The sequence below is a fragment of the Cnephaeus nilssonii genome (genome assembly GCF_951640355.1).
Source record: "Cnephaeus nilssonii genome assembly, chromosome: 12".
In the NCBI taxonomy this organism is placed as follows: domain Eukaryota; kingdom Metazoa; phylum Chordata; class Mammalia; order Chiroptera; family Vespertilionidae; genus Cnephaeus; species Cnephaeus nilssonii.
The window spans coordinates 8393673-8506217 of record NC_137083.1 but is presented as its reverse complement, the minus strand read 5'-3'; the positions used below and the strand labels follow the sequence as shown (position 1 = coordinate 8506217).

Sequence of the window (112545 nt, the reverse complement as noted above, 5' to 3'; positions counted from 1 at the left end):
AGACACAGATGTGGGAACTCGTTTTCGTTTTGAGAGGCTTGTTTCCTCAACAAGAACCGTGTTATATTTCTAACCAATTTTTTTTCACAGCTTTTAAAAATCAACTTGAATAAGTTCTAATTTACATACAACAAAAACATCCATTGGAAGGGTACGGTCTGATGAGTTTGGACACCTGAGCAGCTGTCGTCATAACTGAAATAGGGAACATTTGTATCAGCCCTCAAAAGTTACCGCCAGCCCTTTCCACTCAGGTCCCACCCATCCGTCCTCAGCCCTGGGCAGCACTGACCTGCTTCGTGTCACTGTGGACTAGATGACAACATTCAGAATGCCCTTTATTTGTGTAAGGCTTGTTTTGCTCATCGTCTCTGTGCTAGGCATCAGTGTTGTTGCTGGAATCAGTTCTTTTTTATTTCTGAGTAGTAGTCCATTGTATGAATATACCACAGTTTGTTAACTATTCTATTGGTGGACACCTGGGCTATTTCTAATTTGGGGCTATTATGAATAAAGTGTTTATAACATTTATATATAAATCTTATGTGAACATGTGATTTCATCTCTCTTGAATAAATGCCTAGGAGTGGAATTACTGAGTTGTATGGTAAATATTTTTTTACCTTTGTAAGATACTGCCAAACTGATTTGCCTATTTCTACCCTTCCCCAATACTGCACTGTCTTGGTTATTATAGCTTTGTGCTTTGCAGTAATCTTGAAATTAGGGAATGTAGGTCTTCCAACTTTCCTCCTTTTTCTTTTCTTTTCAAAATGTTTGTTTTTCTAGTTCCTTTGGTCTTTCCTGTGAAGTTTAGAACCAATCTGTCAATTGCTACAAAAACTCCTGCTGGTACTTTGAGATTGCATTGAATCTATAGATTACAACATGAACTCTTCCAGCCATTGAGCACATAATATCACCATTCATTTCGGTTTTTTAAACAGTCTTCAGTATTTTATAGTTTTCAGCATATGGATCTTGATAAATTTATACCTAATTATTGCATGGTTTATAGTGTTATTGTAAATTATGCTGTTCTTAAATTTTTAATTTCCAGTTGTTTACTGCTAGTACATAAAAAACAATTGAATTTTGTACATTGCCTTTGTATCCTATTATCTTCTTTAACTCACTTATTCTAGGTCATTACTTTGTAATCGGTCTTTTATTTTCTGTTTCTTTTCCCTTTTCTTTATTTTTAGCTCCTGTCAACTTCTTCCTTCTTTATTTTCTTCCCCCTTCTCTTTTACTCTCTTCTCCTCCCCTCTTCTTCTCTCTCTCCCTTCCTTGGTTCCTCTTCCCTTCTCTCTTATTACATTGGCTAGATCTCCAGACTGATCTGAATGGAAGTGCTAAAAGTTGAGAACATAAAGGGAACACATTCAGTCTTTCACTATTACATTTATTTGACTGCAGGGTTTTTTTTGTAGGTGTCCTCTATAAAATTGAGGGATTGTCTTCTATTCCCGTTTCCTTAGAGGACTTATGAATAAATGTTGAATTTTGTCAGATGCTTCTTTATTTACTGAAATAATCATATGGGTTTTCCTCTTTTATCTGCTGATATGATGAATTTCGTTGATTTTTTTTTAATGTTGAGCCAATTTTTTAAATACTTCTGGATTCAATTTGTTAATATTTAGTTAGGGTACCCCCCACTCCCCAGTTTATATCCACGAGGGCTGTTGGTCTATAGTTTTCTTGCAGTATCGTTGGTTTTTGGTGTCATGGTAATGTAGGGCTCATTAAAAGGGTTGGGAAGTGTTCGTCTTTTCTGAAAGAGTTTGTACAGAATGCTATAGGTTTTCCTCTATGCCCTGCTTTAGCCATATCCCACAAATCATGATATTGGTTAAAAAGAAGAATGAAAGCAACATTGGTTGAAAACAAGGATGGGGGTAGACTATATTAGGAGTGTAAATAACATTTATCACATTAGACATGAGCCAGCCATCTGTCCTTTGAGGCAAGCAGATTCTCCAAATGAAGGTAAAGGGTTCTTCCAAATCAGGCTAGAGAGTCTCCAAAGAGGACAGACTGGCCATTGCCACAGGGATAGTCCCAGTATTTGTTCCCCCTCCTAGTGAGCTTGTAATGTCTGTACTGTAATAATTTCAGCAGAAGTATTTCGTTGACTTGAGGTTAGATTCAGATTTTTAAAAGACTGCAGGTTGGGGTTTCATCAGTGTGAAGAAAATGCAAATATCAGAAGGGACCTGCCTTTTGAGGCATATAAAGTAACAGCTGTTAATTTTTTGTCAGGAGGTAAGATAGGATGAAATGATGCAGCAGTCAGATCTAGAGCAGTAGCGGTGGACTGGGAGAAACAGAAGAGAGCTTTGCCTTAGCTTACTTCAGAGAAGATGGGAGAGTGCAATCCCCCCATGAGAATAGGTAAAAGCCGTCTGTGAGACCATTAGGTGACTGGTAGGGGGCGCCAAAGGGTAATGACGTGAGATTTGCAGTAAAGCAGAAAGAATCGGAGTTATCAAAAGTTTAATCTTGCTAGTTTGTGCTGGGTAGAAGCTGTCTCCTTTGTCCTCTCCTACCTTCACCTGGAGGGCATCTGCTCTGAGAGGACTTTCAAGACCTGAGAGCCAAAGAGCTCCTGGGAAGGTCTCGTTCATCAAGACTCAGGCAGTTTTTCTCTGATTTCCCATCATTTTTTAAAATGTCTATTATGATTTGTCAGGTTTTGTTCTTCTGGTCTGTGTTTGGAAAGCTAAAGAGTTCTCATAATAGTTTTAAGTTAGTTGAAATTTGAAATACCTGCCCAGCTGGTGTGACTCAGTGATTGAGCGTCGACCCATGAACCAGGAGGTCACCATTGGATTCCCAGTCAGGGCACATGTCCAGGTTGCGGGCTCAATCCCCAGTAGGGGACGTGCAGGAAGCAGTCGATCAATGATTCTCATCATTGATGTTCCTATCACCCTCTCCCTTCCTCTCTGAAATAAATGAAAATATATTTTTTAAAATTTGAAGTACCAAATTTATTTTTATTCTTCGGTTTATAAGGTGAAGAGGCAAATCGCAGGTTACCCAAGAACGTTTAGCTGTAAAAGACACGGCAGTTCTATTCTCAAATTGGGAAAGGCAAAATAAAGAGTTACAGAGACAACATTTAAACATAAATTTTTATGTTGGTAATGTAAAAACAAGTAATGTTTAAAAGAAATTTTTTTTCAAAAAGAAGGAATTTTGTGTTAAAATAATTCAGGAGTATGCCAACAGTATATTTAACTGTTTAGATAAGCAGTAGATACACTTCTGTTGTATGTAAGCCATTATGTGATTAGGAGTCCATTTATTACAGCAGTTAGCCTTCCTTAATTTTTTTTGATACATTTCAATTATCCTTTGCTGGGTAACAAACCAACCCAAATTGAATGGCTTAGAACCACAGTATTAATTAACTCATAATTCTGTGTCAGAAATGTAGGCTCTTGCCTGCACTTGTTCCTGCAGCTACAACAGCAGGTGGGCCCGCTGGGGACCGATTGGTCTGGCGTTGCCTCACTCAGGCTGGAGAGAAGTGCTGGCTGCTGGCTGCTGCTGAATCCCGTGTCCCCAGCATGTTTGCTTGGGATTAGTCACATGATAGTGGGGGGTTCTCGGCAGAAAGAGAGGGCAAATCCTCCTGCATTGCCAAGGCTTCTGCTTGCGTTCGTTTGGCATTGTACCATTATCCAGTGCAAGGCACACAGAGGGAAATGTGATTTATTGGGGAGCATTCGCCGCAGCCATCTGCCGAACCTGTTACAGTTCTCATGCACAAATTAGGCCGGTCATCCACATATATAACATCTGTGTCACATTGGATGCATCCAGCTATGAGGCTGTTTTTACAACCCCTGAGTTAAGTTCTAATATCAGCATTGGTTACAATGAAAATCATATTGGTTTTGTTTTTAAATTGTATCTCAGGTCTGTATATTGAAATATTTACCAATACATCCTAAATTTAGAGTAGTAGAATTGGCATTTAAAGAATGGAATCTTGCCCAGCTGGTGTGGCTCAGTGGTTGAGCGTCGACCTATGAACCAGGAGGAGGTCACTGTTTGATTCCTGGTCAGGGCACATGCCCAGGTTGTGGGCTTGATCCCCAGGAGAGGGTGGGCAGGAGGCAGCCGATCAATGGTTATCTCTCATCACTGATGTTTCTATTTCTCCCTCTTCTTTCCTCTCTGAAATCAATAAAAATATATTTTTAAAAAATAAAGAATGGAATCTTATTTCTTGAAACCACTGTAGCCATGATGTTTTAGCTTAAGGCCCAAATGAAGATGCCTCTTTACCTGAGGTTTAACGGACCCAGTTTCTCAAAGCCCCATGGACTGACTGTGGCCAAATCCATACTTCCGCTAAAGCAGTCTTTGAAAGGCTAACCTTAGGTTTACCCGTACTTAAAGTGCCGTAAGTAAGTGATGCCGTTACAGCTATAGGTCGCCCTGCATCACACTTACGCACAGGATGCTCTCTCCTCGCCAGCAGTGCCCTCGGCTTTCCCTGTGGCGGCAAAAGGCCCGAGGTCAAGCGTCAGGTGCCCAGCCTCACAGACTGTCACTTCTGCTCATCAGTTATGTGACCCTGGGTCTTCATTCTTCAGCACCTCCACTTCTTCATCTGCACAATGCAGATAATTACAGCCTTCCTCCTAGGGTAGTTGTGAGGATTAAATGAGATAAAATATCTAAAGCCTTTCATTCAGAGACGAGCCCAGTTTATAGGAAAAGTCATCCTGGCTTTCATTTTTTGTAAATTTCAGTTTTACTGAGGTATAATTGACTATTTTATTCTTCAATTGCTCTTCAGACCTATATAAATGCGAATGGAATGTTTACCAGTATCTCCTAATCAGGTTTTGTAGGCGATTACCGATTTTCTTAGGCGATACATGCTAAAATACTACTGAGGTAAAGTTACGTGATAAATTGAAAATGTATAGTGAGAAAGGTAAATATGGCAAAATGCTAATACTCGTTAATATATATAGGATATGAACATTGTATTTTAAGTTTCCTGTGAATTTGAAATATTTCATCATAAAAATTTCAGGGAAGATGGAAATCTTTTCTTCATTTCTCTCAGTCCCCTGTTTCTTCTCATTTTCCCCAAACTGGCGCCCAAATCTCTCCCCCTGCAGGGCCTCGAGTGGGGTAATAGCTCATTGTGGTTTTGAATTGCATTTCCCTGATTAGTGATGCTGAGCATCTTTTCATGTACCTATGGGCCTCTTTTCACACACCTGTATGTCTCTGAGAAATGTTTATTCAGGTCCTCTGTCTATTTTTAATCAGATTGTTAGGGATTTGTTCTTTAGGTATATGAGTCCTTTTTATAAGTTTTAGGTATTAATCTCTTACTGGATTTATCTGTTGCAAACATCTCCCGTTCAGTGGGCTGGTTAAGATAGTGCAGGGGTCAGACGCTTTCAGAAGACCCAACCACGTCCTGGAATTGCTCTGGGATCGTGAGGGAGATGACAGGAGACAGAAGTTTCTCTGTGTATGTGTCTACCTGGAGAAGGTTTTGGTCAGCCAGCTCCTCTCCTGACATGTGAGCTATCCATCAGGGGCAGCCTGTCCGGCAGCCGCATTCATTTGAACCAGTTGATTGTCCTCATAGCTCGCCGAGCTCAGTAGTGGTTTGTGGTGGGGTGGGCAGAGGCCCGGGTTCTGTTTCAGAAGGGGTTTCTGGACATTCCCGGGCCTCTTGCAGGGGGTGTGAGGGCGGGGGAACCGGGAAGTGAGAAAGGGAAGTGGGGCAAGAGCAAAGGCGAATGTGGTCACCTCGCGTTCTGCCCGGAGCCCTGGTGCCAGTAGCCAGGGACACGTCAGGGAACTTGGTCTCTGAAGCCGCTGCCCCAGTGCTTCAGACAGCGGCAGTGCAGCGCCCACTTCCCCTTTCGCCACCCGCATGAGCCACGTCCTCGCACATGGGGTCCATTGTTCTCAGGGCAGATGGAAGCGTGAAGAGGCCGCGCGGCGTGAGGGTGTTAAATGTGTGGCATTTACTAAGATGTGCTGAATTAGAAGCTGAGCAGTGGGTGTGTAGAAAGGCGGACGGCCCTCAGGGTGACAGGAGCTGTCAAGCGTGTGCCTAGACCGAGCACTCTGAACAGGGCGATGTCAGCCCTAAGGGGGTGGGAGTTGGTTCTTGGGGGACAGAAAAGAACTTGGTGTTCAGTGGTTTGCGGCCTTCCAAAGAGCCCAAGTACATCAGGTCCATAAACACAGTTTGTCTGTGGTGGGAGCGGGAGGAGGGAAACGGTCTCAGAAAATCTCCCTCACGGGGCGGTGGTGAGCACAGGTCCTGGGCCAGGTGATTCCAATGGCAGGGCCTCGTTCACCACCACTAAGGCCTCCTGGGGAAGGGGAGCGAAGTACGCGCCGTCTCAGCAGGAGGACGCCCTGGCACGCTGCCTAGCGGGCACCCCTGGGAAACCTGGGCAGTGGTGGCGGCCGGGCACCGGCACAGCCGCTCTGGGCGATGAGCTGCCGGCTCCACTGGACTTCTGTGTCCAGGAGGCGGGCTGACGGCCCAGACACGCGGGGCCGGCTCCCGGACACGGGGCGACAGCCGGGTGGAAGTCGGGGTTTCGGGAGTTAGCCCACCCCCCTCCACCTTCCTGATTTGGTCTGTTTGGTTCTGTCCTCGCCTGCCCGCTCTCGGGACGCCCCTCTTTCCCTTCTGCTTCAGGCAGAGCCACGGTGATGAGGGAAAGAGAGAGACACCAGAACCCGGGAGCCACCTGCTGACACCAAAGAAAGCAATGCCCTTCAGCCACAGGGTTTCCGTGTGGGGGGCCAGCTGGTGACGTCAGATCCGGATGCAAGTGGGCTGGGCTTTCCTGATGCCGCTTCTGAACCGCCTGGGCGTGTGCCGTGTCGGGGCTGCTTGGCTCTCAGCTGGCAGGTGTTCAGCCTTGGGCATGGCCTCCGGTCTCCAGGCTGCTGAGGAGTCTGGAGCTTGTGCTGTTTGAAAAGAGCGGTGTTGTTTTGGGGGGCTCTCAGGATGGGAAGGATGGCCCGGCCGGCCCCCTGCTCTCGCCTGGTCCCTGATCCTCATTGAGGCAGTGCTGGAGGGAAGAGGTGCGGGGAGGTAACCAGAGCTCCCATTACTGGAGCCCTAGCCCAGTCGGGTGTTAGTGCTTTACATACACTAACCTGCTTCCCACAACAGCCGAGCGAGGGGAGCGAGGGGAGCGCTGCTGTTATGGGCAGGAAACTCGGGCACAGAAAAGCTGAGTCACTTGTCCAAGGTCACACAGTTTCTGGGAGCACGGGTTTGAACCCAGATCCTTGGCACCCGAGGACGGTCTGTGACGGTGCTGTTCAGGGTGCCGTGGGCCGGCCCGCCCTGCTTACCAGTGTCTGAACTCGGGTGAATGGGCTGAAGATGCAGTTGCTTTTAACACCGTGTACTTTGGATGGAGTCTTACTGAAATAAAACCCCGGTCACCAGGCCCCGACTCCTCCGGGCCATGTGCGCCATGGGTCATTGCTGGGCGTGTGCTGCCCTCTTGTGATGAGAATCACCCAACTCTGACCTCCAGCTCTCCCTGCGCACCTACTTCCTCTGGTCAGTCCGGTGCTGGGGGCTGGAGGGCCTGTGGCCGGTGAGGAAGGAGCTCCTGTCCTTGCGACTCTCAGACAGCGAGGCCTGTAAATGGGAGTCTGGATCCTGTCGCTTTTAGCACCAGGGACCTAGGCTTAAAGACCAGGCTTCCCAACGAACCCCAGGGCAGGGAGGTCATTGTTTCACCCGCCCCAACGGCTTGGGACCAGGTTTACTAGTAATGGGTGTGGCAGGAAGGTCATTTACAGAGTGAACAGAAGGTCACACAGAACAGAGGGAAAGTAAAACCAGCAGCAGGCCCATGTCCTGGTTCTTGCTCCACCCGTAACGACGTGTGTGTCCGTGGGCGTGCTTTTGCGTTCCAGCACGTGTCCTCGCTGGCCACACTAAGGGAGCTCAAAATCTTAGACTTTGTCAACTTTCTACGTTTGCCAAAATCTCTTTCTTGAAGGGTTTTGCCTTTCTTTTGTTCCATTTTTTTAAAAAAAATGTTTTTAGAGAGAGAGAAATAGCGATGTGAGAGTCAAACATCAGTTGGCTGCCTCCTGCACGACTGCCCATCGGGGATCGAGCCAGAAGCCAGGGCATGTGCCCTGACCAGGAATTGAACCGATGGCCTGTTGGTGCATGGGACAACGCACAACCAACTGAGCCACACCGGCCAGGGCTTGTTCCATCTTTACATGCGTCCTGATTAGTATGACACGATGCCTATCCACACTCACTAGGTCTGTTTCCTTATTCATGAGATCAGTCCTACTTCACGGGGTTGCTGGGAGGAAGTTGCCATCAGACCCAGTGTGAACGGGTTCAGTTAGATTGGGTTTGTTTAGGCAAAGCACGGGCACATCCATACATATGTATACTTTTATTTATTTAATATATTTTTATTTATTTCAGAGAGGAAGGGAGAGGGCGAGAGAAACATCAATGATGAGAGAGAATCATTGATTGGCTGCCTCCTGCACCCCCCTACTGGGGATTGAGTCTGCAACCCGGGCATGTGCCCTTGATTGGAATCGAACCCAGAACCCTTCAGTCCACAGGCCGACGTTCTATCCACTGATAGAGCCCATACATATGTATACTTTTATATATCAAGGAAACCTGATTTTGAAAATACAGCTGTCCTGTCAGTATACTAAGTGGTTCTAGCACAGTATCAGCCTTCAAAGAGATGCCAGCTCGTGGACCGTTCATCTTCCCTGCAGCCCAGCTGTAGTTACTGCCTGTGCCGTCTGAGCAATGACCTGTGTAGGGAAGTGGGGGGTGAGGGTGGGAGGGAGCCTGAACACCATCCAGGGCAGCGGTCGCCAACCTTTCGGACCTCACGGACCACCAGTGGTCCATGGACCACCGGGTTGGTAACCGCTGATCTAAGGCAAGCATGTCCACAACGAATATGTTTGCGGCCCAACCAATATAATGGTGTGAGCAGTATTTACAGTTATGAAAGGAAATAGGTCTCCTGTCCAGATCCAGAATTACTGACACTCACCTTGGCTCAGTTTTGAAAGTAATCACTGTGAACAAGATTTCCCCCGAAGCAGGAAAGATGGTGGCAGAGAAGAGATGCCAAGTGTCAGGAAGCACACATTAATTTTGTCATTGCTCTTGTTTTTTTTTTTATACTGCACTTCCCGAAATAAACCTACGTTTCTATGAAAATTGAAGCTTTTGTTTTGTTGTGGCCCACATAAACTTAAACCTTGTTTATTTGGCCCGTGTTAGCCTTTGAGTTTGACATGCTTGCTTGATCTAGGGTGAGAGTCCGGGGCAGGAGTGTTGTTCCTATTCAAAGGAGACACTGCTGGCTTCCTGCTCTTCTCTTAACTCCACCTGCTTCTACACCACCTGCTACACCCCTAAACTGCATGGGCTCACACAGGTTGGAAAAGAAATAAGCCAGATAGAACAGACAAACACTGCATGATTCCCTGTATACAGGGTAATTAGAGTAGTCAAATCATAGAAAGAGAAAGTAGAGGGCTTGTTGCCAGGGACATGGGTGTGGGGGTTTGGGGGAGAGGATGTGGCGTTAATGAGGACAGAGTTTCGATTTTGCAAGAACAAGAGAGTCCTGGAGCTGGGTGGTGGTGATGGTTGCACCGCAGTGTGAATATATGTAATACCATTGAACTGCACTAAAAATGGGTAAGATGGCGAATTCTATGTTATATATTTTACCACAGTAAAAACAAAGGGAGTGGGGAAATGCCTCAAAGAAGGCAAAACCTGGGAAGATAACGTGCAAAAAGTAAAATGCCTGTGTTAGGATAATGTTATCACAAAAGTTTAAACTTTTATTTCCATATTGTGATAGTGCTTTTATAATTAAAAAGTAAAGCACTGAGACAGGAAAAAAAAAATCAAGAAAGAAATTAGAGATATTTTGATATTTGTTATTCCCCAAGAAAGCACCCAAGTCGTCATGGGAAAAACCAGAAACTTGTTTAGCATCCTGGCACTTACTTTACAATTTACTATTGTTTGTTTTTTAAAGTTACAGATCATTAGGGGCCCATGACCTTTTCAGTGCTGAGTGCCACTAAAAGTCCTAAGCTGGTCTTGGGTGCAGCTGATGCAGTTTGAAGGCTGAGAGAATCGTGCTGGGATGGCCCCTGGGCCCCGAAGCTCTGCCCTGAGCCCATCTTCGGGGTAACTTGATCCAGGGCCTCCTCACGAGTTAATTCCACTTTTATTAAAATTCCTACCCATGGGCCCGGGATAATGGTCATGGCTTTGCCTTCCAGCTTCACAGCAAGGTTGGTGGTTGTTTGAGTAATTACTGAAGTAGATGAGTGCCACCCCTGGATAGCAATGAGCCAACTGCTCCTTCCCAGTTCAGGAGCTGAAAATGCGCCTGGCAAAGGCTCCTGGGCCGGCTTTGTGTGGTGGGGCTGGCTCCCTGCTGTGCCAGGAAGACATGGGCCCGCCTCCCGTTCGGTGAGTGACGCTTACATGGGAGGGCTCTTTGGTAACAATGATGGAAACTAACGCCTGTGCTTTTCACTGACAAAGCTAGGCTATCGCAGGAAGCTCAATGTTGAATATTTTTGGACTTGTCTTTGAGACCTTCCAGCCCCATGTTTGACCTTGTTGAGAAGTTCCCTAAACCTAAGAGATGCGGACAACCTGTGGGTTCTGTGAGCAGAAAAGAGAAACATGGGTTTGCTAACAACCAGCGCATATTGAGCAGCGGCCCTGTGCCGGCTCTGTGCTGACTGCTTTCCTTGCATCAGCTCGTTTCATCTTCCACCCGCCCTGCGAGTCAGGGCTCTCACATTCCCATTTTCAAGGCGGAAATGGAGATTCCAGCAGCCTTACTAGGACCAGCCCGAAGCCGCCCAGTAAGTTCACAGTCAGCAGGAACGTGCCAGAAATGCACGTCTGAGATGTGGGAGCTGTGGCTTCTTTCCCAAAATCAACCGAGACGTCCTGTGAAAAAGAAATAATTATATCCGAGTTTGTGGAATTCTTTTCTTTTCCTTTTCCATTGTGTCTTTCTTGCCTAGGAAAATCCCCACGTCTCTGCCCAGCAAGTTAAGGTCCTGATTCTCCTTTTGTGAGAGAAAAACCTTTCATTCATCACCTAGAAGACCAAGGTATTTCCAAATAGAATTTAAGCCAACAGCACGTAGATTTTGAGTCTCTAAAAGCCGTCACTTGTGGTAGTTTCCAAATAAATTTTAGACTCAAAAGTTGAGAGTGAGTGGTGTAATCCAGTACTGGTTTGTCGGCTGAGAAGTGTGGTTGTCTGGCTCTGTGCACCCCGCCTTTGTGCTTTCGGGCATATCTGTGCCCAGATTCTCTGGTAGAGAAAGCTGCTGCCTCGGGGGGGGTGACTGTAGGTGAAAGTACAGAAAGCAGCGCCTTATGGGAATGGCCACCACGCGGCTGGGTGACAGCACAGAATTTTCCCCATAGCCCAGGGGACTTGTAGAACTGCACCCCCCAACAGGGCTGCTGTACCCAGCAGGCTGCTCCTCCAAGAACACTAAGGTACTGCTGGGGGCCTCGCCCCTTCCCCTCTCGGGTTCGACCACTCAGCTCGGTGCCTCTGGGTCATCCCCTCAGCCCAACGGCCGAGGAACATAGGGAACATCGGACCTGGCCTGCCAGGACCTCTCTTGGCACAGCGGGGAGCCGTGAAATTTGGCCCAAGCCGGCATCCCCCAGCCCCAGCCCCCTGCCTCAGTCATTTCCTCTGAGCAGCCACCTGTCTGGACTTGGTGGTGGATGGCGAGGCCTATGAAGGACCAGAGTGAGGATGCCTCTGACCTGCACCAGGCTCTCCCCACGCGTCACCCAGGGCTGCCCGGTGCACTGAAGGCGCCAGCGTGGGGATCAGGAAACAGCGTGCTCACCAGATCCAGTCCCTAGGGCATCCCGGACTCAGGCCATCAGAAACAGTGTGTTCAGGATTTATTAACAAACGGAATGGCAAAAGGGCAGGTCGTCTGGTCCTATCGCCACCCTCCCCATTAGCACCCACCATGCGCCCGTCACCGTGGTCGGGGTCTGACATGCTAGCGGGTCCTCAGAGCCGCCCGACTCCTGGCTCCAACTCCGTCACCCTCACTACTACTCAGGGGCAGACCTCCTGAGGCGGGCAGGGGAGAGGAGGCTCCGTGGGTGCCAGGACCACAAGGGTAAGCCACGCCCGTCCCTCGGGGGGGGGGGGGGCAGGCAGTCTTCCTGGGGCAGAGCAGCTCTGCCCACGGGGTTAGTCTCCGGAGGAGGTCAGCCTCGCCGTGGGAAAGCCCCGAGTGGGAACGCGGCGTCACGAAGGCATCGCCCTCGCTCTCAGCTAGAGCGCAGCCAGTGGTCTTGGTTGGCAGGGAGGCCCCAGGAGGAAAAAGCCTGTGCCGAGTCTTCTCCTTGGCACCCACTGCCACCCCACGGGGCACCCCTCAGTATCTACAGCTGTGAAGTGGGGGGGACAGCAGCACATGGGGAGGTACCGAGGAGGAAGACTGCAGGCAAAGCACTTGTTGTTCATGGAGCATCTTCTCTGCACCACGTCCTCGACGGCTCGGTGAGGACAGCAGCGACAGCTCCCTCCCCCAGCGTCCGGGCCGGCGTTGTGTGAGCTCCGTCATTCCTCTCGACGCAGGTTACCACGATCGTGGGCACTCAGGACCGTCGCTGCACGTATGTTTCCAGGAACAACATGGCTCACAAAGCCCGCGCTTCCCCGTGAGACGGCACCAGCCGTGCAGGGAGCTGGCCCGTCAGAGCATCTGTGAAGGCCCCGGGCCCCCGGCCGGCCCCACGCAAGACGACACCTAAGACAGGTGGCCGCAGAGTGGCTGCCGCTGCTGCCAGCGCCCTCCCAGGGCCAGAGCCTCGGACAGGAAGGCGTCCCCTCAGGAAAGGACAAGCCGCTTCTCACCCTCAAAGCCGCTGGCCTCCTCGGGCTGCATCACGTTCCCATTCAGGCTGTTGGAGGAAAGGAAGACGCGTAAAATGCAAATCTGATCACACCCTCCTGTGCTGCACACCCTTCAATGACTTCCCATTGCTTTTAAGGATAAATACCCAGCTATGTCACCGGACACACACATCTCTTGTGGTCCAGTTTCCCCGTCCTCCGCCCCTGTGGACCCTCTCCCACACTGTCTGAGCCCCGAGACACACAGCTCCTTGACATCACGCTCCTTCCTGCCTGCCTCCGAGCTTTTGCATATGCTGTTCCGCCTGCCTGGGACACCTTCCCTCCCACCTCCTCGGACGGACTCCTACTCATCTATTTTATTTATTTATTTAATATATTTTATTGATTTTTTACAGAGAGGAAGGGAGAGGGATAGTTAGAAACATCGATGAGAGAGAAACATTGATCAGCTGCCTCCTGCACACCCCCTACAGGGCATGTGCCCGCAACCAAGGTACATGCCCTTGACCGGAATCGAACCTGGGACCCTTCAGTCCGCAGGCCGACGCTCTATCCACTGAGCCAAACCGGTTTCGGCACCTAGTCATCTTTTATGGCTTACTTTCAGTGCCACTGCCTTAAGGAGACCGTCCCTGGAACCTCACTTGTGTTAGGTTCCCTTCCTAGCTTTCCCCTTTATAGCAGTCACCACGATTTAATTAAATAATTACTTGAGTGATTTTTAAAAATAATTTTTAATGTTTTTATTGATTTCAGAGAGAGGAAGGAAGAGATAGAAGCATCAATGATGAGAGAGAGAGTCATTGATTGGCTGCCTCCTGCACGCCCCACACTGGGGATCAAGCCTTCAACCTGGGCCTGGGCCCTGACTGGGAATCCAACCTCGACCTCCTGGTTCATGGGTCGCTGCTCAACCACTGAGCCACGCCGGCTGGGTTTGAATGGTGTTTTTCACTGTGTCACCCTCACTCGATGACAAACCTACGAGGGCAGGTCCATTTCATTCGCCACTGGAGGGTCAGTGCCAACACAGCGCCCGGCACGCAAGCACTCGGTTATTCAACAAACGAATGAAGAGCAGCACTAGTTCCTGGGGACACGGCGGTGACCAGGGCGCAGGCCCCACCTCACAGTCTGGAGGAGACGGCCACACAGGAAGCTGTGACGTGCAGTTTGGGGACTGCTAGCAACAGCATCCGCCGGAATGGACTGGTTCTAGGGACGGGATCACGGTGTGAGGGTGGCTGGGGATCGATGGAATTGCCCTCCAGGGAACCTGGCACACAGCCAGCGGTGCCGAGCACACACTGCCATCACCACAAGGGGTGGGCGGGGCTTACCAAATCTCCACGATGCCGGTGTTCTCCTGTAAGGCGTCTGCCAGCCGGGCGACCCCCTTGGCTGTGATCTGGTTCTGGATAAGCCTGGAAGAAGGACACGCGTCGTCTGTGTCAGGTAAACAGTGCGGATCAACCCGCCCCCTTCGCCGGGGTAACCGACAGGATGGTGGGGGAAGACGGGGTCGGGGAGAACTGAATCCTCGTGACTTGTAACCTGGCTAAGATCATCTACATCCAGTCCAGCCTTTGAAATGCTTGATTTCTCTGTTTTTTACAGTGAGCATCATATATCCGTGTGTTCCCACAGACAGCTTAATGGGTGAACACACACGTGTGTGTGTGTGTGTGTGTGTGTGTGTGTGTGTGTGTGTGTGCTCGGCACAGGTCCCTGCAGAGGAGCCCAATCGGAAGTGTCTGGAGACCACAACAGATGCTCAGACGCACGCCAGGGGGTAGGCAGGCAGGTTCCTTCCGGGGGGTGAGGGAAAGGCAAGGCGGTTTTTAAAGTTTAAGTAGCAACCAGCTGGCCATGCTCTCCTTTGGGGGAAACAAAGGCTTCAAGAGGGGGCCGTGCCCTCCCCGCCATGAGAGGGAGAGAGGAGCAACAGTCCCGATGCCACTCGGGGCTCCAGAGGGGAAGCAGTGATAATGGCGCCTCGAGGAGCAACCCCGTTACATTGGGCAGCAGCGATCCGAATGAAGCAACGGGTGCAGGCCGCTGGGGAGCCCGGCAGTCCCCGAGATGCTCCCCCGGGCAGCTCCCTCCGCACCCCACGGGGAAATGGGTGCAGCAGGAGGCAGCGATGTGTCTGCCTTCGTCACGGGCTCACCCTCATTCCTGGCCATCTGCAGAGTGAGGCTACTACTGAACTTGACCCGAGACGTCCTGGGCTTTGACCCAAGGAGGCAGCCCTGCCTAAGTGTGAAGGGGCCAACCCCTTAAAGAGGCGGCAGATCACAGTGGTTAAAGGTTCCTCACACACACTCCCCATTTCCCCGCTATGGGTCCTTGAAGAAATACACAGGCTATTTGCCTCAGTTGCCTGATCTGTAAAATGGGAATAACTAAGAGCATCTTCCTACCCGCAGTGTGTGAGGTTTGAATGGGACGACGTGTTTGAAGCCGTTCTCGCAATCCGTGCCACGGTGCCCAGGGGAGGGGAGCCCTTGTCGCCATCACTGCGCGCACGCAGGACAGCGGCAGCAGCCTGCAGCTGGGACCCAGTGCTCCAGCCACCTCTCCCCAGACTGGGCCCCGGGCCCCGTGCAGAGGTGATGGCCTTCTAACAAGCATGACCACATGTCACTTGACATGTTTGCCGAAAGAGCAGAACTGGCACCTGGCCGTGGGCGCAGAGTTCTGCGTTCAGTCCAACTGCGTTCAGTTCAGCTCTGCCGCGTTCTAGTGACTTCCTTCCCGGCAGCCACCACTGGCCTTGCTGGGGGTGAGCTGCTTCCAGCACAGACTTGGCAAGAGGCCAGCTGTGCTCCGGCTGTGCTCAGGCACACGCCCTCCCCTCCAGGCTGCCTCCACCAGGGCCCGTAGAGCTGAGCTGGTGCAAAGCCGCCCAGACTCCCTCTCCAGGCCTGGCCAGCTCGCTTCCCCCTGGGGGCTGGCCTGGCCTCGGGAAGGGCAGAAGAGAAAATCTACCGGCCAGGAAAAAGAAAGGAAACCAGCCAACCAAACAAAATTATGTCAACGAAGCACAGTCTGGCTGTTTCCACCGAAGCTGACACGGCGATCTAAAGTTCATAAGGAAATGCAAGGGACCCAGAATGGCCGAGACAGCCCCGAGGACGAAGAACACAGCCGGGGCCTCCCATTCCCGAGTTCGAAACTTCCCCGTCAGCACAGTGCTGCCGGCACAGGGCCACCATGTGCATCCGGGGACGAGAAGAGAACGCCCAGGAATAACCCGAGAAACGCTGCATTTGTGGTCAACTGGTTTTCGGCCCAAGTGCCAGGGCCATTGGAAAGGGGACGATGGTTTTTTCAGCGAGTGGCGCTGGGACAACCCCAGGCAAGAGAGCAAAGCTGCACCCCGTCGTCTCGTTCCACACGCAAAAGTCAGCCCCACGTGGACCAAAGACCAAAACAAGAGAGCAAAACCACAGCACTTCAAGGAAAAGCTAGGGGTCCCCCTCTGGGACCTGCATCAGAAAACGGCTTCTCGGAAAGATACCTAACGCACAAGCAGCCAAAGGGGAAAACAGACAGACGGGACTTCCCCAAATTCAAAGCTGCTGTGCTTCAGAGGGCACCGTCCAGAAAGTGAAAAGCCGGAGCCGCACTGGGTCTCTTCCCGTCTGCGGCCATCGCAGAAGCGCCCGTGGTCAAAACCAAGTTCAATCTCTGTGGCCTCTGACCGGCGCCGGACCGTCCAGGGCGTGTCCATGCTCCTTCCCGCATTCGCATCATCCTCTTCCAAGGAGCTGAGGCAGAGGTGCGGACTTCGACCCACGCCGCCCGAAAGGGTGATGAAGTTCACGAAGGGTCACAAAGTGGCAGGAAGTCCGGGTTTCCAGGAAGAAATACGTGGTCTCCGTTGGAGGAGTGCGGCGGGAGGGAGCTAACGGTACACCTGTTCACCTGGGCATCCCCAGCACGGCCGCCATCACTCCACTAAAGCTGGACAGAGACCACAGAGATCCTCAAACAAAAAGCCAAATCACACCACGTAGGAAGGGATAAGGGCAAATACAAGGAAGAAACTATTTTGTTTTAAATATATTTTTACTGATTTCAGAGAGGAAGGGAGAGGGAGAGAGAGAGAGAGAAACATCAATGATGAGAGAGAATCATTGATCGGCTGCCTCCTTGCACACCCCACACTGGGGATTGAGCTCACAACCCGGCATGTACCCTTGACCAGAATCGAACCCAGTGCCTTTCAGTCCACAGGCCAACGCTCTATCCACTGAGCCGAACCAGCTAGGGCACAAGGAAGAAACTATTGAGATGATACAGGAATAACCTTATGTACAACTTTCATTAAAAACACAAAAGTGAGAAACCCCACAGAGAGGAAATATTTGCAAATCATATCTATAATAATAAAAGCATAATATGCTAATTAGACCGGACGGCCGAACAGCAGAACCACCGTCCGGACGACCTTCCTGGATGAAGCCAGGGCTGCAAGGGCCGAGCCCCTTGCATGAATTTCGTGCATCAGGCCTCTAGTACCTAATAAGTGTCTGGTACCCAGAATATATCAAGAACTCTTAAAACTCAGCGATAAAAAAGGCAAATAATCCAATTTAAAAATGGGTCAAGGATTTAGAGACATTTCTCCAAAGAAGATACACCAACGGCCAACAGCAACATGAAAAGACACCCACCAAGGTTCGTCATCAAGGAAACGCAGATCAAAACCACAACGAGACACCACACCCACTAGGAGGGCGAGATTCAGAAAGATGGACGATGACAAGGGTTGGAGAGAATTTGGAGAAAGGGGAACCCTCCTACATTGCTGATGGGAATGCAAAGTAGAGCAATGCCTTGGAAAACAGTCTGGCAGTTCCTCAAACGTTAGTGGTGATCACGTGACCCAGCAATTCCACTCCTAAGTAGACACCCAAGAGAAATGAGAATGCGTGGTCACACACAGGCATGTACATGAATGTTCACAGCAGCATTATTCATGACAGTAAAAAAGGAGAAGCAACCCAAATGTCCACCAGCTCCCGAATGGACATATAAAACGTGGACTAACCATACAATGGAATGTCACCCCTCCATAAAAAGCAGTGAAGTGCTGATATGTGCTAGAATGTAGGTGAACCTTGAAAACGCACACTACGAAAGAACACAGAGACAAAAGGTCACGTGCTGTGATTCATGTCTATGAAATGCCCAGGACAGGCAAAGTAGAGTAGTGGTTGCGGGACCAGCGGGGGAGGGGAGGGGCAGGGAATGAGTGTCTAATCACACAGGTATTGGGGGGTGGGGGCGGGTGGGTAGGTAAAACTGTCCTAGAATTAGGTAGTAGTGATGATTGCACAACCTTGTGAATGTACTAAATACTACAGAGGTGAATTAAAAGGGTGAATTGTATGACATACGCCGTTTAAATCAAACGTTTTAAAAAGCAGCACAGTGTGGAATCCCACGGTTCTGAGTTACCATAAATGTGTCAGCGTCTGGTTGACTTTCAACATCTCTGCCATGCTCTCCGCCACTTCGTCGTCGAGTTCATTCTGGGTGAGCCTGGAGAGGAAAGGGGGCGTTGACTCGGGGAGCCCTGTCTGGCGCACCTTTCTAAAGGAGTTCGCAGCCTTTCGGAAGGACTCGGGCAATTACCAGAATATTCTCAGCGACGTGTTCCAGTGCAAGGCCTGGGCGAGGCTCTTTCCTCCTCCTGTCGAAATGCCGTTGGAGGCCAGACTGGGAAGGAAGACACGTGCGGGGGATTGTCACAGAGGCTTTGGCCTCCGCAGCCAGAACAGCCAGGAGACTCTGGCTGGTGGCCCTGCTGCTCCAGGGCACAGGCTCGGAGCCTGAGGTCAGGAGGGGACACCGGACATGGGGGAGATGGGGTCACGGTGCAGACCGGAGGCGGAGGCCTGGCCAGCTCTGCTTCAGGGGCTGACATCCTCGCACGAGCTGGTGAAGTCTCCTGTCCTCCCAGAGCAGGGACTGCCACTGTCCCACCGTCTCAGACTCATCCCAGGGGCCGGAAGAACGCGAGCAGCGGGGGGCACCGAGGCTCTGAGGTCTGGCCAGAAGGACAAGGCGTCCCCTCGGTCCCAGCACCCGCCTTGAGAATGAAGAAGAGCAGGAATCCGCTGCCCAGTGTCCCTCTCAGTGTATCTGGACTTAAGAATTCCTCCCACCCCGACGGGGCAAGGGGACACGGCCGAGGGGCTGGCAGTGTCCTGTGCCTCGGCCTGGGGGGTGGTTATAGGGGTGGGTGCCTGTGTCAAATCACCGAGCTGAACACAGAGCCGTGGACTTTACTCATTTAATGTAATGTCTCCTATATGTCCATAGAACGTTTAAAAAGAAACACACACACACACATACACACACACACACATACACACACACACACATACACACACACACACACATACACACACACACAAATACACAAATATCTCTCATTAGGAAAGCCAGCCGCCCTCTTCCCTTTGGCTCCTCCCCTGCGACCCAGGGACACACGAGTGACCGGCTGGCCCCTGGAGTCCACAGGTGTCAGACAGAGCAGTTACCTGAGGTTGGCCAAGCTGGGGTGGTTCCTCAGAGCCTCTGCGAAGGCCTTTGCTCCTTCATCGCCGATCTGATTGCCCCACATCCTGAGGGCAGAGGCAAGACAGTGAAAGGGAGCGCCTGCCCCCACTGGCCTGCTGGTGGGGCCACAGCGGGCTGTCCACTTGCAGGCGGGCGTTGCTGCTCCATCCCAGGAGCTGTGGCCTGGAGCCAATTCCTACGCCAGCCCCTAGTGAGCTGTCAGCCCCTAGTGAGCTGTCAGCCCCATAGTGAGCTGTCAGCCCCTAGTGAGCTGTCAGCCCCATAGTGACCTATCAGCCCCATAGTGAGCTGTCAGCCACATAGTGACCTATCAGCCCCATAGTGACCTATCAACCCCATAGTGAGCCATCATCCCTAGTGAGCTGTCAGCCCCATAGTGAGCCATCATCCCTAGTGAGCTGTCAGCCCCTAGTGAGCTGTCGGCCCCATAGTGAGCCGTCAGCCCCATAGTGAGCTGTCAGCCCTAGTGACCTATCAGCCCCATAGTGAGCTGTCGGCCCCATAGTGAGCTGTCGGCCCCATAGTGAGCTGTCAGCCCCATAGTGACCTATCAGCCCCATAGTGAGCTGTCAGCCCCATAGTGAGCCATCATCCCTAGTGAGCTGTCAGCCCCATAGTGAGCCATCATCCCTAGTGAGCTGTCAGCCCCATAGTGAGCTGTCAGCCCCATAGTGACCTATCAGCCCCATAGTGACCTATCAGCCCCATAGTGAGCCATCATCCCTAGTGAGCTGTCAGCCCCTAGTGAGCTGTCGGCCCCATAGTGAGCCGTCAGCCCCATAGTGAGCTGTCAGCCCTAGTGACCTATCAGCCCCATAGTGAGCTGTCAGCCCCATAGTGACCTATCAGCCCCATAGTGAGCTGTCAGCCCCATAGTGAGCCATCATCCCTAGTGAGCTGTCAGCCCCATAGTGAGCCATCATCCCTAGTGAGCTGTCAGCCCCATAGTGAGCTGTCAGCCCCATAGTGAGCTGTCAGCCCCATAGTGACCTATCAGCCCCATAGTGACCTATCAACCCCATAGTGAGCCATCATCCCTAGTGAGCTGTCAGCCCCTAGTGAGCTGTCGGCCCCATAGTGAGCCGTCAGCCCCATAGTGAGCTGTCAGCCCTAGTGACCTATCAGCCCCATAGTGAGCTGTCGGCCCCATAGTGAGCTGTCGGCCCCATAGTGAGCTGTCAGCCCCATAGTGACCTATCAGCCCCATAGTGACCTATCAGCCCCATAGTGAGCTCTCAGCCCCATAGTGACCTATCAGCCCCATAGTGACCTATCAGCCCCATAGTGACCTATCAGCCCCATAGTGAGCTGTCAGCCCCATAGTGACCTATCAGCCCCATAGTGACCTATCAGCCCCATAGTGACCTATCAGCCCTGTAGTGAGCTGCTTGGGGTTTCAGAGTCAAAGGGACACATCAGGATAAAGAGCATTTCCCGGGCAGAAGCCAGTGGGGCCCCGAGCGCCCCGTGAAAGCTCCTGTGCCTCCCCACGGCTTGCCCAGCGGCCCTGTTGGTGTATTAGGAACAAGACCAGCAGGTGCTCACGGACAGACCAGGCGGTGCTACGCACACACCCGTGCAGTTGTCTGTACTCACCCAATTTCCAAGATGGATTTGCTGTTCTTCACAGCCAGGGCGAGACACTTTCCTCCCTCGCTGGTTATCTGGTTTTTCCCGAGTCTGCAGAGAGAGAGTTGAGCCCGCGTCAGCCTCCTGCTGGGAGGGGACTCAGTCACCCTCATCCCAGCACAGAGCCCCTCTGGTCCCTCTTGGGGGTGTGGCCTTTCTCTGGGACCCACAGCCGCTATGCCCCACACTCCCACTCGGAAGGACCCAAAGGCCAGAGGAGACCAGTCAGGATTCCTCTCCAGGTGATGGTAACAGTCTGCAGAAGCTCAGCGACCGGAGCGGGGGTTAAGTGACCTCTGAGCGTCACTCATTTCCATCAGCAGAGTGAGGAGGTGCTGGCTGCAGCCGCAAATGGTCAAGGTGAGTGTCCCATCACCAGGGCTCCCCCTTGCAGCTAGACGCGTGCTATGGTCTGAATGTGTGTGTCCTCCCAAAAGTCGTGTTCCACAATCCCAACCCCCAGGGTGATGGCATGAGGAGGTGGGGCCTGTGGGAGGTGCTTAGGTCATGAGGATGGAGCCCTCAGGATTGGGGTCAGTGGCTTATAGAAGAGGCCCCTCTCCCCCTTTCCCACCAGGTGAGGACTCAGCGAGGCCCCATCCATGGACCAGGATCGGGCCCTCACCAGACACGTAATCTGCCACCACTTTGGTCTTGGACTCCCCAGCCTCCAGAACTGTAAGAAATGAATGTCAGGTGTTTATAAGCAGCCTAGCTTATGGTCTTTTGTAACAGAAGCCTGAAGGCTAGGCTGGTGTGGTTCAGTGGTTGAGCATCAACCAGGAGGTCACGGTTCGATTCCCGGTTCAGGGCACATGTCCGGGTTGTGGGCTCGATCCCCCGTGTGGGGCGTGCAGGAGGCAGCCAATCAATGATTCTCTCTCATCACTGATGTTTCCATCTTTCTCCCTCTCCCTTCCTCTCTGGAATCAATTAAAATATAGATAGATACAGATAGATATAGATATATAGATATATATAGAGAGATGTAAACATATAGATATAGATACTTAAAAAAAAGCCCGAAGGGGGAAAAGTACCTCCAAAAAGGGTGAGAGCTGTGACCTTTCTTCCTGTCATTAATTAATGTCATTAATTAAAATGCCAAGCTTTCCAGCCACCAATGGCAGGAGGTCCCTCCAAACTCCGAGCCTCACCCACAGTTAATAAATCCTGCACGTGGCCAGTTCACCTTCCACACACAGGTCTCCTAACTCACCAGTAAGGCCCCCGGGCAAGCAGGAGAAGGCTTTAGGGTGAGAGTCTTCACGGTGACATTTATTTGTCTGAATGAAGAGCCTGCCACGCCCGCCCCACTTACTTAAGGTGTGTGAGGCCTTTGCACTCATCCAGGATTCTGGCGACGTACCCGGCTCCGACATCAGTGATCTGGTTGTTGTACAAGCTTCGAGAGAAAGCACAGTCAGAGAACGTGATGAGTCCCGATGTCATCTAAATGAGCCCAGTTTTAAAAACTGAGTGTGTGCCGTCTGGGTTGAAAGAAGAAAGAAAGGGCACGCGGGGACCCGAGTTTGGGGCTCTGGGGCCTCACAGGCTGGGCTCAGAGCCGCTCTGCCACATCCCAGCTTTAGGACCTGCGGCAAGTTCCTTAACACCCCTGTGCCTCCGTTTCTCCGTCGGTAATACTGGGGTGAGAATGATAGCTCCCCGACAGGGTTGTCATGAGGACTGTGTGAGATCATTCCAAGCCCTCGCATGTCACAGAAGAGCTCAATGAATGACAGGGGATGGGCATTTTTAGATGAAGATGCTGATGAGCATCTTGACGGGGGAAGTTTCTGAGTACTGGACCTCCTCAGGGTCTGCCTTGCAGTCATTTTGCCACTTGATACCAATTCAACAAATCGCCCCAAGAAGTGGGAAGTGGGGACTGTACGGGATGCACAGAGCTCCGAGCTGAAAGGAGCCTCGCGTCTGTGCTCCCACGTCCTCGCTGCTCAGCTTAGGGAACCGAGGCCCAAAGAAGCCGATTAAAATCAATTAAAAACACAGCGGCCGTGGGGCTGGCTGAGCGGGCCCACAGTCTCTCAGCTCAAGCTCCAAAATTCCAGACTCCGAAAACCCAGTTTTTCGTCACTACTTTGGCAACTGATATGGAGCTGCTCATGGTCCTCGTCCCAACTGGCTTAGTCATACGTTTGGCTGCAGAAATATGGAAGTATTTAAAAAGGGGGTCCCGCCCTAGACCCCACTGGCCATGTCACCACTACTCAGCATGTGCACTGGATTCTGGCCTGTGTCTTGCCCCCGGGTTCTGGCCGAGGGGTCACGCGCCCAGAGCAGTGAAGTCTGATGAATAAACAGTCTTCTACTGTTTAGAAAACGAGCCCTAGAAACCTTCTCATTGCATCCCCCGGCCACCACGCGTAAAGCCACTCGCCTATATTACCAGGATCCCAATGATACAAGCGAGGAGGCTGCGGCCCAGCGTGATTTCCCGACTTGCTCCAAGAGCGGGCTGCTGGCCGGACCCAAAGCAGAACCAGGACCCCTGGTTCCCCGTCCAGTGCTCTTCCTGTGCCCTTGGCCATCAGTCCCAACCATCTGATCACTCACGGGAATGGCCATCTCCTGCTGCTCTGTATTTTTACTGCGTAGCCAGCCCAGGGTTCTTGGGAAATACGTACCCTAAAAACGTCAGAATTTTGTACTTGGTCAGCTCTTCATAGAGCACCTTGACCCCACTGTCAGTGACCTGGTTCACGCTGAGTCTGAAACAAAAGAGCAGAGAAAGTTACACATCTGAGCAGCTGCTCACTAGGAGGGGGCATTCACTCCACCAGGATGCAGAAGCCTCCAGGTCCTGGCCTTTCCCAGCCGTAAATGCCCCCTGAGAGGACGGCCGGAACAGTCGGCCACACAGCCCCCAAAGTGCCTGGTCACCATGGGGCCGACAGACCCACCCAGAGCCAGCCCATCGGCGAGGCTGCAGCTCAGCCCTGATTCAACTCAAGGACAACAGGGGACACAGGAAGGCCACGTGCGGACAGCCACCTCTGATGCCCTGCGTTTGGGGGCAGCCTCCGTGAGGAGGAGCCAATATGTAAACAAGTGGTTGTGGCTGTGTTCCAATAACACCTCACCTACAGACACAAGCCCAACTGGGCCACAAGTTGACGTTTTTAGTAAGTAAAAAGGCTGAGGAGATAAAAGCTTGATTTCTAGGCCTCACCCAAATGACCAGGTCAGACACTCTGGGCCTCTCCCCCGAGGGTACCCACCTTGGTGCTGGGGCACAGTGTGTTCCCACATGCATTGCCATCCCCATATCTGTGCTTTCTTAGAAACATACCCCCCCCCCATTTTTTTTCAGCTGGGCACATGTGATCAAGTTATGCCCAATAAAATCTAAGCAGAAGACTCATTAGCAATAGCTGAGGAGACTTCTTCAAACAATGAGGTGTATCCTTCTTTGCCCTTCCTTCTTCCTGGTGGCTAGGATGTTGACAGAATGGCTGGAGCTTGTGCAGCCATCTTGGGCCAGGAGGTGGAAGTCAGGTAGTGAGAGGGCAGGATAGCAGGCAGAAAAGCCTGGGCTCAAATCCCCTAAGGCCAGCGGTTCTCAACCTGTGGGTCTCGACCCCTTTGGGGGTCGAACGACCCTTTCACAGGAGTCGCCTAGGACCATCGGAAAACACAGATATTTACGTTACGATTCATAACAGTAGCAAAATGACAGTTATAAAGTAGCAACGAAAATAATTTTATGGTTGGGGGTCACCACAACATGAGGAACTGTATTGAAGGGTCACGGCATTAGGAAGGTTGAGAACCACTGCCCTAGGCTCTCCAGAAATGCATGAGCCAAGCAAAGGAGAACTACCCCGCCCCCCAGGAAAGATTTACAAGGTGTATATAGGAAATGCTATTAGAAGAAAGCAGGCTGGCCTCTCTTTTCTATATATATAAAAGCCTAAGTGACTGAATGATCAAAGGACCTGTCACTATGATGTGCACTCACCACCAGGGGAAGACGCTCAACGCAGGAGCTGGACCCTGGTGGTCAGTGCGCTTCCACAGACAACCTCCCCCTGGCTGGCCTGCCCCGATTGGCCCGATAGCCAGCCAGGCCGAGGGACACCACCCGTGCATGAATTCGTGCACAGGCCTCTAGTCTTTAAGTAATCAAACAGGAAGCTAATCAAGAGTCAACAATAAGAGTCATTGTTTTTTACTGAGATCCCTGGAAGCTCAGGGCTGCTGGCTTTGATCATGGGAAGCAACTAATGCTAACTAGCAAAAACTCTGCCTTTTATTTGTTTATTGTTTTTGAATTTATTGGGGTGTGTTAAGAGGATTAAATTAGGTAGCATTTGTAATGACTTCACCCACTCTCAATAAATGCTGATTGATCTTATAGTTGACCTTTGAACAACATGGGTTTGAACTGTGCAGGTCCACTTATATGTGGATTGTTTTCAATAAATATATTGAAAAAAGTGGGGGCACTTATGAAAAATTTAAAAACTCACAAATGTTATAGCCTAGAAATATTGAAAAAAATTAAGAGAAAGATATATCATGAATGTTTACCATTCATATGGAAAATAATACAATAATTAATAACAATACAATTATAAACTGTGTTTTGGATATTCACTGCTGTAAACCTACTTCTGCCACATGCTGTATTGATCAATTGTTTATGTTCTCAGTGAGGCTGCCAGGCAATAGTAGGCTATTAGTAGGTAAGTGTTTGGGGAGTCAAAAGTTATATGTGGCCCTAGCTGGTTTGGCTCAGTGGATAGAGCATCGACCTGCGGACTGAAGGGTCCCAGGTTCGATTCCAGCCAAGGGCACATGCCCGGGTTGCGGGCTCGATCCCCAGTGGGGGGGTGTGCGGGAGGCAGCCAATCAATGATTCTCTCTCATCATTGATGTTTCTATTTCTCTCCCTTCCTCTCCGAAATCAATAAAAAATGTATATATAAAAAAAAAGTTATATGTGGATTTTTGGCTGCAGGGGGTCAGCATCCCTAACCCCTACGTTGTTCAAGGGTCAACTGTACTGCAGTTGCTAGGATACGAGCATCTCCTCAGGACACTGAGGCTCAGAGAGATCAAGCAACTTGTTCTAGGGCACCCAGCCATTGCGGGTCTGCCTGACTTCAAAGCTTTGTTTCTTGACCAATGTCACCCCAATCAATTTAATAAATAATAATAATAATAATAATAATAATAATAATAATAATAATTTAAAAAGCTTTGCTCCTTGCTCTCAGCCACCCTGAGATACAGAAGGTCTGGAAGTTCCCAGACCAGTGGTGGTGACTCGCAGGGTAATCCAGGAGACCCCACCCCGTGGCTCTAGTCCTGGTGTCGCCCGGCCCAGCCCACCCCGGCCCGCCAGTGCTCCCGGTGCCCGGCGGCCTCACCTGATGACCGTGAGGCAGCTGAAGCAGGGCTGCAGTTCCCGCACGCCGTAGTCGTTGAGGTTGTTGTTGTCCAGATCGAGGGCCAGCCGCTTGCGGAAGTGGTGCAGGACGAAGGCGAGGGCGCTGCAGTCGGCCGAGCAGGCGTTGCAGTAGGTCAGCTTGAGGTAGTTGGCGCAGATGCCCTTGGCCGCCAGCTGCCCCACCTTCTCGCTCTGCGTCTCGTAGATGCAGCGCAGCATCCAGAGGAAGGTGGGCATGGCCTGCACCTGGTTGAAGCCCCCAGACCGCGTGCGGGGCAGGTTCTTCAGGTGGGTCCGCAGGCTGGCGAACAGGTGCGCCCACAGGGCCCGGCGCTTCCTCCTCAGGGCCGCGGCCGGCACCAGGTGGCGCAGCAGTTTGTGCTTGGCCTTGGACAACAGCCCGCACAGGAAGAGGTTGGTGAACTGGAAGTGGTCCTTGTTCCTGAAGGGGTCGTCCCCCGCAGGGCCGCGGGCCCCCAGGCACTGGAAGGGGAGGAAGTGGGGCGAGCAGGCCGCCTCCTCAGGAGGCACCCACTCCTGGAAGAACCTGAGCAGCGCCCGCGTGCCCACCTTGGCGTCCACCACGAGGGAGAAGGCGGTGAAGAAGGCCTGGAGGGTGGTGTGGAAGAACTCGTAGGACTGCTGGTCCTCTCCGAGGCTCGGCTCGGGCACGGCCCGCAGGAAGCCCAGCTGCAGGTCAGCCTCCTGCATGGCGCAGGCCTGCACCTCCTCCTGGCTGAAGGCAAACAGGTCCCGCTCCATGCCCCAGCGGGCCAGCCGCCCCAGCGCGCACAGGGTGGCCCGGCCGGCGCGGAGGGCCTCCGTCTGGCTCTGCGTGTTCCTCTGCACCAGGCTGGTGGGCCGCGTCCTGTTCAGGTGGACCTCGGTGACCAGCAGGAACACGTCGGTCAGGGTCACCGCGCAGTCGGGCAGCTCGGGGGCGCTGTCGCAGGCGCCGTGGAAGTGCTGGAAGCAGCGGAAGATGATCCAGCAGAAGAGGGGCACGGTGCACAGGCTGCAGAGGTTGGGGTTGGCCTCCAGCTGGTCCAGCAGGCGGTCCTGCGTGGCCCGGTCGGGGAACATCCTCCCGGCGTAGGCCCGCAGGTGGCCGCGGGAGAAGCCCCGCAGCAGCACCTTCTTCCGGAGGAGCTGGCGCGGGATCTCCATGCCCGTGCGGGCCGTGAGCAGCTTGGTGGCCCCCTTGAGCAGCACCCCGCTGAGCAGGTTGGCCAGCAGGACCAGGGGGTGGGCCGGCTCCCAGGGCGACGAGGTGTCGGGCACGCGGCTCAGGTCGAAGTCCGAGTGGAGCTCGTCCAGGCCGTCGAAGGTGAAGAGGGCGGCGTGGGGGAAGCGCAGCAGGAAGGCGAACACCTCCTCGGGGTCCTGCTCGGGGTAGCAGCAGTGCTTGAAGAGCAGGTCCTGCAGGCTCAGCGCGGCGCCCTCCCTGAAGCAGCCGAACATGCGGCAGCGGAAGTGGAAGGAGAACTTGAGCCGCGCGTCCAGCTGGCCGGCGGCCCAGAGGCTCTGCAGCCGCTGCAGCAGCATGGACTTGCCCACGCCCGCGTCGCCCGAGACGAAGATGGTCTCGCCCTGCTCGTTGAGGACGCCCGTGGAGGGGTCCAGGAGGCGGGCCGGGCTGCCCAGGCTGCCCAGGCTCTCGTTGTTGAAGCTGACCAGCTCCATGATGGTGTCCGTGTACACCTCCTCCAGCAACACCTCCTCCTTCTGCGAGTAGCACAGGATGAACTTGGAGTCGCGGCCCAGCTGGTGTCGCAGCTTCTGGATGTACCTGCTCACTGGAGGGGGGTGGGGTGGATGGGGTACCCGCATCCGGGGGTGGGGGTGGGGGTGGTGAGGGAGCCCAGGAGAGATGGAGGCAGAGAGAGAGAGAGAGAGAGAGAGAGAGAGAGAGAGAGAGAGAAGCAGAGACCAAGCCATCAACCAGGGCGGCTGCAGGAGAAACAAGCACACAGATAACCCCACAGCCTGGACCCTGAGGCCAAGGGCAAGGATGCCTCAAACGCAGGCCCTGAAGACCCTCGAGGAGCCAGAGCTCCAGGATCTGCAGGTCGTGGGCCCTGACAGCTCTGCCTGACCTTTGACTTGGCCAGCCAGAGGGTGACGGCTTAGCCAGCCAGAGGGTGACGGCTTCAATGGGCCCGGAGTCTGGGACAGGCTCCCCGTCCTCTGCACAAGTGGTCATGACAACTCCAGCTGAAAACTGAAGCTCCCTCACATCCCAGGGCCAGGCCCCGGGGCCAGCCGCCCCACCCACCCATCCCCGGGGCCCTGTTCGACTAGCTGGAGCCAGACCCCATCGAAACCCGTCCGTTGAGAAATTGCCCTGACCTTCCTATGGCTTATTGTGCTGCTCTGGGAGCCACACGCAGTCTCACAAAACCACATGCCGAGGCCTTTGGTGATGAAATGAGCAGTGGATGTTGCTCTGGATTACAAAGGAGCTGCGTCTCCTCTGAATCACCCCCAGTGAGTACCCAAAGATGAAACCAGCCTTCTTACCTAGGAAGGGCACACCGGCCCTGTTCCCTGAGGAGACCTGGGCAGCACTGATGTTTAGCATGTGCCCCAGGGTGACCCCTCTGCCTGCCCCAGGGGCGTAGACGCAGTGACATGCTTACATGGGCGCCACGCTCTCAGCAAACCAGAGCTCGGAAATGGGGCTCACACCAGAAGGGAGGTGGGCCTTCCCCACACTCCAAGGTGTCCCAGGTCCTGGCCCATTAACACCTGTTGCCTAAGGGGGTGCCACAGTGCTTTGCAAATAAGGACTGGCCGTCAGGGGTGCCAAGAGAATACGCTGCCTAGAATCACACCTGGAAAGATTTCTTAAAAGGAAAAAAAATGCAACCTTGAACTTGTGCAGCTGAGACTAGGAAGTGAGCAAGAGGTCAGAAGAGAGGCATTCACACACTTCCACGGGCCCCCGCACAGAGCAGACCCGCTGCGTGTGGCCACTTCCATGACAGCCCCCGGGGCTGCACGTGGGCGACAGGGACAGCTCTCCTTTGCTATAAGGAGCACAGCACCCGGGCAGGAAGGCAGGGCTGGCCGTGGTGGACCAGCTTCCTGTCCTCTTGAGCCTTCTCCCTACAGCCTTTCCAAACCCGGGCTGTGTGCTTGGTGTCTGCAGTCCACCCCCACCACCCCCCCACTCCCCCCCACACACACACCCTGCCCCGCGGACTCATACCTGGATCAGTGTTGACAACAGTTTTGCTCTGGATGAGCTGGGAAGGGGAGAAGCCGATCTCCAACAGCCAGGGCCTGAGGTCCACGTAGGCATCTGCGAGCCGCTGGAGCACGTAGAGGAGGAACTCGGACACCTCCTCACCCTTGCTCTGCACCAGGTCCAGAATTTTGCGGACCTGGTGGCGGCACAAGCATGAGGGCGTGAGCGTGGCACTCGGGGTGCGCTCCCATGGGAGAGGCCCACACCACAGGGCCCATGGCTCTTACTGCAGCCTGGGGCCTGACCAGCCAGCCAGCCAGCCAGCCAGCGGAGATGCTATGCCTCGAAGGCCTAGAATCTGTGGACTGGGCCACCTCAGCTGGGAAGAAAGCCACGCAGCTCTACAAAACCACGAGGCTCCCGTGGGCCTAAAAGTAAGGTTAGACTCACAGCTAGAGCTGCGCCCACCTCTGGCATGTGCTCGGTGTCCCCTTTTCTCTCTTAAACTAACACTTCTGCTCTCTAGGAATGAGTCTCAGGGGAGAGAGTCACCCCTTCGGCGTATGTGGGCACCGGGCCACCCAGCAAGGGGACAGTCGACCCCCATGTAAGTTATACCGTGAGAAAGGCTTTTTATGTTATTAAAAGCGAAGGGGGGAAGTTACAAGAGTGAGCTACTGTGCTTCCCCAGAAACCCTCCAGGTCTCTTCTGAGTGTAGCCCAGATGACCCGGGATCCCGTGGCACACAGGTCTGTCCCTCTCCAAGCAGGGAGGAGTGCGGGGTCGTGCCAATTTTATTTTTCAGCTGACACAAGGCTGGGGTGGAACGAAGGGCTGCTCAGACCTCCCACCGTGGCGTGGGGAGAATTCTTTATTGTGGGCCCGGCTTCGAATGCAGCCATTCCCGGACCCGAGGGCCACGCTCAGAGTCTAAGCAGTGAGCAGCTCCCCGGCGTTGAAAGGCCCTGATCAGGGGTGGGGAACGTCCCGCCCACAGGCCGTGTGAGGCCCATGAAATCATTTGGTCTGGCCCTGCCAAGGCAGAAGGGGCGAGTTAATGAAATGTTTGACCGCAGAGAGCAGGCTGATTTTTCCGTTGATAATTCTGCGTTACCAGCCAGCGAAGGATGCTGTAACCATCCAAGGGGCCCTTGGCAGAAAAGAGGTTCCCCACCCCTGCAACGCCCCGGCGGGTGCTTGATGCTTGTTTTCTCTCCTCTCCCGCCTCCTCATTTAAAGTGAAGTTAGGTGGGGGGGGGGGGGGGGGGGGGCAATGGCAAGATATGTACACATATAATACCTTAATAAAAAAAATTGGAAAAAAAAAATAATAATAAAGTGAAGTTAGGAATGGGCTGGTGGGGGGCCCGTGCGCATGGCCAGGAGAGGGATGAGCGGCTGCACGCCACAGGAACACAGAGGAACAACCCATAATTGTGTAATAAGCCCATCACGCAAGGCTTTATGTTCTAGAAATGGCTGCGGTGGCAAATTCTGCCCAACGTACTTAGCGTCCTGCCAAGCCCACCCTCCTCCCCCCGCCCCCGGCACCCACCTTGTCGGGCTGCGTGGGGCAGGCGCCCACGATCTCCGCGTCTTCGGCCGAGAAGTAGTCACTCTCCAGCAGGTTGTCCACCAGACACTGCGTGTTGCGGATGTGCGTGACCAGCAGCTCACGGTTGGTTTTCAACAGCTGAATGTGGGAGTGAAGAGGCTGCGACGGGGCGGCGTCCATCTCCCCGCGGCCCCGCTTCTCCATGGCTAAAGCAGCAAGGGGCTCCGGGTCCCAGGTTCATCCTGGCTGCACGTGTCTTCCCGGCGGAGGACCATTGGGACCCAGGGCCCCTGCCTCTCCGTGCGGCCCCTGAAGAGACCAACGCAATCACCAAGAAGGCCTGGGCCAAAGGGTCCCCCCCGCTCTGGTCCCTTCTGGGGGGACCCAGAGCGGGCAGGAGTCACGCTTCACACAGCGACCTGAGGCCACTGAAGAAAACATCCTCGTGGGCATGCGTCTGCTGGTGGGCGCCATTGCTAAGGTGGGTGATCAGAGGTAAACAGACCTTTTTGTTTGCTTGTCTTAGCAAAACTTGTAAATAACTGTTTCTATTTTAAAGTGTGCCTCAATCCTAGACGAGAATAGAGATGAAAAAGTATATGATTTTCCATAAAAAGGCGAACTGGGACTGGGAGCCTCTCCAATACCATAAACAGTCGGTCCCCACGTGTTTTGTATGTTACATGTATTACGTACTGTGTTCTTGCAAAGTGAGTGAGAGAAAGGAAAATACTGTTAAGAAAATCATAAGGAAGAGAAGATACACTGACAGCATTTACTGAAAAAGAATCTGCCTGTACGTGGACCGGCGCAGTTCCAGCCCGTGCTGTTCAAGGGCCGATGGTGCCTGTCTTTTCTGTGCCTTTCCCGTCATCGCGTGTTTCCTGGAACCACCGAGACCCTCTTGGGAGCTGCAGAAGCTGGTTTCTGACAGAGGCTCTGCTCACCTGGCTCTCAGTTTGTCAGGAAGAGTGAGACCCGCCCACCAGCCTTTGCTCTGTGAAAGCCCCGCGCCTGAGAATCCCACGCGCCACACGGAGGATCAAAGATGATGCTCAATGGCAGCGCCTTCCTTGGCCAGGCCCTGCCTGCCTGAGCCACCAAGGCCAACCTGAGAGCCTTCAACAGCTGCCAGTCACACGACAAGATGCGGTCACCCAGGGGACCGAGGCAGGCTGTGTCTCCTGAGGGCTGTGTCGCGAAGGGATCCCAGCAGGGCACAGAATGGTCAGCGCTCACACCGAGTAAGCGCGCTGCTGGGCCCGGCACGGGTCCAGTGCTCTCCTCTCGCTGGGAGAGGCAGGATAACACGGGTTAGATGTGGTCTCTGGGGCCGGCCGGGCTCATCAGCAAATTAACCATCCTCCCCGTGCCTCAGTGTCCTCACAATGAGAATCCCTACCTCCAAGGGGTACTGTAAGGACTAAGTTAATAGTCACCAGGTGCCTAGATCAGGGCTGGCCTACAGCACATACTCGGTAATGATCACCTCATTTAATCTTCACCCACTCCGTCCTTAGGACAGCCGTAGGTGGTCACGGGTCCTGTTGGTTTACAAACCAGGAAACTGAGGCGCACAGAGGTTAAGGAGCTCCCTCCCTGCCCTCACAGGGCTTACAGTCCGGCGGGGCAGACAGTGTGGTGAGCACCGGGGATGGTGAGAAATGGACGGAGAGGGCTGGGGCATCCATAGCGCTCCCGTGGGCTGCTTGGCCCCCTGGACCCCTCTGCAGCGGAGGGAGACGTGGGTAGAGCCCCTGTCTTTTAGGGAATTTGAACTTGAGACATCCAGAGGGTCCCAATAGCCCCTAACACACGAGTGGTGGGTCAAGGCCGCCCACTGCTGAGGGACATAGCCTCCAGGTCACCCAGGCCTGCCACCCCCTCTCCCGGACGTAAGGGTGGTTTCCGACGCTCCTCGGGGAAACCGCCTCTCTCTTGAATAAGGTGGGTTCTGGCGGACAGGACCCGCGGCCTCCTCAGACCGTCTGCCAGAAAGAAGAGAGGGGCACCAGGTGTGTTGCCATGAACCCCTTGGAGATTCAAGGACAAAGTGGTGATGGGAACAGCTCGCCAGCTGCCCCACGGCCATTGAACAGGAAGCTGGCCTCGGGCACATGCCACGCAGCACGGACAGAGCCGCACGGAGGACACGTCGCACAGCGGGTCACCTCGAGTGGGTCCGGCTTTCCCGGCTGCACAACCCTCCCCAACGGCAGCTCCCTCACGCTCCCAGGCTCCAGGAACCCAACAAACTCGAGCCACCATTCTTCAGGGAACCCTGACTCTCCTGGTTGGCCTTTGTCTTCTGTGGGATTTTCTTTTTTAAATCTACTCATGTTCCTTGTTTTGTTTTCCATCTCTTCACCTGGAACCCAATCCAGTCCCGTCTGCCTCTGCCAAACCAGAAAACGAAGAGCCCCCTGCGGAGAAGATTTAGCAGATGGATGAGGCTACAATTATTATTTGAAGCTTTTAAGCTCCATTAACACTCATTTTTCTTGAAGTATCTGAAAGCACTTAATTCCTCAGAATTTCCAAGCAGATTTGAAGTCTCTCTCAATCTCTCCTCTCCTTTTTGCTCTGCCTCCCTGCTCTCTCCCTCCATCTCTCTGTCTCCTTTTCTCTCTCTCTCTCTTCTGACAGCCTGCACTCCGGACACAGACGCTGCCACCCTGACTACAGAGAAAGGCACGCAGACGGAGCCGACGGGAGTCCTGGGCCGGACAGGAACACAGACAGCCTTTCACAGCCGCCGGGACTTCCGGGAAGCCACGTGCCTGGCTCCTCATTTCTCGGAGCCAAGCATGTCTTTCTGGTCAATAAATCCTGCTGGGTGCACGCAGAGCCAGCCCCGCCCTGATCCGCTGAAACCACGGACTTCTGGAATAGAGCAGAGTGCTGTCCAACACCCCCATTTTAGAGACGAGGAAACTGAGGCCTGGGAAGGGCAGAGGCCTGTCTGGATCAACTAGTTCTGGAGCCCAGGTCTCAAGTGCTTCTTCTGCTTCCCTCTGGTTAGAGGAGCTCCCTCAGCAGCTGAGGGTGTCATATCCCCCTCCCCCGCCCCCCTGTCCCCAGCAGAGACGCCAATCGGAATGGGGCAAGGACAGGGACTCTACCTCACCCTGGGCCTCCCCTCAGCCTCTCTCCCGCTGGAAACTCCCAGGGCGCTTTATCCCCACCCTTCTGAGGACGTGGTACTTTCTTTCCTAAATTCCCCCTTCGCATGGATGGGCGGTGGCAGTGAGGACAAAGACTCTAGGACCAGGAGACCCAGTTCCAATCACCCGCTGTGTGATTTGCACAAATGACAGCACCCTCCTGGGCTCCCGTGCTCTTACCCGCAAAATGCAGAGATAACAGCACCTACTCGAGGGACCCCCGTGAGGATTCATGAGTGAACACACACACACACACACACACACACACACACACACGACTCTCAGAACAGCGCGGTCACATTGCAGGCACTTAGCACGACCGAGGAGCAGGGGGTCTAGGCCAGGACGTCCGTCTGCTTCCTTGTTGAGGCCCAGCATTTGATTATGAGGGACAGTGTCCAGCTGGTCAGTCACTATCTCCTGCAGAGATACAGAGGAACCAGATAAAAAAGGGCCAACTGAATGAACCTGGCCCGGGGCACTGCCACAGCAGGTGCCTCCTCGGTGCCCGCCAAAGGAACCTGTCGATTTCCAGAGCTCGCAGGCTCTCGGGGCGTGTCACGCGCTGAGTTAGCTACTGGGGAAGTTCCGATTTGCAGGCCCCGGTCGTTTTTACTGCTCTACGTTTAACGAGTTTGCCCAGAGCCCAGCTCTCAGCTCCCAGAGCACCGTCCTGGCACGGAACCCTCTCCTGCTGTGTGGCAGTGGCTCCCGCAGTGCCTTCCGGGCCTGCTAGGTCCTCGTTGACTGCCATTCTCCTGGGGGTACCAGGTTTTGAAAACCAAAGCTCCAAAAACACCCTGCTTGGTACTCCTCTCTGAGGGGCCAGTGAATACAGACACCTCAATGAAGACAGACGGCCGCGCCTGGAGCCCGCCCCGGCCTGGAACGCGCCCCGGCCTGGAGCTCTGTGAGTGGATGTAAGTGCCTCTGCGGAGGAAAGGGCTGCTCGGCCACAGGTCCGGAAGCCAGGGGACATCCGGAGACGGCATTGAGGACCGACACAGAGGGTGTCTGGGGTTTCTCAAGTGAAAGGCGCTAAGCAAGAACAAAATGTATCCGTCACTTCAGAGGCCGGCGGTGAACTTGGCCTTGGGAACATAAACACTCTGCTGATCGCTGGCCAAGACACTCAGCCCGAGACTGATTCTCCCCACTGGAATGTGTGTCCACACGCAGCCACGGTCTGGGACACAGCGCGCCCCGCCGCGTGGCCGGAGGGCACCTGCGACGTGTCGGGGCGACTCCCAGGGGCACTGAGAGGCTGGGAAGAGGGCAGGTTCTCCCGAGGCGGCACACCCTGGGCCTGGACCGCCCCGGGGGGCGCTGTCGTAGGAGCAGGCCCGCCCAGCCAGCCGAGACACACCTGACCTGCTACTGCCTCTCACTCTGTGACCTCACGACAACGTCCCAGGAGCGAGGGGGCAGGGGGCCGTGTGGGCCCCTCCCCACCAGCGGGCACGCCCTGTGAGCTCTCGGCCCCTCACCACTGGAGGCTTTTTCTGTGACCTGAAAGCTCCAAATCAAGAATTTTCCCCCCTAAACCCTGTGCCTTTTACGTGTATGCAAATTCCCCGGTGAGCTACTGGGGTGTGAGGAAGAGGGTGAGGAGTAAGGAACTTTTTAAGAGGTGGTGAGTGCACGTGGAAAAGTCCACTGCACCTTTGATGGGATGGTGTTTGTTTAAGGGCTGTCATGCCCACCTGAGCCCCGTCCTGGGGACTGCCAACCCCCGTTTCTGTCTTCCCAAATGCCCCACACACCTGTCTGGGGGAAGGCTATTTCAGATGAGTTATCTGGAAATAAACATCATAATCCACTCGAATAACATTAGTTGATAGCAGGATCAGGGTTCCCCAGCCTACCCCACCCACTGGCTGTTACTTCACCCAGCGTAAGCAATGGCTGAGGTTAAAAGTTGCAAATCTGGGGTAGATTCATAAGCAGGAAGTTCTTCGGAAGTGGGGCCCTGGGTCCAGAGACACAGCTCTACAAAGAGCATCAATAAGCACTCCTGTCCTGTCCAGTCAGTGTGACAGGAGCTGAGCATGCAGGCTGGGGGACTCCCCGAGCGCTGGTTCCGTGCTTAGCAAATGGGAGCCTGCTCCACACCCTGGACGCAGCACTTGCTGCCTGGTGACTTGGGGCCAGTTAGTTAACCTCATTGTGCCTCTGTTATCTCATCTCTAAAACGGGGGAAATGATCTACTGCATAGGATTGTTGGAAAGATTGCATGAGCTAAAAAAAAAAAAATGAAGAAGAAAAAACAAAGTCCCAAACCTAAAGCCTTTGGAGCAATGCTGTACACAGTAAGTCGTGGCCATTACTATCCAGGGTCTACCAGATCAGCTGCATCGTCATTTAATTCCTTTCAAGCCTCCCACCAACCTTCCAGATAGGTAGAGTTAGCCCCATTTTACAGATGTAAACCAGGGCTCATGAGGATTAAGTACCTTATTTAAAGCAACACAACTAGGAGATGACAAGACGAGCCCCTGAACCCAAGTAGTCATCATAACCATTATTAACATAACTAGTGGCCCGGTGCACGAAATTCGTGCACATTAAAAGGAAATTAATTAGAGGAAATATTTTAATATTGCTATTTGCCCTTTATAATAGAAGTGTCAGAGATGAAAGAAAATTAGTAAAATGTATATGAAAATCTCCCTCCTGTCAGAGTTTGGGGCACACCGCGGGACCCAGAGTCAAGTCCCCGCCCACCTGCACGCACCTCGAAATCACGCGAGACCCAGACCCGGCCAGCTCCACCTCCGTCAAGCCCTGCAAGGTGGGGGGCACAGCCTCAGGTTCCGTGGCCCAGCACCAGGCAGGGGCCGCAGCCTCAGGTCCCCTGTCAAGCCCTGCCGGGCAGGGGGCGCAGTCTCAGATCTCCCGTCAAGCCCCGCCGGGCAGGAGGTGTGGCCTCAGTCCCCCGGCCTGGCCTCAGGTCCCCCAGCCCCGGCACCAAGGCACGAGGGTGTGACGTCCATTTGCATATTAGCTGTTTATTATATAGGATAAGTACCATTTACTGAAAGCCACTTGGTGTGCTAAACACTTTACATCAATTATTTCATTAAATACTCAAAACTGCTCTAAGGAAAGAATTATTATAACTATTTTACAAAGGAGGACACAGGGTTGGAACAGTTCAATATGTTGGCTGAGGTCACACAGTAATTCAGGGAATAAAGCAGGGGCTTGGTCCCAGTGCTGACACCGAAACCCATGGTTTCTCCCACTAAAGGCCTGCCTGTCCGGTATTTTGTTATAGATCTTTTATCTCCGCTTGAAATCATCAATGTGCCTGAATTCACATTACATGTAAGACCCTGGCCTTGTTAAATAAAGTCCAGGAATGGCCCTCTCCATCAAGGAACCCATCTGTTGTCCTAGATTGTAACAAGTTAAGCTCTCCGCCCATAAAAGCCTAGTTTTCCATCCAGTTCCTTCTGGAAAGTTTGGGTTGAGGAGCCGAGATAAGCAATTGGGAAGTGGGTTAAAACAAATCACAGGAAGTTCTGAATCAATAGACTTTTATCTTTTGGGAATTAGAACAACCCAAATATTTTCCTCAAGTAAATCATCATCTGCTCACAGATCTTCTTCCATGGAAGGATTTCCCTCAGCAATATGTGGCTGCCCTACCCAGTGACACGTGGCTCTGAAAATACCTACCAGTCACTACATCTTTACCGCCCCAACCTGTATGGTGGTGCGAACACTGTGATACCTTGTTCCGCATCCTGAAACAAAGGTATCACAGTGGCAACTTCATCTTTTATTAAAACATTAACCAACCAAAACCTGGTGCTAACCGGGTGCTCCCTTTGCAATTACATGGGCCTTCATGCTGACCTACTTATTAGCTCTTTAAACTACAGTTTTCTATTACTTACTAGAGGCCTGGTGCATGAATTCATGCACCAGTGGGGTCCCTCTGCCTGGCCTGCGGGATTGGGCCGAAACTGGCTCTCTGATATCCCCCAAGGGGTCCCGGATTGCAAGAGGGCGCAGGCCAGGTGGAGGGACCCCATTGGTGCAAGATCGGGCCGGGGAGGGACACAGGAGGTTGGCCAGTGGGAGAGGGATCACGGGCGGGCTCCAGGGCATGTCCGGCCCATCTTACTCAGTCACGATCGGCTGGACCCCAGCAGCAAGCTAACCTACTAGTTGGAGCGCCTGCCCCCTGGTGGTCAGTGCATGTCATAGCAACTGGTTGACCAGTCAACTTCTGCCCCCTAGTGGTCAGTGCAAGTCATAGCGAGAGGTTGAGTGCCTTAGCACATTACTAGCATATTACGCTTTGATTGGCTGAACAGCCAACCGGTTGACCGGACACTTAGCATATTAGGCTTTTATTATATAGGATAGGAACATGACTAGGAAAACAAATTTCAAAATGGCAGCCTACTCAGTTTACTGGAGATACCCTATTGATTTTAATGACGTGTAACGCAAAACAGCCTTGCTGACGCTAAAGAAGCACATTTCTTGCTAGGGCACTCTGCCCCGTCTGAGGGCCAGGCCACTGTCAGAGTGACAGCATCCCCTGCCCGGCTGGCTCCCTGGCTCCTGAGGCTGGAGGATGGCAAAAGAGAGGGGGTGGCAGCAAGTCTGCCTTGGCCGACTCTGCACTGTAATCTCGGCCCACAGTCTGGTCTGGGGCAGTCCTGGGTAAAACACGAGAGTAAGAATTCAAGCCAGGAAGTCCTGCTTCCTGGCACTGGGTAAAAACTATCCATTAATGGAAATGCCAGTGACTACTCACTTCTCAGTACAAGAGTCAGGTTTGGGGAAACACGTGCCCTCAGTGAGCATTTGATGTGCCAAAGGGTTTTCCTCCAAACCAGTTCGGACTCTGCGTGTGGATGAAAGGAGACCCTCGGTGTGAGACACAACTGACTCTGCCCCGAAGATAAAGAAAACAGGACTTCCAGAAACCTGCACAATACGTACAGCTTCTGCAGGACTCAAGTTTAGTACAGATAAAAATTTTAGTTTTTCTAATTCCATCTTGCCTAAAATCCCCCCAAAAAGAAGAATCATAAGGAAACTGGTAACTTAAACCTACCTCAAATCCCAGGCTTATGTCTTAGATTTTTGAAGAAATATTGAGCTCATTTATTTGGATAAAAAGAGACAAGAATTTGATATACTTCTTCAATTGAAAATCGTGACTGCACATATACTGTAAAAACACCTGGCCTTACACCTATATTCTGTCGCTGTTTGTATTTCTAATGACTTAACAGTGCTGCTGTTACTACCCAAGTGACCATCGATGACATATGGAGTGGATACCAGGGTGAAATATTCAGCTGGAATGCCGTTCATTGACAATTGTAGGATGTGGGTCCCCTCCTCCCCAAATTCCTGTTTTTGGTCTTCCAAGAATTCATTGTTCCTGGGCCCAGAGCCAGGAGCAAAACACCAGCAGCCTGGGTGCGGCCTAAGGATGCTGCCAGCGATTCTGGGACCCCGCAGACGGCCCCGCTTTCCTGGGAGCCCATTTTATTGATATGTGTGGTAACGGGGTGGAGGAAGTCTCCAGGGGAAGGGCCAGTTTCTTTCATCAAGAAATTCATTCCTAGCACATGGAGTAAAACTGTATTCCAGAGCCATTCATAAGTCCTCTTGGTGGGAAGCAGCCTGAGAGCCCAGACCTCAAAGCACCCAGGTTCCTCCTCTGGGCAGGGAGGAGGAGGGCAGGGGAATAGTGTTTAGAGGGAGATGATTTTTTTGGACAAATACTTTCCCTCCTCCGGCTGGACTAAATAATTGCCAAACACAAGTCCCCACGGCTGTGCCTGAGACAGCGCCTGCCATGTGCCACCTGCCCAGGCACTTGATACACATTTTCTCATTTAACTACAGAAGCGCCAGGGCAGCTACAGTGTGAACCCCCACTGTTCAGGTAAGGAAACAGGGGCTCCAGAGTCACAGAACTTGCCCATGGTCACATGCCACATGTGACAGATTCTGAATTGGGGCTCACCTTTGATGGGCTCCAAAGCTTGAACTTATTTCTCTCCTTTCCACAAAAATAAAACCTACTCCTCAGACCCTTTGGACGTCCACGCTTCTCCTAGGTCTCAGGTGTTGTTTGTTTTCAATCCGCCTTTCTTATCTGCCCTGCAAATTCGGCAGAAGCCTGTCTCTTGTCCAGAGGCCCTGCTTGGGGGGATCACAGCTATCTGCCCCCAGCATCTACCCCAGGGTGAGGCGGGGCCATCCTGTGAGCTCCTAAAATCCGTGGTAGATTATGGTTCCCTGGACACGGTAAGTCGTAGGTGTACTTTTAGCCGGACGGGCCGGTGGCAAGCTTCATCCTTACAGCAGGAAACCTAGAAGTTTACTGGTTTCCCCCAGCTAAATGTGAAATGCCAGCAACTAAGGCATTTCCCAGAATGCAGAGCCAAGTGGGCAAGGTAACCGCATTCCTCCTGTTGTTCACAATGCGCCCAAAGGCTGGAGAGCTGGGGCTCTTTGGGACACACCCCTTCTTTTCCGCGCAGGAGGCCGGAGGGAAGCCCGCTGCCCGGCTGCACGTCGGAATCACCCGGAGAGTTTCCACGGTGCAGAGGCTGGGTCTCACGCCCAGGGGCTCCGATGGAACTGGTCTGGGGTGCGGCCCGGACATCTGGATGTTCAAAGCCCAGGCGATTCTAAGGTGCAGGCAGGGCTGAGCAGCCCCGGCCCGACCCCCGCGGGACAAACCACTCCGCTGAGGCTCAAGTTCACGCCTCCGAACTTTCCCCGCGCGCCTCACTCCGGGTTTCTCCGCCCCGCGCCCCGGGAGCTCTCCCGGAGCCGCTCTGCGTTCCGCCCGCACGCGGGACCCCGCCGCCCCGCGCTCCGGACCCCGGAGCCGTCTGCCCGCGAACACCCGCCCCGGCGCTGGGACTTACGTGGCCGCCAGGTTTGCAGAGCGGGGCGCGCGGGCCGGGCGCGGAGGACCGGGCGAGGCCTGCAGCGGAGGGGAGCAGGCGGGAGCCGCCGCCCGGCCGCCCTGACCGACGGGGAAGTGGGGGAGGCAGAGGGGCCGCGCCCCCAGGCTGCTGCGCCAGGGGCCGAGCCGGGCGGGGGCGGGGGCGGGGGCGGGGCTGCGGGGGCGGGGGCGCGGGAAGGCGGGAGGCGCGGCGCGCGGCGCAGACGGTGGCCTCGGGCAGCCCCCGGGGCGCTCCCCGCGGAGCCCGGGCGGTCAGGCCGCGCAGGGGCGAGGGGCCGGCCCGAGAGCCCGCCCAGGGGTGACAGGGGAACTGTCGCCGCGAGCCCAGGCCCGTCACCCTAAAAGAGCCAACCCAGCAGCTGCAACTAGAGGCAACGCCCAGCACGGCAGTGAAACTTTTTTTTTCCCAGTTGAATTCAGTGGGGTGACATTGAATAAAACCGTACAGGTTTCAATGCACACCTCTACAACCCCATCTGCACACCGCACCGTGCGCTCAGCGCCCACGGTCAAGTCCGTTCCTCCAGCATTGATCCCCGTGCCCTCGTCCGCCTGCCTCCGGACGGTGAAACTCCGTTAAAATGTGACACGGGCTCTCCGATGAATCCGAGCTCAGAGTCATCCAACTTGTTAAAGACTGAGCACACGCTGCGAGGTACACTTTTTAAAGTCTAAGCTTTTCTCCCTGTCCGTAAATCGGCTCGTGGTGGTGTACGTTTTATATTCTGTACGTTATGCTGTAATGACTTGTAAAGGAATTCTTAACATAATAAATGTCCCCATAAAAATATTGCAGATCTTTGAAAGGGGGAAAGTCTACCTTAGGCATAGGGACGCTGTAAAAAATTGTCACTTATTCACACAAAAATGCATTCAGTCCTGGGCCCACACATGCTCATGAATACTGACATTCCCATCAGAGGCTGCCTTCTGGGAAAGAATGTTCATAACTCAGAAGTGAAACTTGGCAAAAGTAAAATTGATGGGATACATTGTGCAAACTTCTAAGCACTAAAAAGATGCTAAAGATACTAATTCCTCCAGTTTACCCTCGAATGAACCTCTGGGACTCTGCATTTTATTTTCCATGTCTTTTCATTCTCATTTTTTTTTCCATATCCTGTTTTATTGCATTCTGAGTAAATTCTTCCATTCTGTTTTTCCATTCATTAATTATTTTGTAACTATTTGCACCTGTCTAACCTGTCTGGGATAGGCAGACTGGTCCCTGCACCTCCTCCATGAGGTCCACCCACCTCCTATACCTAGAACCTGTGAATGTGGCAACGGAGAAGTAAGGTAGCAGGTGAGATGAGGAAGGGCGCTAATCAGCTGACTTTGAGATGGAAGATGGTAATGGATTGTGTGTACGTGGGCCAGATGTAATCACAAAGCTCTTACGTGCCGTGCCAGCACAGCCAAGGGTTCATCGAGCCTGAGGGGGGGCGGTGAAGGATGTGGAAAAGACAGACAAAGAGAATAAGCTGGGTCTAGGTGGATCTCCTGTGCCTGGATGAGGCCACAGAGAAAAGATCCAGAAGGCAAGCTGAGGCTTTATTTTATAGTTGGAGAAAAACAAGGTAGTAGTCACCATAGTTACAATATTCTTGTGAGTTTCACTTGTTTTGGCAGAACTTGCTGCACCTCCCACAGCCCATTAGCTACCCAGGAAGGATCTAGGGAGTGTCATAAGGTCAAGCTTAAATTATGCAAAGAGGGCTGTGCCCTCTAAGCTGGGACTTGTTTGTGGCTTTGTCAACAGGTCAGTCCGAGGCTAAGGCTTAACCCTATAGCTGCTCCCTACACTCTTATAAAAGGAAGAGGGAGACAGAAGAACCAGAGATGGCAGCCTGAGCAGGACGTGGCCTGATTGATGTTGCTGGCTTTGATGAAGGAGGAAAGGGGCTATGAGCCAAGGAATGAGTGTGGCTTCTGGAAGCTAGGAAAGGAGAGGAAACAGATTCTCCCACAGAGCCTCCAGAAGGAGCACTGTCCTGCGGGCACTTTGATTTTAGTCCTAGGGAGACCCTTTTAGACTTGTGACCTCCAGAAGATAATAAATTTGTTTTGTCTTAAGTCACTACATTTGTGGCAACTTGTTACAGCAGCAATAGGAAATCAATATACCATTCATTTGAGTATTTAATTTCAACAATCATATATTTGCTTTCTAAGAGTCTTTCAGTTCTATTTCTCTAGTTTTCTTGGTCATTTAAAAAAAATACATTTTATTGATTTTTTTTTCATTTTATTGATTTTTGACAGAGAGGAAGAGAGAGGGATAGAGAGTTAGAAACATCGATGAGAGAGAAACACCAATCAGCTGCCTTCTGCACACCTCCCACTGGGGATGTGCCTGCAACCAAGGTATATACCCTTGACTGGAATTGAACCCGGAACCCTTTAGTCCGCAGGCCGATGCTCTATCCACTGAGTCAAACTGTTTAGGGCTTCTTGGTCATTTTTAAGTCTCCTGTTGTTTGCCGATTCCATCATTTTAAAAAAATGCATACGTAGTTAATTTTTGTTTTTCATTAAACTTTGAGGTAATTACAAATTCGCATGCAGCTTTCAGAAATAACGCTAAGATCCATGTACCCTTACTGGTAACATCTTGCAATATCACATCCAGGATGTTAGGTGTTGACACAGTTAGAATACAGAATATTTCCATCACTACAAAGATCCCTCATGTTGTCCTTTTATACCATACCACCCCCTCTTTAACAACTGGCAACCACTAATCTGTTCTCCATTTCTATAACTTGTCATTTCAAGAATGTTATGTAAATGGAAGCATACAGTATGTAACATTTGGGGATTGTTTTTTATTCACTCAGCGTAATTCTCTGGTGATTCATCCAGGTCATTGCATGGATCAATAGTCCTTCCCTTTTTATTGATGAGTAAGTAGTATTTCACAGTATTACCACACAGATCGCTTAACTGTTCACATGTCGAAGGACAGCTGGGTTATTTCCAGTTTTGGGCTATTATGAATAAAGCTGCTGTAGACATTCATGTACAGGTTTATATGTGAACATAAGTTTTCATTTCTCTAGGAATGAAAATACCCAGGAGTCCAACTGGGTAGTTGCATGTTTAGTTTCTTAAACTGTCAAACTATTTTCCAGAGTAGCTGTAACACCATTTTAATATATTTTATTGATTTTTTACAGCGAGGAAGGGAGAGGGATAGTTAGAAACATCGATGAGAGAGAAACATCGATCAGCTGCCTCCTGCACATCTCCTACTGGGGATGTGCCCGCAACCAAGGTACATGCCCTTGACCGGAATCGAACCTGGGATCCTTGAGTCCGCAGGCCGATGCTCTATCCACTGAGCCAAACCGGTTAGGGCTGTAACACCATTTTATATTCCCACCTATAAATGTATGAGGGATCAATAGTTGAATGGATAAATTGTGGTATACTCATACAATGGAATATAATACAACCATAAAAAAGAATGAAGTGTTGCCCGGCCAGCGTGGCTCAGTGGGGGCTGCGGTTCAATTCCTGGTCAGGGCATGTGCCTGGGTTGCAGACTCGATCCCCAGTGTGGGGCATACAGGAGGCAGCCGATCAATGATTCTCCCTCATCATTGATGATGTTTCTCTCCCTTTCCCTTCCTCTCTGAAATCAATGAAAAAATATATTTTTTAAAGTGCTGATTTATGTTAAATGTTGGTGGACCTCAAGGACATTATGTTAAGTGAAAGAAGCCAGACACCAAAATGTCACATATTGAATGATTCCTTTCATATGAAATAGCCATTGATGTTTGTATGTTTATCTTGTATGCTGTGTGTGACCTTGCTGAACTCATTTATTGGTTCTAAGAGATACTTTTGGTAGATTCTTAGGGATTTCCTACATAGACAATCATGTAATCTATAAATAGGGACTGTTTCATTTATTGCTTTCCAACCTGTATGCCTTCCATTTTCTTTTCTTGCCTTATTGCACTGGTTAGAACTTCCACCACTATGTTAAAGAAGTCATTATGGGGAGGAGGGCTGGGAGGTGGGGTTCATTACTGCTGGTGGCTCTCTACTCTGCCTTTTCTGACACCACCCTGTTAGTGGTGTCCAGGGACTGGTTAGGGTACCTTGTTACAGCCTGGTGAGGGTAGAAATCTAGATTCCCTCTTGACCTTTGCTGGGTAGAGGTCAGGGGGTCCACAATTTTTCTGTGGTTTGGTTGGAGTAAAGCATTTATTCTCTAAAAGTTTTGTCTTGCTAGATTGTTTTCTACTCATTTTGCTAGACACAGCAGGCTTTATTATTACTGTTGTCATTTTTTGTTTGTGCTCATTGGTGCTTTTGGGTTACTGGCTTCTTCAGCTACATGTCTCAGTGAGATGTGTGAAGCAAAATAAAACCCAGGGAATTCAGTATCATGTCATGCCTTGGGTCCTGAGGGCCCTGGCTAGTCTGCCTTCTCTCCAGCTTTCAGTCTTCTGTTTGTTTTACATAGAATGTTCAGGGATTTTAGTGGTAGGTAACTAAAGGATTAGGGAAGCGTATGTCTACTCTGTCTTCCCAGAAGTCAGAGTCACCATATATATTGCTAGTGTTTTAAATTCTTATTTCAAAAGTTATCATTTTAGGTGAGCTAGATCATTGGAATATTAGATTTTTAGTATCTAAGCAAAACTGAGCTTTGCTCACTGTTATTACCATAATTGTATTAGCAGGTTAGTGACAAACTTGGTCTTCTTTGGAGGAGTTGAGAACTGGAGGAAACAAGAATATTGGAGGGTATACTTGAAACTGGTGAGGTGTAACAGCTACGAAACATGGTCTAACCTGCAGGCTATGGCTCAGTGTCACTGTAGAATCACAGCTGTAGCTGAAAAGTCCTTTGGTCTTTTTTCCCAGAACACACCGAATCTTTGTGTTATGCTCCTGCAGCTAGTTCACTCACATTCCAGGAACCTGTTTGGAGGTCCAGCTCCCTACATTTCTGAGACAGAGGATAGCTTTTTATAACCAAGATTGCTTTATTCATGACTCTTCTTTTCTCCATTTATTCAGCTAATAAATGTTAAGAAGGGGACCATTTCTTTCTAAGCCAAGAATTAAATTGTAACTTCCAGAAAACATTTTTTCCTTCTGATCTTGCTGCTTCTACTTTAAAATCCCATTCCAAGGGTGGCCCTGTACAAGCTTAATTCTTCAATAAGAACAAGAATGATGCTAATACTTACTATATGCCAGGTTCTATTCTAAGCACATTACATAAATTTACTCCTCAAAACAATCCTAAGACATAAGTGTTTCAGCTGTCCTCACTCTACAGGCGAGGAAACCGAGGCAGAGAGTCAAATAACCCAAAGTCTCTCAGCTAGAGAGTGGTGTCTGGTTCCAGAATCTGTGCAATAATCCTCTAACCGCATAGACTGCATATGGCCAGGGACAGACCCATTATGTGTGATGACTGGATCTAACAAAATGAAATGTAGTACTTTAGTGGGGAATGTACGATAAACCACAAATACATGTATTCCTCGAGGAAGAGTATGCCAGCTTTTAAATTTAAAAAGTTTTTATTATCAACTGTCTCTGCAGCTTGCTTGCTCTTTTTAAGCTGATAAAACATTTCCAGAGCAGAGCAATTCACCAGCACCGTCATTAAGTTGCAAATCTATCCTCCGTCACAGAGCAAGAATACACTTCAGATCAACTCAAGAAAATAACTTCACAGAAAAGTGTTCACAGAAAGACCCACATCCATTTACCATGCATTCCAGTGCCTCACAGTCCTCTTTGCAACCGCCTAACTCCTAACCCAGCTTCTTTTCATAGTCCAAAAACAAGGAACCACTCAACGGAGATATCCCTTCAGAGCACTGCTGAAAATATATTAAACGTAGAGATATCCCAGATCCCTGTTCCAAAGGTTCAAAATATATTAAATGAGCACATAGAGAAAATATCCATAGGAATAGTCTATTATGTTCTAATGAGTTTTTGTTTCCTTGCTTTTGATAATGTCTTCAATTTCTTCCGAGACCCTTCCTCTGTAGTCATTTGGCTCTATAGCATTTAACTTCTTTTGATACTCCAGGGGCAAACCATTCTCTTTGGCGCCCATGCAAATGACCTAGAAATAGTAAAAGAAACAAAAACATCTCTTTTAGTGTTTAACTTAGTATACCACAGCTTTATTTCCAGTGTCAAAGCATGAAATATTCATTTTCAGATAATTTTAGAATAACTCTAGAATAAACAATTCTAGAACCAAATGGAGATATGGTCACTTCTTTCACAATAAGGATGAATGTGCAGGGAATTTCCAAAGTCACCTGCTAGGTCCTCATAGAATATCAACTCTAAAAATAGTATGACAAAGTATTTTCATATTAAGACAAAAAACTTATTTATAGACTATGCATAATCTTTTAAGAAAAAACATTATTCTTAAAAAATATTAAAAGTTTATAGGGAGCAGTTTTCGTTGAATCCTAGAGTCTAGTCCACTGATGAATTAATTAGACTTGAGGGAGTAAAGGGCAACCGTATTCAGTGGTACTTTTCAGATCCACACCAGGCTAATCCGCTAGGTTCCTTACTGGAAAATTCCAGAGCTGGCAGGGAACTGGGCCACCCCTCTGGGTGCCATGTCCTGATTGGGCCTGCTAACAATTCCTAACTTGGGGTTTCTGATAGGGATGTGGAGGTCTCTACCCACATTTTTTTTCCTGTGCTTGTGGGGAGTGGTTTCCTGAAAGGCAGTGGGACTTTCTTTTTTCTATCTAGGGATGGAAAACATTTCAGCAGTAGGAAATATATATTTTTCCCAATGCATATTGGTGTTCATGTTTTGTGGAGAGAAAATCGATTACAAAAGCCTGCATGTAGGAAGAAAATACATGTCTAGAATTATGACTCATATATATTTCTAACAGTGTTTTAAAATAAAGTTTTAGGAATATAGTTCTATCATTACAAATAAATTTGAACATTGTATTTCAGGTAAATAACTATCATTTTTGTATTTAAAATTTTTTTATTAACATGAATTGTTCATGTGGAATTTAAAACACACAAAGCTTTTAAAAAACAAGATACTCTTTAGATTAGTTCAGTGAAAATTAGGAGGAATCCCCCAAAATCTTAATAAGTAGCTTACCTTTTTATACTGGGGCGAAGGGGGAGCGCTCTCATAATTTCTCATCTGGTAACTTCGACAGGTTATTTTTTTTCCTTCTTGAGTGTAAACATTAATTTCCATTGGGGCATATGTTCCACTATTAACCCCTTCTTGCCTGAAACCAGAACAGCCGAGTTTTAATCATACTTGACTTAGCCAAATTAGTTTAGTGGATTAAGAATTTAACTACCTATGGATGTATTTGCTCCCTCTATATTTTGGGATATAGTAGAACATATTATAATACTACCACATCCAAAGTTAACTTAGCATTTCAATTAGAAAACCCTAGGTTTACTATTATTTGTTATACTTCTAACAGATCTCTATATTTGTTTTATGTAAAAACATGCTTCAGTGTAGCTATTTTCATCTGTATATCCCTGAGACACGGGTCTCTAGGCTACAAAAAGCGGACTGTGTTCTGACAGTAGGAGGGTATCCAGCCGGAGCAGAGCAGGAGACGGCTTCCTCGCTCACAGGTGCGTGAAGCACCATGCGTGTCAGATAATCTGCTCTTTGCAAATCCTACTCGTTTCTGCCAACTTCCTCTGTCCTAAATGCTCTGCCTCACAACTCATTTTGGAATTCTAGTTATAAAAAGTACCAAAGCACTCCTAGTATATTAAAGGTTTTTACAAATTATTATTTCTTTTTACTGATTCAACTGCCACCATGAAGAATTAGTTTTAAAAAACTGGCTCTAAAACGACTACTTCCGAAATCAATACATATATGTAACAATTTAAAAAATCTTCATGCTTTTTTACCATATGACACTAAGATTTATGTAAGACAAACAGGATGCAAATAAGGACTTCCATCTTTTACAGAAGAGATTACACGTCACCCCGCCCCCCCCCCCCCCCCCCCCCGCTCCCCAAATCTCAATCAGAAAGTGTGACCCTCGAGGCTTTTCTTTTTAGGAAATGCACGTTATACCTTTAATGTTAACTCTAAAGTGTAAAGAATATGTCTGTCTGTAGTACGTATATGGTTTTGAAAAACATATAGATACACATCCTTGCATATGATCCACTTTCGGAATTTGTAATTATTTAACTTATAATTAGAAGCCACCTACTTATCCAGAGAACTTAAATTGCTTTTGTTCATTTTCCATACTACTCCCCACACTTCATCGCCAGGACTTTGAAAAATGGTGGCTATACCTCCATGCCAAGTTTCACTTGTTTTGCCTTGGGAATTGCCAAAGTCAAGCTTAAAATCCTACAAAGAAAATGAAAGTGACATGATCAATATTCTCTTGAACTAAAATTTCCTCAAAAAAGAAAAAAAAGATTTACGTTGAACTTTATGTAATTAAAATATAAACTTTGAGTTCCTTCTATGTGTAAGAAGCTATGGAAAATAGAAAGATAAACAAAAACCCAGATCTCAAGGACTGTATGTATTTTTCATATTCTTCTTTAAAAATGAAATGTATACTGAATAGGTACAGTATGTTACCATAAACGAAAGGTTTAAGTGGGAAGGAAAATCCCATAATCCCAATGCCTTAACAACTATTTTCACTTTTGAAAATTACTTCCCAGCCTACTTACAGATAGGTTTTTGACTTAGAAGCAATCACAGTGTACATAATTATTGAAACTGGGTGAAAGCTACATAGAGGTTATAATATTCTTTCTACTTTTATGGATGTAAGGAGTATTGACTAGTATATATCATGATGTTTGCCCTAAGGGAGCTGGCATTTGAGGGTAATTTGTATACATATGAACACTAATCTAATATTCATAAACTGTACTAATATATCTATAATTATCATAAAAACAACTAACACACTGGAAAATTACTGGGTTCTATATACGTACTGTGCTATGAGCTTTATATGGACTCTCATTTGTATCTTGCCTAATAAACTTATTATACCCATTTCACAGCAAGAAAAACTGTGGCTTACAAAGATTAAGCAACTTGCCTAAGGTCTCATGACTAATAAGTAATGGAGCCAGGTTTCCAGTTTAGCTTCTTTTCTCACAGAGAGGACACAGTCCTGGGGAAGATGAAAAATCCTTACTTGGCTGTTGGATCTAGGAAGATTGCTTTCCATCTTTCCAGAAATTAGTTCCCGTAATGATCAAGTGAAAAAGGATGGGCTCAATAATAAGTCTAAGGTTTATATTTTATCCTTGTCAACTTTATTTTCTTAAAAACCTTCTCAGACATTTTAGGAAAAAGTTTTTTTTCAGTGACCAGTACCTTCAACTGGTATCCTAGATATTCTAGGACCAAGTGTCCCATCAAAGGATCTGATAAAAGTTACCGCCACTCTAGGAACTGGTTGTCTATTGCTAAATGCAAGACAATTTTCATTCTTCATCTTGTCCCAGTTCTCAGCTGCTTCTGACACAGTTAACCACCCTGTCTTGATCTGCTTCCTTCTGACTTTCAGGTTGTTCCTTGATCTCAATTACCTTTGCCAGCTCCTCCTCGACTACCTGGTCTTTAAATGTTGGGGTTCCTAAGGGTTCAGTTTAGGCCCTTTTCTCTGTTCATTCAGTAGTTTGCTCAAGACAATCTCAACCCTGCAATAACTTCAAATATCATCTAATATTCCAATCACCTTTTGATCCAACCCAAATCTCTCTCTGGGCTTCAAAAGTGCTTAAAGCAAGCCTAGCGCATTCCGAGTACTTAATAAATGTTCATTAATATTGTTCTGCTCACTTGGATGTAAAACTAGCATCTCAAATTTAGTCTATGCAAATCGAGCTTGATTTCCCCTCCCAAACCTGATTCTCCTCTTTACAAACATCGCCATCACCCACCCTGTTATTGCACCAACAACCTTAGTCATCCCTATTATCTCTTCCTGCCTTCAGAGGCAATCACTGTTGACACTGTTACCTCCTAAATATCCCCCCAACGTGGCGTTTCTGCTGTCCTTGGGCAGATGATGACTGTTACTTCCGAAATACCCCCCAAACCCACCTACCCTCCACTGCTACCACTCACGGTGCCATGATCGATAGCATGGAGCTTTTTAAATGGGCTCCCACATCCCCTATTGCCACCCCTACCCCTTCCAAGCCATTTTCCACAGCAACCAGAAGAGGTAAATTAAAGATGTAAATCTGATCTTTCCTTTGCTTAAATTCCACAGTGGGTCTTCTCACGCTCTCAAGATAAAACCAGTCTTCTTTGACCTGTGATCCTGCAACAGGTGGCCCTTCCCTACCTCTGCAGCCCTCATGCTACATCTCCTTCACACACTCACTCCAGCCTCACCAGCTGGGGACCCAGCTTCTCTTCTGAGTGAGGTCTTTTGTACACACCATTCCTTCTCTTTGTTTCTTCCCTCCCCCGATCATTCAGGTCTTGGCTTAAGCAATCACATTTTCAAGAAGAGCTTTACTGAGCATTCTGGTTAGGTCAGGTCTCCATGTCATACACCCTTATAGCACCTTGTATGTCTCCTTAAAAAAAGAAAAAAGGCCACTTTTTTAGAGCAGTTTTAGGTTCACAGCAAAATTGAGATGAGGGTAAAACTCGGTTTTAAGACTAACCATACCTGTAACTGGATAATCATTTTCTTGATAGCTTTTCTCATCATCTCAACTATCAAGTATCTGAACTTCTTTCCCACATTTCGGGGACTCCCTACCTTATGCACCTGGGGAGTAGAGTGCCAGAGCCCAACTCCCAGTTTTGAAGCTTTGAACACTGGAAGTTGGTTCTCCCAGCTTTGCTTGGGCACGTGGCCAAGATTTAGCCAACCTGGACACCCACCCCCCCCGAGTCTTTGAATTATGCCCAAGGACAGCAGAAACTCCACCCTGGTGGTGGCGGCCACATCTGGGTTTCAGGATCTGCAGGGGTATAGTGACAGCAGCAGGCAGGGTCCAGCACAGATGGCGCTGGTGATTCGTGAGGCGGTGCCCACGTTTACCCAGTTCAGCAGGGGGGCAGCCTGGCCTCCTGGGCTGCTCCTGTCTGTGACGCTGGCTGCATCACCATTGCTATCCCTCCCTTTAGGCCTGCCTGTTTTGTCAGCTTTGTGGTCCTGACTTCCTGGTCATTCTGTAAGCTCTCCAACAGCCTTTCAATGCATTCCTTTTCTGCTTAAATCAGCCACTTTCTGTTGCTTGCAACCAAGAACCCTGATGATGACAGCAGAGGCCGTGTTTGTTGAGTTCAACAAGCAAAATGGTTTTGTAACGTAATTTGTCTGCGTGCTTCTCCTCGATAGCCTGGAAGATCCTCAAAGCAGCCACCTCTACTCAATCACCTCTGTGTCTCCAGGTAAGTGCTGGAAAAACATGCAACTAAGAACCCGACGATGACAGCAGAGGCCGTGTCTGCCGAGTTCAACAAGCAAAATGGTTTTGTAACGTAATTTGTCTGCGTGTTTCTCCTATAGCCTGGAAGGTCAAAGCAGCCAGCTCTACTCAATCACCTCTGTGTCTCCAGGTAAGTGCTGGAAAAACATGCAACTAAGAACCCCGACGATGACAGCAGAGGCCGCGTTTGTCGAGTTCAACATGCCAAAAGGTTTTGTAACATCATTTGTCTGCGTGTTTCTCCTAATAGCCTGGAAGGTCCTCAAAGCAGCCAGTTCTACTCAGTCATCTCTGTGTCTCCAGGCAAGTGCTGGGAAAAAAAGGAATGAATGGACTGAACGGAAGAGCATGATGTTTACCCAGGTTGGCTCCGTTTCATCCAGCCACTTAACTGAGCACAGCCCTCACGAGGAATAAGACATGGTTCCAGCTTTCAGGGCCTCTCAGGTTCAGGGGACGGTGAGGGATGACAAAAGACAGGAAAACGGACTTTTACAAACGAGGTGACAAGTCCGGTAGCAAAGATAACCTACAGAACAGAAGGCAACAGATTCCCTGACTTGGGTCGGAGAAAGCTTCTCCGAGGTGCCCACGGAATGGATTCAGAGAGGATGCCCCTAAGTCAGTGGACGAGGGGCGGCCAGACCTGGGCAGAACGAGCAGCTGGTGGAAATGATAGGAGGAAAGGAGGGGAGCCACGGCGGCCTGGGGGCGCCGTTGCTGGGGTGGCAGCGCTCAGGAGGGGTCAGGCACAGGGCCGCGAGGGCGCGGTGGGCTGGCCCAGGAGGGCCCATCGTGAAGATAAGCCGCACTCTTACGGGTGAGAGCTGCGTCCCCGGGCCCCTCGTCAGTGGGGTGGGCACCACGTCGCAGGGGCCGGGCGGGGGGCACTGACCTGCAGGCGGGCCACGCAGCAGAACGCGGCCGAGGGGTTTCGGAGGTGGATCCGCTCGGTCAGCAGGTTGCTGCCGTAGGCGAAGTACAGAAAACTCTCCTCCTCCTGGCCCCGCAGGTCCTCGCAGCCCGAGCTCGCCATGACCCGCCGGACGCCCCGCGCCAGCAGCAGGGGTAGGAGGAGAGGACGACGGCGATGGCAGCGCGGCCCCGGGCGACCCCAGCTCAGCGGCCGCCGCCCCCGGAGTGAGGGGGAAAGGTGGGAAGTGTGGGCCGGGCGAGTCGGGAGCGAGCGCTCTTCTGATTGGCTGTCGGCCCCAACGATGCCAGTCGCCCCTGCCGATTGGCCAAACCCACCGCCCTCGATCCACTTTCCTCTTGGACTCGGAAATGCTCAGTCCGGAGGCGACCGGGGTCTGGCTCCTCATTGGGCACGCCTTCTCTGATCCCGCCTCCGTGGTCAAGGCCGCCTCTGATTGGCGAGTGGTCGGGCGCTACGCGGAGTCAGGTCAGGTCGCGTGGGCTCGGTTCGGCGGTCGCGGCGCGGGTCCCCACCAGGTTTCTCCCTCTCGGGCGTGGGCCGGGGGTGGGGGGCGCGCGTGTGGGGGTGGTGGCCGTGGGTGCGCTTTGGGGGGTTCTGGGCAGATCTGAGGCGAAACAGGGGCCCTGGCTACGACAGCTTCCTCCCCCGGCCGCTCGCCTCTGGCCCGGTTTGGATGAGTCGGCCGGGACGGGGCTGTTCACCCCACACGCCGTTCCCCGCATCCCCAGCCCTGATGGCCTCCCTGATACCTTTTCTAGGGACCCTTTGCCTCCTGGAGAAGCCCCTCTGAACGTCCCGGGCTCCCTTTCCTGCGGAAGTGCTGTGCCGGGTTCCAATTCCGACGCTGCCGGTTGGTGTAAGTATTGCCACGAAGTGCACAAACCCCCGTGTAAAAATAAGATGTAAAAGTATTAAAACAATGGAATAAAACCCTGTCTTGCTCACTTTGAAGCGAGGGTATTAATATGAACTCAGGGCCTAGAAGCAAATCTTCGGCACCCAGATTTTGACCCCTAAATACCATTCTCCACTAAAAGGTACATGGAGAAGGGGCTGAGGCCCGGTCAAGAGCTGGGAAATGTGTGAGTTCTTGGAATATCTCCTGACAGGAAGTCGGGAAGTATCCAAGAAAAAAGAGGTTCTTTTATTTAAAAAAAAAAAAATTTAAAAAATATATCTTTATTGATTTCAGAGAGGAAGGGAGAGGGGAAGAGAGATAGAAACATCAATGATGAGAGAATCATTGATCGGCCACCTCCTGCTTGTCCCCTACTGGGGATCAAGCCTGCAACCTAGTCATGTGCCCTTGACCAGAATCGAACCTGGGACCCTTCAGTCCACAGGCTGATGCTCTATCTACTGAGCAAAACCAGCCAGGGCGAAAGAGAGGTTCTTTTTAAAGGACCTGGGAGCCAGCTTGACGGAATGCCCACTGGCCAAAGTTACAATTTGAGGGTCAAAAATAATGACTGCAGTTGATTGAAAATGTCGAACATGTAAAAGTCATTTCCTGGAAAGAGTGAGCCAAATCTTTAAAAAACAATTTCTAGAAACCCCCATTTGCCATATTACTGGTAGTGACTATTACACCAGCTCTTTGCTCTGAAAAGCGTTAAGTGAAGAAAATAAACATTTGTCTTGCCTCTCTAGTTGCAGGTGTATTTCAGAGTAATCAAATAGCCCCAGTTGATGTGGAAACAGCTGTTAATGAAACCATTTGGTGGAAGGGTGATAGGGAGCAGAATATTAACATGTGCACAATTATTCCCCAGGAATTACTTGCTCGTCATCAGGGGGAAAAACATAATGACAGTGGAAACATGTGGCCTCTCCCATCTTAGCCTAGATGAATCTTACCACCACTGAACGTGGGGGCCGTGACATTTTTGTGTCTCCAGCATCATCTGTGAGTATTGTTTCCAAAAATCTTTAACTTCAACATCATAAAGCAGGAACTACAGGATTGAAGGGGGGAAAAAATGACACCAAGAGGAAAAATCTAAAGCAAACGATAGGACGGACTGCAGAGCAAATAGCTTAGCCTCTTAAATTAAGCCAGTGTCATTTAATGAAATAAAGTCCTTGGCTGCTTTCGCTGGGCTGCTGCTCGTCCAGAACCATGGTGCCCTCGCTGTGGAAGGGGCTGGTGGGCGTCGGCCTTTTTGCTCTAGCCCACGCAGCCTTCTCCGCTGCGCAGCATCGTTCTTACATGCGATTAACAGAAAAGGAGGATGAATCCCTGCCAATAGATATAGTTCTTCAGATACTTCTGGCTTTCGCAGTTACCTGCTACGGCATAGTTCATATTGCAGGGGAGTTTAAAGACATGGATGCTACGTCAGAACTAAAAAATAAGACATTCGACACATTAAGGAATCACCCATCGTTTTACGTCTTCAATCATCGTGGTAGAGTACTGTTCCAGCCTTTGGATACAACAAATTCTTCAAACCAAGATGCATTGTCTTCTAACACATCCTTGAAGTTAAGAAAACTTGAATCACTGCATCGTTGAGATTTCTACAAATCATAACAACAGGACAGGACACAGAGCTGGGATATTGGCGTTGGGGGTCTATAAAACACCTCCCCCCATCGATACTTACCTTGATCTTTCAGACCTAATTTTTAAAAAGTTTATGCCCCTGGTTTTTATACTGTTAAATCATTGATGCAGTATAAAATAGCTGTGAAATGAATCTTTGATCTTTTTTCCCATTTAAAACAAAGAGTTCTTTTTCCCCATTTAAAACAAATAGGCATCTTTTGTAAAAGTCACTGTTTTGAACACATTTCCTTGAAAAAAAATGTTGATGTGCTTGTAATTGTTTTCTCAGATTTCGTTTCCTTTGCACTACAGTTTTTAGGACCCTTTTGGAAACTGACTGCTGCATTTTGCTGCATGAATGATAATAAAATGGTCTTCAGCTCTTAACAAGTGGACTTCCCTGCAGAGATTTAAAAAGGTGACATCAGTTTTTCGTAGGCCCTCTAAAAAGGGGCTCTGCTTCAGGAGTTACTTGCCAGATTTTAATTTATCCCTCACTTTTCACCCCACCCGACTCCCATATACCTTCTAACGTCAGCTATCTTGTGGCATCACTTCTCTGGAGTTCCATGTGCAGTGAGCAATTTTTGTGTCAGAAATTCTTTGTCATAACAAATGTACTTAAACAAACTCAACTCGCTATAAAGCTACTTGTATTCTCTTTGTTTATCTGTAAAAAATGTCCCTAATTGGTTATGTAGTGTAAGAATGTTGAAGATACACCAAAAAGACCCTTTGGGATTTAATTATCCTGTTTATGTAGAAGAAGAAGAATCACTGAGGAAAACTGATTACTTGTCATTAGCCAGTTTAATTTATTCAAATTCTGTTATTTTATTGCATACTATACTAGTGAATTAGTAAAAATAAACTTCTCATTAAAGGAATTGGGCCCAAAATGGTCTAAATATTTGGAACTACTATCTTTAATTTTTTTTTCATTAATATCATTTAAGATTTTTTTTTGTGGCTTCTGACTTGTAGCAGGCTTACAGTTTTCCATCTTCACTGTATGTTGCTGAAGATGATACAGAGTAGTACTTTTTTAGGAACAGTAATTTTAGTTTTAGGGAAATTTGGCTAGCCTTTTGATCTGCAGAAAGCTTAACATTCCTTGGTAGAGAAATTTTATTGAATTCTCAGGTATGAAAACATTGCTTATGTGGAATTGTATAGATGTAAAGGGAATAACTATGCAGATTTGAAAAGGAAATGAGCTTTAGGCAAGAGTCATATGATGCCCTTATACTTGATGGCATTTTTTCCACTAGAAATGAACCTTAGCACTTCTGTTCTGCCTGGAAACACAGCCCCAAAGCAGGAGATTATTTTGTCATTGGGCTTCTATTGTTTTATTTAGTTTTGTTTTGCCAACCTTGTCTGCCTGTGGAATACTAGCTCTGCTCTCTAAGGAGAACAAAGTTGGAAATCTTCTGATAACCTAGAATAACTTAGAAGTGCGTTAAAGAGGTGAAGTCGGGGGTTAAAAGTGGTGATAAAATCAAAACAGTGTGTGAGAAACAGCTCCTTACATAGGTTGTATACCGTTTCCTTGGGGATGACTAAATTCCCAAGAGCCTCTTGTCTTGGGGCTGTGTTCCTTTCCTAATAAGCTTTCAGAACAACTTTATTAAGATATAACTCACATTCCTTATAACTCACCCACTTAAAAGGTACAGTTCAGTGGTTTTGTAATATAGTCACTAGTTGTGCAGCTACGACCACAGTCAATTTGAGAACAGTGTTATCTATCACCCCCAAAAGAAACTGTAACCCTTTAGCAGTCATCTCTCATTTTCCCCAATGCCTCCCAGCCCCAAGCAACCACTAATCTACTTTCTGTCTGATTTGCCTATTCTGGTCTTTTAAATGGATTCGTTCAACATTTGGTCTTTCATAACTGGCTTCTTAAATACAGTTTTGTTCTATGGAGAGTGAGAACTTATCTTGAGAACTGTGACTGCTGTGAAAGGAAGTGTGGTTGGTGAAATCAGTAGATGTAAGACGGAGGGTCAAATTTTATTTATAATGCTATAAAACAGTCCATGACTACCTAGGGTAGTCCCAAAAATGTGATGCAAGCTAGTTCAGTCTGCAGTGGACTATTGAAGGCTCTCTAGAATATGGGAAGACTCACTTCTTAATAACCAGGGAACCAGCTGCATGCGATGGGCTAGTAACCCAGCTGCACAAGTGCAGATCAGTGAATCAGGCCATAATGCCCTGTAACTCCCTTTTTCACACGTCCTCCATCCAAAATTGGCTTCTGTGGTCAAAGCTGGAAAAGACTGTGTTGTTCACTTCCTCTTGGAGAGTCCAGGGTCCATGACCACAGGAAGGAATCTGAGAATACCGGTCATGAAGAAACCTGCTGAGCTCTGTTCAGTCCTGACTTTCCCAAACCTTTGGTGTCGGGAAGCATGTTACCGAGCATGTGGGAAATGCCTTGATTTTTGAAGGATGATTGCTCAGTTCTTGAAGAATCATATTAACTAAACCCTTAAATTGTCCAGAAAATTGAAGACAAGCAATGATGTTAGCTAGATGTTATTTATTGGTTTAATATGATTTCAAAGCCATTTGTTTATGACTTAAACGAAGTTGTTTTAATCTACCTGTTTATGGCCTAGCAACTTAAGATGACAGCTTATCTCCTCTGTTGGTAAGCTGTCAGCAGCTCATCTGCTAGGGACCCCGCTGGGGCTTATCAATAACATGTGGAGAAGCGACTATAGCTATATTAGTATTATCTGTAGTCTTCGTTTTATAGAGTATTTAGATGATACATACAATATGTGAGGACTATTCAAGAGTCAGTCTGGGCAAGGCGCACTTTGCTGAGCTAGCTCCCTGAAGACCTTGGGGCATTAGCTCCTGTCTTGGTGAGGTGTTGCCTCACAGACAGTGGTGATAAACCTTGCAGCGACCCCTTTGAGGAATCATCCTGCCCACTAGCACGTTCCTTAGCAACGTGCTCTGGCAACAGTGGACTTTTCATTTTGTGCTGGCAGCTGGAAGTCAGCTCCAGGTTGGTTCAGGGTGGCCCTCCCCAGTGCCTACTTGTAGGAACAGGTCCACTTCAGCTAAATTTGGGCATTATTTCTCTTACTTCCCCTTGCCTGGATAATAGTATAATTAACCTAGCATTGCTTTGGCATAAGTTACTATCTTTTTAAGAGACGTTATCCTGGATGCTATGCGCTTGTGACATTCCCTCAATGAACCGGTGTTAAATAAATGGCTGGCAAAGACAAAATTAGTCTCTGAGCATAATTTTACCGCCAAAACAAAACACTAGAGAGGGGAGAATTCCAAATCTTTGTGCTGTTCTGGTTTGCTGCTGCCTGGCTTGGTGGGTGATACAACCTTTTATCACAAATCCAGTCCTTGAAATGTTACCAGACGGGGAAGCTGGCCCTGAGCAGGTCTGCCCCGGACCAGCGGGTAGTGTGTGGGTTCTTGGCTTCATGTAGAAAAGAATTCACAATACAAGCCCAGGTGACTGAGGGTGTGTTTACTAAAGCTGGGGACAGTGAAACAAGGGAAGGCCTTCAGGAGAGCCTAGGCCAGGCTGCTTTAGCTCACTGGGAAGTCAGAGAAAAGAGGCCTTGGAGACACATTCAGGGGATTAGCCTGGGATGAGCTGCCGCTGCCTGTTGCTCCCCTGGTTGCAAGTCTTCACGGGGTCCCTTAGAGTTTAGGAGGTGCATGCCTGTAGGGGGAAGCAGAGGGGGCAGGGGAAGACACAGAGGGAGAGCACACACTGGGTCCTTTGTCGTGAGGGTTTTTTTTCTCTTGCAGGTGGGAATCTTAGGGGAGGGTTTCAGCAGAATATTCATCAATTTTCCAGGTGTGCTCTTTCAGGCTTGAGGTCTCTACTGATTGGTTAGTGCCAGGGCAGGGGACTGTTAGTCATTGCAGCTGCTCCTACTGTTGCGTACTTGGTCTGGGCCTGGAGCTAAAATACAACTGGGGCCTAGATGTTATCTCTAGGGAGGTGACCTGTGTCTGCTTAAGTTGCTGGGCCAGTTGGTTCAGCTATCTCTCAGTTTTCCCATTCCACTTGTCCTGGCTTACTGGCCTGTTTGAGAAATGTTGCCTGCCTTTGCTGATTCAATTCCTGATAATCAGGTTGAAACTGCAGTTATATATAGAAATACCCATCAACCTCTATTAAATGCAATAATGGTTACAAACTGGTGAAAATAAGAATTTGATTGCATGGCTGAGTGAGAAACAGGTGTGATGGAGTCTAAAATTCTCAAACTGGAAAAGGTTTGGCTCCTTGGTCCTTAGTATTTCCCATCCTTCCTTTGCTCCTTCTTGTTTCCTTTAAGGTTGTCAAAGCAGTTTACAGGGGTTGTAGAGCGGGTTAGACAGCTTCATGGAAATGTACCTAATGAGCAGCATTGGTAGCAGCAGCTGGTCTTGTTAGGCTAGTACAGTGGTCGGCAAACTCATTAGTCAACAGAGCCAAATTTTTTAAACTTAAACTATATAGGTGGGTACATTGTTATTAACTTAATTAGGGTACTCCTAAGCTGGCCTTTGCTAAAAACTCAAGGGGCCAAAGAGCCACATGTGGCTTGCGAGCCGCAGTTTGCCGACCACTGGGCTAGTAGTTTCTTAAAACAAAATGTTTCAACTTGCTCATTAAAACATTTTAGTGTCAGTATTGATTCATGTTTCCCACTGCAAATGAGAAATCTTTCCAAATTCCAATTTGGAGGAAATTGTTGGCTTAGCAAGTTCTACTCTCATGTAATATGATTTTCCATGCTGTCATGAAATTAAAAATCGCCTCAATATATATCGTTACACGAATTGATAATGACAAAGTAGATGACTGCATTTGGCAGTAGGAAGTCCTTCTGCCAGTCTGGTTTAGAGTGTACCATATCTGATGGTCTCTCGAACTAATTCCAGTGAGCAAATAGTAGGCCATATCTGTCGTGGAAGCAGGCAGGGGTGTTTTCTGGCTTCTCGGCCAGAGAGGAAGGTTTGGAGGTAACAGGGAGATCATTTGAAAAATGTTTGTTTATTAAATTGATTGGGATGACATTGGTCAACATGGACATATAGGCTTCAGGTATGGGTTTCTACATTACAAGACCTGTATATTGCACCATGTGCCCACCCTCCAAAGTCAAATCTTCTGTCACCTTACATTAGGACTCCCTCCTAGGGAGATCATTTTTAGGAAGAATATCTTCCATCTGGCTTAGAAATTATGAGGAATTAAAATATTTCTTAGGACGAAACTGTGAACACATCCTTTTTTTTTTTCTTGAAATAATTTCATCCACTCTGTCAAAAATAATCTGTTCTGTAGAGTTGTTTTGCATATAACTTTGCTGACCTCCCATTGCCTAGGGAACAAAAGTAAAAATAAACTCAAAAGACTGAAACCCAGCAAAATAGTTGTTAATATTTATATTAGCAAATTAGGACTAGACCAGAATGGAAGGAATCCTGCTAAAAATAGGAACTGTGAGTAGTTCTGGTCTGCCTGTAAAGACTTTTCCTTCTTAACTTTCCTGGAAAATTCTTTTTTTTTTTTTCATATTTTATTGATTTTTTACAGAGAGGAAGGGAGAGGGATAGAAAGTGAGAAACATCGATGAGAGAAACATCGATCAGCTGCCTCCTGCACACCCCCTACTGGGGATGTGCCTGCAACCAAGGTACATGCCCTTGACCGGAATTGAACCTGGGACCCCTCAGTCCGCAGGCTGATGCTCTGTCCACTGAGCCAAACTGGTTTCGGCGGAAAATTCTTATTTATTCTTCAAAATTAAATAAATGTTACCTCCTCTATCAAACCATCCCTAACTTACAGGTAAATACAGTCTTCTATATTTGTAATACTTGATTGATTCCTTTACTATTTCATTAAACGATTTAATTTCAATTATTTGTTGACATGCTTCCTTCCCCTACTAGACCAGGATGATCACAGAGGGCAGGAATTATCATTCATTCAACAAGTATTTATTGGGTGTTTACCACGAGTGAGCAGGCCATTTTGCTGCTGCTCAAGACTGAGGAGTAGTCATCTTTTTCTTCCCAGCACATAGTACATACCTGTCCCATTACTGAGTAGGCATTCAGTAATGAGTCACTAAATAATTCCATAACTGAGTGAAAGGATGAATAGATGAATGGCCTCTATTGTGTAAGGGAGAAAAGGTACCCATTTTGCAGTGAAGTTTCAGTTTTCCCAATGTGCAAACAGAGAGAAGGTAAGCTCCCAAGGAGAGTAGGATCTCTCTTTCTGCAAGGAGACACAGTGACTCAATGTCTGGTGGGCCTTTGGAAAGCCCAGGACAGTGCGAGCCTGTGGGCTTCCCATTTTTGCAATATGCTTGTTGCGGAATACATATAAGGCTTGTTGATTTTTCTCTTAACATACTTTCCTCTGATAGTGTGCCCCTCTTCCTCAGTAACGTGCTGGACTCTATATAGTTGTTGCAAATCATTTTGACAGCAGGGAGTCCTTTTCCAAGGTGAGCCAGAGCCATCCTCAGCTCTGCACTCTCGTCAGCAGTTTGCCCACATGGGCGGTGTCAGGCCGGCCCAGATCTCATACTTGAGATGAAGGCTCATTCCATGGAGTCTGATCTAGTTGTAATAGCAAGTGTGATTTTTTTGTGGTTGGGTCAGACATAAAGGAATATAGGCACAAAAGAAAACCACCGATTTTCCTTGTTTATTCACGGTGACTAGTGAATGCACACATTTACTAGACTTATTCAGTATAAACTTAAATTACAGTAATGCACATAAAAAACTTCTGTGAAATTAAACTTTTCTACAGACTTATTTTTAAGAAGCCTGTCTTCATAAGTAAAAACAGGCAAACTAATTTGCCAATTTTTTAACATACGCAGGTGGGAAACCTATTTTATTATATAATGGACTTTTAGCTTTAACAGACACCCCCTCACCTGATTAGTCCATGAGATCAAGGTTTTACCTATAATACAGTATAAAAGAAAACATTCTTATAAGTATAGGAAAATATACATAACCGAGTTTTTCCAGCCTTTATCAGGATGTGGGGAGCATTAGGGAGTCTTGTAGCAGTTATAACTCTTGTTCCTACCTGAGAATGCAAGACTTGTAAATCCTTGCAAATTTCTTTCCAAATAATCTCTCCCTCTTCCATCCCAGGGAATGTCTGTCATGGAGCTGGTCTTGATGGACACAGTGTCCTAAATCATTATTTCCACCAGGTGGCAGCAGTATACCAGCAGGCACAGCCTTCAGGTCACTGAGCCCTCAGTGACCAAGAATTCTTTCCTCCCCTTTACATTACTATTAAAGAGTTCTCAAAGAGGCAAAGTTGTTTTGTTCCTCTTAGACCAGCGGTTGCCAACCAGCGGTCCGCAGACCACTGGTGGTCCGTGAGGTCCGGAGGGTTGGCGGCCGCTGCCTTAGACTGTTGAGTTGGTTTTAGACAGGTCTCCAGAAAGCATTCCACCTGAACTCCACATCGCTCATGGCAGGAGAGTATATGGACGGGGTCCTTAAGTCAAGATAAAGTCTTTTTAATAGCCACACCAAGACCCAAGGGCCAGAAGAACCTAGAGTATGTGAATAGATGATAAAAAAGAAATAGACATTCCCAGAGATGGGTCATATTTTAATTTGAAATCCCTGGTGGACAGGGTGGCTGGGTTTTCCGGTGGTAAAGAGTGTAGGGTTAGCGGCGATCACACTTGGCTGTGCTATCATTTGGCTCCTTTGATCTTCACGTTGAGTGAATGAAGTGGTCAGACATTCATTCTCATGGAAGGATAAACTCAAGCATGATGCTGCTCCAATATTTCTTCTATAAAAAGCAAAAGCAAAATAGTTGACATTAGCCTTTGGCAGCTAATGCATTCTAGTTCTTTCCTCGTGATTGATAAACATAGACTCTCTTTCCAGGAAACTTGAGGCCCCCGAGAGACACGGAAAGTCCAGAGCAGCCCCCTCAATACAGAGTCTGGTGTCCTATTACTCCTTTGACTCCAGGATCCATACTAGATTATCCTTGAATTAAGATGTCCAAACATTCAGACTCCTAACTGGGTCTGCAGAGGTTCTAGGTCAAGCTGGGATCCAGGGCCAGGTGGAGGTGAGATGTGATGGTGGCCCTGCCCTCGATGGCTATATCAGGAACACGTGGAAGGTGGATGGAGAAAGGAAAGCTGGGTGTCGATACACTGGCCGGGCTGGTGTCTGTCCCCTGTACCCTAAGATTGTCAGTTGACATGATGCTGAAGCTGCTGTGGTCCCCACGGCCCCTGTGGTGAGGCCCCGTCCCTGGCAGGAGAGGGAGAAGCTCTTGTCCTCCCTGCCGAGCCAGGACATCTCACCTGGGCATCTGGACCCGAGTCAGAAGGCTGTGTCTTCCGCTGCTGCAGCTCCTCTCCACGCTGCTAAAAAGTGGCCCTGGTGTGGTGGGAGGTGCAGCCTTCTTCCCACCCTCTGCCTCTGCCCCAGCCCTGGGACATAAACTTCCCTCTCAGCATTTAGGCAGCAAACGAAAGAAATGAGTGAAAATTAAATCATGCCAACATTCACGGAGGCAGTGTCTTTGTGTTACCAGAGGTGCCCAGATGAGCCTGTGCCGAGAACTGAAGACTGACCAAGCTCACATCTAAAACCCTGGGTCCGGAGGAAAATTCCAGCTAATGGGGAACATTGGCCTTACCTCTCCCACGTGAGGCTTCAGCAAAGAGCTGGTCCAGGAAAAACGCCACTCACTCAAAAGATGAGTCATCAGAAAGGATTCCGCAAAGGATCTCTCTAATATATAAGGATCTCTCTTATATATACTAGTAAATATATAAGCTTAGGAAAGGGACAGGCAAAGCATGTGGCAGATGCGGAATCGTCACCAGGAAAATGCTGCTGTGCAATGTCACCCCAAGAAATTTAATTTAAAAAAGGAATTGCATAGCCCAGCCCACGTGGCTCAATGGTTGAGCATCAACCTATGAACCAGGAAGTCAGGGATGGATTTCCCGTCAGTCAGGCAATGCCAGTGTGGGGCATGCAGGAGGCAGCCGATCAATGATTCTCTTTCATCATTGATGTTTCTCTCTCTCCTCTCTTCCTCTCTGAAATCAATAATAATAATAAATATATATATATATATATATATATATATATATATATAATAAAAAAGGAATTGCATAAAAATATTTTAAAAAGAAAAATGCTGCCGAAGAGCTGATGAAAGCTGTCACCAAACAATTGCCAGGCATTTCAAAACAACAAAATGATTGCCCCCTAGAAGAGAGAAAAAACGGGAAAAGTAAAATGAAAAATCGAAATTAGCCCAACACAGTATTCTTGTATTCCCTCTATGCAGAGGGAATTCAGCTTTTCTGGCTAGCCAGCCCACCCTGGGGGCAGGAGGAAGGGAGCGAGGCCTCGCAGGGCAGTGGCCTAATCACAGGAGGCAGGTCAGCTGATGCCAGGCCACGCAGGAGTCCCGCGCCCCTGGATGCTCATCGCCAGCCTTTTATCATCTCTTTGCCCCTAGCCTTTCCTCGTCTATGCTGGTTCAAATCCTGCTCGCGCTGAAGGGTACTGATCTCCAAAAAGCCCGTCGCTCCTCTCTCTTCCCAGCTAGACATTGGCAAGGCATGGATGTGTGGAGTTGGGCAAATCACCTACCTCTCTAGCCTGTTTCCTCCTCTGAGGAACGGCTGAGCTTGAGCAGCCCTGAATCTAAGTCCCTATATGATCTGATGTTTGATGACCCTGTAAAGCGCAGGGGCGAGAGATCAGACGCTTCTCTGCACCTCTCGGATGGAGCTGCGTCCTGGGATGTCCACCCTATCGGGGTGGCCTGACGCATCACTGTGCAAATATGTTCGCAGGGGGGCTACCTGAGTCCCCACAGCTCTCCCGGGCGCCCGAGGGGACCCAGCCTCCCCGGGGCTGAAGGATCCCGGGTCCTTCCGGGTTTCCGTGTCGAATCTGCCGGCGGCGACCCGGCGCCGCGTCTCCGTGTGGAAAGTGCGGCTGCGCGCGCGCCGCGGCGTTTACGCGGCGATTTCATCATGCTCCCGGCCGGGCAGCGCGCACCGCTTCCGCCGCCGCGCCCAGGCCCGCCGGCCCATGCCCTGTCCGCGCCCGGCGCTGCTTAGAGCCGCCCGCGCCGCTCTGCTGCTGCCGCTGCCGCCCCGGCTCCCGGCGCGACCTCCGCCCCCGCCCCCGCCCCCGCCCCGCCGGCCCCTCGGCACGCGCGCCCCCGGCCCGACCTCGTTCCCCGCGGCCGCCTCCCGGAGCAGCATGGACGGCGCCGGGGATGAGGAGGTGCTGGCACCTCTCAGGCTAGCCGTGCGCCAGCAGGTACCGGCCTTCTGCGCCTTCCCCGCCGCCCCCACCGCGCTCTCTCCCCTTCCCTCCTGGTTCTCTCCTCCCCGGGCATCCCTGCACCTCGCCGGTCACCCCTCTCTGGAAGCCCTACGTTTCCTGGCATCATCTCCTTCGCCTCCGCCACTTTGGACCAGGTCCCCGCGTGCGTCGGCCACCTTCCCTCCCGAGGACCCCCGTCCTTCCCTCCTCTCGGGCGACCCCCTCGGTCCCCGTGGACGTTCTGCGCCCCCTCCGCCCGCGATCTGGTCCCCTTTCCCAGTCCTTGCTGCTGCCCGCGCCTCCTCTCTCCGGCGGGGCTGGGGTCTGGGACCCTTGGGGTCCCCCTCCGGTCCTGGCTCAGGATCCTCAACGCCAGCTTTCCAATCTCGGCTGCGTTCTTTGTGCAGCCCGGGTGGCGAGCTGCCGGTTCTGTCTCCTTAGGGCTGGACTCAGTTTTTTCATCTCCAGCATGCTTCGAAGAGTGTATCCTCCTGGACATCTTCCTGCGTTCATTGCTTAGCCGAATGACAGGCTGAGAAGATTAAAAAAAAAAAGAAGAAGAAAGAAAAGTTGAAACGTGGGTGTGGGGAGGTGTTGAATTCTAATAACGATGCGAGTTCTTCGTCCTCCACTTTCCTGTCATCTTTGCTGGGTTCCGAAAAGGCCATTTGGGATGAGCGAGCCCCTTCAGATCGTGAACCCGGGAAACTGTACATGTTGCTGGGTTCCTGGGCGAAGCCAGCCCTCCGAATGGAACATTTTGAAACTTGATTTTGCCAGCGGGAGGGAGGTTTCCTGCGCCGGAGGACTTGGCGGTTTGTACAGGCCTGCTTCTCCTAGGGCGGTGCATGGGTGTTAGAGCTTGGGGAAGACAAGGAAAAGGCTGTTTCAGATGGATTCTCACAGCCAGGCAGGTAGAGCCCAACGCTTGGGATCGATGACCTTGTAGTCAACAACAGACGGGTTTCTCCTGCACGAGCGGCGCCTGATGCAATAACTTGTCTTAGCTGGGAGGGTGGCACCCTCCCTCGGAAATAATTCATTGGGGGCAGATCTGCTACAAATTCAGCAAATCCTTCCACTTGGCGATCTCTGCTTCTTGCCAGTAGGAGCCTGACTCCTTCAGTAGTGTTTTATTCTGCAATTTCACTATGGGCTTAATTTTTTTTCTCCTTTATTATTGGTATCAGGATGCTTATTTTCCATCTCCCTACACCCACTCTCCCCAAATCATATTAGGTGTGGTTCCTTTGTCGTTCCTGTAACTCAATTTTCGTTTCATATCCTTCACTGTGGAAGGGAGAATGCATCTAAATTTAAAAAAAAAAAAAACACGTTCCCAAACCCCTCCCTCTGCCACGTTAGCCTGGAACTGCAGTGCAAATTATCTGTCTGCAGCGAGGCCGTGGAAGCAGTTAAGTGCACTTTGATGGGCTCCCATGCCATTACTGTATTGCATCTTGTTTATGCTGGCTTGGTTCATTTTTTTTGTTTAAGATATTTTTTTGAATATGTAAGTTAGTTTGTGTAAGTTAGGTTAGATTCTTTATCTAGTTTTCCAGGACCACACATAGGAGTTAACTACCTGAAACTTTGAATCACACTGATTCCAGTGTCGATTGGAAGGGGATTTAAGGATCATCTACTCACCGCCCCCCCCCCCTTTTTTTTTTTGCTTATGAGGCAATGAGGCACACATCACATCTCTATATTTTACCTTGTGGAGTTTGTGCAATTGGAGACATCCTTGGGGATTTTAAGGTGCTTAACAGCTAGTCGTGTTAGTGGGATGTGTTTTGTATAATTACGTGTTTCATATAAACTTGCAAATCTGCTAGGCTATGTGGATGGAAGCTGTTGCTTTTTGGAGGTTAGGTTTGTTTGACCGAAATGCATGTTCCTGTGGCATATTCTTAGTTGCTTATTGGAGAATTAGTTATGGAACTCCTAAGAGGGTTTCAGAACACCAAGAAAAATGCATTTTTTTTTTTTTTTGGATGAAAGGTGCCCTAGGACTATTGAGTTTTTTTTAAATGAGGAGTTAACATAGGGTGGCCTAGTCTTTATTTTGCCAAATAAGGACATTAAGAAAACTAATGCAATCACCAGACTGCCACCTGAATTTTGCTTTCTTTTCATAAAAGAAAGGGTATTTTAATACAAAAAAGACAAGCCATAGCTCATCATTTATATTTAGTAGGTTTAACTTTGAAAAATATCTAATACATTTTTTTTTTTTTACCATGTATTATGAAAACTCTGTCCTGGAGTGTCTTGTTTGGGATCGGAATAGATGTGTGAATAACATTACCTGTGTTTCAGTGTTTCCTATTTTTCTTTTACTGTAATTGGGATGACAGCTAAAATCCAGATCTTAGCAGTAGTAAGGAGACTTAGGAAGAAGAGCCCCCAGCCTTTCTCTGCTTTGATTTTCTGAGCTACGTGTGCCCATTAAAGCTCTTGCGTGAGCCGCAGAGGGCACATGAAGTTAATGACATCGTTGTCAATAGCTGGAGAACATTTGGAAATCTGAGACAAACTCATTAATCATAACAAGAACCCTCATGTGTAAAACCAAACACCTTACAAAGGTGAGGTTTTTATTGTTGATTTTTCTTGGCCAGCTGAATATGCATCATGATATATTGATCCTGTGGAATGATTTCTCATCTAATAACTACTTTGCTTTATAATCACAGGCTGTTATTTCAAATATATGTCTTCAGGTAAGAATTTACCCAGGAACTAAGCTTTTACTTGATGTTTCTTAAGGGTGATGTAGATGACTTTTCACATCAGTTTCATTCAACAACAACAACAACAACAACAACAACAACACACACACACACACAGTTGGGTTGGGAAGACAAGAGAAGAAAAATAATTAGAAATTAGGAATCCTTAAGTACTTTCATCCATGTTTAGATCACATCCAATTCTTTTGTTTTCGGGGTTGGATCATTATAAATCATGATTTTAAAAGTGATTCAGGGAAATCGATTTTAAATATTCCTGCCTTTACCTTCACTTGTGGTGGTCCTTTGGCGTGCCCTCTCCTCAGCCATGAGGCTCCAAAAGAAAAAGTAGGCGGAATGTGTGGGAGCGGCAGTACTTGACACAGAGTGGGAGACACTCAGAAGAACTGCTTGCCTGCACCTTTACCAAGTTCAAGACATCCAGGGAGAATCACTACTTCCCGACCTCTTTTCAGAACAAAGGTTCTCACACGTCCTTATCCCCATCCAAAAGCACTGTTAGTGAGCATTTATGAGACAGCTACTCTGACAAGTAGAGGAAGGAAAAAGGACACTGAATAAAGAGTAAATTAATAATATTTGCTGAATTTTAAGTGCTTGGCACTGTGCTAGGTTTAGGTTGTGATATCAGTCAACAAATATTTTTTTTAAGATATATTTTATTGATTTTTTTTACAGAGAGGAAGGGAGAGGGATAGAGAGTCAGAAACATTAATGAGAGAGAAACATCTGTCAGCTGCCTCTTGCACACCCCCCACTGGGGATGTGCCTGCAACCAAGGTACATGCCCTTGACCGGAATCGAACCTGGGACCCTTCAGTCCACAGGCCGACACTCTATCCACTGAGCCAAACCGGTTAGGGCAACAAATATTTTGAGGGCCAGAATTGATGTGCCAAAATTCCTCTCTTAAGACGGGACAGATAAAATGCATGCACATAAGTAAGCCACTGCATTGATAGGGTGACTTCAGATACTGTAAGTGTAATGAAGAAACTGAAATAACGAGAGAAGATGGCTAGAGAGGTCAGGATGGAGCTAGTTCAATGGCTCTGAACTCTGAGCCCCAGTGCCCCCTTTTACACCAGATACTTTGGAATTCCATTACTATCCTGCAGTGACGAAGACAGTCATTTTTTGTAAGTAGAGAAGAGAGAGATTCAAGGAGAGAGTGGTCTCTTTTTTGGTTCTTCTGTGTTCTCTATACTAATCTTGCTCTTTCCTTCTTTTTATCAATGCCTTTCTCTCTTCCCTCTCCATCTGTTCCCCTCCCCGCCTCTAAAACAGTAGTAATAACCACTTTAAACCCTGTGTACTTGTTTGTATATTCTGCTGGGCTATAAATGCTGAGGGCAGAGACTTTCAATGATTCTTAATGGCCTCTCATATACTAGACATTTGAATGGCCTTATTCTTATACAGATACTTTTAAAAGGCGTGCTCAAAAACACATTCCTAACTTTTCTTGACTTCTGAAACCAATCCTGAATGTAAATTCTCTCTGTTGGCTAGGGAGATCTTGTGCGAAAACTGAAAGAAGATAAAGCACCCCAAGTCGATGTAGACAAAGCGGTAGCTGAGCTCAAAGCCCGGAAGAGGGTTCTGGAAGCAAAGGTAAGCCATGAGACTTTAAAACAGGAATGTAAGTAGGTATAGGATTGTTCATCTTTATTTTTTTATTATTATTTTTAAAAATATATTTTACTGATTTTTTACAGAGAGGAAGGGAGAGGGAGAGAGAGTTAGAAACATCGATGAGAGAGAAACATCAATCAGCTGCCTCCTGTACACCCCCCGCCCCCCCGGGGATGTGCCCGCAACCAAGGTTTATGCCGTTGACCGGAATCGAACCTGGGACCCTTGAGTCTGCAGGCCGACGCTCTATCCACTGAGCCAAACCGGTTAGGGCTGTTCATCTTTATTTAATCTCTGTGGGTAGGAAAGACCTAGAAAAGTTTCATAGCAAGTCCCATTTGCTTTATCTCTATTTACCCGGATGCCTTCCTCTCCTCTACCCCGCCTCATTTTTTCAGGGTGCAACTCAAAATCTCACCTTGTCTTTGAAGCCCTCTGACCCCTGACCTACTCCTCCGCCCATCTCCTAGACTCAACATGCCCAATGAATTTCCCTGGAAGGCATAGTGCTTCTCTTCCTCATGGGATCTCCCATGCCTGGGAAGAATGGTTTTGTGTTGGCATTTCTGTTTTTTCTTTTAAGGAAAGGGTCTCTCCATCTGATACCTGCTCCTAAATCTTTCAAACGACAAATCTCCCATCACCAAACAGAAGTAGTGTGGCGTTAGAAGTCACTATTTTGCTACTGTGATCCACTACAAATTTAGATATTATTTATCAGTATCTGCTCCTAAGTAAGCTTAGTCTTGTAATCTTGGAAATGATCACATATTTTCCTAAATAAGTAAAGATATCTATCCTGTAACGCAAAGGGGCGGGGAGGAACCCCAAGGTTTCTTATTTTTTAAGGGTATCAAAATCTTGTCTGATGAATTTTATATTGAATTTTGCTGAGGAGTAAACTAAATTCACATGTGTAAATTCATATTACTACGCATCCCTCTGTCTAATCACGTTTTCCATTAAAATCCCTGTAGGAGCTGGCATTACAGCCCAAAGATGACATTGTAGACAGAGCAAAAATGGAAGATACCCTGAAGAGGAGGTTTTTCTACGATCAAGCTTTTGCTATTTATGGAGGTAGGGGGTTAGCGTTGGAAAGAACAGTGTGCTGTTCGTGGCTTTAATACTGTTCTTAAATAAAAACTGGACACCTGCTTGTGCCAATGGACACCTGCTTGTCTGAGGTCACCTAAAGCAAAGGATAGATGTTTTGCTTTTGTTTGTTTAGCGTAAACCATTTGATGTAAAATCTGTTTTTATTTCCCTCTGCCCTACTTATTCTTGAAGACTCGATTCAAGTTTGGCTAAACAGATCTCTAAATGTTTAACTTCGTGAGGTTTATATAGTGGCTCAAATTCCCAAGAACAAATGAGAGAATTGGGTGCTAACATTACTATTATCAGTTGAAACAAGAACTTATTGTCTAATTTCTGTGGCAGAAAACTATAATTTTTTTTCATTCTGTTCTTGTATGTGGACGAATTTCTTTTGCTTTCAGTTTTGTTTTTTTGTTGTTGTTTTTTTTTTGCTAATTCTACTTGAAATCCTTAATATGGAAAAAGTAAACGAGTAGGAGCTTTTTAATTTTACCTCTGTCAGCTAGTGGAGGGAAGGCTCTTGGTATGAGGGATTCGAATGTTGACTTGAACATACTTCTAGGGAGTATGTGAAGGCTTACAGGTATCCATGTCCCATGTCTCCTTGCCTTCATTTGTTCAGTGACAGGGCCAAGTACATGTTTCCCTTGTTCACTTTTAACAGGTGTTAGTGGCCTGTACGACTTTGGGCCAGTTGGCTGTGCTTTGAAGAACAACATTATTCAGACCTGGAGGCAGCACTTTATCCAAGAGGAACAGATCCTAGAAATCGACTGCACCATGCTCACCCCTGAGCCAGTTTTAAAGTAAGATTTATAGTTTGAGAGCTGAGATTCTTTAATATGCACATTTAAGAACTTTTTCTGATTATAAAAAGCTACCCATGTTCATTATAAAAATCTAGGGGAAAAAACCCCCAGAAAATATTCACCTACTATTCACAGATAGTCATGTTAAGGTCATTGTAGTTATCCTTCCTGTCTTTTTTCTCTTAAGTCTTTATATGTGTATCCATGTTGGTCGCACACTGCTGTTTTTATGTAACATAGGTGAACATCGACTTCTGTCCTTAGTTTTCTAAAGCATTTTTAATAACAGCATAGTATCCTGTTTTATGGGTGTGCCGTGCTTTATTTAGCTAGTCCACATTGTAGGCAATTAAGTAGTTTCTAATTTTTTACTGTATTAAACATGCCGATAGATGAATTTTTGTGTATATCGCTGATTATTTCCTTAGTATAAATTCTTAGAAATTCTGGGCAAAGGTGTAAATACATTTTTAATAAAAAACTACTATTTGTATTGAAGTTTCAGTGCAGACATTTAGATTATTCCTACCAGTATTGTTGAAAGCTGAGCAGGATGTTTTGAATGTAAAACTGAAAGAGGAATTTTTACCATTTTGTATATCACTTCATTTAATGTTGCCTGGTAAAGAGTTAATTTTTGCAATTTGCATCCCTTAGTCTTTTTATTTTTTTAATTTATCTTTATTGTTGAAAGATTACAGATGTCCCCTTTTCCCCCCATTGACATCCCTCCTCCCACTTCTGACCTCTGCTTTCTCTTAATAATATCAGCCAGTTAAGACTAGATGATGGATCTGAAAGATCAGAAGAACCTGTTCTTGAGCTACTTGCTCCACTAATGGTAACCGTGTAGAGATAATACCCTGTCCATGCAGATTTCAGGGGCAGAGAACCAAGGTTCATTATCTATAACTAGAGAACCAGCGCACAAAATCGGTGCACTGGTAGGGTCCCTAGTGGCTGCCTGCTGCTGGCCAGGTACCCCCTCCCTTCCCCCGGCCGGCCCCGCCCCTTGGTCAAACTCCCAGACAAACTCCAGGTTGAGGGGACCATTTGCATACTACGCTTTTATTATATAGGATGAGGTAAGAGTTCTTGGCTAGCCACGTTTGCCATGGTTTGGCCTTTGCTTGTATTACTACTAATAATAGGATAGGTGTGGGTTAATTGATTCTGCAAAGTAGCACAGACTCTCTGACGACTTGAGAAAAAGTGTAATCTAGGTCATGTCTTTTTTCCTACCGGAAGGAAGAGTTTTCTCTGGCATACATTATCATCTACCATGGATGCATCACTATAGATGTGGGAGCTCCCATCTTTCAGATTCACAGATACAGACTATGGATAAACGTATAGAAGGGGGATTGTCTTATAAGGTAAAAGCTATGTGTTAATTTGTATGAAAATGACAAACTGGCTTGGCATTTGTTACTGTAGGACTTCGGGCCATGTAGACAAATTTGCGGACTTCATGGTGAAAGATGTAAAAAATGGAGAGTGTTTTCGTGCTGACCATCTATTAAAAGGTATGGTTCTTCATCGCAAGTAAGATTGATCAAAACAAAGGGTTTAGATGAAACCTTTCTCAATGTTTTTCTATTAAAATTTTGGGTGGTGCATAATATACAAAGGCTAAAGTACACGGATCTTAAGTATACAGATAAAATCCCTTACTTTAAAAAAATGTATACAGATAATTAGAAATTCTCTTAAGTCAGCAGAAGGGTCAAGCCAGTATCATGACTGCCTGTTAAATCAACCAAGGGATTCATATCAATTAGGACCATTATCCTTGGATACATTCTTTTTACCTATCCAGCATTGAAACTCAAAAATACACTGTTCCCAAAAATAGAAGAAGAAAAAAATACACTGCCCCTTTCCCCATTGATTGAAGTTGACATGTATCACATGTCTTGTAGCTCATTTACAGAAATTGATGTCTGATAAGAAGTGTTCTGCTGAGAAGAAGTCAGAGATGGAAAGTGTCTTGGCTCAGGTGAGTTCTTGAGAGACGCTAGCACAGCACCTCAGGTAGGTGCTGTCTTTCCCCGGCGTTTGATGACTGCTGAATTCCACGTGGTGCTGACCCTGGCCGAGGGGGTCAACAAGCCAAGTTTACCTGTCTCTCATAGCATCTCCAATTACATTTTTATTTTCTCCTCTCTACCTTTTGTGGCTAACCCTTTATTTTAGCCAAAACCAGCGAGTTTGTTTAAATAGGCATAAAATTTGTTCTCTCTCCTTGAACCCCGTTTTCTGGGTTTAATAGAAAAAACCGGAGGAGGGCTGAAGGATGAACAGAGTTCAGCGGAGATGTGGAGATTTGGGGGCAGGTATCTTTGTGAGAACTCTCTTGTCAGCCACTCGATCTGCTTCTGGTTGCCCTGTTATATAATTCTTAGGATCTGATGGGTCGGCCTCCAGTACAGTTTTAAAATTTCTATTTAAACTGACTGATTTTAGGGGAGACAGAAGAGACTATCGAGGTAATCTATTCTGACTTTTCCCAAGTGGGGGAATACCTTCCATAACAGAAGTAGTTCTTACCCTTTGTGTGGGTCACAGATCACTTGAGAACATAACCCTTTCCTTTTTCTCATGGGAGTTTACTGGGTATTTTCCCACTGTTGTTCTAACTGTTTTAACAAGCTAATTTTTCTCTATGCTATCTAGCTTTCCAACATTAGCTGAGAAATTTTCTCCTTCATTTAAATTGAAAATCTTTTTAATCTGGCCATTTATTTTAGGTCCTCATGAAGTATATCTTATTCCTTGCTTGAAGCTCATTGTCAGTTCTTGTATTCTGACATTGTTATAGCTACACATTTATTTCTTATTTCCTTTTTTCCCCTCAAAGGCATGAACTTTATTATTCTTATTCTTATTAGGAAAAAGATATGAAACGCATGTCTTATTACCCCTAAATTACTGTTTCCTATTCTGAATGCTAGAGTTACTAAGGTTTTGTGTGTATGTCTTTGATCATAACAGTTTCATTTATTTCCAAGTAACTTAACAGAGGCAGGAAGTAATTAGTTGATTTGTTAAGTCATATTTTATAGTTTGAGCACTGACTTCCTGTTTCTTCCCAGATCCACGTTCTAGGAGAGCAGTGTGTTTTCTGATTTGTCATGTCAGATACATATACAGCTGCCAGTGTAATTTTCAGTGAGAAGCTGGGGACCCGTGGGAAGTGGCCGAGTCCTTACATGTGGCCCTGAAGGCCCATCCTTTGCGTGAGCACATCTTAGTGCCTCTGACTCCTTTTCAGCTTTGCAAAGCATGACAGTTTCTTTAAAAGGCACTGGCTTACCTGTGCTGGAAGGAAGAGCTCTATTCCTGTTACGTGGATTCAGCAACCAGATTTAATTCTCTTATTTCTCCTCTCTGTCCATTTTTGCTGACCCAAAAAAATGAACCTCACTGGTGAATGTTGAGTTTTAGATCCTTCCCAGAAAGATACTTCATTTTCCTGTTGGTAAATGAAATCTGTGTAAACTGGTTATGGTTTTATGTGGATATCTGGAGGTTATTTAGGATGAATTTTAATGGTGGATGAGGTTTAATATATAATACTTTATCTTATGCCTTGGTTTTTTCTCAGTCTTTTATACTAAATTTTTTTTTTTTTTTTTTTTTTTTGCATGTTCTTTAGCTTGATAACTATGGACAGCAAGAGCTTGGGGATCTTTTTGTGAACTATAATGTAAAATCCCCCATTACTGGAAATGATCTCTCCCCTCCAGTAGCTTTTAACTTAATGTTCAAAACCTACATTGGGCCTGGAGGAAACATGCCTGGGTATGTATCATTTATTGTTTATGTGTCAAAGTTATTAACATTGCTTGTCATAAAAGGTAAATATCAATATTAGCCATGAGGGGAAAATGATGAAAAGTGATATATAAAAAGTGCAGGTAAATATATTAAGGAAAAATTATGACAGATAAATTTGATTTCTTCTAGTTCTTTAGTATATATGTTGATTTTTTTGGCCCAGAAAATAAACATAAAAGGTATGATCATTATACCTTCTAGTTATACTGCATAGTATAGGAAAGACAGTTGAAGAATGATTTGAAAGTCATTGAACTTATTGCTAAAGGAGATGAGAAACCATTCAGTCCAGATCAGCACTGTCCAGCAGACCGCCTGCATGATGGGAATGTTTGTAATCTGTGCTGCCCAGTATGGTGGTCATGTGGGGCTGATGGGCACTTAATTGGGCTAGTGCTTCTGAGGAAAGAAATTTTAAGATTTATTTAATTTTAATTAATGTAAATTTAAATAGAGATGACTAGTGGCCTACTACATCGGACAGCACAAGTTTAGCTTTGATTTGAAAGACTTGATTTTCACAGAGTAGAGAAAACCTGGACCATTTATAGTATGACCCAGAGATTGACTCTGTATTTTCAGATTCCTTGTCCATTTCCATTTCATTGCTCCAGATATTTTCCTTATGGTCTCATTTTATTATATTTCATTTTATTTATTTATTTATTTATTTAATGGTCTCATTTTAAAGGGCAAGAGAAGGTTAGGTTTTTGCAAGATGAAGTTAAATAGATCATGTTTTCTAGAGTAGAAACTAAAGAGTAATAAAAATTAATTGCGACAGAATGTTACTAGAATTACTTTACTGAGACACAGGGTTGACTTGGGATATTTGTGGAAAGAGGCCAGAGGTAAGCCTTTCATTTTGGCAATACATACACAGAGTCATAAAACGGGCCATATCCTCTGATCTGTCGTCCCACTCCTAGGAATTTATCTAAGAAAGTAACTCAAAAGGAAAGGAAGTGATACTTGTCAAGGGTGTATAAATTAAAAGTACAACTAACCTACTTATCCTATAATTTGAGGATGGTGAAATAAATGACACAAAGTAGAACATTTCAGTAGAATACTCTGTAGCTGTTGAATATGAGAAGTTTTCAGTTATTTAGAAACGGGAGAAGTATAAAATAAATGAAAGAATGCATAATTTTTTACATCCTACTTAAAAACATGCACATAACTGTAGCTGTACTTCTGTTTGGGTGAAATGTGGAAAGGAGGACACAAATCAAAAGCGTGGGGTGTGTGAGAGATGAGGGTAGAATTTTATTATTTTTGTCTTCATTGTAAAGTTGTTTCCATAAAATATGCATTGTGAAGTAGGCTGTTGAGAATGCTCTCTGAGTTGTTTTGCACAGAATATTCTCTGTGAAATTCAGAAGAGGGACAGGGGATATTTGCTTGGCTCTATCTTTAGCATATGGAGAAACGTTAGAAGCCTCTGGCTGAAAACCTAAAGTACCACAAAGAAGAACATGACATGAGAAACCTCGAAAGTTTCCTGGCTCGGTGTGATGCTGTGATGAGTGAGCTCTAGTGTTGAAGGGTAGCCCACAGGGGCTTGTTTTTCGTCCCACGGTTACGCTTTCATATGTGGGTGTACTGAGGCCTGGGTCTGGTTTTCAGAAGGGTCTGAAATTGTCATCTGTCTCCATGAAAATGATTAGTCAGGAAGAATGGCAGATGTTTTAGGAACACTATGAGAGAGGTGGTATTTGATTCACTGGAGTAGTTAAATAAAATGGCATTTCTAGCAGTAGTATTGCCATACCAGTTACCTAATACATTCTCTCATACTTGCTTGGTAACGTTTGCCACCAAGGAAAAGATCTATTTCTAAAACTTTGTTTTAGGGCTCACACAGCTTTGTGTTCAAATAGTATACTTAGGACTTTTAGGACTTGCATCTAGAATTTCAGATTTGTTGGAAAACTTAATTTCTTTATAACCGACTGATTGATTTAAATGTACAGGTACTTGAGACCAGAAACGGCACAGGGGATTTTCCTGAATTTCAAACGACTTTTGGAATTCAACCAAGGAAAGTTGCCGTTTGCTGCTGCCCAGATTGGAAATTCTTTTAGAAATGAGATCTCCCCTCGGTCTGGACTGATCAGAGTCAGGTACTGCCCACATTGTTCTTCCGGTAAAATTAGTAAGTGACCTTGGCATTGAATTGGACATGAAAACTTGCTATTCTGTTTCATTCTTTGATGATTATGTAATTATTTTTATGCTACAAAAAAGCATGTTTTACATTTGTATCTCCAGATGTAATCTCTGGGATGACTGGCAGCTGTGAGTGAACTTGAAGCGAAAGGCAGGGAGGGTGAAGAACTTAAGTGTCTTGCCTGCTCCAAAATGACCTTTTCCCCTTGTTCATCATGTACTTGTGATTTTTTTAAAAGATTAAAAAAGATTTTTTAAAATTGATTTCAGAGAGAGGAAGGGAGTGGGAGAAAGGGATAGAAACATCAGTGATGAGAGAGAATCGTTGATTGGCTGCCTCCTGCCCACCCCCTACTGGGGATTGAGCCAGAAATCGGGCATGTAACCTGACCAGGAATCGAACAGTGACCTCCTGGTTCATGGGTCAACGCTCAACTACTGAGCCACACCGGCCGGGACATCACGTGGTTTGAGGATGGCAAGACGTTGATTATCTAACCCAGTGGTCGGCAAACTGCGGCTTGTGAGCCACATGCAGCTCTTTGGCCCCTTGAGTGTGGCTCTTCCACAAAATACCACGGCCTGGGCGAGTCTGTTTTGAAGAAGTGGCGTTAGAAGAAGTTTAAGTTTACAAAATTTGGCTCAAAAGAAATTTCAATCGTTGTACTGTTGATATTTGGCTCTGCTGACTAATGAGTTTGCCGACCACTGATCTAACCCAAACATTTTCTGGTGGTGGTGATGCAAATACGAGTAGGGTGAGGTAGGGATGGGGTGATGGTTATGACAGGAAGATCATTCCAGGGCAGCATTGCGGGGTTAGGAGTGTTTCAGTAACCAGCTGGTGTTCTCCAGATATTTGGGGGGTGGGGGGGGGGCCTATCTGACGAGAGGCCAGCTAGCAAGTTGACTACTATCCGCTCTTGTTTAGACATCCACTGGGCTCTATTCTAATGACCTCCCTTCGTCAGAAGTGTCCAGGAATGTGTAGGAAGGCGTGCGGGCACTATTTAGTTACATTTTCTTTTGGAAACTTAGTATGACGTATCTGTTTATGACTTAAGCTTTTTGTGATTTTTATGTATTTCCTCACTGATGTCGTCGCTCAGGGCAATAAATTCCGTCTAAAAAATAGGATATGTAGGTAAACCCAACTTTCTTGGCTCTCTGCAGTCCCACTGCCCCACCCATTTCCGCTCTTCTTTTCTTCCTTGCTATAATTACAGACTTCAGTCACAGCATATCCCAGCCACAGACTCTCCATCAAAGCACCCCAGCCATCTGCCTGCTCTCATTAGTCCCCCTGACTCCCTCTGAGGAAATGGCCTGTGTCTGACCACACTTACCTTCAGGCCTATGAGCCCTTAGCCTTAGAAACTAGAAAGGGGAGACTTCCTGGAGGAAGAGCCTGCCCAGAGTAACAGTGACTCCAGTTGGGACCTGAATGTATTTTAGTTTCCACGGCCCCAGGTACATTCTCTGAACTCGGACAGGAGGCAGCTGGTAAAATCAGCGTTAGTGTTGATGTCCGCCTCCCGTCTGTGAGTGGGATGATTTGACAGCACAGATGCAAAGACTTTGGCAGCAGATTGTTTTGGGAATCTGGGCAAGGCCCTTATTTTGATCTGCCCTGCATTTTAGATGTTCTGTTTCTCAGCCCAGTTTTAAGCTCTGTGAGGGTCAGACACTGTGCTTCTCTCTCTTATATTTCTGTGCACACAGACGGTATTTCGTAGTTGTTGAAAGACAATCTAGATATAGGTGCTGCGTGACTAAATAAGAGATACCATTAAATTTAAAAATTAAAGTTCTTTTGCAGTGCATTTCATATGTTTTTAGACCCATTTAAGCAATTCTTCATTACTTCTAAAACATCTGAGATAATCATGAAAGTGCATAAGTAAATGTGTGTGTTTTAAAGAAGAAAGATTTGATTTTACCCATAAAATTACCTTAAAACACTTTTCCCTCCAGTAGTTACTAAATTGGCATTCAGAGGAATCTCTCTGGAAAACCATTACCATGTGCATATTTATTTCATCATGAAGCAATTAGCTTGATGTTAGCTTGTTCAACTCAAGCCTTATGTCATCTGCCTTGAATAACACTGTTTAAGAAGCTGTTACTCCAAAGAAACCAGCTGTATGGTGCCATTATCAGTCACTTACTTATTCAGAGCAATAAAAAAGAAGAAATCAAACTATTCCAAAAGCTAAAGAACAATTTAAATTCACTATTAATTTCCCATTATTTGAAAAGTAAATATTGGGAGCTTATAAATATCAGACTTGCTAATGCTTTAAGGAAAACTTTTATTTGGAAGTCAGTTCCGTATTTCACTTCTTTTTGTGTCTGATTTTTGCTTAAATTTTCCTAATTTTAACTATTGATCTGTTCGTTAAAAATTATTTTTCATTAAAAGTAATAATCTTTTGTTGTTGTGTCTAGTGTCAAAGGAAAAACAGAAATAGATAGTACTTAGAGTGGTAAAAACAAGATTTTATTCAGGACTCTTGCAATAGGGAAAGAGAGACCTCAGTATAGAACAGGGCTCAATTCTGAGTACAGCAGTTTCCCAATATTATCCACAGGGGATACGTCCCCAGACCGCTGGTGAATGCCTGAAACTAGATAGCACTGAACCCTATATACACTATGTACATACTTACCTATGATAAGTTTATGGATTAGTCAAAGTCAGAGATTAACAACAGCTCATATAGAACAATTATAACATATCTATCTACATAGTAGAGGAATATGCTAATTAGCTGGGACGCCGTAATGGTCACGACCACTTAGCAGGGGACGGGGTCAGGGCCACAGCAGCTGGGGGACAGGAGCCTGTGGTGCCTCCTTTGGAGTTGGGTAAATGGCAGACTGGCTCTGATCCTCCTCCAATAGCCCTCTCCAGCGGGCATGGGGTTGCTGAGCTCAGCGTCTGCGCCATGGCTGTGCTGCGGCACAGAAGGGGCCTCTGGCCGAAACCGGTTTGGCTCAGTGGATAGAGCGTCGGCCTGCGGACTGAAAGGTCCCAGGTTCGATTCCGGTCAAGGGCATGTATCTTGGTTACGGGCACATCCCCAGTAGGGGGTGTGCAGGAGGCAGCTGATCGATGTTTCTCTCTCATCGATGTTTCTAACTCTCTATCCCTCTCTCTTCCTCTCTGTGAAAAGTCAATAAAATATATTATAAAAAAAAAAAAGAAGGGGCCTCTGGGGCAGCGAGCTCACATCCCGCCGCAAACCATCAAGAGCGGGGGAGCTGGGTGCCTGTCCGCCGGAGGCTTCCGAAAGGCCTGGTGCACCAGCGGACAGGCACCCAGCTCCCCCGCGATCGAAAGCGAAAGCGTGTAGGGGACCCTACACGTGCATGATTCAGTCATGCACTGGCCTCTAGAAAATGAGGGCTTCCTCCTGCCAGGCGTCCTCGTGGAAGTGACATCGTCTTTAAACCCTGCGTGGCAATCCCTGACGCACCGCCGTGATGCCCAAGGAAGACAGGGCGACCTGGAAGTCCAACTACTTCCTTAAGATCATCCAACTTCTGGATGATTATCCAAAATGCTTCATTGTGGGAGCAGACAATGTAGGTCCCAAGCAGATGCAGCAGATCTGCATGTCCCTCCGCCGGAAGGCTGTGGTGCTGATGGGCAAGAACACCATGATGGACGAGGACATCTGGAAAACAACCCAGCGCTGGAGAAACTGCTGCCTCACATCCGGGGGAATGTGGGCTTTGTGTTCACCAAGGAGGACCTCACTGAGATCAGGGACATGCTGCTGGCCAATAAGGTGCCAGCTGCGGCCCGTGCTGGTGCCATTGCCCCGTGTGAAGTCACGGTGCCAGCCCAGAACACTGGTCTGGGGCCAGAGAAGACCTCCTTCTTCCAGGCTTTCGGCATCACCACTAACATCTCCGGGGGCACCACTGAAATCCTGAGTGAGGTGCAGCTGATTGAGATGGGAGACAAGGTGGGAGCCAGTGTGGCAACACTGCCGAACCTGCTGAACAGATATCTCCCCCTTCTCCTGTGGGCTGGTCATCAGCAGGTGTTGGACAAGGGCAGCATCTACACCCGGAAGTGCTTGACATCACAGAGGAAGCTCTGCATTCCCGCTTCCTGGAGGGTGTCCGCAATGTTGCCAGCGTATGCCTGCAGATTGGGTACCCAGCTGTTGCGTCAGTACCCCATTCTATCATCAATGGGTACAAGCGAGTTCTGGCTTTGTCTGTGGAGACTGATGACACCTTCCCACGTGCTGAAAAGGTCAAGGCCTTCTTGGCTGATCCATCTGCTTTTGTGGCTGCTGCCCCTGCTGCCGCCGCCACCACTGCTGCCCCTGCTGCTGCTGCAGCCCCAGCCAAGGCTGCAGCAAAGGAAGAGTCGGAGGAGTCGGACGAGGATATGGATGTGGTCTCTTTGATTAATTACCAAAAAGCACCCAGCTCAGCCAGCTCTATTTGAGAAACAGGAAATGAAGGCTTACTTCTCTTAAGAAAAAAAAAAAAGAAAGGGAAAGGAAATGAGGGAAGAAGTGAGAAAGAAAAGGAAGGGCGAGCAACACAAAAGGAAGATTGGAAGGAACCTGTAAACCTGTTGTCACTTAAATAGGGAATATAGTCAATAGTGTTGTAATGACGGTATGATGCCAGGTGGGTACTGGAAATATCGGGGAACATTTTGTAAAGTATATGGTTGTCTAACCACTATTTTGTAACTAATATAAAACCTGAAACTAATACAAAATAATATTGAATGTAAAGAAATGAAAATAGGAGTGAAATTTTTATAAACTTCAAAGTTTAAATAAAGGCTGTAAAGGAAGGAAGGGGGAGAATACAAATAGTGTTTTTCATTTTACCACTTTATTGTCTTTTCAGTACATGAAAAAAACAGTTGTCTTTATATGGTGCTTTTATACTTTTCTAAGTCATTATCTCATTTGATGTTTAGGGCAACTTAAAGACAAGATAATTATTCCCTCCACTATTCAAAGAAAGGAAATCTTGGTGTCTGGCCCCAATGATTCAATCATCAAGCCCTTATTGTAAAGCAGGGTTAGTGAAATTTTCTGTGAAGGGTCATATCTATACTAATAAAAGCCTTTGGGGCAATCAGGCCAGCAGGGGAGGGCAGTTGGGGGCGATCAGGCCAGCAGGGGAGCAGATAGGCGTCAATCGGGCCAGCAGGGGAGCAGTTAGGGGGTGATCAGGCTGGCAAGCAGAAGTGGTTAGGGGCAATCAGGCAGGCAGGCAGGCAGGTGAGCAGTTAGGGGCCAGCGGTCCCGGATTGTGAGAGGGATGTCCGACTGCCAGTTCAGGGATCGGGCCTAAACCGGCAGTCAGACATCCCCAAGGGGTCCCAGATTGGAGATGGTGCAGGCCGGGCTGAGGGACTCCCCTCCCCCCCCCCCCATGCACGAATTTCGTGCATGGGGCCACTATTCTCTATATATAAAAGGCTAATATGCTAAGTGTCCCTCGGACCGTGCGATCCATCTCTATGACGCGCACTGACCACCAGGGGGCAGACACTCAATGCAGGAGCTGCCATGACACACACACTGGCCATTTACAAAGAAACGGCACTGTGGACCTGGCACCAACAAAGCAACACTCAGCTTCCCCCAAGAGGGACACAGGCCCTGCCACCACCCCGGTGCAACAGCCCACCAAATCGCAGCCAATGCTGCCAAGACCTCATGGCACAAAATGTGGCCCACAGCCCAGCCCAGCCCAGAAACGGTGTCTCTGGGCACCAGGTAATGATGTCACATAGCAATGCCCAACTTCCTCTCCCTAGCGACTAGCCTCCTTGGAGTTTCTTCAGCTCAGGAACACTACTTGCTTTATAGCCAGGTGCAAACATTTCACACTTTAACCAAATGTCTGTGAAGCGTTTTCACGTGCCTCATCTCATTTGCTCCTCACAGAAGTCCTGGAGTAGGTAGATAGGAGACTCGGTGGAATCCTATTTTCTTTTCCTTAGCCAAAAAACAAACATTTAGAAAGTTTAGAAACTTGACCTGACTGAAAAGAAGTAAGAAATGGTGGAATTTGAAAATGACTTCAGGTTTTCTCACTGCGCAGATTATAGTCAAACACTGCTGCAGTTAAATACTTTACCCTTTGTTCTCCCTGCGTGATCTACAATAATAATCTGCTTCATGTTGATATTTACTGCTGTGTTGCTGATAGTTACCTGAAAGAGAAGTTGGGGTGCTGGAAAAAGTTTAGCTACATCAGAAAACAGGTCTAATTAAGATGGGGATTACTAAGAGGGAACAGCAGGGGTAAGGGGATTCTGGCTAAACTGCCCTGATAGGACTCTTGCTGAAGACAGGCCAGGGCATCAGACGTTGCCTGGGGGATGGTAGAGGAGGAGGATGATCAGATAGCAAGCGGGAGTGGTTCTGATTAAACTATCTCAGCAAGATTCTTGCTAAAACTGGATTTTACAAGGAACTGCACAGATGGGCCTAGGAGAAGGTTCCAGAGTCTGACTAAAGCTTGGTGAAATAAAGCATCTTTGTCACTAGACAGAAGGAGTTAATATCTGAGAGAAGTTGGATTGTGTTTATTTATTTAAAATACTGAGTAGTAAAGTTTTCATGAGTGCAATTAAAATTAACAGCCACCTAGACAAAACTAATCGAACTTTTTCTTTTCCCAGTCCATTAGGAAACAGTTTCCTGTTTAGTGATGAGATTGCTGCAGTGTGAGGGCATATCATTGTAGAATGAAGTTGAAAATAAGGGCCTTGTTTGTTGTTTTTTATAGTTAAGCATGCAACTTTTGTCCCTTATATTTTTCTTTCAGAGAGTTCACAATGGCAGAAATCGAGCACTTTGTAGACCCCAGTGAGAAAAACCATCCCAAGTTCCAGAACGTGGCAGACCTCCACCTTTATTTGTATTCGGCAAAAGCCCAAGTGAGCGGACAGTCTGCTCGGAAAATGCGCCTTGGGGATGCTGTTGAGCAGGTAAGATTCCATAGGTAACTTAATTTGCATTATGTCTATTCAGGTTTTGTAGCACTTCGCAAATTCTGTGTACTGTATGGCAAAGCATTTTATTTTAGCAGTCACTTTATTGTCTTTATACGGTCTGATTATACACTGTTATTACAGTGGGAGGAAATTACCCGAACATGACCATTGGTGGGCCACTGGGCTAATATGAAAAAGAATGTTTAGGAGACGCCTTGGAAAAGAGATCCTGGATTGAACTGTGCCTTATCAGTCCGACTTCTAGCAATATGTGCTACTTTCGGGGAGGCATTTTGATCCACAGAGAGCAAGCCCTCTGGATTTTAAACTCTTCTCTATTACCCATAGCAGTTGGGAGAGTCTTACATATAATAGAATTTCTCTAATTATTTGTTTAGAGAAATTCATGAGTGAGAACTTTTCTAACAGTAATGGCTTCCCGATAATGGAGTGAATTGCCCCAGGGAACAATAAGGTTCCTGCCTCTGAAAATATTCAAGTAGAAGCTGGGTGATAACTTGTTGGCCATTTTGCTGAGAAGAGCCCTTCAGTGGGTAGGAGATGGGGCCAGATGACTTCTAAGATCCTTCCAGTACTAAAATGGTGAGATTACATATGCCGTATGGGGCTCACAGATTTATTTCAGTGGCTAAGAATACATTAAAATCCCCTCAACAGGTCCTATTACTTTTGTTAATTCAGAAGGAATATATTTGTCATTCCTAGGTCATTATTGTGAATGTCATTTTTAGCATTGTAGATCTAGAAGGTATAGGTATTAGGCTGAATTTTTGCTGACTCAGTGAGTATGGTAGAAAGATTGCGAATAACCCCCATTATTATCAGTTTGTTAACTTGACATTAACCCCTTTAAAAATAGCCACCTACTGGGTTTTGAGATTATTCTGAGAGCTAGGTAAATTAGCTTATCTTGTATTTCAAATATTTTTTAGTAGATCATGAACAGCTCAATGGAAAATGGTTGTTGGTTTTCCAAAGTGCTAACATGTGTTTTTTCTATCTTCTATGCTTGCTTGCATAGTTATTTACTTACTTGTTTATTCATTTATTTTAGGGTGTGATTAACAACTCAGTATTAGGCTATTTCATTGGCCGCATCTACCTCTACCTCACGAAGGTTGGAGTATCTCCAGATAAACTCCGCTTCCGGCAGCACATGGAGAACGAGATGGCCCATTATGCCTGTGACTGCTGGGACGCTGAATCCAAAACGTCCTATGTAAGTAGCGTGAGATGGTTTTTAGTATGTGATTTTCACATTGTTAATCTTAGAAGCATGGATATCAAAATCGCCTTTTGTGTGCTTTATGTCAGAAAGTGAAAGTTCCAATTGTATGCCTCTCCCCCAAAGCATTTCATGTTTCTTTTCTCAATTAGACATTTTCTGTAGTAAATCTTTTTGGCTTTGAGGATTTCTGTTGCCAGTCTTTTTTGTTGTTGGTGGTGGGTGTTCGTTTGTTTTTTAAGAACGCTTTAAAAATTTAGAAGCCATTCTCAGCCCCATGAGCCTTTTCTCTTTGTCCCATACCAGTTCCCTTTCTTACTCTGCTTTGACTCTAAGTTCAAGTTAAACCAGATGCAGATTCTTGCTGCCTCTATGTAGATACTGAATCTGGCCTGGATTTCATCTTATTTAGTATTTGTTTATTCATTCAACATTTATAATTGTTAAGAGCTCTATGACATTCTAAGGGCTTCACCTGTTATCTTATGCAATCCTCACAATAATCCGAGGGAACTGAAGTGCTGAGAAGTTAAGTAGTTTGCTCCACTCTATAGCTAGTGAGTGGTGGAACTGGGACAGGAACCAGGCTGTTTGACTCCACCCCACACTCTTAACCATTGTGCTACGTTGCTTTAATAAACCCTTCTACATTCTTGCTCATCCTCTTCTGAGTGCCACCTGAGCTGTGGCCATGCCTTTAAGGATTGGGGATCAGAAAATGTGGGCCTAATAAGTCCTGGGGATGTAAGGTACAGCATGGTGACTACAGTTCATAATACTGTAGTGCATACTTGAAATTTGTTAAGAGAGTAGATCTCAAATGTTCTCGTCACAAGAAAAAAATTCTGTAACTATTAATGGTGATGAATGTTGATTAGACTTATTGTATATACTAGAGGCCCGGTGCATGAATTCGGTAGGGTCCCTCAGCTTGCCTGAGCCCTCTTGCAATCTGGGACCCCTTGGGGGATGTCGGACCGCTGGTTTCGGCTCAATCCCTGCAGGCCAGGCCGAGGGACCCCACTGGTGCACAAATCTGTGCACCGGGCCTCTAATATGCATATAAGATCTTTGGTTAATCTCTTCCCGCCCTCCCTCCTCCCCCCTTCCCTCTGAGATTCATCAGTCTGTTCCATGTTTCCATGCCTGTGCGTTGAGCGTCTGCCCCCTGGTAGTTAGTGAGCGTCATAGCTAACAGTCTAATGATCGCTTAGGCTTTTATATATATAGATTGCAAAATGCTGATCATTTTGCAATATATAAATAGTAAATCATTACATTGTATAACTGAAACTAATATAATATTATATGTAAATTATTCCTAAATTTTAAAAAATTAAAGAAAAAATAAATTAAGAAAATTATGTTGGCCTAGTGTTTAGATTAGGCTACAGTGTTTTGTGTAAGGTCATTGGAAGACAGGACAAGCAAAACCAGAAGCTCCAAGGTAACAGAATCTAGGAGAGGGGAGAACGCCTCTGAAAACTTTAATACTTTCTTTCTGTGCCCTTCATATTTAAGTTCTTAAACTAAAAATTAGTTACTGATACTGCTCCTGCTCCATCTTCTCTTCTTCCTTCTCAGAGGCAACCACTGTCCCAAAGTTGCTTACCATTGTCAGGCATGATTTTGTAATGTTACCTCTTAGTATATAAATAGGCTAATTCGCATCTTTGGTAAATGATAACCACCAAGTTTATACAGTTAGCATGTACATTTAAGTTGACGTGTTAGTGAATATCATGCTACATGTTTTCAGGTTTTGTTCTTTAATTCCTGGTTTGTTATTTTATGTTGCGGTTTCTGAGTTTATATGAGTTTTATATTTGCTCTCTTTATTTCAAGCACCCCATGTGGTAACATGCACTTAGAAAGCTCATGATGGTTGACTTTTCCCAAACTCTTCAAATCAAAGGCAAAAAATAAATATTCATGAGGACTAACTAGATACTTAACAAAAATAAGCCTCTTACCTCTTTTGTTCTTATTCAAATAACAGGTTCTTAAGGGTCTTTGAAAACAATTTAGATTGTGCTTTTGAAAGTATCTTAGGTTTTCCCAAGAAATGGAACCTGGCACCCATGCTGTTATTAAGCTTTACTCTGTGACCTAAACATTACCTGCTCTTAACTGAATGTTCTGGTGGGTGGGAAGCAGCCACCTGAAGCCGAGTGCTGAGAGCTATAGACATTCCTCCGAAGAGCGGAGGAGTTTCTGCCAGATTTATTTTGAATCCTGCTCACAAATTTGAAACAAACCTGTTTTTTTTCTAGGTGCACATTTTATTGCCACTATTAAACCCTAGAATTTGTTAGTTTAGCCCACATTCACAGCATGGCAAAATAAATCTGTCCAGAAAGTAACAGATTTACTTTGTGTACATGTGTGATTTATGTTTGATAGGGTTGTTAGCCGCCTGGTGTGTAAGACAATCCCCATTTCAAACGTTTATACATGTTAGTAGTGGAGAGTCTATAATTGAGTCATCCTTGAGCGTGTGAAAGAGTTAGTTATAAGCTGCGTGGGTTTGTGAATGAACCTAACGTATGGAATAAGTGTTTTTTTATCTATCCTGTCTTAGGGCTGGATTGAGATAGTCGGATGTGCTGATCGGTCCTGTTACGACCTTTCTTGTCATGCGCGAGCTACCAAAGTCCCACTTGTAGCGGAGAAGCCGCTGAGAGAGCCCATATCCTTTCTAGTTACTTCTCAGCTCAGGAATAACGTGTGAACATCTTGGAAGTGGACAAGTCCAGCTCTGTACCTTGTTCCTGTGGATAAACTGAGGTGTTAGATATTGGGGTAATACTTCCTTAAACCTATTATTTCACCCATTACTCCTCCGTGCCTATTCTTTCTACGTATAATCTGACATGTGCCCACTCAGTGTTTGGTTCTTAAAACAAGTATTTTCAGAAAAATGCTCTAAATATCTTTCAGGGCATTTCAGCCATTTCCAAAGTGCATTTCTCCACACCTGCACTTACCTACATACTCTTTGCATAAAGAGCACCTGGTGAATACATTTTCTAACAAAAGATGGGTGCCATTTTATGGTAGATAAAATAATAATTGAGCTTACTTGTTATGTTAATCAGCACAGTAGAAATTTCCTTCCTTTACCAGACAGTGAAGTTGTGAGCTGATCTTAGGGCTAGGCCAATCGTGTTGGGACGTTTTAGAAATGAATAAATTATTATCAGAAGTTATCATGCTATGTATCAGCTTCTATTGCTGATTAGATAATATATTCCTGTAACTTTGAAAAAAACTCTACTGATGGGGTTTACTTACTTTGAATGATTTCGTGGTTCTCAAGATCATTTTCCGAAATACTGAGGTAGTTCTACAATTTTGGATTCCTTGACTACTTCATACAAAACAGTCAACGTTGTTCAGTTTGAACCTAATAAGGGAGCAATTGGTAAGGCGTATAAGAAGGATGCGAAGCTGGTGATGGAGTACCTTGCCATTTGTGATGAGTGTTACATTACAGAAATGGAGAAACTACTGAATGAAAAAGGGTAAGATTTAAGATGTGTGCTTTTATATGGGCTCCGGGTAAATACGTCCTCTCTGCCAGGTTCTGAAGGTTAGGGTGAGGTTACTGTCTTGACAAATTCTTTGCAGGTAAGTGCTAGCTCCGGCTACTTTTAAAGGACTGGGCTTGCCAAGATTTAGGTACTATTGCCAGAAATAGATTTGAAATGGATACAAAGATCCCCCCAACCCCACCCAATAACTTTTTTAGAGGAGGAGATTTGTCCAAGGTAGTGACTGAGGAAGGATTAGAAACCATATCTGCCTTCAAGTCAATGCTCTGTTTTTGAACTTTGGAGTAGTCCCTGTAATTGTTTTAAGCATAAAATAAAATAAAAATAATAGAGAAGAATCTTTAAAGGAATACAACAAAATCCAACACTAAAGAGTATAAAATTTACTATGTCTGAAAAGCAATAAAAATGTGTAGACATATGAAAATGTGACCCCTAATGAGGAAAAGAGTCAATCAAAAGAAACACCCAGAAATGACAAACATGATGGAGTAAATACATAGGATCTTAAAACAGTTATAAATATGCTTTTTATGCTCAAAGACGTAAGGGAGCACATGAGCATATGAGGTGAGAGAAAGAACCAATATCAAGAGGCAATATCTCAAATAAAAACTCACTGAATGGGGTTAACCGTGGATTAAACATTGCAGAAAAAAAGAGTATGGAACTCAATGTAGCAATAGAAACTATTTAAAATGAGGCATAGAAAGAGAGACTGGAGAAAAAAATGTTCTTTGGGACAATAAGAGAAGTATTTTCAGTCTAACGTATAATTGTGAGTCACAGGGAGAGTATATAACGAAAATATCTGAAGATACATCAATAGCTGAAAATTTTCCAAATTTGATGCAGACTATAAACCCAGGGGTTCAAGAAGTTCAACCCCAGCAGAATAAGCAAAGAAAGCCACATAAAGGAACATCAGAATCAAATTGCGGGAAACTAGTAATGAATAGAAAACTCTAAAGTAGCCTGGGGAGAAAAGGTTCCTTATATGAAAAGGAACAAAGATAGGAATGATTGGAGTTCTCATCAAACTCTAGGCAAGCCACAGTACAATAGAATGAAATTTTTTTAAGTGCTTACCGACAAAAATCCTAGAACAGCAAAAATATCCTTCAAAAATGAAGAGGAAGTGCTTTCAGACAGACAAAGGCTCAGAGGATACATTGCCAGCAGACCTACCTGCAAAAAACGTTAAGGGTGTTCTTCAAGCAGAAGTGTGGAAATTTCTTCAAGCAGAAACGTGGAAATGTAAATTTACCCAAAGAAATTAAGAGCTCTAGAAATGCTAAATACATGGGTAGATATAAATGACATTTTCATTAAAATAGCATTTCTTAATTTCTTTAAAAGATAATGCACTGTTTAAAGCAAAAACAATAACAATGTGTTGTGAAACTTACAACATACATAGAAGTAAAATGTATGCCATCAAAGGATGAGAGTGATGCCTTGGGAATAGACCATTGTAAGGTGTGTATATTATAAGTGAAATGTGATAATATTACTTGAATTAGCCTATGATACATTAATAAAAGTACATAGAGTAAATTCTAGAGCAATTACCTGGAAAAAAACACATAACCAAAGGAATATAACTAATAAACCAATAAGGGAGATAAAATCTATATATATAAAAGCCTAAGTGACCGTTATGACAGAAGGACCAGAACGACCGGATTGGCCGGTAGCTATGATGTGCACTGACCCAGGCCTTGCTGCTGGGGCCCTGACAGCCCTGAATCTGGTTCACCCACACCCCGGACCCAGGGAGGAGGGAGCCTGATTCCTCACGTAATTGGTTGTTGGTTAACTTGCTGCTGGGTTTAACCTCCCTCGGTCCCTCCCCCCAGCAGGCTGGCCCCGATCGCTGGCCCGGCTGATGGACCCCACCTGTGTACGAATTCGTGCATTGGGCCTCTAGTAGAATAATAAAATATACTCTAGAAGAAGACCGAAGAGGAAAAATGAACAAAGAACAGATGGAACAAATACAAGCTAACTCATGAGATGGTAGACTTAAACTCAACAGTATTGATAACTACACTAAATATAATGATTCAAACCAGCGATTTCCAACCAGTGTGCCACAGGAATTTTTAAGACATGCAATACCTGACTGACCTCTTCTCCCTTAAATTGTCAAATAAAAAAATGACAACAGCCAACACAATAGCATTCTAGTATGAATGCCCTGCCTTAAACCGTAAATATATAGATCATACAATAGAGTTGCATCTTATTAGTCATGTAGCATAATAAGGTTGTGTCTGATTGGTTAATTCTTGGTACCAGAAATCTTATATACAAGTATAGGCACCTGATTTTTTAAAAAGTCACTTTGGAACAAAAAGGGTAGGTAATTACTATTACTATTATTATTATTATTTTTTAAAATCAAAATATTACCTCCTTTGTTGGTCAGGTTGGTAAAAATATATTTTTTGGTGTGCCGCAAAATTTTAGTACAATAGGTCCTCAGGTTACGTCGGAGATCCGTTCCTACAGTGTGACATAATGTGATTTTCGCTGTAAGTTGGAACCCACCTACATAAGCACCTGCGTCACTCACATGGAGCACATACACAGCAGTAATGAAGTGAAACAGTAAAAAAAATTTAAAAGAAAGATAACAATTCCTGATTTTTACTTGTGGTAAATAAATAATAAAAAACATAAAGCACATGTGTACATACGTCAAAATGACGGAACTTTTTTTTATATATATAAATAAATGGGAGATGGCGACATAACCACGAAATGTCGAGGGCGACGTAACCCGAGGACTGCCTGTAATTAGTTTATGTGTGCCATAAATAAAGAAATGTTGAAAATCGCTGATTATAAACACTTAAATTAATAGCCATGGTCAGACTATTTAAAAAATTCAAGACCCAATTAAATGCTGTTTATAGGAAACTTACTGTAATTGTAATACACAAATAGGTTTAAAAAAATGTTCCCATATAAACATTAATCAGAAAGTTGGAGTGGCTCTATTAATATCAGGCAAAGTAAACATCAGAACAAGGAAAATTATCAGGAGTAGAGTTGCATTTCACAATGTTAAAGGGTCAGTTCATTAGGAAGGTGTATCACTTCTAACTATATGCAACTAAAAACAACCTCAAAATGTGTATGGCAAACTTGACAGAACTAAAACGAAAAATAGACAAATCCACAATTACAGTTGGAGATTTTTTTCACCCCTTTCTCAGTAATTGTAGAGCAAGTAGACAAAAGTTGAAGATCACTATTAATTTAATGTCAGTTATATAATGTCTAAAAACCAGAATAGCCCTAGCTGGTTTGGCTCAATGGATAGAGCGTTGGCCTGCGGACTCAAGGGTCCCAGGTTTGATTCCGGCCAAGGGCATGTACCTTGGTTGTGGGCACATCCCCAGTAGGGAGTGTGCAGGAGGCAGCTGATCGATGTTTCTCTCTCATCAATGTTTCTAACTATCTCTTCCTCTCTGTAAAAAATCAATAAAATATATTTAAAAAAAAACAAACAAAAAAACCAGAATACACATTTTTAAGTACACTTCAAATATTGTTCATACTGTTTTTTAAAATCTACTTATAAATTTCAGAGAGGAAGGAAGAGGGCGAGAGAGAAACATCAATGATGAGAGGGAATCATTGATTGCTTGCCTCGTGCACGCTCACACTGGGGATCAAGCCTGCAACCGGGGCATGTGCCCTGACCAGGAACCGAACCGTGACCTGCTGGTTCATAGGTCAACACTCAGCCACTGAGCCATGCAGGCCGGGCTTTCAAACTGTTTTTATACAGCCCTCCGGCTAAAGATGAATTTTGCATTTTCAAAGGATTAAGAAAAAGAATACAAGGGACTGCCTATGGCTTGCAAACCCTGGAATATTTTATATCTGGCCCTATACAGAAAGTTTGCCAGCAACTGTCATAGACGTTAGGCTAAGTGAAAGAAGTCTTACACAAAAAATCCTAGGCAAGACAGCGCTAGCTTACAGTGATAGGAGGCACAGCAGTGGTTAACGGGCTGGAGGGGATTGAGATAAGGGACAGGGCAACCTATGGAGCGATGGTGGTTGCATGTGCATGTACATATTTGTCAAAACTATTGCAAGGTGATTCCCTGTAAGTTGAGAATTCATTTATCCATTTCAAATCTTACTAAAATGGACATAGATCACTAGTTAGATATTATTAGCCACAAGTAAGACAGTTTCCTTTTTTAATTATTCTCCAATAATGGCTTCCTCCTTGCTTATTTCAGCTTGTTAACAACCATTACCTACTCTATACTTAGGCCGTGCTTGCAGAGAGAATATATACGATACGGTTTGTGGAGTGGGCTCTTTAATGCACACGCACAGACTTCAGACAGAATGTACAGTTGGAGGAGGGATCGGTGAAAGTCACTCATGTAATGCATGAGATCTTCACTGCGAGAAACTAGCAGAACACAGTGTGACCTGAGTCAGCCACACAGCTTCAAAGGCAACCACGGGGCCTCTCTCTCCCAGCACTCAGCTGCTGTGAGAGACCCTGCCTGATCTTCCTACTGTGAGGAAATGCCTCAGGAGCGCATTGTAAATGGGAAGTCTTATAGCCCGAAACGGAACGGGTGTGTCTCAGGATGGGAACATACTGCAGTCAGTTACTTGGGGACAGGAGGATAATATTTTATATTGACACATCAAACAGAATCATTCAACTTCTAGCTGATCTTCATCACCATAAATGTCAATGTTTGTTTGGGAAATAGAGTAGGAGTTTTAAGATTACTTTCTGTGCCATGACAAGCTGGTCATTCTTATATTTGTTGGGGCAATAAAGAGAACAGTGGTCTTTTGTCAGCAGGCCTGTGTTTGACAAATTTATTGTAATTATTCTAAAATTGAATTTTTAAAACATTGGTTTTGGTTTTAACCTTGATCTCAGAATCAAAGGAATTGGTTATTAAGCCACTTAGGGAACTTTATAAAACTAGTCATATTTTGGGGTGCCTCCCAGAATACTGTTTGATGCCTTTGTTAGAATAATACTTTGGTGTTTCTCATGAAGTAGTTTAAGTTTGGCTTCAGCTATTATATTCGAGAGTTGACTAAGTTGTATTCCACTTAAAATGGAAAACAGCGGTCTGTAAAGCTCCTTTGAATGAAGGCACAGGGATGCCTGTTTTCACTAATATGTAATGTTTCTTTGTAGGGAATTCACTATTGAAACTGAAGGGAAAACATTTCAGTTAACAGGAGACATGGTCAATGTGAAGAGATTCCAGAAAACACTATATGGTAAATTTGTAAAAATAATTAAGAAACAAACAAAAAATATTATTACTCCTTAAAGGTTTTTTTGTTTGTTTGTGTTTGGTTTTTAACTTTTATAACATAACCGTTTACCAAAAATTTGAAGAGGAAAAATAAATTCTTAACGCCATAACCCTAAGTTTGATGAATATGTTTAAGGCATTATCCTGGGCCTTTTTTGAAGAACATAATTGTACTCATACTGGAGAATAATTTATAATGCCACCTTTATATTTCCTATGATCTCAGGTGCATATGAAGAATATCTCTGATTTAAAAGATTTTCTTTTTCATTTTAAGGAAAAGTGCTTTTGTTTCCTAAGCAAAAGAGGAATTTCACCCCTTCTACTTTTTTTTTTTTTTTTTGCAAATTAACTGGTTAAACTTCACTTAGATTAGTGATCTTTAATGCTTTTTTTAAAAACCAAGGAGATGATTTTTTTACAGAACAAATTCTGTGAATTTGGGAATGTTTTGGAACATAGGAGGATGCTATGGTTTATGGTGGCTGCATGAAAGCTCCTGGGAGCGAGGAGTGGTGGGTAGGGGAGCTCCTGCCAGGCAGAGAGCAGGCTGCTTTTCCCTGGGCCTGGCCTGCTCTGGAGCCGGCCGCAGGGAGCTGGGCGAGCGGTCTGAAGTGGCAACAGTGAGCAGGGGGTTCTTCGTGGCCTCGGCTACTTCGTCGCCATCCTGTAGCTGCTTCAGAGCCATTGCTCGCATCCCACGGAAGGATGGGCCGAAAATGCCTCCATGATGTTTCTAAAATGATATTCTTTTTTTAAAAAATATATTTTATTGATTTTTTTACAGAGAGGAAGGGAGAGGGATAGAGAGTTATAAACATCGATGAGAGAGAAACATCAATCATCTGCCTCCTGCACACCCCCTACTGGGGATGTGCCCGCAACCAAGGTACCTGCCCTTGACTGGAATCGAACCTGGGACCTTTCAGTCCGCAGGCCGACGCTCTATCCACTGAGCCAAACCGGCCAAGGCTAAAATGATATTCTTACTCTTGATCACAGACAACTTAAATAGGCTCTCTCTTCTTTCCCGTATGTGAGTTTTTAGTTCTCGTTATCTCATTTTCCTTGCAACATAAACTCTCCAAGGTTAAAGTCAGTTACCTTAGAGCAGACAGTGCTTAGCCTGCTGTTCTTCTGAGTCAGATGTACTAATGAGTACATTTCCTGCGGGTCCCCAGGTACAGCCTCCCCCGTGGGAAACGCTGTGGGCCCTGGTGCATGTCTTGGAGTGAGTGCTGATCCCTGAGCACACTGCTCTCGGGGTCTCCTGACCCAGAGCCTGGCTCTGTCGGACTTCTCAGCCACATGGCAGCAAACCGAACAAACCACGGTCCTCGTGTGTGTAGGAATCATTCTTGTTAATTTTGCCAGCTATCATGATAGATTGTTCATCCCAGCAAAATCTTAGAAAAGCTCTAGGGTCTTCATACTTTCTTCAGGGGCACGGCGGACGTTAGCGTGTAGCCGCTCTTGTTCATAGCTTACCGACTGGGGACGCAGTCCCTCGGGCCTTGTTTCACTGGTATGCTGTATGAACAACTAATGAAATTTGATGAAGTTGGTTTTCACTCCGACTTTAAAGGCATCATGTTTCCTACCAGCAAGTAGTTCTCAGGAATGTTTCTTCATTCTGATGTACAGAATCGATCAAAATTCACCTAGACTAGAGATAATTTTAGTGCTAATGAGGATTATTTAGCGAGGCCCTGAGATGCATCACGTGGGGTTTCAGAGAATGTTATTGAGTTTCTCTCTCTTGCAGTGGAAGAAGTTGTTCCGAATGTAATTGAACCCTCCTTCGGGCTGGGCAGGATCATGTATACGGTATTCGAACATACATTCCATGTGCGCGAGGGAGACGAACAGAGAACGGTAAGCTGTCCCGTACACGTGTCTTCTCTTACACGGTCAGAAATGAAACTTGCTGCAGCACGTGAATAAGTGAATGACCAGTTAGCTGCTGCTACTCCTCTTTGTGTAACTGTCCACAGAGCAATGCACTGCCTCATGTTATTTCATTTGAGCTTTAGGGTGTGCGGGTTATTCTTGATGCCATTGTTGTAGTTGCTTGGTGTTCTCTATTCTGAGACACAACATATCACTTTGAGGGGACTATCTTTGTTGCATCTATGGCAGGAATAATACTTTCTGGATATACTCATGTTTTCAGAGAATTGGAAAGGAAAGAATGGCTCTTAGAATTTGGCCAAGCCAAGAAACTATGTCTGCACACGTAAGGCATTTAAGGGAACCTTAAAGGGCATAGAATTGTCTGGGGGTACTTTTGGGGTAAAGACATAAATTCCTAGGTTCTATTTCAGGGATACTGATTCACTAGGTCAGTGGTCGGCAAACTAATTAGTCAACAGAGCGGCAAACCGTGGCTCGCGAGCCACAGTTTGCTGACCACTGCACTAGGTCTTAGATCCAGGGATCTGTGGTTTTTTATAGGAGCCCCAGGTGATTTCAGTGTGGGAGACTGACAGACTTAAATTGGGCATTGGCATTTGGGGGATAGCCCTTCCTGTCATTCAAGCATTGCTAACGATCAGTATTTGTAAGAAGTCTTTGTTAACTGCGGAAGTTTCCTTTCGTTCTGCTGCTTCTGAATCGCTGCCCACGTCTGCCACTTAATCCCTTCACTTTGCCTTCCTTCACCTTCTCACCTCACCTCTGCCGCGGACAGTAGACTCCTGAATTCATAGCAGACACTCAGTCAGAGGGAGAATGGCTAGAGAATGGCAGCTGTCTTTGTCAGGCTAACTGCGAGGAACGTTCTCATCTGCATGACCATTCATTCTAAAGCTGAGTGTGCATCGTGTTGGACATCAGCTCTTTCTGGGACATTTAGCCTTAAAAAATGGACTGATGAGCTCTTGGTGCCAGTACTGTACATCTGACATACTTACTATTGGCAGCAGGTAGCTACTAAAGTCACCATTTTGTTCTCTGCCCTAAAGTTGCATCTGCATTTCCTGACCTTGAAGGAGCAGCTTTTCATTCATTCAGCAGAGAGTGGGAGCGAGGCTAACACCAGGCCTGCAGGATGGTCTGCAGCAGGGATGACATCCGTAACGGAATGTGCTCTTTGCAGATGTCAAGTTCGCTTCGAGCTTCTCTGTTTATTTTTAAATCGGTTTTTACAAAGCCTTTTAGCTGTTCCTTTGAATCTAACAATATTGATAAAACTAGAGTTCTGGTAGAAATGTAAGGGCTGAGCCAGAGGAAATTAGTGACAGCGTTTTATGAATGGCAGAAATTCCTGTCATGAAGAGGCATTTGATGAGGCTGTGGGAAGCCAGAGATGTTTTAAAAGGACTAGCACGTAGCTCCTAACCCGTGTTCCTGTGGTATGAAAACACTGCCAGCGAGATAACGTTTTTTCCAGGAAGGGAGGTCCCCGTTTCTCGCTCACAAATGGTGACCACAGGTGGAGGCGAGGAGTCTGACTTGAACATGTGACCGCGGCCGCCGCAGCCCTGGAGTCCGGGGCTTACTCCCCGCGGGTGTTCGCCGTTGCTTGGCATCGGAAGTTGATTAGGTTTGGGGGTGGGCTGCACTGGGTCCTGTGTCATTTATTATTTTTCTGGGACCTGTTCATTCTGAGTTTCATATTCTTACCTTCAGGCGAACCTTTTGTTTAAATATTATTTAAGAACTCGTTTCCAACCCAGAAAGGCAGACGAGTTTGCCTTCCACAGAATATCCTCGCTTTCTTTCAGTCTGAGCACCCGCAGCCGGTTCAGGAGCAGTGTGCGAGGCGGTGCTTTTCCGTGTGGGGTTGCAGGGCATGCTTGTTTGTTCCATGTGACTTCCTTTGGAAGGCAGCTATGCTCAGCGCTATACCGCCAGCGCTGCGTCACAGTACTTCTTTTGGACATACATTTGTGAGCTGATTAAACGTTGTGGTTTTACGCGGTCACTGAGGCCCATAGATCGTCTGCTGAAACGCTTCAAGGACAGAATGGGATTTTGTTTCGGGGCCCTCCCACCTATTATTTGGTCATTGGAGGGAGATTCTTTAGGGATCTCCACAGAAAGAGGGAAGGCTGTAAGGCTTTTTGTTCGTTTTTAGAAAGAGGAGGGGAGAGGAATAGAGAGATAGAAACATTCATGAGAGAGAAACATCATTGATCGGCTGGCTGCCTCCTGCAGGCCTCCTGCCGGGGATCAAGCCTGCATCCCAGGCATGTGCCCTGACCGGGGATCAAACCAGTGACCTTTTGGTTCTTAGGCCGATGCTCAACCATTGAGCCACACCAGCCAGGCAATAAGGCTTTTTATACGTTACCAAAACATTGGCACCTTCTGTGGTGGCTTTGAGAGTGCTTTCCCATCATTGAACTTTCACAGCAGAGCTGTGAGGCACGCAGAGCGGGTGGGAGAGACTAAGGTCTAGAGAGAGCGCTCAGCTGAGTGTTCTGAATTCAGAGCTAAAAGCAGACCTTTCTGGTCGTCTGGTGAGCCTGCTTGTTCTCTGTTGTCACGCTGCTTTTCCTACTGTGTGTCCTGCGGTCTTGATAGTGAAGGTCGGACAGTAGCATTTAGATTTTTATGAACTAACACATTTGTGTTTCTTTCTCTCATCTAGTTCTTCAGTTTCCCGGCCGTGGTAGCACCATTCAAATGCTCCGTCCTTCCACTGAGCCAGAACCAGGAGTTCATGCCATTTGTCAGGGAATTATGTAAGCAAATCCAGCTGAGCAACCTTCATGGGAACCCTGTCAAGTAGACTGGATTGTAGGAAGTGTTTTTTAAAGAAAATAGACTCTCAGTGGTGTTGGCCTCTGCTCTTATTTCTGAGAGCGTGCTTGCTCAGGAGGTGTCCTCCTAGTGTTTGAGTGAGCAGAGGTGGGGCCAGGTGTCAGACCGAGAGCAGCCTTGCTTCTCCAGCTCACTTCCTAGGGGGTCTCCAGCCCCTGAGCCCCAGCACCGACAGGAGCCTCGTGGTCACCTGGGGCGGCTCACCTACTTCAGTGTTGGGAGACGGAGAGTTCATTGAGCAGCTCCGGGTCCTGCAAGGGGAGGTGCTGGAGTCGGGACCGGCCTCGGCCGTTGGTCTGATGCTCGTTCCCCACCCGGCAGCTGTGTGAGGTGCGAGGGAGGGGTTGCGCTCCAGCAAGGGACTTACTCAGCTTTGGGGATTTTTCCCTCTGTTGGGTCTGTAACTTAATTACTCTCCTGTCTTAGTTCCTTTTATAAGTTTCCTCAACTTGTAAGGCAACATTAATGACACCGGGGCTCTCCATTATTTTATTTTGAATTTATTTAATTGATTTTGGACAGCGGAAGCCCTGACCAGGAACGGCGTCTCCCACAAAGTAGACGATTCCTCTGGGTCCATCGGAAGACGCTACGCCAGGACTGACGAGATCGGCGTGGCTTTCGGCATCACCATTGACTTTGACACCGTGAACAAGACCCCGCACACGGCCACCCTGCGGGACCGGGACTCCATGCGGCAGATTCGAGCTGAGGTGCCCGCCCTCCCTTTGGCCGTTGTAGTCTTAGAAACGGGTGCTGGTTCCTTCTCATTTGAGCTGGATGTTGATGCTCTCCTTTCTTTTTTCCTTTTTAATTTTAATCATAGGCTTATATTAGACAGAGCACAGATTCCCGAGTCCCCTTGGTTTCATTATGAAAATATCCATGAACACATCTCTACTGTTTTATAGCCATTCGGATCACTCTGGGCTCATTCTCCGGCAGTTTGCTTTTATAGTTGTTTGATTATTTGGGCAAGGGAAAGAGGATCCCACGCAGTTGTTGCCATAGTTTTATTGGCAGGCTTGGAGGGACTTGGACGTTTCTATATAAATGTATACATGGGCGTGCACAAGCTTTTCCATGTTAACCCTTTTAGAACAGCGCCTGTGTCCTAGTAATTTTATTTAATGAGAAGGTAACAATGGAGACGGAAGTGCAGGAGGGGAAGGGAAGAGTGGCCACTTTAATTGACAACCACCTGGCTAATGTATTCATCTTGAGGAGGCTTTTCTTTAGAGCCTGGTACTCGCTCAGCCCGATGCAGAGAGCTCGGCGTGGGGGAAGCAGAAAGAAAAGACTGCTTTTCCCAGAGGAGACGACAGTCTAGTTCAGAAGTCTGGCTTGTCCTTTTACAAAACCAGGTCTCACTCCTCTGGACCTGCCTTCCCACCTGGCAGTGGTTCTCGGAGGCCGGGCCCTGGGCCGGCAGCGTCCACATCACCTGGGAGCCTGTTTGATGAGCAGAAGCTCCGCCCCAGACCCATTGAATCAGAAGCTGGGGTGGAGAGGGTTGTGGAGGGGGGCGGGCAGAACCGCTCTATCGAGATCTCCAGGGGGTCCTGGGGCTCAGGGTTGAGAACGGCTGCTGCGTGGTGGCCAGTGTGTGCTTGTGGCTGAGGCACACGCCAGCCCCTGAGCTGGGGCTCCCAGTGTACCCGCCTCCCCTGGCTCCCTGAGTGGCCCCTGAGTGGCCCCTGTTCTCAGAGTTAGGTTTGACACCCATGAAGTCACTGCATGTGACACGAGACTTGGGACAATGAGGAAAGGCTGTGTGGGAGAACGGGGTTTTGTGGGGCTTGGCAGGCGTTCTGGGCTGGAAGGAGAGCAGGAACCCGGGTCTGGGAGGGAGGTGAGTGTGGTTAAGTAAGGCGGCTGCAGAGGGAAGGACAGGAAACATCCTGTGGGAACTAGTTTCCAGTCACTGTTGAACACTGGTTTGGCTGCGAGGGTTCCTGCGTTCAGGGTGAACCCTTTCTGACAGTCTGATGGAGTTGTCTGACTCTTGGACTTCTCTTCCCTTTTACCCAGGTCTCTGAACTGCCCGGTGTCGTCCGAGATCTGGCCAACGGCAGCCTCTCGTGGGCCGACGTGGAGGCCAGGTACCCTCTCTTTGAAGGGCAAGAAACTGGTAAAAAAGAGACAGTGGAGGAATGAGGACAATTTCAGCAACTTTTGACCACTTGCGCTAATAAAAAAAATAACTCTTACCATGTCCACTTTACAAAAAGCAGCCTTGTGATTGCTTCGGGGACTGCGTGTCATCCTCAGCGGCTGCCTGATCTCGCCCACAATTAAAGTTGGAGGAATTCTGAACAGTCTTGTCGTCCGTTTGCTCCTGCTTCCGCGTCCTCGGCAAAGCTGTTGCTCTCACCTTTGGACACGTGCTCGTAGCTTATTGTTAAACACAACTGATGCTTTTTTATAATTAACAGCTTTATTGGGGCATAATTTACATACCATAAGATTCAGCCATGTGAAGTGTGTAAGTCCGTAATGGTTAGTACCGTGGTCGGCAAACTGCGGCTCTTTGGCCCCTTGAGTGTGGCTCTTCCACAAAATACCACGGCCTGGGCGAGTCTATTTTGAAGAAGTGGCGTTAGAAGAAGTTTAAGTTTAAAAAATTTGGCTCTCAAAAGAAATTTCAATTGTTGTACTGTTGATATTTGGCTCTGTTGACTAATGAGTTTGCCGACCACTGGGTTAGTAGATTCACGGTGTGAACTGCCGCCGCACTCGGATTTTAGAACACTCCCCGCACCCCGAAAAGAAATGTGCACTCAGCTCTCTCCGCATTCCAGCCCCAGCCCCAGCCCCAGCCCCCAGCAACCACTCAGGTACTTTCTAACGACGCTTTTTCTGTTCCTTCTCTTCCTGAGAAGGTGATGCGTGTGCTGAGGAGGCAGCGTGGACGGCCTGCGGGAAGGCCCAGGTGGGGCCGGGGCAGCAGAGAGCAGGAGGAGGAGGGGTGTGTCTGGGGGGGAGGGGAGCAGGGCCACCACCGGAATGTTCTGCCGACACAGTCTTTGCTTTCAAGTCTCCAGGAGGCGGTCTGTGGGCAGGAGATGCTGTGGCCTCCCCAGGAGCCCTGGCACTCACTGCACCCCTGGGGCGGCAGGAGCCCGTCCGTCTGACCTGCCCCCCTGATTCTCAGCCACCACAGTGTCTGCCTTCCAGCCTAGGAGTTCCCTGAGGGCCTTCGCTTGTATTATGTTTTTGCATGGAACACTCACACAAAGGGGTATCTGTTAGGAAAACAGTTCCAGGATGTGCGAACGTGTACAGCTCCTCGTCTGCTGAGTTGACACCTTGCCTCGTGTCCCAACTTCCTCTCACGCAGTGGAGGGGGAGGGGGGTGAGGGAAGCATGTTTGTCTCGGGTGCGAAGAGCGATGGAAGCGGAGAGTCCCCAGGGCTGCTCTCCTTCACATCCCATCTCGGCGATGCCCGCCCAGCACTGCCCAGCGAGGCATTCGATACGCCAACTTGGGGTGAGTCTTGAAATTCTAAACCAACCTCTTGGGGCAGAAAGTCTTTTCGAAACATTTCTCTCTGCTGCTTTTAGAGCGTTCCTTGTTAGAAGGGAGATGTTAAATACACTTGGTTTTCATTTCCTAGGGAATTCCTTTTCCCTCCGATTCCTGATTGCTCTTAACTTGGTGCGTGCTGCAGCTTTCTCCCCCGGGAGTGGTCTCTGCTTCTCCCCATTCATTCCCCTCTTACAGCCGCGCCCCCAGAGTCCATCACCACCACCTCAGACATTGTTACGAGCTCACTAATAGGAACGATATATTAAACACGTGGTGGGGTTTGCCTGCTTTGGATCATAAAGGGATTGGAACCAAGCTCTCTCACTTCAAGTACATTTGTCATGAGTAAGATGCTGTGTATTAAATCCGCAAGCCCTCCCTCCCCTGTACCTCCTCCAGGGGCCTTTCTCCCAAGAACACGCTGTCTGGAAAGTGATGGATCTCCTGAGTGGGGTGGGCAGAGCTCACTGGTTCTGTCTGTGCCGCGTGTGCTTGCTTCTTAGCACAAGCAGAGGCTCTGTACGCGAGCGGTGTACACGCACACACACACGCACGCACCTCTTTTATTCAAGCCCAGTGTGTACTTCAAGAAAGCCAAGGTCTTCCTGGCCGGATGCTCTGTGAGGCCTATTTGATGTATCAGACTGGGCTCAGGGAGAGCTAGATAAACAGCACTGTCTCAGAGAAACGACTCCTGAAATCTCTCCCCCCACAAATAGTGATGGCGAAGGCTCCGATTCTAACTGCTTTCCATGGACTGAACCTAAGAACACAGTAGTTCCTGTAAAACTTACCTTGGCTTGGAATTCAGGGCATTCAGTCAAGTACTCCTGAGTGATGTCTAGAGAGGTGGTCGGTGCCTGATTGCCCCCGCATTTGAGAGCCTTAATGTCGCTTCACAGCTCATAACAGTGAAGCGCTGAATATAGATGGCCGTCTCAGAAAAGGAATTCATTGCCTGGGAACGATCTTACTCATTGCATGAGGCTGTACCAGAGATGTGGGATCTCCAAAGTTCATGGCGACAACCACGTGTGAACGTTTTTTCAATAAATCTCTTGAAATGGGTTCGTTCTAGACCTTTCTTTACTCCCTTAACCAGCATAAACTTAGGGTGGTGGCAGTGGCTGTCTTAGCCCATGGAATCTATTCACGAGAGAACCAGATGCTTTGGAAATAAATCTAAATTATCTCTGGATTTCGCTGCATTGAAGTTAGCCTCCTATCACCAGGGACGTCTTAATCTGGATCTCTTGAGTCGGGTAGGATGAGAGGTTTTGATAGCATTGCTCCTACTAAAGAGCCTTGCACCAGCATCTCTGCTGAGAGTCTGTGTTGAAGGCAGGTTTTTTGTGTTAGTTGTTTTGTTTCGTTTTTGACGTTTGGCCAACACCACAGAAATTTAGTTGAAGATGCAGTAAGAGAACAGATGAATAATTCTGCTGCGCCTCAAAACTCACCTCTTGCTGCCTCTCCAATAATTCTTGGTAATTGCGCTGCCTGCCTCGAAGCAGTAATTGTGTTAAGACCACGTGGATGGAGTTAATGTCTCTTCCGGAAGCAGGGATATGGTTGGGAGCTTCGGCGGGAATGCCCTGAGCAGCAGCCCCTGGCTCTCCCTCCCGCTGGTGACGGGCTGTTCTCCTGGCTGGATGGGCATCTTCCCTGCAGGTCCAGGGACACACCCTTGTAACCTGCTGCAGCTGTGACAGGTGCCGGGACAGCGGTCCTCAGTCCTGGCTGCACAAGAAGACTCCTGTCTCTGCCCGCTCGACCCAGTTTCATGAGCGTCTCCAGGGTGGGGCCTGGGCATCAACGGTATTTGGAAAGCGCGTTAGGAGAACCATGCCACCGTGGATGCCTCAGCTTGAGCCAGAAAGAGCCTGCCCCCCACCCGCCCCCACCCAAAATGGGGAAAGGTCTGCCGAACGAGGGGTGTCTTCTGGCAATAGGGGTCAAGTTGTCAACACCGAAGTGTCCAGAGAAGATGAGTTTAGAGGGCGTTGCTTTTGTTTTGCTCTTCTGCAGGCATGTCAAACTCGCAGGCCATGAGGAGGCATGCGGCCCGCCGGCCGCGAGTTTGACATGCTTGCTCTGCTGAGCTGACCGTGAATGTGCCCTCATGGACCCCAAGCTTCCCTACCGCCATGCCCTGCTTCCCTTGTGCAGTGTGGGGTGAGTTCCTCTCGGCCCCAGGAGCCCGGCCTGCTGTTTCCGGGGACTTCGCGGAGGCTGTACCGGGGTGCGTCCAGCCGGAAAGGCTCTTGGTTAACCCTTGCAGGAGCTTAAGGATCACAGCTGTCCGCATCCATCACAGGAAAGGAAGCCGAGCCCTCTCGGGGTCACTTTGCTCGTAGGGGGCAGGGGCAGGAGCAGTGGGAACCAAGTTCAACGCACATGATTGTGTAGTGACGGGGTGCCGTGAATGTCCCTGTCCTCACTGCCCGGCCCTCCGCGGGCCTGTCCCTGTCCTCACTGCCCGGCCCTCCGCGGGCCTGTCCCTGTCCTCACTGCCCGGCCCTCCGCGGGCCCTGTCCCTGTCCTCACTGCCCGGCCCTCCGCGGGCCCTGTCCCTGTCCCTGTCCTCACTGCCCGGCCCTCCGCGGGCCCTGTCCCTGTCCTCACTGCCCGGCCCTCCGCGGGCCCTGTCCCTGTCCCTGTCCTCACTGCCCGCCCTCCGCGGGCCTGTCCCTGTCCTCACTGCCCGGCCCTCCGCGGGCCCTGTCCCTGTCCTCTCTGCCGGCCCTCCGCGGGCCCTGTCCCTGTCCTCACTGCCCGGCCCTCCGCGGGCCTGTCCCTGTCCTCACTGCCCGGCCCTCCGCGGGCCCTGTCACAGGCTGACACTGTGTCTTGCCATCAGGAAGCACTTCCTTGTCCCCAAGCTGGCCGACAACTCAAGGCCTTGCCTCTCGTCCCGCACCTTGCAGTTGGCAAAGCAGCTTCTCAGCCAGGCTAGGAAGGCTCCGTCTCCCCAGCCTCTTCTTTCAGGAGGCGCTGTGTCTGCAGATGTCTCCTCGGGGACGGGAGGCTAACCCTGGAGATGACCCCGGAGGAGAAGGGGCAGGAAGACTGTTCACAGGCCACCGCTGGACGACAGCACCCCGTTTCTGTCTTCTCCTCTTCTCTTCTCTTCTCTTCTCTTCTCTTCTCTTCTCTTCTCTTCTTCTCTTCTCTTCTCTTCTCTTCTCTTCTCTTCTCTTCTCTCCTCTCCTCTCCTCTCCTCTCCTCTCCTCTCCTCTCCTCTTTTCTCTCTCTCTCTCTCTCTCTCTCTCTCTCTCTCTCTCTCTCTCTCTCTCCTCTCTCTCTCTCTCTCTCTTCTCTCTCTCTCTCTCTCTCTCTCTCTCTCCCCCTCTCTCTCTCTCCCCTGGCCCTTGCTCATTTTCCTACTTCTGCCTCTTGTCCACTGCTCAGCATCAGCCACTTTGGGTGGTTACCACAAGCACACAGTCTTCCTTGGCACCCGGAGGTCCTTTCCGAGCACCCAACCTGCCTGGAGGTTTACAAAAGCCGTTTAGGCATCGTCCGTGGAGCCATGCCAGGTGCTCTCGGCCAGGTGAGGCCGGTGTCTGGGCGCTGCATCCGCGGCCCCCGCAGTGAGAGCAGGGACATGAGCAGAGCTGCAGTTGGGAAAGGACCTGTGAGGCAGGGCCCTGGCTCGGAGAGGGGAGAGCTGGCTTGTCACCTGAGTCCCTCGGTCCGTTTGCCTCTCCTTGGGGGTTTGTCTCCTTTTCTGAAGCGGGTTGAATAGAATGAGTTCAGTGTTTAGTCAGTCTGTCCGTGAGGCGGCTGAGGAATCCGTCTTCCCCCTCGCTCCCTGGAGTTCCCACGAGAGCTGGTGGACAGGGGGCTCCTCCCTGGGCCTGGCTTCTCTGTGCTGGTTAATAGTCGGGTTCAGAATCTGCAGCCATTTTCGTTTTTCTGCAGGTGAGGCAGGTATTATCACAGCTAAGCAGCCGGCGTGGGAGGCAGACATGTCCACATGAGAATCGGGCTCTGAGCCCGGGCGTGGTGCTGCCTTGGGCAATTGGCGTAACCTAGAGCGGACCGGCCTTTGCCATTAGAGAGACTTTGTGTCCTCAGTTAAAAAGAGAAGAAAAAAGCCCTCCACCATCGGAGGTGCAGGATCTGTTTAGGCCCAGTGGGCTGGCGGGCTCTGTGTTAAGGGAACATTTCTGGCTTCGTGTGTGTGTGTGTGTGTGTGTGTGTGTGTGTGTGTGTGTGTAAATTCAAGGCCACTTGGTGCTGGCCAGTGAGGACGTTGCAGAAACACAGCCCTGGACACTGGATGGAAGGCATTGCTCTGGGTCATGTGCGATTTCAAAGAGAAAGGGGCCCCTTGAGTCCACACACGTGCACTGGCTATTTGCGCTGCGGAGCCTGATTCTGTGGATGGTGCGTGCTGGGGCCGGAGGAGGTAGCCACCGGGAGCTGTGGGCGCTCCCTCGGGGAGGCTGTCTTCCTCCCAGTGTTTCCCGCCCTTGCCCACTGGGAACTTTCTCGCCATGAGCAGATGCTGGGCCACAGCTCTCCCGAAGGGCTTCCCTTTGACATTATGCATTTATACGAGCCTCGTGCTTCCTGAGACAATTAGACAGGCAGGTGTGAGGTGGTGGGGTGAGCAGTGGGAGAGTAGTTTCCCAGGGTGGACTGACCCAGCCATGATTCTTCTGTTGGATGGGGTGGGTGGGACTGAAGAACAGAGGGTTTGGGGAGCTCCGTGCTGGAAATAGTGGATCCCAGTCCTGATTCTTCTAGAATCCAGCTGGGATGGCCCGTTCTAACCCTCCCTGCCGTGGTTCCCGGCCACAGCCCAGAGTCTGTCGTTTCATGAGCATGAGGCTGGAAGAGGGAGCCCTCTTCTCTCCGGGAGCCAAAGCTCTCTGCCCCCTCGTTCAGGGCCAGGCCTTGGTGCAGAAGTGACCCGCACAGAATTTTCTCAACCAGTGTCTGCCCTCGTGAGGCCTTAAAAATCAATCACCAACAATTAGCACAACCGCAGTTGTGCTAACTAAAACCACTTACTCTAATTAGAGCTTTTCTTGGCTCATCAACACCCACTGCTCTGCATCGGAGGGCGAGTGAATAGTGAGATGAGGCAAGATGAGATTGTGGGAAAGGGGAAACACACTGACAAGCTTTAAAAAATCTTTATTAACAGTCTTCTTAAAACGGAGACCAGGCCTTCCATTTTTCTGAAAAGAATTCTGAAGCAAGCGTGCGAGTTGGCACACTCCCTTTAGCTGTCCCCTCGGGTAGTGATAGCTCCAGTGCCAGTCCCGCCTTCCCTCACAGGCCACGTCCAGGTCATCAGCTCCACGTCCAGTCAGTGTTCAGAACCAGGCCACCACCCTGATACACCCGGACCTACTGAGTGCACTAACTGTGACCCTGATACACCTGGACCTACTGTGTGCACTAACTGTGACCCTGATACACCCGGACCTACTGAGTGCACTAACTGTGACTCTGATACACCCGGACCTACTGAGTGCACTAACTGTGACCCTGATACACCCGGACCTACTGAGTGCACTAACTGTGACCCTGATACACCCGGACCTACTGAGTGCACTAACCGTGACCCTGATACACCTGGATCTACTGAGTGCACTAACCGTGACCCTGATACACCTGGACCTACTGAGTGCACTAACCGTGACCCTGATACACCTGGACCTACTGTGTGCACTAACTGTGACCCTGATACACCTGGACCTACTGAGTGCACTAACTGTGACCCTGATACACCTGGACCTACTGAGTGCACTAACTGTGACCCTGATACACCTGGACCTACTATGTGCACTAACTGTGACCAGTCTTGTTTCTTTCTACGGTGCTTCTGGAGAAGGTCTCTCACTTAGGAAACAACTTCCTACCCCCAGGCACTACGATTGTGTGCATCCATGGTCCGACCCATGCTTTTGGAACCCTTTGTTCAGATGAAACCTGCCTTGGAACCCTAGTATTTCTCCAGTACTCAGTGCTGGGCTGGGACACACGAGGTCCTGCCTCCATGCCGTGCGCAGACCCAGGCTTGTATCCAGTCCGGGAGCACACCGAGGAGAGCGGGCCCTGGAAAGGCGCATTGCCCCAGGGCAGGGGTGGGGGGCACAGTGCGTGCTGGTGGCTCCCAGGACCCTCCCGTGCGAGGCCCACCCCCGGCCTCCTGTTTCCGGTCTGGAGTGGGCTCACAAACCCGCCTGGGCTCCTGGTACTCAGGCAGCCCGACCGCCAATTGGGAATACCTGTGAGCTACATTAGAGCGTTTTTCGTTCTCCCGAGGGCAGTGGCTCTTAAACTTGGCTCCCTGGTTCCTTTGAGGATTCCTGCAGAAACTTCGTGCACTATTTAACACGCTGTGTTTTTACATTTCATACGTTTATATTTTTCTAAGGAAAGGAACCCATCGTTTCCACGGAGGGGTGTCTTCCTCCCCATGCCTTCAGCTGGGCAGGCCTATGTGCGTCTGCAGCGCCGCGCGAGGGGTAGCCAGCAGGTGTTTCTAGCTGAGGAATGAGGTCTTTGGAGACGTGGCTGGGGCGTCCGTGGCTTAGGAGCTCGAGGTGCGACTCCGTAGTGCAGGCTTTGGAAGACCCCGGGAGGACAAGGTATTTGGGTCCAACCAGAAGAAGGGAGGGCGGTGGCAGGGGGGAGGTTCTGGCCGGACACCAGCCTTCCCCAGAGAACAGGGGAACCAGGACGGGGAGGAGCGAGATGACAAGGCTGGGTGCTCCGCCTTCTCGGGCCGAGGGGCCTCCGCGGGCCCATGACGCGGGATTGTTGATCAGCGCTGGGCCTCCGTGAGCCGGAGGGGACTCGCTCGCTGCCCTGCACAGCTAACGAAGCAGCACGATTAATTATGCGCTGAATTCACAGCAGCAGCTGAGGGACATTTCCTCCCGCAGCGAGAACCGCTCCTCCCGCCCATCGCCGCTCACTCATTTGTCCCACGGCCGCTACCGGGCTGGACTCGGAGCTGCCCCCCCAGGCCCTCTGCTCGGGCCACAGTGCCAACGTGGACCCTTTGCCCAGCTGGCTCCGTCGTCCATCCATGGCCCCTCCTGTGCCCACCAACAAGTGTGGGGCTTAAACAGGGGGACCACAGGCTTGATGGTTCACCTGTGAGAGAGAGAGGGGGGCTTGTCCCCACACCAGGGCGACAGTCACAGACCTAGATGAGGACGGGGTGAAGGCTAAGCCCGCCGCGTGGGGCCCCTGGAAGTGTGTGTGTGTGGGGGGGTGACTCCATGGATGCCTGCAGTGGCATCTCAGTAGGATATCGGAGGCTCTCCTCCTCCAGTTTGCTGTCCACGTGTGCAGCGGAGGGGTCGGGCCTGGCCTCGGCTCTGCTGGTGCTGGGCCTGGAGCCGGGGATGGGTCGTCTCTGCAAAGCTTCTCGACCGCTGGGCTCTCTGCGCCTCTGGTCTGTCTGGTTGGCCAGGGCTCCGGCCGGGGAGTCAGCCAGCTCTGGGTGGGCCACGTAGGAACGGCCGGTTATCCCGGGAACCCTGCCATGGCTCCTCCTGGTGCGGAGCTCTCGCTGTGGGGACGGGCTTGGTTGCCAGGACAGGGGCTCACTGAGGCCACATGTGGAGGAGGCAGGGCTTAATGGCCAGAGTTCAGCAGGGACCGTAACCAGGAACTCCGCCGCCCCGTAATGAGGGGGATGCAGGGTCAGCATGGGACCAAGGAGGGGCCGCCTCCAAACTGGAGGGGGAGCGGGGCGACCTCCTGCTGAAAACAGGGTGGAGCCCTGGCTCAGGGGTTAGAGCGTCAGCCCGAACACCGAAGGCTACAAGTTCGATTCCTGCTCAAGGGCACGTACCTGGTCCTATAGGAGGCAACCAATCGGCGTGTCTCTCTCACATCGATGTTTCTCTTTCTCTCTCTCTCTCCCCTCCCCCTTCCACTCTCTCTAAAAATCCATGGAAGAAGTATCCTCGAGTGAGGATTAACAAAAAGCCAAAAACACCGGTTAGAGACTGCTGCCTTCCTTCGGGACAGGCCCTCCAGGGAG

The 112545-nt window shown here is 47.9% G+C and overlaps 4 protein-coding genes and 1 pseudogene across 7 annotated transcripts; 3 read left to right on the top strand and 2 right to left on the bottom strand.

The window, feature by feature from the left end:
- Positions 1 to 8443: 8443 nt before the first annotated feature.
- NOD1 (nucleotide binding oligomerization domain containing 1) lies at positions 8444 to 41643 on the bottom strand. The gene is made up of 13 exons (XM_079785824.1): positions 41451 to 41643; positions 31372 to 31680; positions 29837 to 30011; positions 26606 to 28421; positions 23858 to 23941; positions 22531 to 22614; positions 21177 to 21260; positions 19541 to 19624; positions 18630 to 18713; positions 18453 to 18536; positions 14324 to 14407; positions 12981 to 13027; positions 8444 to 12873 (listed from the first exon to the last, which is right to left on the bottom strand). The coding sequence occupies exons 2-13, from the start codon at positions 31573 to 31575 to the stop codon at positions 12764 to 12766; spliced, it is 2940 nt and encodes a 979-aa protein (XP_079641950.1). The 5' UTR covers positions 31576 to 31680; positions 41451 to 41643; the 3' UTR covers positions 8444 to 12763.
- A 5694-nt stretch (positions 41644 to 47337) lies between these two features.
- Positions 47338 to 54143, bottom strand: GGCT (gamma-glutamylcyclotransferase). Of its 2 annotated transcripts, XM_079785825.1 has the most exons (4): positions 53853 to 54143; positions 49735 to 49880; positions 48630 to 48765; positions 47338 to 47600 (listed from the first exon to the last, which is right to left on the bottom strand). In XM_079785825.1, exons 1-4 carry the CDS (start codon positions 53991 to 53993, stop codon positions 47457 to 47459), a joined length of 567 nt encoding a protein of 188 aa, XP_079641951.1. In that variant the 5' UTR covers positions 53994 to 54143; the 3' UTR covers positions 47338 to 47456. The 2 variants fall into 2 exon arrangements, with proteins under 2 accessions (XP_079641951.1, XP_079641952.1); XM_079785826.1 differs by lacking the exon at positions 48630 to 48765 and having other exon boundaries at positions 53853 to 54099.
- Positions 54144 to 54235: 92 nt separating this feature from the next.
- On the top strand, positions 54236 to 59698 carry LOC307108129 (ER membrane protein complex subunit 5-like). Of its 2 annotated transcripts, none has more exons than XM_079785828.1 (3): positions 54236 to 54359; positions 54653 to 54750; positions 55667 to 59698. In XM_079785828.1, exon 3 carries the CDS (start codon positions 56014 to 56016, stop codon positions 56407 to 56409), a length of 396 nt encoding a protein of 131 aa, XP_079641954.1. In that variant the 5' UTR covers positions 54236 to 54359; positions 54653 to 54750; positions 55667 to 56013; the 3' UTR covers positions 56410 to 59698. The 2 variants fall into 2 exon arrangements, with proteins under 2 accessions (XP_079641954.1, XP_079641953.1); XM_079785827.1 differs by having other exon boundaries at positions 54326 to 54409.
- A 6796-nt stretch (positions 59699 to 66494) lies between these two features.
- Positions 66495 to 103940, top strand: GARS1 (glycyl-tRNA synthetase 1). The gene is made up of 17 exons (XM_079786575.1): positions 66495 to 66795; positions 71070 to 71171; positions 72170 to 72272; positions 72958 to 73099; positions 74540 to 74628; positions 75025 to 75101; positions 76761 to 76906; positions 78919 to 79068; positions 85937 to 86099; positions 87181 to 87345; positions 89933 to 90041; positions 90731 to 90875; positions 96106 to 96191; positions 97995 to 98104; positions 100824 to 100917; positions 101519 to 101709; positions 103028 to 103940. The coding sequence occupies exons 1-17, from the start codon at positions 66562 to 66564 to the stop codon at positions 103151 to 103153; spliced, it is 2232 nt and encodes a 743-aa protein (XP_079642701.1). The 5' UTR covers positions 66495 to 66561; the 3' UTR covers positions 103154 to 103940.
- Positions 82463 to 84230, top strand: LOC307108028 (large ribosomal subunit protein uL10-like; annotated as a pseudogene). Its single transcript has one exon. The product of its transcript is annotated as a large ribosomal subunit protein uL10-like (transcript).
- Positions 103941 to 112545: the final 8605 nt, after the last annotated feature.

Bases quoted from the DNA above. Each gene is read 5' to 3' on its own strand.
- NOD1 (XM_079785824.1), bottom strand. From the start codon at position 31,575: ATGGAGAAGCGGGGCCGCGGGGAGATGGACGCCGCCCCGTCGCAGCCT. The intron at 28,422-29,836 runs GTATGAGTCCGC...ACCCCCCTCCAG, and splicing joins TGTTGTCAACACTGATCCAG to TGAGCAGGTACATCCAGAAG. The intron at 18,714-19,540 runs GTAACTGCTCTG...CTTCCTTCCCAG, and splicing joins CCCAGCTTGGCCAACCTCAG to TCTGGCCTCCAACGGCATTT.
- GGCT (XM_079785825.1), bottom strand. From the start codon at position 53,993: ATGGCGAGCTCGGGCTGCGAGGACCTGCGGGGCCAGGAGGAGGAGAGT. The intron at 49,881-53,852 runs GTCAGTGCCCCC...TTTTCTTTGTAG, and splicing joins GCTGCGTGGCCCGCCTGCAG to GATTTTAAGCTTGACTTTGG. The intron at 48,766-49,734 runs GTAGGTGGCTTC...TTCTGGTTTCAG, and splicing joins AATTTAAGTTCTCTGGATAA to GCAAGAAGGGGTTAATAGTG.
- LOC307108129 (XM_079785828.1), top strand. From the start codon at position 56,014: ATGGTGCCCTCGCTGTGGAAGGGGCTGGTGGGCGTCGGCCTTTTTGCT.
- GARS1 (XM_079786575.1), top strand. From the start codon at position 66,562: ATGCCCTGTCCGCGCCCGGCGCTGCTTAGAGCCGCCCGCGCCGCTCTG. The intron at 74,629-75,024 runs GTATGGTTCTTC...CATGTCTTGTAG, and splicing joins TGCTGACCATCTATTAAAAG to CTCATTTACAGAAATTGATG. The intron at 100,918-101,518 runs GTAAGCAAATCC...GATTTTGGACAG, and splicing joins GCCATTTGTCAGGGAATTAT to CGGAAGCCCTGACCAGGAAC.